Raw genomic sequence first — 129,418 nt, 5'->3', positions numbered from 1 at the left:
CTTCAGAAACCAATGGGGAGTTGGCTAGGAATACAGGGACCGTGGTTAGTAACCGTGTAGTGTGCATATTTTAAAGCCGGGGTACATGTTACGAGTTCCCACCATAAAAAAGTAGGTAAGGTAATTTATATGTCAGTTAGCCTTGGCTTAGCCACTCCACAATGCACATATATATCAAAACACGCTGTCCACCATAAATATGCACTGTTTTGGTTGTCATTAAAATAAGCAAATAAACATAAATGTTAAAAAAAAAAGCAAATATACATAGGTACAATTTGTAGTGACTTCTCTGACCACAATGTATGCAGAATTTTGAGCATGGAAATTAATAATTACGGCGATATGGTCGGGGTGGGGGTCAGTGGAACACTTGCCTAACAAGGGGTATCGAGTATTTTCAAATCCTTGGGGCAGTGCATTTGATCGACACCACAGATCACAGCAGTGGGGGGGGGGGGGGAGGAGGATGAGGATTTCGAGAATGCAATATTACCCTGAAAACATACATGCGAGTAACATTATATAGATTAAGCAGGCTATATTTAGGATATATTAGGATATATCTGCATAACTGTCTTCAGAGAGACTTCATCCAGCAACTGATGAGAGCAAATGCAGAGACCCACAGCCAAACATTAGGCAGAGCTCGGGAAATCCCATAGAAGATGGCAAGGAAACTTTGTAGGAGCCAGAGGGGTCAAGGGCACCACAAGAACATGGCCCACAGAATCAACTAACCAGGGATCAAAAGGGCTCACAGAGACTAAAGAGAGAATCAGGGAGCATGCATGGGTCTGACCTAGGTCCTCTGATGTACTTTATGATTGTGTAGCTCAGTGTCTTATGGCACTCCTAACAGTGGGACTGGGGGGTTGGCTCTGGCTCTTCTGTCTGCTTTTGGGACCCTTTTCCTCCTGCTTGGTTGCCTAGTCCAGCCTCAGCATGAGGGGATGTAGCTAGTCTTATGGCATCTTATTATGCCGTCTTTGCTTGATAGCCCCGGAAGGCCTGATTTTTTTTCTGAAGAAAAATAGAGGAGTAGATCTGGGAGGAGAGGGGAGGTGAGGGGAGAGGGGAGGTGCGGGGAGACTGGGAGGAGAGAAAAGAAGGGGGAATTGCAGTCAGAATTTAATATATGAGAGACAAATAAACAAACGAACAAAGCATTCTTTAAAGTAAGGGGAGGGGCTTGGCTTCAGGGCTCTTTTTCCCACTTGTTAACATCCTTCCATTCTTGGGAGTGATTTTTTTCTTTAAGAAGCTGTCTCTCTTTTTTACTCTGTGCCTAACTTAAAAGGCATGATGTTTTCTTCATCTTGCGGCTACCAGGATTTTTATCTCATCTGTATCAGTTTGCCTTGAACACTAATAAAGTTGTCCTTGAGCTTCCCCTAGGTCCAGAAGAAGAAAGAGGAGGAGGAGGAGTTGTTGAAAGGGAGGAAAAGAAGGAAGAAGAGGGGAAGTATTACAACAGTGATGGCCTGCAAGATCATTTACATTTTCAAGGATGAGATAAGACTTTAGGTCAAAGGGAAATGAATAGAAGCCCAAAATACTAAAAACTTAAGAGCTACGTAATGTAAGCACAATGGCTAATTTAGTCTCACATGTCCCTCACCACCACTCCCCTGAAAGCAAAGGTGGTGATTCTGGTTAACTGATTGGCCAGGGCTCAATATGCTTTGCAGTAGGCTTCAAGTTTGTTAGATTCAAAGAGCTGTGTTGGAAACAAACAAACACAAACAAACCAAAGATAATAGACACAAAAGTTGAATGATAGTCTTTGGAGGGGGGAAATACTTGAGGACTGTTAATGTTTTAAGTACCTCTTTGTAGTTTTAAATGGTCAGAAGCATGATTGATTAGTTCCATAGTGATAAGGGAAAGATGATTTGTTGGTGTTGGTGAGACAGGCTCTTACCATGTAGGCTAGAGGTCGAAAGATGCCTATTTGTTACTATACAAGATACACTCATTCATACTGCCTAGAAATTTTCCTGGTGCAAATGTTTTGCAGGCCCATGTGCTCAGCTTGTGTGTGTGTGTGTGTGTGTGTGTGTGTGTGTGTGTGTGTGTGTGTGTGTTAGTATGCTTGTCTGTGTTCATGTGAAAGACAGAACAACAGATGTTGACTTTGGGTACATTCCTTTATCACTCTCTTACCTTATGTTTTGAGACAGGGTCTCTCATGGAACCTAGAACTCACTGACTAGCTAGATTGCCTAGATGGTTAGCAAGCCCCAGGGGTCCTCTTGTTTCTGCCTTCCTTCCCCCAGTGCTGGGGTTACAGGAGAGTGCCACCACACCTGATGTAGAGGATACAAACTCAGGGCTTTGTGCTTTGAAGTGAACACTTTAGCTATTGAGCCATCTTCGTGGTTCCATGGTGGGAATCTTTTTTCTTTTAAACAGAGATAATTTACTGCCATTGCAACTAAAACAGGAATCCCGTGCTTTTTACTTTTTGTGTCATGTTAGTAGGCAATGGTAGCAAGAAAATGAGTGTTGACCAAAGTACTAGTAGAGGGCGCTCTTGGGGGCGGACACTGGACTCACGGATGCTTCCTCCTTGGGCTGCAGCTGTAGCTCAGTGGTAGAGCATTTGTCTAGCATGTAGGAGGCTCTGTGCTTGATACCCAGCATGACATTAAAATAAACAAACAAACAAAAACAAACAAACAAACCAAATAACACGAAGAGCTCCCTATTCCATCACGAGCACTGCAAGCTAATGCTTCTCTATCTTGATCTTTCCCCCCTGACAATAAGGTAGAAAATCCTTTTTATTTAAACTTCAGAACATATTCAGACCCTGCTCACTACTGGTCACTCCTTTCTATCCTGATCCAAGTTTCATAACCTGTCACCGCAATCACTGAGGGACCTTCCCTGTGGCCCTGAGTGAATCTATTAAAACAGGGTAGCTGGTATGTTGGTACACACCTGTAATCCCACCATGTGGATAGGTAATGAGATGGAGACCAGCCTAGGTTATATACTGGGACCCTGGCTCCCAAATGCAAACCAACCAACCAACCCAAGCAACTCCTCTTTCTTTCTTTCTCTCTCTCTCTCTCTCTCTCTCTCTCTCTCTCTCTCTCTCTCTCTCTCTCTCTCTCTCTCTCTCTCCCTCCCCCCCCCTCTGTCTCTCTCCAGAGCTCTAACTTCTCACACTGGCTAGACCATGTTTCCTCCCTCAGGGGTGTCTCTATGTGCTACCTGAAAAACTACGAGATACCAGAAAGCTGGTAGAGGTGTCTTAGATGCTGGAATAGTTAAATATACATTTTTCTTTTGGTCCAATGTGTTTAGAGGAGGTCTTTATTGAAAATATGGGTCAAAACATTATCTCTTGTGCTGAGTATGGTGGTACATACCTGTAACCTCAGCAATTAGCGGTTGGGGTGCGGAGGATGGTCATAAGTTCAAGGCTAGACCTTGTTTTCATATTGAGATGTATTGTGAGATGAAGCACAGTCTCAAAAACAAAACATCTGAAAAGTACTTTCTAAGTCCCTCCTGAATATTTGTCTCCATAGCTATTCTGGTGTGGTGGCCCATGCCTATAATCCCAGCTGCACAGAGAGTTTGAGGTCAGCCAGGGTAGCACAAGGCATAGTCATCTCAAATGAAGCAAAAACAATACAAAGCACTTGCAACAAAAATTAATGTGAAACGCGGAGTCCTATCTGCAGTGGTCTCATCACATGTTATTTCTCTCTCTCCTTTGGTTTCAATGATAAAGAAGCATTCTGAGTGCTGGGGTTCCATCCTTAGCATTACCACCCACTCCAAAATCAATCTGCCCACGAACTCTCTTGATTGGCTAGATCAGTGGTTTTCAACCTTCCTAAAGCTGCGACCCTTTAATACAGTTCCTCGTGTGTGGTGACCCCCAACCACAAAATTGTTTTTGTTGCTACTTATGACTATAATTTTGCTACTGTTATGAATTGTAATGTGAATATCTGCATTTTCCAATGGTCTTTGGGGACCACATCCCACAGGTTGAGAACCACTGGTGTAGAGTGAGTTATTTGTAGTCTCTGTATTTCCCACTGCTTAAACCCCACCTGTGAGAGATTGCCACATTCCCATAGCAATTGTTTCCAAATGTGGATACAGCTAAACGCCACTGCACACAGCTGTTGCATATAACGCATTTACTTGTTACTTACATCTGCAGAAAGCTGAAAATCAACCTAGTAATCAATACCATGTGGCTTTTGAAATGTTTCCATACTTTGGTTTTGTGCTTAAGGTACAAAGCTGGGAGTGCAGCACGGTGGTAGAGCCCTTGCCTACCATGTGTAAAGCCTGGACCCAATCTCCAACACAACAGAACTAAAGAAAAGATAAAAGATCAAAGGCAGGCAAGTGTCTATAGTCCTGCAGCAGGGACCACCCCAAGGTGATGAAATAAACTCTGGGCTCCTTACATGTTCCACATTAAAGACATGCTCTATGTTTTTCTCTGCCTCCATCCCTTACACACTACATGGCTTTGCTATAAGACACTGAATTCGTCCAGAAAGCCAGAGTGTTTACGGAACAACTGTGCAGTCCACCTTAGCTGCCCGCCAGCTCCATTACAGAGAACAGCGCTCACAAGTGAATTATGATCATCGTTGCCAAGGTTGCTCTGCAGAAACCTGAGGGCTGCATTTGCTAAAAACACTGATTCTTCATTTGAACCCATAGATGTTGATAGATGACTGCATTGGGATGAAAGGCCGGCATCTTGGCCTGTATAGTGAATCTATGTCCTTTGCTGCTTCAGAACCTCTGAGCAAAGTGCGCAACTCTGCATGTGGCTGTGCTGAACGTTTGAGAACTGTGTCCAGGGCTGCAACACATGGTTAGCCTGGCCTATTGCCCATTGGAGCTGGCATGTGGTTCTTCTACCTTGACCTTATGCTTTTCTTGTCAAGATAAACATTTTATGTCCTCCAGCCTGTCACAAAGCTGGGATGTTTACACAAGACAGTGGTAATGTTGTGCAGCAGTTCCTGGGAAAGTCCAGCACTCATTAGTCGGTCAAGTACAAGGTCACAAAGCTTGCGCACAGATGACAAACTTTTGAGACCATGGGCCTGACCAGTGTACAATTAACATTCTTCACCTTATAACTCCAAAGTTAATAAAAATCTGTGGTCCTCTTTGTCCAGTGACCAGCAGCCTAATCTGGACTGAGGGTCAGAGTTTTGTCTTTAGCTGTAGTTGAGGCCACCCAGCTCAGGCAGATATTGCAACAGTTTACCTGTCTTACTTATAATGTGTGACTTGGTCTCATTTCTATTGTTACCATGTTACAAGGTCCTTCTGTCTGACATCAGTCCTGAAGTCAAAGGACACTTGAGCCCAGCTTAGCCTAAGCAACACACTGAAAATCCATCTTTTAATAGAAAAGATAAAGTATGGCTGTGGAAAGACGCAAAACTGTATTTCCTAATAACAAGACACATAAAATGAAGTTTCACAGAAAAGAATGTTATTAGTGAATGCCTAGAAACTCTTCGGTGATTTTATCAACAGCCATGGTTGTATGGATGAGGAATATGAAGTCCGCAGAGAAGTGACCAAAGTTCCTCAGTTCTTCTATAAATCAAGCTCTGCATACCACATTTCAATGGAAAAAGGAGCTGTGAAAAGTTTTCAGTCTTGGTTCACTATGGTCTCTTTGGGTTTGTTTTCTTGCTCATTATTTTTGTTTTAAACAGGGTCGGCTCATGACTTGGGCTTGGAACTCAATGTATAGCTAAGAATTACCTTGAATTTCCGGCTCTCCTGCCTCTCCCTCCCAAGAGCAAGGATTATAGGCATGGTCTAACATGTCTGGGTCATGTGCTGGGAGTAGATTCAAGGGTTTTGTGCATGTTAGCAAGCACTCTACCAACTGAGCCACATCCCTAGCTTAATATGGAGCTAGAGGAAAGGCTAACTTCAGGGATGCCAGAAACAGGGTGTCTACTGCTTCTTCAGTTCACAGAGGGCTTTGAATCCTCAAAATGGTGTTTCTCAGAGGAGGAATCTGTGGCTCTATCACCATCCCTCCAGGTGTCCTATGTGTTCACAGGTTACTCTCAGCTCACAGCCTAGTTCTATAGAGCCTGAGAGGCCCCAAAAAGGCATAAAGGAAAAATAAGAATGAGAGGGAAGCCTGGAAAGAGGCAGGGACAGAAAAGACAAGAAGGCATAGGAAGGTATGCTGGGAATCCCTACAAGCCCCACCTTCCCAGCATCTTCCTTAGGGCACTAGTTACCTCCCTGTTCCTCAGGCTGTAAATGAGTGGGTTGAACATTGGGGTCAGGATAGTGTAGAAGATGGAGGTGGCTCTATCTCCCATTGGTGTCCTAGTTGAGGCCCGTTGCATGTAGCTAAATATGGCTCCCCCGTAGTAAAAGCCCACCACAGCCAGGTGAGAAGAACAAGTGGTGAGGGCCTTCTGTTTCCCCTCAGTGGAGGGCATCCTAATCACAGCAGTGAGGACTCGTGCATAGGAAGCCACAATGACCCCAAGAGGCAGTAGTAACATCACCACACAGCATGCATAGATGAGGTCCTCGAACAGTGAGGTGTCTGCACAGGAGAGGCGCAACAGGGCAGGGACCTCGCAGAAGAAGTGGTCCACCTCTAAAGATCCACAGTAGGGGAAACTGAAGACCACACCCACATCAGTCACACTGTCTGCCATCCCACCCATCCAGGATGCCATGGCCAGTAAAGAGCAGGCCTTCCAGTTCATGAGCACAGGGTACCTCAGTGGGTAGCAGACAGCCACGTACCTGTCATAGGCCATGACGGCCAAGAGGAAGCATTCAGCTCCTCCTACCATGACCACGAGGAAGATCTGAGATGCACAACCCCCCAGGGAGATGAGCTTCCTGCCTGAGAGAAAGTTGGCTGCCATCTTGGGCACCACTGTGCATGTCATAGTCAAGTCCATGATGGAGAGCTGGCTGAGGAAGAAGTACATAGGGGTGTGCAGGCGTCTATCAGCCTGGATGAGCATCAGGAGGAGGGTGTTACCAAGCACAGCAGCTCCGAAGGCCAGAAGCACCAGGGAGAAGAAGAAGGAGTCATAAGGTGAGTGGCTGAACAGGCCTGCAAGGATGAAGCTGGACAGGGAGGAATGGTTCCAGAGCTCCTCTGCCATGACCCTAAGAAACAAAACAAACAAACAAAAAAAGCAAGCAAACAAAGCTTTATTGGCTATCTCAGGAGCATAAAACAAAACATTTTCCTTCTCAAAGGCAAAGACTAGCCCTTTAACACTGCCCTACCCTTTCCTCCTGCAGTTAAAAAAAAAATCCATTTTCCTCTCAGCTTCTTTCAAGTGTACCAAGCATCAATTGTTTCTCATGAGAGAGGAAGGAATGAGGACACAGGTAGGGAAATTGGCGAGCACAAGGAAGGGTCAGTGGTAACTAAATGGCAGGTTGGGAGGAATAGCTTTAATAAAAGGGGCTGTAGGCTTAAAAGGGGCTGTAGGTTTAAGAGTTAGGAAAGTGAAGTCTGGAAGGACCCAAGAGACAGAAGGAGGAAGAAGAGAAAATGGAAGGGGTAAAGGTAATACAATTAAAAAGCCAAAAGGCTGAATTCTCTTTGTTCAGAATAAGGGAAGGTGGCCGGCAAGGTGGCTCAGCAGGTAAAGGTATATGAATAATGACCTGAGTGATCCCTAGAAGCCATGCTAAGGTCAAAGGAGGGAACTGACTCCAAGGAGTTGTCCTCTGAGCTCCATCCCCAAGCCACAACACATGTACCGTCACATATACATTATACACAAAAATGTTCATTAGCTTTGTAAAAGGCAGTGTGTGTGTGAGAGAGGACCCCTTGTCTTACCTATGTTAGAAAACTAAGTAAGTTTCTTCTAGGTCAGATGTATGTCAGTCTTTTTAAAAATGTTGCTGTTGTTGTTGTTGTTGTTGAAACAGAATCTCTAGCCCAGGTTGACCTTGAACTCATTATGTATCCAAGGGTGGCCCTGAACTCTTGATCCTCCTACCTTCCACCCCTCTGTGTGTGCCACTATGCCCTGTTCTTTTAAAGTCTCTCAAAATCTTAGTGAGGCTCTTGCTTTAATAATGTTTCTGGCTCAGAGATATCTATTTCAAGACCTAAGATTTAGCTCTCTTTGAAATGCAGTTATCAATAAATAGGGTAGTGGCACAGGCTTTTAATCCCAGCACTCAGGAGGCAGAGGCAGACCTATCTCTATGAGTTTGAGAACAGCCTGGTCTACATAGTGAGATCTAGGAAAGCCAGGGCGACATAGCGAGACATAGTTTGAAGAAAGAAAGACAGAGAGACCGAAAAAAAGAAAGAGGAAGGGAGAAAGAATGAAAAAGAGAAATAAATGGAGAGCTAGAAAGGAAGGAAGGAAGGAATAAAGGGAGAGATAGGAAGGAAGGAAGGAAGGAAGGAAGGAGAAAAAAAGGGGTTGGGGTTGTATCTTAATGTTAGAACCTTTGCCCAGCATGGTTTCGGCCCTGGGTTAAATGCATTCCTTGGGAAAGATGGGGAGGAGTGAGGGGGAAGGAAGAAAGAGGAGGGAGAAGAAGACAGAAGTGGAGACTGTGTCCTTATCTCAGCCTCTAGGGTAGAGTAGGAACCTAACTGGAGCCTGGTACCTCCTTCAGAAATACAAAATTGCTTCCTTTCAGGAAGATATAAGAAGTTTATTTTTCCTTTACACAAAGCCAATTATTTAGCAGATTGCTGCTTCAATCAGCAAACAAATTTAGGATAAATTATGCATGACAAGGTACAGTCAAACCCTTCCCTTTGAGGACCAGTGTCCATTTACCAGAAAGAACCTGTGTAGTAATGCATGTCCCTTTATAAGGAGAGAGTAACATCCTTTGTAAATTTGTGTTGTTGACATGGGCATGGACACATCAAGGACCCCAGTGCCTTAGACTCATGGAAAATAGCAAATCTTCCCTGGGCTAGACTCAGGGAAATGGCCAGACCTTCCCTTATAACCTGAGTGCAAATATTAACAGTGTGCACAGAAAAGGCTCACCATAGCGTCCTGCCCCTTGGATGCTCATAGCCTGAAGACCACTCCCCTACAGAGACTGTGAGTACCAAGATGGGTATGCCTGCCTCTTTGGTAAGCTGTGTGATAGCCAGGCTCCTTGTTTACCTGTATCTCCTATACCCAGCTCTTTGTTCAGCTTATACAATAACCTTGCTTGACTATCTAACTCTTTAAAATAAACACAAGGAGATCTCAGGGTACTGCAGCTTCTCCATCAGAGAGCTTTCCCGTATGTCTGTGTGTCTGTCTTTTTTTATTCCCCTGGTGTACCAGTCAAGTCCACCCCTGGAGGATGTGGGATATCTGGTTGAGTTTCCCTTCTTTCTGTTCATGGCACACTCTCCGTGAGGTTCATCACATCTGGCTTAAGGCTTATTCAGTAATAAAAGGTATTGTCTTTCTCCTCTGTTTGTTGAGAGTTTTTTTTTTCTGGGTGGGGAGAGGTTTTTGTTTTTGTTTTTCAAAAGAGACAGGCTCTGAACAAAGATAAATGTTGATGCCAACATCATGGGAGCCCCAAAATCTCAGATATGCTTCTCTGGATGTCACCCAGCCACTATCTTATCCTGATGCTAGAACTTTAGAAAACTGGGGACACACCTGTGTGTGTCATGATCAAATATAACTGGCCTTATTTAGTGCTTAATCTGGGTAGACTACGCTGCTTAGAACCAGTGGCTATTCTGTCACATTCACCCAGTTTACAAAGAAAGAATTGGGCCAGGGCTCACTTCCAAAATGGTGGATGAGGAGGTGCACACTATGGCATCTATCAGATGAATTGTAGCAGCATCTGTTGGAATCCAGAACATTCCCTGGGGCATGCAAGTCAAATGGCACAAAGTTGAGTGCAGAGGAGAAAATGGGTTATCTTATCTACTACCACAGCACGATGAGCATAGTTCAAGATAAGGCTTCTGTTTCACAGCTGCTAAAGGTGGCAATGTTTACACATTCTCACAAAGAAACAAGGACATGAGGTAATGCGTATATTCACTGGCTTGATTTAAGCATTCTGTAATGTACACATTACAACATTGTATAGAGCCCACAGATTATGTGAAAACATTATTTGTCAACTAAAACAAACCAGCTGTGGTAGCACATGCCTATAATTCCACTGCTTGGAGGCAGGAGGATCACAAGTTTGAAGCCGGTCTGGACTAAAGAGCAAGCCACTCTCAGATAACTAGAGAGATCCAGAGCAGAGGCAGGAGGGAAGAGGAAGAGGGGGCGAATCCTTAATATAAATTTAAAAGATCAAAGCAAGGCCAAGAACACTGAAAAAGACTTGAAATGGGTATTTTTGTGAGCAGAGGGAGTAACTTCAGGACAGTTTCATTTGGTGGTTGGACAGCCATCTGCTGGCTAACTGGGCTTTATTCAGAGGAACAATAAAAGTCTTCTTTTGCAACCACAGGCAGCTCTGCACCTGTGAGGGAGGAAGACATTTGCAGTTCTTAGCCATGCTGTGTCTCTGGACACTTGGGAACACGCCTTAAAAGAGCAAAACCTGCCAGGTGTGGTGGCTCACACCTGGAAGCTTGGCTTTCAGGATCCTGAGACAGGAGGAACTCAATGTTCCAGGGTAGCCTGGGCTACAGGTAGGAGTCCTTGTCTCTGAAAACAAATAAAACAAAACCGAAAACAAACTAAAGAGCAAATTTGTTGGCCTATCCTCCTGGCATTCTTATTTGCTGGATCGGGACGGGGCTCTGCCACTTTCTGCTTTCCACCTCCCCAGATGAGCTACAGGTGAAGTGAATAGTTTTTACTATTTTACTAAACATTGGTTTGAGGCCATCTTGGACCGTTTGCTATTCTCATTTGGATGGTAGCAGAAAGGCTGGGTAGAGTCAAAAGATTGTGGAAATAGACAAGGAGAGATCTAAGACGCAGCAAGCTGCAGATATGTGCCCATAAAGAGAGCCAGAGCATAGCCTGGAGGTCAAGATCCACTCAGGCCAATACACTGAGAGATTCAGAGCACAATGGGTGCTCTTGTGCTTAGTACTCAATGAGTCTATGTGCTGACCTTGGAACTCAGCCCGGAGCCTAACAGTAGATAGACAGAGACAACAATTTCATCATAGAAATTGAGTACCGTCCTCTGCTTTCCAGTACCTTTGTCAGCCAAAGCACCCAGGTGTCTCTATGTTTAGTCCAACTTTCCCTGAGACCCTGATATAAAAGCCTAAAGTCAGAACAGCTCTTTGCAGTTCCTGAACACCTCGTGTCTCAGACCCTGCCTCACCTCGACAGTACCTACCACCCCCATTTAGCTCCCCACAGTTCACCTTCCACTTCACTCTTCCAATCCAGCCTTTGGTGTAGTGTGGGAGCAATTGTTGGTCCTGGGAGGGGTATTTACATGCTCTTTTAGACCCAACGCCAAAGCTCCAGATACAGATGTGTAGAACTAACCACTGAAGGTGTCTTCTGTCTCTTTCAAAACTGATAATGAGCTCATGTCCCTGGTTCATACAAGGCAAATACCTTGGGATGCCAGGCCCACCTATTAATGAGACCAGGGAATAGACAAGCACTCCATGCCAAAACAGAAACCAAAATAATGAATTGGATCCAGGACAAAGTTCACTCCCCATAGCCCTAACTTTGAAATATACCCTAGACTCCCATTAAGTCAGAGAAGCAGATACCCGTGGGATATTGCCTGACATACTGCCTATTCTTCCCTGAGAGCCATCTTTACTTTGTCCCAGGGTAACCACTGAGTGAAAAAAAAAATGCCTGCCTTCCTGCACTCTGGGTCTTTCATTAATGGATGACTAGGTCATGGAATTCTGTGACCCTTGTCTTCAGTCCACACCCCATACTTTTATATACATATATACTTTTATATACCACTCACTACACAAAGAATCATCAAGCACTGCATAGATACATAAAGACCAATCAAAGAAAACCAAAGGCTGTTCACCCAGAGTTGCTACAGCAAGGGAGATAGGGAGGCAAGGAGACTTGAGATTTGATTGGCAGTTGAGGCTTCAAACATGGCGGCAAGGATGGAGGGATTTCTGGGCATGGTGATGCAGGCCTTTAATCCCAGTACTTTATTTTTTTTTTTAAGATTTATTTATTATGTATACAGTGTTCTGCCTACATGTACAGTTGCACACCAGAAGAGGGCACCAGATCTCATTATAGATGGCTGTGAGCCACCATATGGTTGCTGGGAATTGAACTCAGGACCTTTGGAAGAGCAGCCAGTGCTCTTAACCTCTGAGCCATCTCTCCAGCCCCAATCCCAGTACTTTAGAAGCAGAAGCAAGTGGGTCTCTGAGTTTAAGGGCATCCTGGACTATACAACAAGTCCCTGTGGTGAGCTCTGAGGAGCTGCAGAGCCCAGCAGAAAGCATTTACTGAGAACAGACACCACAGGTTAGCACTTCCCCGACACCTATTGCTTCAGTTCAGGCAAGCTAATTACCCCCAGTTAACTATTTTAAGCTATATTAAGAGTAACTGGAGTTGGGGGTAGGTATGTGAGAAAAATAATCAAATATGTTCTTGCCATCTCTACTCTTGGTTGGAAAAAATGAGCTAATTCAGGTCAAAAATACCTTCTAACAAGACTACAAAACACACTCCTCAGAAATAAGCAAGATCGCCCTTGTCTGCATGACAGACTCACGCAGTTAAAACATGTGCACACATGTGCACATACACCCACACTCCTGCTCCTTCACAGGGTGTATTACTTGTGTGACTTTGTCAGTTGTCTGAGACAACATGTGAGTGGTTGGCCCAATCTGAATAATGGAACAAGTGAAGAGAAACTGTGAGTTTTCGCTGTTGTTTTGTTTATTTCTGTCTTTCTCTTATTCCAGTGCTGCCACAGGAAGCGAATTGGGACAGAGAGGAAAAGGTTAAAGGGAATTAAAAATAGGAAAAGCTTAAAGGGCCTGATTTTCATCTGCTGATCCAGTCTAGAGTCTAGTTATAGCAGACTGCAGATCACCTACACAGGAATCTACACAGGCCTTACTTTGCCTTCCTAAAATTCACACGAGACTATTGAGCAGCCTGAACCATATTTCTCAATCTGTGTCTGAGATCTGTGCATAATGAAATGACTTGGATTTCATTTTTTATCCATGTCTTTGTCTTAGTTATATTTCTTCCGTATAAATAATCCTGCCTAGTACGTCACAGGTAGCCTTATGATTTCATGTATGAAAAGTTCCTTTCATAAGAAAATGAATAGACCAACATATTGCTTCCTCTTGTTCAAGCTCATTTATGGATCAGCTACTTCAAACAATCTGTCTCCAGTCACTACACAGCTGCTGCTAGAGCAGTAAGGTACATGCTGGTCCTGAAACTCCCATCTCCTTAAGTGACTCACTCCGCCCTTTCTCCTAATAGCCTTCAGGGTGAGACACTTCCTCCCTCCTCAAATTCCTCTTCACTTCTTCCATTCTGTCAACACCTGAAAACTTTAAACCTCATTTTTGACATTTTCGTTTGTGAGTCTTCAACATTTAATGACTGAACCATCTCTCCAAGCTCTTAAACCTCATTTTTTTAAAAAGGCCCCAGGGTTATTCATTAAACCTCATGTCTTATGCCAAAGGACAGGGCATCTCTCAAGTCAGCGAGATCATCCACATTATGGCAATCCGGCTCTCTGGGTCCCACACACTGCTGTGGTCTCTCAGTAGTGTTGTTCTTTGAAACTTGGTGGGAAGCCTACAGATGCCACCATCCCAAGCCCCACAGGCTGCCGAGGCTCCTCCTTTGGGACGCTGAGCCCTGCACCCAGCAGGCCTGGGTGCTGTACCTGCTCATCCTCAAGTACTATTGAAGTCTCCTGGGTACCCAAGTCTTGGTTTAGCTTTACTTCATTACTTAGCTTCTCTTGGGGAAAAAACACGGACTAGTGAATGCTTCTAACCTACCATCTTCCAACCTGAAGACACCATGGTGAGTGAGTGGGCCACCTCTGGGGAAGCAGCAGTGGAGTTGGAGAGACACAAGGTTCCTATGAATCTAGAGCCAAAGCTGAAGCAAGGCTGTGAGAGTAGCTAAAGTCCAGTAGAGAACTGCTGAGGCCCAGCTAAATATCAATGGGTGTCTCGAACTCCTGGAGGGAAGGTAAGTGTTGGCTTCCAGTGGGACAGTGGAGTGTTAGCTTCTTCTCTGCCTATGTGGAGTTCTTGGTGCTAAGCTGCTGAGTTTGTCACCTTAACACCCAAAAGACTTTCTCTCTGTCCATGCCATTTTCCCCAGCTTCCCTTTGCTCGTTCTATAACCAGATGAGCATGCAAACAACCTCCTCCTCTCTTCTTCTGGGCAGGGTTGAAGTAGAAAGAAGCAGAAGGTAAGAGTGTACACATTGTTACCCTCCAACCCATGATGGCAGAAACAACTCTGGCATAGCTCCTGATACTCTCAGCCTGCTGTGTTCTCTGTCCTTCTGTCTGTCTGTCTGCCCCCCTCTCGTGTGTGTGTGTGTGTGTGTGTGTGTGTGTGTGTTTGTGTGTGTGTTCATATGTATGTGTCTTAATTAGGGTTTCTGGTTTTTATTTGTTTTGGGTAAAGAAATATGATGACCACAGCAACTCTTATAAAGGACAATGTTTAATTGGGAGTGGCTTACAATTTGAGAGGCTTCGTTCACTATCTTCATGGCAGCTTGAGTATACACAAGACCTCAAAGCCTGCCCCCGCAGTGACATACCTCCTCCAACAAGGCCACACCTCCTCCAACAAGGCCACACCTCCTCCAACAAGGCCACACCTCCTAATAGTGCCACTCCTTATAGCCAAGCATTCAAACACATGAGCTTATGGGTGCAATACCTATTCAAACCACCACATTCCACTCCCTGGTGACCATAAGCTTGCAGCTACAAATGCAAAGTGTGTTTAGTCCAACTCCAAAAGTCCCCATAGTCTATCACAGTCCAAAGTTCAAAGTCTCTTCTGAGATTCACACGCTCTCTTTGCTGTAATTCCCTATAATATCAAAATAAAGTAAAATAAAATAACAAATCGCATACTTCCAACATATAATGGCACAGAATATGTATCACCCATTCCAAAACATAGGGAAAGGGAACACTGTGAGGAAATACTGGATCAGAGCAAGACTGAAAACCAGCTGGGCAGATCCCAACCTCTGCATCTCCATGTCTGATGTCGAAGCACTCTTCAGAGCTCCAACTTCTTTCAGCTTTGTTGACCGAAACACACTTCTCTCCCTTGGGCTGGTTCCATGCCCTGTTGGAGTTCTTCATGCCAAGCTGCCCATGGCTCTGGCATCTCTAACCTTTTGGAGTCTCCAAGGCAATACAGGCTTCACCTTCACAGCATCACACAGTGGCCCCTCTGGGCCTTTATGCAGGGACATCCCCTGGCACATGCCTGGCCTCGTCGACTTTCCTTAGCTGCCAAGGGAGATTCCATAACCCCTTTCTTCTATCCTTGATCTAAAGCCAGAACCACGTGGCCAAAGCGGAAAGTCTTGCTGCTTGCTGGGGCTGTAAGATGGCCTCGTGTTCAATTACATATTCACCAAATTTCTGTTTCCCATGGCTTCCTTCAGTGCCTAAGCTTGGCGGTTCTGGAACTTGTTCTATAGACCAGGCTGCCCTTGAATGCAGAGATCTGAAGGCCTATGTCTCCTGAGTCCCTGGATTAAAGACAAGTACCACCTAATTTTTTCTTTAATTCCTTTTCAGAAGATGGAAGCTTAGCTGAGTGGATCTTGCCCTGACATCACCACCCCCTTTAATTCCAGTTAATATCCTTAACCTGTTTATCTCCTTGAACACAGGATTTAGTCCCATTCCATTTCCTGGTGCCTCTTTAATTCTTGAAACATATATGTTGTTTCTCCTTGATCATTTTTCTCTGTTTCATCAAAACACTCTACATAAGAGTGAATCACAGGACAGAGTCTATACTAGGTTGTTTTGAGATTTCCTTTGCCAATGCAATTAATCTAAATCTCCTCACCTTAGTCTTAGGCAGCCTCTTCAAACAAGAGAAAAAAGAAACCACATTCTTCACCAAAATATCACAAGAATGATCTCAGAGCCACAAACTAAGGTTTGTCTCCTCTGAAACTTCTTGAGCCAGGTCCCAACAGTTCAAAGCACCCTCAGCACTACTGTCTTCCATGCTTCTACTAGTATGGCCCATTAAGCACAACCTAAAGCATTTCACTGCTTTCCTAATTCAAAGTTTCAAATCCACATTCCTCCAAACAAAAGCATGGTCAGGCCTATCACAGCAGTACCCCATTCCTGATACCAATTTCTGTCTTAGTTTGGGTTTCATTGCTATGAAGAGACATCATGACCACAGCAACTCTTACAAAGGGCAGTAGTTAATTGGGACTAGCTTGCAGTTTCAGAGACTTAGTCTCTTATCGTCATGGTGGGAAACATGGCAGCGTGCAAGCAGACATGGTGCTGGAGGAGGCAAGAGTTCTACATCTTGTTCTACTGGCAGGAGAAGGAGACTATGTACTATACTGGGCAAAGCCTGAGCATAGGAGAACTCAAAGCCCGCCCCAACAGTGACATACTTCCTCCAGCAAGGCCACACCTACTCTAACAAGGCCACACCTCCTAATAGTGCCAGTCTCTATGGTTAAGCATTCAAATACATGAGTCTATGGGGGTCATACCTATTCAAACCACCACAGTGTGCATGTGGGTCATCCTGTGTGTGGAGGTTGGAGGTCCATGCTATGATTTTTTTCGCCATCACGTTACATTTACTACCATGCCTGGCTTTTCTTTTTTATGTGGTGCTAGGAATACAAATGCAATTCCTCATTCTTGAGCAAGCACTTTCCTCATGGGACCATCTTTATTTCTTTTCTTTTAACAAAAGATATAAGAAGCACATGGGGGGGAAACCTCTTGACCAGCCCTAGTGTTTCTGGATAATTAAGTTCCCTAGGAGCCTAGAGAGTCCATCTGTTTTGTCCTATGTTAGGAATCCCCATGGAAACTGGTGATGAAAATAGAGGATTTAAAAACAAAGGAAGGACCTCAGGCTGGATCTTGGCCCCTGCTGCTGCTTCAGGATGGGTGTGGAGGTGTTGGGCTAAGGACATGCTTGTGCCCAGAAGAGGGCAGCTAACCACAGCCTCTGCCAAGCCAGGCTATATGCTCCTATAACTGATCTTTCATTCTGCTCTATGAGCTTTGCCTCTTGTCCTTTCAGCTCGACATGTACTCAGCACTGCTCTGGCCACATTCTTCCTTTTCTGAGAACTGTGCAGAAATCTGAGGGCCAAAGCCGTGAACAGATTCTTCTAGGTTGGAAAGGAGGCCATGCACACTTAAGAATGAGCCTGAAAGAAACATAATTTACCCACATAAAACTGACATGTTTCAAATTTTTATTTCAAGTGCTAGGAGCTGAGCACAAGGCTTTGCCATAAGCTGTACAGGCTTCATGCATGCATATGTATAAGGAAGCCAGAGGTCAACGTTGGAGATCATTTCTTGGGTGCTAGCCATCTTAGTGTGTTGTTTTGTTCTGGTGGTTTCATTTTGTTTTTGGAGATAGGATCTCTCACTCACCTGATGCTCACCAGTTTCATTGGGTAGTCAATAAACTTCAGAAATCTTCCTGTCTGTATCTCCCCAGTGCTGAGATTACAAATGTGCCATCACGGCTGGCTATATGGAGGTTTGGTGGTGGTGGTGGGGGGTTAGAACTGTATTCTCATGCTTTCATGGCAAGTACTTTATTGATTGAGCCTGCTGAAAATATGTACCATTAAGTTTCCATACATGTCTTGTTTTCACATGTGGCTCATAGGTGAGTTGAGATCTTAAGCTGTTGGCCTTGTTCACAGCTTGAGTACATCTCCATCCACATTGGCCAGGCGGGAGTCCAGATGGGCAATGCCTGCTGGGAGTGCTACTGCCTTAGAAACACAGCATCCAGCCTGAAGGCCAGATACTAAGTGGTAAAGCTGTGTGATGTGGGAGGAAAGGATTCCTTCAGCACCCCCTTCAGTAAGATGAGCTCTAGCTCTGGCAGGTGCATGCCCAGGGCAGTATTTATAGACCTGGAATACACAGTCATTGGTGAGCTTATAAGAGTCTGGCCTAAGGTCTCCTTCACTGTTCACATGCCCAGGTCAAGTATCTCCCTTCCAGTACGTAAGACAAGCAGATTTGTGTAGGGGATTAGTGATGAGTGCCTCATTTCTTTCTATTTTCTAGATGAAATTCACATTGGTGCCTACCGGTCTCTCTTCCACCCAGAGCATCTCACCACAGGCACAGCAGATGTTGCCAATAACTATGCCTGTGGGTACTACACCATTGACAGGGGGGTCATTGGCCTTGTCTCAGACCAAATTTGCAAGCTGGGGAGTATATGTAGCTATATGTTTAAAGTGTAGTGTGAGCTTAACAGAATTGCTGAGTGTGTCCGCCTTCTTGCCTTAGTCCCTGTTCAGATGAGAATAGGCTGCCCACGTTGAATGAACTTCTACCCTAGATGGTCCCTAAGTTATGGGACAAGTGTGATGGAGCCTATTTAACTAGTCCCTCATGCTCATGCATAGTTACTCTGGCATTAAATGTGTAGTTTTTCTCCCCCTGCCACCACCGTGCATGCCGAACAGTGCATGGGTTTCCAGCGCTTTTGATTTTTAGGAATTTAGTAGGGCCTCTGGATAGGAGGTCAGCTCTCTGCTGACGGAACATCTTTCTGTTGACTCTGACAAGAAGTCCAGGATGGAGTTCTCCATTTACTCAGGCCTCTAGGTCTCAGCAGCTGTGCTTGAACCCTTTAACTATCCTCACCAGCCATACCACCCTGGGGCGCTCTGTTTGTGCCTTTGCAAGCAGTTATAAATTGGAGTTAGGGATGGGAGCTTGTGTCTACTCCCCATCTCAGTGCTGGGATGTCATCTGGCTTGAAGCGGTGCTGGCCTATGCATGCTGCCAGTTTCTGTTCGGTCCCCAGCTTCTTTGTTGTATGGTTCCATGGTATCTGACACCCTCTTCTCCACAGGTACCTGCACACATATAACATACTCCACCCCACACGCAATAAATTAAAATATTAAAAGGCACAGGAGGCAAACATGTTCTCCCCCCTTCTTGAAGCTTTTACTTGGAAACAAAAATGGTACAGTTCTTTGTGGAGCTAAGTTTATATATGTGTCAGTCTCGTTGTGTCTAGAGGACACTGTTTCCTTGACGTCATCCATCGCTGTGAATCCTACAATCTCCCTACCTTCTATTCCACATAGTTCCCTGAGCCTAAACAGTTTTATTTGAAACTAAAAATGTTAAACAGAACAACAGACTTTTGAAGCTAATGTGAAGTCTGTCTCCAAGGGATAGGGAATTAGCACTGTAGCTCAGGAGTAGAGTGCTGTCCTGGTGGGTGTGACATCTGTCTTCAAACTCAGGACTGAAGGCGAAGAAGCAGATGGAGGACAGACACAGAAGGAGAACTGAAGGTGGTCAATTAAGATCCCACTGGGGAGAAAAATCAGTCCCGGAATAAGTTATGCCCACTGGCAAAAGATGGCATTACAAGGGAAAGAGGCCATTGTAATGCCAGGAGAGAGGCTCACAATTTATCTTTTTATTTTTTTTTCCTTCTTCTTCTTTGATACAGTACTTGGGATTAAACCTAGAACACCTCCCCTTTTTGTATGCTAGACAAGGGTTATACCACTGAGCTCCATTTTTAGTACCATTTCTACATCTTGAGAAACTATCTAAGCTATTCAGCCTAGCCTGGATTGTACTCTAGACCAGATAGGCCTGAGCCTTGTGATTCTCCCACCTCAGCCTCCTGAGTAGCTGGGATAACAGATGAGTACCACCCCAAGTCATTCTTTTAAAGTGTATCATCTGGTTTTATCTGAAGGACTGATGGACTGGGGTTGAACTCAGTGGTACAATGTTTGCCTAACATACATGATGCCTACCCCACACAGAGCTAAGACTACAAGTACAGGAGTTAACTGCCTATGAGGTAATGAAGCTTTCAAGTTCAGAGGCAGAAGAACTAGGGTGCTGAGAGCAGCCTTTGGCTTAAGAAAAGGGAAGATAGGTTCCCTGCTGCTTTCCTATAAAGTTTGTCAGTTGGGGACCTTTGAGACTCTCTGGTGGGTAAAAAGCACCCGCTGATAAAGCTCAGTGACACCCATTCAATTGCTAGATCTCAGAGTGGTGCAAGAACATCCTCCCCAGCCTTGTCCTCTGACCTTCACATGCACACCATGGCATGTGTGCTCCTGCACACACAAGTGCAACCTTGCACAAGATCAAGCCAGCCCAGATCCCAGCGTGAAGTCCCACCTGTATTTGAGGAGGTCCTGGAAGTTGGTGGCTGCTGAGGAAGGAAGGGTAGATTTTCTTCAGGAATACAAGCCCTGAGAGGCAATCCACACTCCAGTAGTTGGTCTCACACATGTGCAAGTACAGACAGCATTAAATGGACTCAATGGTATTTTTTTTTAAAGCACATGAAATTGATAGGCATAAGGGAAGAATTTTAGGTGAGGAAATAGGAGAGGTAGATTTGCTGCATGAATATTAAAAGTTTAAAAAGTAATGAGTTCACAAAGTCCTTGTGAGCTGGCCTGTGCTTCTCAGCCACAAGAAGGAACAGGAAGCTTTTAGAACTTGCTTGCTTTCTCTGAGCCTCAGTTTCCCTTGCCTGTCAAATTGATATTAAACCACTTTATAAAGACATTACAGAGGTCAAGTGGAATGTGTGATGTTCTTGGTGTAAGAGGCACTCAGGGCCACGGCATTCTGCCTTCCTGTCCTTTCTCTTCCACACAACACTCACCCAGGAAAACATCCACCTGCAACACGATTTCCTCATTTGTAGTTTTGTTTGGGATGGTTTCATCTGGTCGCTAGCTCACCTGGGGTTTGAACTCTGTGCCTTTTGTGTGCTAGACAAGAGCTCCGCCACTGAGCTGTTCATCAGTCCCCTCTCACAAGATAAGGTGAAAGCGCTGACTCACATATCACAGTGTAATCATAATGAACACGTGAGATGAAAGCACCAGGTAGACATAAACTGAATCCCTTCGTAGATGGATCGAGGTGGCACTCATGGCCACATAGGCATTGGCTATACAGAATGATTCGCTCCCGTTTCTTTCACTGCTTTTCCTTTTTAACATCATATGAAGGGTTAATTCTCCCATAGAGTATCCCCTATCTCTCAACTTCTCAGACAAAATTCAGGATTAATTAAACTATTAATGGGCTGGTACAACTGGTTGGGATCTGGAAGAATCCCAGATGTAAATAGCCTTGGTTAAAACCTTTGCTTTTGGTCAAGGATCTTGCTACACAGCTCAGGCTGCTCTCCAACTTGCAATCTTCTTGTCTTTGTTTCCTGATAAATTAAAAATAAGATATTTTGTTCATTGATAGAAGAACTAAAATGTAAAAAAAAAAAAATAAGAAAAGCTCATTCAATTGCATTTTAGTCAGGGCCCTGCTGTAGGTGCACACAGAACTAAACACGTGCTACCCGGGGTGAAATCCAGCTCCTTATGGCTCAAATCCTACTATGACCAACACATACCCTAAGTGGGCGTGGAGATAGAAGAAATCAAGGTTTGTGGTGAAGGGCAGATTATCTCATTTTAAACCAAATAGAAATGACCTGAAAGTTGATGTTATTGACAGTGAATTTGAAGAATGGCATTCTCCCTCAAAACAGAATGGATAGAGCAAAAATTGTCTAGTTTAATCTTCAATGTGTTTTTATTCAAAGTGCACAACAACATCAGAAAATGTAGGCCACGTTAAAAAAAAAAAACAACAACAACAACAAAGAAAACATGACCCCTTCCAGAGACAAGCCATTCATCCAGACAGGCTGACAGCTCACAAAGGTTTCAAAATAGTTCATGACTTTAAACCTCATAAGTTGTTTAATGAATGTGAAGACTATGAGACTAAATGGACATTTGGAAATCTTCAAATATATTTGAAAGAGAAATGGGAGCCCTAAGAACATAATGCCCCTCGGCTTGAGAGACGCAGTGACTGAAATGCTGGGTTATGGTGTGGAATAGAGGGGAGATGCCAGCAATCTAGGATGGAGGCGGATGAACTTTTATTGTAAAGAATGAGTCAGCTCATATTTTAGGATTTATGTAGCACCCAGAGATGTCACAACTACCCAACTCTTGTTTCAGCATGAAGGAAGCTTAGTGGATAATGATCGAAAAACAACCAATGGGCCAGATTTGGCCAGTGGGTTGGAGTGCTGACTCTTGAACTGCAAAATGGGCCAAATAAAGAATTACAGAGCCAAAGCAAATGAAGAAAAGTACAGCTTGCATCTGATACCCATATTTGGGCATTCTGGTAGTCTTAAACTGTTAAGTTGGAGGCAATAGCTCATACATCATGAAGTAATTGTTCTGAATATGTGTCTAAAGAATATCAGTCCAAAGAGTCTAAGAAAAAAAAAGGAAAAGTTGGGCCTGGTAGTGCTATAATCCTAGCACAGAGAAGGCTGAGGCAGGAGGGCTATCATGGGCTACATAGTGAGACCCCATCAAAAAAGACAAAGCAAGCATCAAGTCAACAAAAGCCCACAAATTTGATAGATATTTTTATACATTAATTTTAAAATTATAGCTATGGTCTAACCCATAGATCCAACAATCTTAGGAAATTCAAGTCTGTTGGTTAAAAATAAGCCCACACTAGAGACATACCATTTTCAAGTTGCTGAAAACAAGATGTGTAGAGAAAAACAGCCAAAAGTAACCTTACAATATAGACTCTCCGTTAAAATACATACATACATACACACATACACACATACATACATACACACTACACACATACATACCACCAAGTTCTTATGACAACTAGAAAAGTTAATAAAAATGGAAAATGAAATTTTCAATACATAATTTTATATGCAGTAAAATATTCAAGAATGAAGGAAACGTAGATGTGTGCGTGTGTTTCCAATAGAGTGCATTTGTGTCTCCCCCAGTCCAACCCTGGTTGATTGATCTAGGCTCTCATGTCCTACAGGTCATATCTTCAGACACCCACTTCAACCAAGAGCCCTACCACCACAGGGACACTTTGCCAGGAGTTTCCTCAGGGCCCCAGTCACTTCTTTGTTCCTTAGACTGTAAATTAGAGGGTTGAGCATGGGGGTGATCATGGTGTAGAAGGCGGAGACCACTTTGTCCTGCTTGGAGGAGTGGTAGGCCTGTGGCCGCATGTACGTGATCATGGCAGCCCCGTAGAAGAGGGAGACCACAATCATGTGGGAGGAACAGGTAGCGAAAGCCTTCTGCCGGCCTTCCGCAGAGCGCATGCGGAGCACCGCCACCAGGATCCGGAGGTAGGAGGCAGAGATGACAGAGAAAGGCAAGAGCAGCATAAGGACACAGCAGACGTAGATCATCGTCTCGTAGAGGGAGGTGTCAGCACAGGCCAGCTTGAGCACAGCAGGGACTTCACAGAAGAAGTGGTCGATCTCCTGGGAACTGCAGTAGGGGAAGCGGAGTGTAAAAACAGCCTGGATCAGCCCGTCTATGAGACCAAAGAGCCAAGAGCCTGCGACCATGAGCCAGCAGATGCGGCGGCTCATGATCACAGAGTACCTCAGCGGGTGGCTAATGGCCACATAGCGGTCGTAGGCCATGAAGGCCAACAGGAAGCACTCGTCTCCCAGGAGGGTGAGGAAGAAGAGGATCTGGAGTCCACAGCCTGTGAAGGAGATGGAGCCACCGCCCAGGAGAAAGTCAGCCGCCATGCGCGGCACAATGGTAGAGATGAGCATGAGGTCCATGAGAGACAGCCAGCTGAGGAAGAAGTACATCGGGCTGTGCAGGCGAGAATCTGTAAGGATGAGAACGATCATGAGCCCGTTGCCAGAGAGCGCCACCAGGAACATGACCATAATGATGGAGAAGAGGAAGAGATGCAGTGGAGAGTGCTTGAAGAGGCCCAGGAGGACAAAGTGGGAGATGAGAGTCTGGTTGCCTGTCCAGGCCATTGTTAGGAAGCTCTGGGATCTGGAAGTAGGTTTATAACAATCAGTATTAGCATATAGATAGATAGATAGAGAGAGAGAGAGAGAGAGAGAGAGAGAGAGAGAGAGAGACAGACTGAAGACATTGTAACTTTGCCCAATGTGTTGTCATATTTATGTTTGTTTTTGTTTTAGTTTTTCAAGACAGAGCTTCTCTGTGGAACAGGCCTGGTTGTCCTGGAACTTGCTCTGTAAACCAGGGTGGCCTCGAACTCATAGAGATCCACCTGCCTCTGTTTCCCAAGTGCTGGGATTAAAGGCATGTTCCACCATCACCTGGTGTGTTGTCATCTTTAAATATGACTTGGTTTAGAATGATTGGGTAGGCTGTTTAAAGATTAAAAAAAAAAAAAAAAAGATGGTGTTGGTTGTTTTAACACTTTCTGCATGTTAACTGAGAAGTTAGCTTCAGGTTTAAACCAAAAAAGACTAATGTAAGAACTACTTTCTGTCCCTGCCAGGAACTGTGGTCTATTCTCGTGCTCTCATACTTGGCTCTCTGGGTCAGGGGTGAGGATGTCATTCGGAGAAAGATCCCTTCCCTAGTATGCACAGAGTTCTGGTTTCAAACACCGTCAGCACACAATAAGGTAACATAAAATCTGTAAAGGTCCCAGGTCATAGCCACTTGAGGATTTGCTCCTAAAAAAAAAATAAAATAAAAGTGCTCGCTTCGGCAGCGCATATACTAAAATTGGAAAGATACAGAGATTAGCGTGGCCCCTGCACAAGGATGACATGCAAATTCGTAAAGCGTTCCATGTTTTCCTTCACTTACCAGGAAACTGGGACAGAGGGGAGGGCATCCTATTGGGACTCTAGATGAGAGAAGCATAGGAGAATGGCAAAGTAGGATCCAGAGGGTCCTAGAAACCTACAAGTAGAACATTATGATAGGCAGATTTGGGCCCAGGGGTCCTGCTCAAACTAAGGCACCAGCAAAGGACAATACAGGAGGTAAACTTTAAACCCCTTTCCAGATCTAGCCAATGGTCAGAATATTCTCCACAGTTGAGTGGAGAGTGGGATATGACTTTCTCATGGACTCTGGTGCCTCACATTTGACCATGTCCCCTGGAGGGGGAGACCTGGTGGCACTCAGAGGAAGGACAGCAGGTTACCGAGAAGAGACTTGATACCCTATGAGCATATACAGGGGGAGGTAATCCCCCTCGAGAACAGTCATAGGGGAGGGGAATAAGGGGAAAATGGGGAGGAGGGAAGAATGGGAGGATACAAAGGATGGGATAACCATTGAGATGTAACAAGAATAAGTTAATAAAAAAAAAATGAGCTGGTGAAATTGATGAGCTGGGTATCTGACATAATCTCTCTCAACTCCCGTTTCTGCTATCCAGACAGTGACATCACGAAGGACAGGAGCTGATAGGAAAGATGTGCTGTGGGAACAGAAACAGGGCTCAGTGGTTTAAAACTGGTGGCGGGTGCCGTTACTCAGAGCACTTGTCACGTGCTGCATCCTCCACAGGTGTAGTGTGCTCACCTGTAGTCCCACCCCACACAAGGGACACGCAAGCAGGAGGATCCTCAGGTTAAGGTAGGCCTGGGCTACATAGCAAGGGTGGTCGTTGTCCATTTCATTAATGGAAAACTTAGCCTGAAAAAGGTTCCTTATTATTTTCAGATATGAAACCTTACGGTATCTTTTAAAAGCACACTTCAATTATATTTACTTTGTGTGGGGGGGTGGGGGTGGGGAGATGTCTGGATGCACACGTGTATCTCCCAGCACCTGTGTGGAGGTTATTTATCTCTTTTCACCACATGTGTCCCGGGATTGAACTCAGGTCGTCAGCCCTCAGGTTTTTACCCACCGAACAGTCTCACTAGCCTTTAAAGTACTTCTTTAAAAGTTTAGAAACTGAAGCCGGGCGTGGTGGCACACGCCTTTAATCCCAGCACTCGGGAGGCAGAGGCAGGCAGATCGCTGTGAGTTCGAGGCCAGCCTGGTCTACAAAGTGAGTCCAGGATGACCAAGGCTACACAGAGAAACCCTGTCTCGAAAAAAAAAAAAGTTTAGTAACTGAAAAAAAAAAGGTTAATAACTAAAGAACTGAAGGCAACAGAAGTGTCCAACACAAAAAAGCAGTGAAGGGGCAGTGAGATGGCTCAGCGGGCAACAGCGCTTACAGTCAAGCTTGGCAACCTAAGTTCAATCCCCAAGACCAAATAAATGTTAGGAAAGAAAGATGCCTGCAAGCTGTCCTCGAACTACCATATGGTTGTTTTGCCACACGCGCGCGCGCGCACACACACACACACACACACACACACACACACACACACAAATAAATATAATAAAAATCTAGAAGTAACTAAATAAACTATGAGATGGTAAAATTATATTTAGTAAATAGTATACTTATGACATTTTTTATCTTGTTTTTTTCAAGACAGGGTTTCTCTGTGTAATAACTCTGGCTGTCCTGGCACCCACTATGTAAACCAGGCTGGCCTCAAACTCGTAGGGATGCCTATGCTTTTGAAGTGCTGGGATTAAAGTCATGGGCCTATTAATAGTTTTAAGTATATTTAAAGGCTTGAAGAAAATATGCCAATGTATTAACAGTGTAATTCTATGTAGTGGCATTAAATATCACTTCCCTAAATTTCTTTGTATCTTCTTCATTTTCTATAAGAAACATGGAAAATGTGTTTAGTTTTAAAATTATGCTATTATGTGGCTCAAAAAATTAAGAAAAATTAAGTTATTTATAGGTCAGCACCTAAAAAAAAAATTAGTCTTCCCAAAATTTACCACCAACCAATTAGCAAAATTAACAGAAAAAGTCAGACTATTTACTCATAATTGCAACATGTATAGAATAAAGATCTTTAATTTAAAAACTTAATTGAAAGATATTTTTAGCCAGGCATGGTGATGCAAGCCTTTAATCCTAACCTTTTATCTCTGCGAGTTCGAGGCCAGCCTGGTCAACATAGTGAGTTCCAGGATAGAGAGAGGTACATAAGGAGACTCCCATCCTAAAAAAAAAAAAAAAAAAAAAAAAAAAAAAAAAAGATAGATGATGATAGATAGATATAGATCTAAAAGATAGGTAAGGCTCAACATTATAAGGGTACAATTCTCCCTAAATTAGTCTATAAAATCCACTTGACCACACATAAAAATCTCTCTAGTGTTTGAGTTGCACTTCTCTCAGAAGTTCTCCCAGAGCAGTGAGAAGATTGAGGGCAGATGAAATTCTGGGTCCTGAAGGCTGAGCACAGGAACATCCCTGAAGGAGCAGGACCAGCAGAGACTTAGAAGAAGGAAGAAGAGAGGGGGAGGAGCAATTGTGAATAGAGCCCAAAGGCACCTTCTCCAGAGAGATGAGCAAAACTAACCTCACTAGTTCCAGCTGGTAAGAACAGGGGCACAAAATCTCCCCTTCTGCCTTTGTGGCAGGGAAAGGAGAGCAGGTTTGCACCAAGTACTCCCCAGAGCCTCTTCTCAGACACCGAGGATTGCTGGTGCGTGTCCACTGTGGACAGGTTTTAAACTTCACTCTAAGGAGGGTGGCCCACAGATACAAGAATAGTACATGGGAGGGCAGCTGCAAACACACTCTTTTAGATGTTGATAGCCCTGGATGGAAGGTGGTCGGTCAGCCTGCAACTAAGAAAGCTAAGCTCTGCAGCGGCAAGAATAATTCAGGATAGAAGCCACAGAGCAAGCCCCCAAATGCTCAGAATTGGTTGCAGGATGCAGCCATGGAAACCAGGATGGGTATGAGACTAACAAAGTGATCACCTGGAAGACTACTGAAGAAATGCACTGCCAGGCATGTCCCTCCCACCATACACAAATGGGTCCCTTCCTCACCACAGCAAACAGGTTAGACTGCTTCTCTGCGGAAAGGGGAGCAGTTACAGACCCAGGAAGCTGAGGCTACTGCAAGTACAAGGGCTGATGTGAAGATGGTACATTGTCTGGACTTTTCTCCTGGGCCCAGATTCATTTCTACCAAGGAGGAAATTTGAGGGCTTTCCCCACAATCAGGAATTTGAGGGGCTGAGGAATCACTTAAAGTTACTATTGCCAGACAGAAAAACAAACAAACAAACAAATCAGTTATATAACTCAAAATGAGGCTACAATAAGCATACCCCACACATGCTTAAAGCTAGCTTGGGTTTTTGTTTGTTTGTTTGGTTGGTTGGTTTTGGTTTTTCAAGACAGGGTTTCTCTGTGTAGCCCTGGCTGTGCTGGAACTTGCTCTGTAGATCAGGCTGGCCTTGAACTCACAGACATCCTCCTGCCTGTGCCTCCCTGGTGCTGGGATTAAAAGCCTGCACCACTACTGCCCATGCTAACTAACTTGTTCTTGATACTAATACTTAACACTTTAATAAAAAGCAGCATGTGAGGGCTAGCAGACGTAACATTTTCTATTCACTAGTGAAGGAAAACTAACAAGATGATAGAGATGAGAAAGGAGATGTCTCAGGGAAATATCAAAAGCATGAATGAGATAAGAAAGTGTTACAGACAAGAGCAAGGTTATGATGTGGAAAAAGAAGTGATAAAATTATAATGGGAAAAAGAAGCATTCGGAAGACAGATATTTAGAAAATAAAAATAGAAAATAAGCCCAGAACTCCTGGCAGACACTTTTACAGAAATATTTGAATTCATGCAAATTTACTTATAGACAAAATGTAGATTTGATTGAAGTAAGAAAAAATAAACAATCTAATTGTTCATTAAAGGAAACATTAAATAGATAATGGCATGGTGTGAATAAGAAATAGTTTTTAGTGAGTTGCTATTGAACTCCCTCTAAATTGTTATTAAGTGCAACAATGCACAGAAGGCAGTGAACAGTTTGCCCACAAAGCAAATATCTGGGCTAGTGTACAAGAAAACACAAACACTGACTCAGAGGAGAGAATCATATGAATCTGATTGCTGACACCGAGTTAGGGAAGAAAGTCCTTGTGGGACACATCTTTTATCCTTTGCATTTTTAAATTTTTAAGACAATGACATAGTTAAAATGAATAAAAAATATAATACTAAAGTGATGTCCAATAGCATTAGTCATGGTAATTTGTAGGACAAAGGTTGAAAAAAAATAAAAGCACAGAGTCGGCTGCAGTCACTTGTAAACATGAACTGAACAAGTAGCTAATATAATTTTGGAAGAAAATTCAGGGAACTTGCCTTGTCAATGAGGAAAACACAGCCTGAAGCTGTTTCACTGAAATGTCCTTTTGTATAGGGTCAGATGTTACCAAAGCCTTTGTTGTGCACTAGCAGAAGCACACCTGGGAATCTTGTTGAAGAGCTTTGCATCAGAAAAAGAGTGGAAAGGAGCCCCACCATGGAGCTTCTCACAGAGAAAGAAAAGTGCAAGTGGGAGAGAAAGGAGCACACACACCAACACACACACTTCCCCCAATAAGCTCCAAGTCCTAGTTAGCCTTTAAAAAGTCAACATGGGAAGGGGGTCGGGGGCCTTACGGGGAAATACATGCGTGGTAGAGAAAGAACAAGCAGCATCATGTATCCAAGAAGTGGACACGCAGGTGCTTGTAGTTGGTCCACAAGAATGAGTTTTATCGATGCCTTTCTGACAAAATCCGATGTCTCAATGTTGTAAGACAATTCTCCCCACATTCTGAGGAGCTAATGAAAACATCTGCCAGTTTCAAGGAGTCCAGCTGTTGCTCAATCTTCCCTCAACTTGGAAGTACCAAGCCACGCTCATTCTTCGTAAAAAAAACCTATGGCAAGACTCTGAGGATACCACCCGAGTGTCCCCCCTGTCTCCCCAGAATTAAGTGGTGACCAGTCATCTCTTCTCCAATTCTACCCATGAGTAAAGGACTAGGACAAAGAACCCATCACGTTAGAAGCCAAATGGACACACACAAGACTGCCGACACCTGAAGGGGGGTAAGGAGAGAGTGTCAGGAGGGGTGCGTTGCACAGACACTGGTGACCTTTAAAGACCTGGGTGGGGAGGAGCAGGATGCAGACAGGAAGAGCCTCACCTGCAAACACAGAAACAATGGCAGTGGCAAGTGCTGGGGACAACCAGGAAAGACCCCAATCAGCATCTTAAGGGCTTCAGTGACCAGGATCTGTTCGCCGCCGCCGCCACCCACCCAGCAACAGCTGCACCAGTCAGTGAGTTAGTGCTGACAAGCTGATGTGTTTCCACTTCCTTGAGAGAAATAGGTTTTTAAAAAGAAGTGCAAGTGGCTTGGGAAACAGAAGAGAAAGTTGTAGGAGGAAAAACTCTATTTAGGATGACTCTTGGAATCTTCTAGTATGCTACTCACATAGGAGCTGTGGAAACAGTGCCTTCCAAAGGCTGTGGAAAGGTTTTTGAAGAGATGCAGTCAGATGGGAAGAAGATGGGTGCTGAAAAAGGACTACAGCAGACGGAGAAGAGGGAGAAGTCCTCCCTAAATGCCTGGTACCATCATTAGGCATCAGGGAACGCGTCCCAGAAGAGTCGCCTCTAACCTCTAGTCTTACAGGCGAACCATGGACCAGGAGGGGAAGGAGAGAGCAAGCACAGAGTTCTCACCTGTCTACGTGACCCTTCGCCAGGGCCAGGACGAGTTCCTGCCTGAGAGGCTTTATCCCCTGTCGACTCTCACCTTCATCTCTACTGTGACTAAAGAAAGTTGCTTCAATCTTGATGAGCCCTCAGAGACCTGTCCTACACACACACACACACACACACACACACACACACACCTCTGTCCCAGTCTCTGGAAATTAAGCCTCTGAGGGGACAGAGCTTCCTGCAAAGTTCTCTGATCATCTCTGGGGCTGCAGCAAACTCCATCCCAGGGGAAGACATAGTGGAAACCAGGGCGTGGGGATTTCTATGGACCAACCTGGGAATAATGGCTTTTTTTTCCATTCCGAAAACAAGTAGGTGGCATTGGCTTTTGTGTTGTGATGTAGTCTACTTTGATGACAGCCATTAAGTAATGTATGTAGGTAGAACCAACAGCACATCTAGAATATTCTGGAGCCTCATACTTCTGTATCTTCCTGCATCTTCCTATTGCCAGACCCACTTGGGGTAGTTTCACTGGCCTTTACCTGAGAACTCAATTCTACTGTTTTTCCATGCCATCCTCAGGAGAGTACAGCAAACACACCCAGAGGACATTTGTCCCTGGCACTGTCCACCTTCTGCCCACCATCCTGTAAGCTCACAGGAAAATGGGTTTTTTTCATACTAAGAAAATTCCAAGACTAAAGGTAGAGGGCCACACCTGTGACCTCAGCATTTGGGAGGCTAAAGCAGTAATTTTGAGGCTAGCCTGGGCGAAGTGAGACTCTGTCTCAGAAAACAATACAAACAAACAAACGCCGTAGCTTGGCAGACAACATCAGACACACCTGGATGAGAATCTCACTTAGGTTTGACCCTGGGCAAGAGACCTAACCAATACATTTTCCACATTGTGAAAATCAAATTGTAATATAAAGTCATCTCCCAATGTGAGTCCTAAAACTTGTGGCTATTAATGTCACATCCTTTCGTCCTCTCTACAGCTTGTCAAGGACTGTGGTATTTGAGTACAAGTATCTCCTAATTCATCCCTCTGTCTTCCCCAAGGTCTCCTGCCTCCCTCCAGCAAATATTTAACCCCTCTGCTTTCATGCCACATGAATTCCACTTCCTTCTCTCTTTCTATTCTCTCTCCCTTTACTTTGAAACCTGTTCCTCCCCTTTCAGGGGTCCCTTTTCTACTTTAATCTACACACATACACAGAGAGGGAGGGAGGGAGCGAGGGAGGGAGGGAGGGAGGGGAAAGGAGAGAGAGAGAGAGAGAGAGAGAGAGAGAGAGAGAGAGAGAGAGAGAGAGAAAGAGAGAGAGAGATTTACCAGACCTGAATTAAGTTCAAGCCAAACAAATCCAAAGTAGGGAAATAAATGCAAAGTCCCACTCCTAGCCAAGGTTCTGTTTACAAATGATAGTAGCTGGACACTTATTTTCAACAGAGTGACACTGGGTACATCAACCACACCCCACTACCTCCCTTTTTTTTTTTTTCTCTTTTAAAAAAGAGAAAAAACATGAAAAGTTGGGTAGGTGGCTGGGTGGGTAGGTATCTGGGAGGAGAGGGAGGATACAGAAAAGAATATTCTTTTTTTTTTTTAAGTCATTCTCTTCTTTTTTCCATTTTTCTCATTTATTTTATGTGCATAGGTGTGATGGTGTCAGATGCCCTGAAACTGGAGGTACAGACAGTTGTGAGCTGCCATGTGGGTCCTGGGAATTGAATCTGGGTCCCTCTGGAAGAGCAGCCAGTGTTCTTAACCACTGACCCATCTCTCCAGCCCTCACAAGAATATTCTAAAAATGTACTAAATAAAAATTCTGAAAGAACAAATAAGGAAACATGGCACATTTGTCCTTCTGAACTTAGTTTATTTCACTTATCATGTTGTTCTCCAGTTAACTTCAGTTTTATTTACACCTGAAAAAAAACTGCATTGTGTGCATGTAGCACATCAGGCTGGTGACAGACATCTAGGCTTGTTTACTTCCTCAGCCTTTGTAAAAATATAGTGATACAAGCATGGCTGTAAAAGTATGCCTGTGGAAGAGACTTGATACCCTATGAGCATATACAGGGGGAGGAGGTCCCCCTCAGTCATAGTCATAGGGGAGGGGAGTAAGGGGGAAATGGGAGGGAGGGAGGAATGGGAGGATAGAAGGAATGGGATAACAATTAAGATGTACTATGAATAAATTAATAAAATATATATATTAATTTTAAAAAGTATGCCTGTGGTAGGTTGACTCAGTTTGTCAGAAACATACCCAGGAGAAGTGGAGCTGGGTCATATGGTAATTTTATTTTTAATTTTTTGAGGAACCTCCGTACTAACTCCCATAGTGACAGCATCATTTTACGTTTCTACCAGCATTATATAAGGGCTCTCTTCTTCTCCTGAATTCCTTTATGAAGGCACTTAGTGTAATGAACTTTCCTCTTAACACTGTTTTCATTGTGTCCCATAAGTTTGGGTATGTTGGGCCTTCATTTTCATTGAATTTTAGGAAGTCTAATTTCTTTCTTTGTTTCTTACCTGAACCAGTGGTGTTGAGTAGGGAGTTATTCAGTTTCCATGTATGTGTAGGAGTTTTTGTTAGTTCTGTTGTAGTGAAGTCCAGCTTTAATTCATTGGTTGTCTGATAAAGAACAATGGGTTAGTTCAATTTTCTTGTACCATTTAAAGTTTTCTTTGTGACTGACTATATGGTAGAATTTGGAGAAGGTTCTGTGCAGTGCTGAGAAGAAGGCTCACCGTTCAACATGTAGTCCATCCTGGCTGAAACAACTGGTCACATACCATCCACAATCAGGAAAGAGAACATTGACTCTTCCTAATGCTCATTTAATCTACCTCAGGATCCCATGATGAGAAAATAATCTGGCTCAAAATGAAGACAGGCACCTCTACAACATCGGTAATTACAACCAAGGTATTCCCCCACAGGGAAGGCCAAAACTGTCTCTCCGGTGTTGCTAGATTCAGTCAAATTGACAATTAGCACTCGCACCACAGATATATACAACATGCAATCACCAGGTTTATGCAATCAAAACTTCCAAATCTTTAAACATCTTTTAATGATTTTGATTCACAGGTAATTTGTATATGTTATGGGGACATTATAACATAACAACACAAGTATACAATGCCTTCTAACAAAATTAACATACCTTTGTTACCAATACAAAAACATTTCTTAGTCTTTGATGAATTTCAGTACCTCAATATACTTATTTATAAATAGATCACAGATTTTTTTCACCATATTTTACTGATTCTTTTGGAATTTCATATTATGCACCCCAGTCTCAATCATTTCCCTGTCTTTCCATGTCTGGTCCCTCTACCCTTATTACCTCCTGCCAAATAATTAACACTAAAAAAAAATAATGAAACAAGTTTTAATTTTAAAAAAGTAATTTTAAAAATCCAATTTCTGTCATCTATATACTCAATGGAGCATGGTCAAACTCTCAGCGGCCTGCCCCTTACATAAATCTTTCCCTTCTGGCACATTCTCCAGACACCATCAATTGTGAAGAGCTAACTTCAGCATCCTTGTCTCAGTTTTTAAGAGTTCTATTTGAAGGCATCCTGATTAATCTACTCCTTCATCTTTGTGACAGTTGGGATTGGAGGGGTTGTCACAGAAGCCCTCCACATCCCCATCATACCCAACTCTCCACCTCCACCATAGCACGACCCATGAACATCATGGGAAACCTATTACTTTAGAAGTTTCCTAAAATATAAAAATGAGTTTAAATGGAGTGACCCAACAATGGAATAGGAATATCTCTCCCAGCCACTATAGGCTACCAAATAAAATCCTCAGTGTAAAGAATAGGCTGCCTCTTTTTGAACTGGTCACTGAGATCCCATAGACCTCTAAACGTTACAGCTATTACCATTGTTCTTGGCTAACTCTCTAGAACTTGACAGTAAGCTCCTATTTCTGAAGGCACCACCCAACTGGGCCAAAGGGCATGGAGAAATTAAACTGGTAATGACCTGGAAGATTTATCCCTACTGGTTAGTTTTCATAGTTCTGTAAGGTTCTGTGCATGTTAGAGGAGGAGAAAAGTAATCAACAATATATCCCAGCTGTGAATCCTGCAAACTATAACAATGAATGCTTTGGTAAGATATACCCACTGGTGCAACAGCGGCACACATGTCATTGGAATAACCAAGAACTTCCTGGCTAGATTTAAAGCTTGTGTCACATGACCAGACTCCTGCCTGGTAAACTTAACTAAGCTAATAACACCCATATCTGGGCTAGAACATAGGCCATAGTGGGAGAACCTAGTGCTATTATTTTGCTAAATGGACACAGTAATAAATGCCTCCTAGGTTTTCATTGTTATACTGATAGATTAGTATATCTCTCAAGTCTTCCTGGAGAAGCTCCCTTTGTAGTAGTTGGTGATTCATAGAGACCAACAAGGGATCAACATACAGAGAATAAGAGACTGTGGAATGCTCAACTGTAAATGGTGATTCTATGTTGCACTTCTCTCCCCAAGGCTCAGGGAACACTGTGTAAGATGGTCAGGGAGACTGTCAGAGCTGGAGGCAGAGAACATCTGTAGAGAGACACTTTTTGCTGGACCATGACTTTTTAAAAGATCTATATCCTTATCCCTACCTATTCTCTCTATTCTTGTGAGGAAACATGTGCTAATAACTTCTTCTCTTTCTAATTCTTTTCTCTTGTGACACTACATTCTTTCCTTTCTGTTGCTTTATTTGTAAACTCTGGTAGCTTCTACAAGAGTGGTCTGCTCCTGATGGCCATTTACCTGTCTTTGTGTCTTGTAGCAGAAGCTTCCCTAACTGCACTGTGGCCTCAGGATGAAAATAAAGATGTAGACAGCTGTCCCCGGTCCTTATAACCCTAACTTGGTGTGCAAAACATCCAGTGACTCCATATATAACATATTTCTATGTTTTCAACACTTGTCACCATGCAGGAAAGTCTTGTGCTGCTGTGTTGGGAGAGGAAAGTGTTAGCAGTTGATATGTTCTGTCCTTGCTGAAGCCTGTCTCTGAACATGGGATTGTTTGGGTTTTATTGGTAGGAAGTGTTTCTGCAGTCTAAGCACATATAACCAAATACATAGAATAGATTACATGCTTCTGCTAATTCAGAAGGTGGCATTTTCCCCAGTTTCCTGTGATTTGAGTTTATTCTAGCTTAGGATGCCTGGGTGAGGGAAGATATTGGCATCATCAAGCTCCCAAATCTTTATTAGTGAAAAATCAAACAACTGGAATTTTGTTTTTAAAAACAATGAGCAAGTCTGGGAGGTTTCAAGCTGTGTGTGATTTACAGAAGGTGTATATGGTACATACAGAAGTGTGTCAAGGTCTCTGAGCCTGGACGTTCTCATTCTAAACATTAAATGATCACTAATTAATTCCATCAGCCAAGCAGTGTTGAGACAGAACCCATTGGGTAGCTCAGAGTAGGGGTTCGATGTTTACTACTTGTATTATCCTTGGTTAGTACAACAGTTTGAGCAGACTCCCCTGGGCCCCGATCCACGCATCACGATGTTCTTCTTATAGGTTTCTAGGGCCCTCTGAGTCCTTCTATTTCCCCATCTCCTATATTTCTCTTATGTAGAGTCTCAACAGGATGTCCTCACATCTATCCCAATCTCCTGGTAAGTGAAGACTTTTGTGGGACATGCCTTTTGGGCTAGTGTCCAATTATAAGTGAGTATATACCATGTGAGTCTTTCTGCTTCTCGGTTCGTAGGGGAGAGGAATAGGATGAAAGCAGGAGGGAGGGAGGAACGGGATGATACAAGTGATGGGATAATAATTTATCTATAATCTGAATAAATTAATAAAATTAAAATTCAAAAAAGGAGAGACAAAACCCAAGAAAGTCAGGTGTGAGTGGTGTATACTGATTGGATTTGTGTCAACTTGACACAAGCTAGAATCATTTGAAAAGAAGGAACCACAATTGAGCAAACTCCTCCAGTATTCTCATTCTGTGTGTGTGTGTGTGTGTTTTGTTGTTGTTGTTGTTATGTGTTTCTCTCTCTAGTTCTGACTGTTCTAGAATGTAGACCAGACTATCCTAGAACTCACAGAGATCTGCCTGTCTCTATCTCCTGAATGCGGAGATTGAAGGCATGCACCACAATGCCTAGTACGCATTTTCTCACTTAATGATTAGTATAGGAAGTTCTAGCTCATGATGGATAATGACAGCCCTGGGCTGGAGGTCCTAGGTTCTATAAAAGGCCAACCAAGCAACCCAGGGGAGAACAAGCTAGTGGACAACACTCCTTAATGGTTTCTGCTTCACTTCCAGCCTACAGGTTCCAGCCTTGAGTTTCTACTCTGTCTTCTGTCAGTGACGTAGAACTATATCCTCCCCAGGTTGCTTTGGTCATGGTGTATTATCACATCAGTAGAAACTCTAACTAAGATAGTGTGGGTATAAGTGTGGGTGCTGGGAGGGATAGGTGTTAGTTACACTGTACATATCTGTATTAATAGATATTTGGGCTGGGGTGATAATATCCTGTAGAACACTGAGATGTTGACACCATGATCTGGACCCTAGTTCTGGTTATCTGAAGGCATACAGTGAATATGTCTCCTCCCTCACACAGACTGTCACATAATTAGTGAATTCCTGTCTGAGAACTAACCACAGCTCTTGCGTGGTTTCTCAACCAAAGGGAATAACTTGTTGGAGTAGCTGCAACCTTGTTGGAAGAAGTGATTCACTGTGGGGCAGGCTTTGAGGTCTTGGATTCTTAAGCTATGACCAGAGTGGCACAATGTCTCCTTCTCTACCTGCCAATCAAAGTAGAACACTCAGCTCCTTCTCCAGCACCATGCCTGCCTGCATGCCTCCGTGTTTCTAGCCATGATGATTATGGACTAAAGCTCTCAATCTGTAAGCAAGCCCCAATTAAGTGTTTTCCTTTATAACCATTGCTGCGGTCTCTTCAAAGCAATAGAAAGCCTAACTAAGACAGTGGGCATGTCAAAGCATTCCCTTCATGCCCATGCTCTCAAGAGCATTCACTTATAGACCATGTGATTCTTTCTTGAATGCCTTGTAGAAAGAACATTCTGTACTCTTCCCAACCCATAGTTCACATCTTGCTTACTAAGGCTCTCACGGCGCCATTGGAAGCTTAGCAAATATATTTAGATATCTAGTTGCATAACAACGCTGTGGGGTTTGGACATGGCTCCATGGTAGAGAACTTACCTAGCAAGTACGAGGCTGTGGCTTTCACTTTCAGCACTTCAACAACAACGACAATGACACCAACAACAAAAAAAACCTAAAAGATAAAACAAAAGAACATGGCTGAGCTGAAAGAAATACAATATCGGGGAAGGTGGGGGGGGGGGGGGGAGTGGGGTAAAGCTCATAGTTTGTTGCCAAGGACACAGAATGAGGCAGTCTCATGGTGGCCAGATGACTGAGGAAATGAAAATTTTGTATGAACTCTCTGGATCTTGAAAGATAGAAACAGAAATGGCTGGAGGCCTCATGAGTTCCCCTCCCCTACTCTCCTATCCCATCTCCCCTCCACATATGGTCACGTAGAACTCCACCACTGCCCAACTCATTTTACTCAAGTGTACAGCTCAGGTCTGTCCTTGAATGACCTAGAGAGCACTGGGCTCTGTGGAATGAACTATGAGCCATTCTATGGCCACACCAGTTATTGAGTCCCAGGTTAGTGGGGAGAAGAAGTCAGGCCCTGGGATCTGGGAGCCTGAGAGATCTGGAGAAATATGGATACCTGATTTTTTTTAGAGGTGAATTCCCAGGGTTTGCTGATGGAGGAGAGGTGAGGAGCAAAAAGAGTGGAGGATGATCCACTGGTTACAGTTTGATAACACAGAGGTGGCAGTAGTTCTAAAATATGGCATAAATCATGCCGTACCTATGTAAAATTATCTGACCTGGCACAAGCATCTACTGAGGTCCTTCCAGTAGACTTCAGGCATGTAGGCATGTGTTTCATAAGCAATAGGTATGCTGAAATGTACGATGGTAGAATGGTTAAAGGCCGTGGGCTCAGATTGTGACACTCAAAATAATACAAAGATAACTCTTCACATATAAGAGAGGTCTCAGCTCCTGAGCTCTCATTGATCCTTTGACACTCCTGTGAACACACTTTCTGAGATTCTGATAACACAGCTTGGCCCACCTGCGACCTTCCTTATAGGATCATATGTGTACTTTGCACTTGATTCCTACAAACTAGGCATTCCAGGAATAGAAACTGGAACCTACTCTGACTGCAGCCCCCTCCTTGTGTGGTTTAGATAAATAGGGCTCAGATCCAGCCAGAAAGGTGCAGAGAACAAGGGCTGTGTGTGGACCAGGACCATCAGACTGTCCATGCCAAGTCCTCCTCCTTTCTTTGGGCAGTTCTTTCCAGGACACCAGAACTCCACACATCATCTCTTTTCCTCCTAAGCATCCTGAGCCTGAATTCCAGTTTTAGGTAAAGACCTTTCTTGAGAGGAGAGTCTTCACAGAGGTGCCATTGCCATCAGATCAAGGTCACCGCTGCCAAGGTGAGTGAGGGGTTTCTAAGTTCATCTTGGCCAGTAACCCTGTGTGTGTGCTGACATGAAGAGTGGATCCTGACACCATGGAAGGAGAGCTCGGGGCTTTGTACTCGGGGAGCATTCACAGCAGTATCCTACACGGGCCATGTTCTGTACCACAGAGCATCCCAAAGCAGAGAGGCCACATCCGTTCCTTCAACCTGCGTGCTGCATGCAGGCTTTGCTGCTCCTCTGAAGCAGCCAAGACTGGAGAAAGATGGCAGGTTGGGCTACCCAGATGATCTTGGAGTCTATGATGTAAGCTCTTCATTTGCACCATGGAGATACAATGTCAGATCAGAAACAACTACAGACAGTCTCTGGCAGATCATGTGGGGCCCTTTAGTTTTCAAAGATTCTGCTGCTTTCAGTCAGTTGTTATTCTGAATGAATTACATTATAGTCCTTGCTGTTTCACTCTTGTAGTTTGCAAAGCCCTTGACTATGTATCTTCAGGATTTTGGCAATAATATGACTTCAGGAGTCTCTTTCTCTGCCCTGTGTATCTGGAGTTCTATAGGCCTCGTGTATCTATTTGGACATGCTCCTCTGGCCTTATATTTAATGTTGTTTTTGCTAGGATTCATTGAAAATATTTTCTATGCTGTTAAGGAGCTCTTTTATGCCCATACATTTCATGGTGTTAAAAAGATCACACATGGTCTGTTCAAAGTTTTTTTCCCCCCATTGTTATGTCCATCCTTAGCTAAGTCTTCCAGCTCCTCTATTGTCCTCGACTCCCCATATTGTCTCCTGCATGTGATCCCTCTGGTGTTGAGCCTTTCCGTTCACGGAGCATTTGACATACCAAGTGCTGTTCTCTAGCTTCGGCTACGTCAAGACTTTCTCCAGCATTTCTCTCTGTTGAACTTCATTGTCATGCCATGTCGACCCCTGAATATCACTCGGCTGACTGAGTCCTTTTTCTTTGATGACATTTATAATCAATCTTTTGAATTCTTTGTCTAGCGTTTCATCTAAGTCATGCTCATCAACACTGGAAGAATCACTGGGGTTTGTAATTTTTAGAGGAGACAAGCTGTCTTGGTTTTTCATATAACCCTTTTTATGTTTTCAAATTTGTGGTTAAGAGTTAGATACATACATACATACCAACACACACACACACACACACACACACACACACACACACATACATTTATGGGAGAAAGCAGTTGGGTAGACCTTGGAGGTTCTGATTCATGGTGTGGTCAGCAGGGGCCAGGTGAACTCAGGTGTCTAAAACTCAAAAGTGAAAATGCTGACCTCCCTGAGTAAGTGGGTAAGTGGGCAGCTGGTGACTCACACTGGCCAAGTAGGTGATAGATGTATCACACATTGAAGGTTAGGGGATCTGGAGTCTCTGAGCCATGGGGAATCACCTCATGGGGTGGATGTGTGGTAGACAGGAAGGTGAACAGGCTACTAGCACCAGTGTAGTGTAAGTGCTGACCTCATGAAGTGGGCAGGTGGGCTCTGGCAAGGGTTTTGGAGACAAGATCCTACAGTGTAGCACTGGCTGCCTTCGGTAGATCACTGTGATGTTCTTAGGCAGATGCTGTGAAATACATTCTTATTCTTATAGGTACGGTCTCCTCATGGTTGTCCATGCCTGTAACATATTCTCTCTCTCTCTCTCTCTCTCTCTCTCTCTCTCTCTCTCTCTCTCTCTCCTCTCTCTCTCATTTCTTTCTTTCAATTTTGATTTTTATTTCATTTTTTATACATTTATTTTATTACACATGTATAAAACAAACACAGCAGGGAGAACCATGTGACAATCATGAGAATAATGAGTTCTATACATGTTACATTCATAGTGACTTGGCCATCCGCATTCGTCCAGTTTGAAGCAAGTGTCTTTCCTGTCTTGTTGGGTCTAAATTTCCAAATGAAATTAAATATCTATCCTATCTCAACTCTAATAGCTTAACTTTTTTATCTTGATCTAAAATGATCTTGTCCTCTAACTACCTAAGCTTGGTTGTAAAACTATACTATCTTGTCTTCAGTGCCCCTCAGAGACTTGAGAAGGAATAAAACTTAAATTCCTGTGTGAACCATAAGTGTGGGTTAGCACCTTCCAAAATGTACAAATTGACTTAAGACAGTTTACTGCCTGGCCAGTCACCTAATACACTTTATAACGTTGGAGCCTCATCTTCAGCTTTCTGGCCTAATATCTCTGCCAGACTTGTTTGCAGGGCAGGAACTACTGAGGACTTGCTTACCCTGACTTGGCAGAGTGCAGCCGTCAACTCTGCCAGCATCTAAGTTGCCCATTTTTAGGCAGATTCTGTTTGTGGCAGGAATGAGGACATTTTTCCCAGTGGCTAGTTTGCCACCTTTGAAGCCGTGTCCATAAGGAGGCTCTTTCATACTCCTCATCATATAGGCAAAGTGAGACATTCCTGCGTTCCCCCTAATTTTTTCTCTGTGTAAGACCAATAATGACTTATGATCACCTCCCAATGAGAATAAGCATTTGTAGATCAAGCGAGCAAACAGCAACCTATACAACCCCCCCCCCTCCCTTAGAGGGAATGGGGCATCATTCTCTTAAGGTATCTTCAGGTTGAATTGGGGTGAATAATGCCTTGGAATGGGCCCCCCAAAATTGGGGAGAATGGTTAAGCAACCTAGTGATTGCATTTGTGGTTCAGTTTCTAAATGCTGAGAGATTCCAGACTTAGTAGGAGACTGAAATGGTGGTCCAAATTGGATCAGAAGTTTTCTACAATGTTGTCCTGGAAGCTGTCCAAATGTGATGGGTGACAGCAACAAAATCATCTGGGGCTGGAACTAGGAGTATGCAGGATGTCAGTGTCCATCATGCTGGGAGGAATGATTCCTGTCAGGTCTGATGCAGCTGGTTATTTTGTCCTGAAAACATAATTTCTCACAAATATTATACAGTTCTAACACTACAATTGTATGAGGTGTGCGGGATGCTCAGAACAATTAAAGCTAGTTTTCTGGTCACTGTATGGGTCAATTTTTATTAATTAAAATACTTACCGTGAAGCAAGGGTTCCTTTTATTGAAACATAAGCGTATCATCCCCCTTCTGCTCCCTGCAGTCCCATTCTTATCCCTATTCCCTTTCAAATTTATGCCCTCTAATAAATAAATAACATTGCTATGATATACCTATAAACAGATAAATACATAAACTCAACCTGTTGAGTGCATTTAGTGTAGCTTGTATATACAATATACAGTGAGATTTCATGGGTATGTGACCCCGGTCATATCTAGACAACTGTGATGTTGAGATAAAGTTACAGTTATGTCAATGTGATGATCATTGTGGTCCTTAGGTGTCATAGCTGGGAAGGATTATCGCTTTCTCCCTTGGCAACTTGTAGAGCAGCTTCTGATATTAGGAAAGCTAGTCCACAGATAGAAACTTGTGGGTCATATCTAGCTTTGCTTCTCTGAGCCCTGTATCTGAAGCGTGTGGTGTTTTCAGAAAAAGAGAGCTTCACCTTCTGGGGCTCGAACAAGGGCAGCTGCAATAGCCTCTAGTGTTTGGAGACTGTCTTGGACTCTCCTGACCAACAACTCAAAAGACGTTTCTTGAGCCTGAAAATTAAGTTTCTGCTACTCTCTGGCTTGAAGTAGAAGCATTATCAACCATATGAAGTGGCATGGATTTATTTAAAGCATATTCATGTGTAGCCATGAACACGTACCTATTATATATAATTCAGGTAAGTATAAAATGATAATAGTCCCAATGTAGACTTTGTTTATTGTTTTGTTTTTACCTCTTTCTCCAGGGTAATCCATGTGTTTCCTGGAGTATGCAAGCCAATGTAGTCCTTAGTAATGTTCTTTCCTTACACATCTAGTCAGCATTATAGAGGATGCTTGTCAGAGTTCTCCCAGGATTTCCCTGGTGTGGTTGCTGGATGCATAATCTCTTGGACGCTCTGATTCTCATTTTGTTTTGACTTCCAACCCAATCACCCCAGAGAACACAATACAGGGAAGTATACAATTTGAGCATCTGAAAACCAGGAAACAGGGGTCTCTGTGCCCTCTCAGGAGTCTGCCTACCATGGAGGTCATGCTCCACTAAATTATAGTTAGTTGGGCATCTCTATTCAAATCACTCTTTTCCAACCATTGTCCGGTGTCATTTAGAGAGTAACCGGCGTTATTAGAGAAAAATCATGCATTGAGACAAGAAATCTTGAGGATCTGCAGGCAACTTAGTAAAGGGTTCACATAAGGTTGAAAATCCTACCAGGAGAAGTAGTGGGGTTTTTTTTTTCACTTTCTATGTACTACACTGTCTTTGTAGGGTTGATAACATATATGAGTATCACTTTAATGAAAATGAAAGAACTTAAAGTCATTAAACTGATAAGAAAGGCTGTAAGGGTTAACTGCACAGAGTAAGCGGAGTCTGATTTAGACCAAGAAGTATGAGGAAATTCCTAGGAGGAAGTAAAACCTGAGCACAGAGGTCTCTTATGTCCAGGTCAGCAGAAAAAGCAGCAACCAAGAGAAGGGAAGAAAGGCAACTCTCGCTCTGATCTAAGACAGGGTAGGGTCCTGTTTCCTGTAACAGCAAACGTGAAGGCTTTGTCAGCTTTGCATAACATTTACAATTTCTCTCCTCTCTGTTCCATTCAGCTCCTACCATCCAGAGCCATGGCTTGGGCCTCCAGCTTTGATGCGTTCTTTAAGAATTTTGAGAGGGAAAGCAAAATCATCTCCGAAAAACACATCACCCTGATTAAATCCTACATAGAGAAAAATGAGGTCCAGGAAGCACTTTCTGTGATCAACAATGCACTGAGTGATATAGAGATATGCTCCTCTGAGCATTGCTGTGACAGGAGAAACAGGTTCAGGGAAGTCCATGTTCATCAATGCCCTGAGGGGGGGTGGGGCCGGAAGAAGAAGAAGGTGCAGCCACCACTGGACCGGTAGAGACAACCATGAAGAGAACCCCATACCCACACCCAAAGCTTCCCAACGTGACAATATGGGACCTGCCTGGCATAGGGTCCACTGCCTTCCCACCAGAAACCTATCTAACAGAAATGAAGTTTCATGAATATGACTTCTTCATTATCATCTCAGCTACACGCTTCAAAGAAAATGATGCACAACTGGCCAAAGCCATTGCAAAGATGGAGATTAATTTCTACTTTGTCCCAGCCAAGATAGACAATGACTTGGGTAATGAACAGAAGAGTAAACCTAAGACTTTCAACAAGGAGAATGTCCTGATAAAAATTCGAGGTGACCGTTCTAAGCATCTTCAGGAAGCTCTCGGCACTAAGCCTCCGGTCTTCTTGGTCTCTAACTTTGATGTGTCTGACTATGACTTCCCAAAGATGGAGACCAAACTCCTAGGGGATCTGCCACCTTACAAGCGCCACATCTTCTTGTTGTCTTTGAAAAGTGTTTCTGAGGACATCATTTACAAGAAGAGAGATTCCCTGAAGCAGAAAGTCTACCTAGAGGCCCTGAAGGCTGGAGCAATGGCCACCATTCCTTTTCTTGGCGTGATCAGAGATGCCATAGAGGATCTGGATCAAACATTCAAACTCTACAGGTCTTACTTTGGGCTGGATGATGACTCATTAGAAAAAATAGCCAAGGATTTTAACATGTCTGTGAATGAATTCAAGGTACACCTTAGGCTTCCCCATTTGTTTGCAGAAGATAACGATGAGTCCTTAGTGGAAAAGCTGTTAAAATATATCAGACTTCTTTCTGGTGGACCATTGGCCGCTCAATTTTACTACAATAAGACTTACTATTTACAGAATCTCTTTCTTGACACTGCAGCAAATGATGCCATAGCTCTTCTTAATATGGAAGAGCTTTTTGAAAAGAAGGAGGGACCATATATATCTAAGTCCCTGATTATTGGGAATAATGGAAAAATGAGGCACGAGTTCCAATCAGTGTTTTCTTTTGGCCTCACTTATCGCCAACTCCAGAGAAACAAACCTTCTCTGTGGAGGCCGGAGGGCTCATCCTTTGCCTCTTCTGGAGCGAGAAGATCACTGTAGCAGTGCTCAATTGTGCTGATAGTAGAAAAAGATGAGTCTTCACCATTGTGCAAATATATGAGGACACCTTATTTTCATTAAAAATCTATGTAAAAACACAGGATAATTTTGATTTGCAATTTTGTTGTGAAAAGAATCCTGAATCTTTTCCCTCTATGAAAGTCTTCACAGTCTCTGTATTCTCACAGTGGACTCTGTTTTGAGGGGTTTTTGAAACAGGGCCATTCATGCCCAACACTGTCTAGACAAACATGCCTCTTTAGAAGGTGTCTCCCCCACACAGGAGGCACCAAACAAATGGGAATAGTGGCTGTTAGCCAAGCGCCATTCAGGAGGAGCGTCATAAAAACATAGGCAAGTTAACACATCTGTAGATCTCTTGGTCCAAAAAGATAAGGACATCTATTGTACATCCTACACTGACCAATCTGAGTGAGTTGGAAAATCACACAATATGATTAGCAACTGAAACTCTGATTGTAAACTGGCTCTCCTTCTTGTAATTTCACTCTTTAAAACAACAACGAAAACAAAAACAAAAACCAACCTTCTTGTGTGTTTTCTCTAAGCTCTTGTGGGTGGGGATGGGGACTGTTGGTACTTGGTCTCATAGAGCATATGAACAGGTGAACAGGCCCACATCTCAGGATGTGGTGCTGTTGACAATTGGTTTGTCCTAGTACCCTGTTGACCATTCATTTCTATTGTGGATTTTCTGATAGTCTGACAGAATTTAGAACTGACTGTGATATGATCTTCTGAGAATACCTATGAGAGTATCTTGATTGTTTTATTTTGTTATATCTCATTATTTTATATATCATTAATATGAGAAGAACTATCTTAATGTAAGGCAAGACCCTCCTTGCAAAGCAGGGCATCTGGACTGTGTGAAGGACATAAGGATGGTCAAGCATGAATGCTTCTTACCCCTGTCTGTTCCTGACCATGTTTCCAACAGGGCCATTTCTTATTCTAAATTACCTATTAAATAATCCTGAACAGAGTGAGGCATGGTGCTGAACATTTTTAATCCCAGCACTTGGGCGGAGGTGTGGGGTGGGCGGAAGCAGAGCACTCTGTGAGGTCAAGGCCAGGTAGTCTACTAAGTGAGTTCCAGGACAGCCTCGTCTGTTACACAGAGAAACCCTGTCTTAAAAACTCAAAACAAACAACAATTGAGGTTCTTCCTACCTCAATTAAAACAATAATAATGATGATGATGATGATGATGATGATAATAATAATAGAATAAGACAATTCCAGTCCATAGTAAGCACTCAATAAAAAAAAACCTAGGTATTACCAAGAATAATTAAGAAATAGAGTAAATTTAATTCAAGGGTGTTATAATCAATCAATAATGACAATAATAGTGAAGCAATGAACCCCTCTCAGGTTTCAGATTCATATCAAGTGCTCCTTTCAAAATCCTAGTGAGGGAGGGCCAGTGTCATTATTCTTTTTGTCTATAAGGAAAGAGAGATTCACAAAACAAAGAGGACTTATCAACGATATGCCAACAACAGGTGGTAGCCAGACACTAGACCATGGCTTTTGAGTGCTGGCTGCCAATCTTGCAGTGGTCCAGCCCTTTCTTCAGTGCCCCCATCACGTCCCTGTTTCTTAAGCTATAAATGAGGGGGTTGAGCATCGGAGTCAGAACTGTGTAGAAGATTGAGACAACTTTGTCATGGCTAGGAGCCCGATATCGCCTTGGCCTCAGGTAGATGAACATGGCTGCCCCGTAGAAGAGAGAGACGGCTGTCAGGTGGGAGGAACAGGTGGCCAGAGCCTTCTTCCTGGATTGAGCAGAGTGCATCCGGAGCACGGCCCCCAGGATGCGAGCATAGGAGGCCACAATGACGGAGAAGGGCAGGAGCAGCATAAAGACACAGCAAGCAAAAAGCAGGGTGTCGAAAAGGGATGTGTCAGCACAAGCCAGCTTCAGCAGAGCTGGCACCTCGCAGAAGAAGTGGTCCACTTCCCTCGAGCCACAGTAGGGCAGGCTCATGGCTGCTACCATCTGAGTCATTCCATCCAGGATCCCAAAAGCCCACGAGCTCCCGGCAATCTGCAGACAGACCCTCTGACTCATGAGGACTGGATAGTGAAGTGGGTGGCTAATAGCCACATAGCGGTCATAGGCCATGAGTCCCAGCAAGAGCCCCTCAGATCCCACAAGAGAGACGAAAAATCCAATCTGTATGCCACAACCGGCAAAGGAGATGGACTTCCCACCAGACAGGAAGTTGGCTGCCATCTTTGGCACAATGTCACAGACCAACATGAGGTCCATGAGGGAGAGCTGGCTGAGGAAGAAGTACATAGGAGTATGAAGTCGGGGGTCACTGTAGATGAGGAGGATGAGCAGCACATTCCCGCAGAGTGCCGCTGTGAAGACCAGCATGACCACAGAGAAGAGGAGAAGATCGGTTTGGCTCTGGGAGAAGATGCCTAAGAGGATGAACCCATCAACAGATGATTCGTTCAGCCATATTCCCATGGCTCAATGATTCACAGTCACCTAAAAATAGACAGAGATCTTCTGACAGGAAGTGGTATATCTTTGTTTTTTTTTTTTTTTTTAATTCTTCTTCAGTGAGATGCAGATTTTGTGATTCACCAAAAATTAACATTTGCTTTGCAACATACAGAACAATAGTCTTTCACACACCCCAACGCCCACACATACACACACGTGCGCGCGCGTGCACGCGCAAGCACACGATGCAGTCTTTGCTAGTTCATAGAATTATATTTCCTGTTTATATCTGTATACATCTTTACCAAGAACAATAGCATCCACTTTTGTTGAGTCACAGAATTATTGGACAATCCTTCAGCCAGCAGTATCCTGGCTTTGTCATATAGCAACTGACTTTAAATAGCTGGATCACACTTTAACACTAGAGTCGATGTCCTAGTCAAAGAGAACTTATACTGTAATGGAAGAAAAAAAGACTTGGGGATGGGAGCCTGGAAAAACTGGCTCAGTGGCTAAGACCATTTGTGGCTATTTCAGAGGTCAGGAGCTCAGTTTCAAGAACCCACCTTAGTCAACTCACATCTGCCTGTAACTCTGCCTCCATGGGATTCAATGCTCTACTCTGACCTCTGAGGACACGCACAACAGGCACATGTAGATGCTCGTGCATGTGTGCACATGCACGCACACACTATATATATATATATGTATGTGTATATTTATATATGTATATATGTGTGTTGGGATGTGTGTGTGTGTGTGTGTGTGTGTGTGTGTGTGTGTGTGTGTATCTTAGGATGTTCTTTAGTCTTTTCATGGTTTGTTGTTTTGTTTGTCTTTGAGATAGGGTCTTGCCTTAAGCCCTATGCTAGCCTGGAAACTCACTATGTAGCTTAAGTTAGCCTTGACTGTAAAGCAATCATCCTACCTCCCCTTTCCTAGTGCTGAAAAACAGGAATGAGTCTCCATGCTTGGCTTCATTCCTGAACCTTTAATTCATTCAAGCCAAAGGTCTTAGAATTTTTTTATTCCAATAGTTCTTTCAAACATTCGATCAAGATTCAAGCCATCTGAAAACGTTTTGATTCTCGAGTCAAGGTCTCTCAGAATCTAATTATCCCTCGCTATCCACCATAGCGCTTATAATTCTACTAATGTGTGAAATGACTAAAAAAAACTCCTGCTGGAAATATATCAGTGACTTCCCAAACTAGTGTGATACAAATGAAATCCTTGCAGACAAACAAGACCCTCCAGGCATATGTGAGTGTACATCTGCACCCACTAGTGTCTTGCAGTACACACTCTTCCACGATGTTCACTGGGCTTCCTTGAATATCCTCAACCTGGTCACATCTGCTTCTTTGGTCTTTCACTCTGCGGAGCTTGTCCCTGAGGCAGGCTTTTTTGCCCACACCCCTGTCTCTAACCCATCCCTATCTTTACTGAAGCACCAAGTTCTCTAGAGATGAAAAAAAAACATGTTAAAAATCTAAGTATTTTGCAGTCACCTCATTTACTCATTTGACTGCATAAATGCTTGTTTTTCTATTTTAATACCTGTAGCTTCTCACTGGAAGATAAACATCATCTGTTGTTCACAGCAGCATCTGGCAGCCCTTGGGGAGCCATTTAGTACATAGCATGACCTCAGTGAACATGGATGGCTGAATAAGGTAATGCAGATGAAACATATGACTAAAAATTCCAAGTTCTGAAAGCAGAAATCCCCCTCCTTTGATTTAGGGGATCTTGTTTTCCACCCAAGCACAGCGATTTGTTACACAATTTCTTTGTTGATGAGAAAATGAATGGCAACATAGGAAATAGCCTCGGCTATTTATAGAACACAAAGCCGGTCTTCACAAATGCATGGCAGTTGTGCCTCTAGGGTGTTCATTTGCTGTTGTATTCCTGTCCACCTAACCCACTGCAAGGGTGGAATGAAGCAATTACCTAGGATATTGGGCTCTTTGGATAGAAAGACCTGGGGTAACTCCATAAATTAAGATGGACTGTATCGGACCAAGAAGTTGCCACAACATCCATTTCTGCACAGAACAGAACACGTCTGACATGCTAAAATATGTTCTCAGGTATTCTCCAAACAACGATACCCAGGAATGAGGTTCTCTATACAAATGATTTACTGTCCCTATAACCTTAAAATACCTGCTTAGCTTTATTGGTCTTAAGCTCAACCAAGAAAATAACTTGGGTCTCCTTCAGTGCTCACAAAAGTTCCTCTTGTGTGCTGAGAACCTGATAGGAAGTGGAGGCATTAGGCCACATACACCCCTCCTACCTCTCCTCCCCTCCCAAACTCTCTTACACTATAAACTGAAAAACAATATTTCTTTCTCTATCCTAGATGGTTTCCTTGGACCAGAATTTCCTAAAGTGGAAAAATGGAGCCACTGTTAGTCTTCCCCGGAAAAAACACCCATCTTTGCCACCTTCCCAGCACAGGTGTTAGTTGCTCCATCTAGTTGCCTGAATCATATCATTTCAGCCAACTTTGATGACTTTCTTTCTCCAAGCACGTATCCCAACCATCAGAAGCCACAGGCTCCTTATGTGATCAGACCATCCCCTAAATACTTCTTGCACACTAGCTCCTACCTAGTCACACCATGTACTCTGCCGTCAGATGTTAGCTTGGCTGAGCCTGCACTTGATTCCCACCCCAGCATGTGGACAAATATCACTGAAGTGAAGCCAGTCCTGAAAGAACAAAAACCAAAGTGCTTCCGGAAGCAAAGTGAGAGTTTTAGCAATGGCTTCTCCCTAACCATCCAGACCTTTCCTTCAGCATTCCCTGGGATTCCCTTGACTCACCAGGCCTGCAGTTCTCCCCACACCATGGGCTCACCCCAGTCACAGAGTCTCTGAAGACACTTGTTCTTCCCTCCTCACAAAAAAGCTCTCCTTGTTTACTCTCCTCACCTTCTCAGTAAAGACCACCATGAATACAGAGAAAAGAAATCCTTCCTCCATCCTCATCTCTCCTGCCTTCAGTTTTCATAGCAGGCAGAAGTACAGGGAATTCTGCCTTCCATTCTATTCTTCTGATTTGTTTCTACTTTCCCAACTGCAACCTGTGTTTCCAGATATGACTTCAGCTTGTAAGAAGACGCCCAGACTCCTATGACAGTGGCATTTGTATTATGGTGCCAGTAAATACTTGCTGGGTGACTATTTGTTATACAAAACAACTCGTGATTTTTTTTTCCTCTAGAATTTTACATGTATTTTCCTCTAAGATCAACCTTTAAATGAAACTGGTTTCTTATATAATTATTTCCTTTTTCTTCCTAGAAATAGCCACATAAAAGGAGCTGCCTGACTTCACAGGGGGAGCAAGGGGGAGAGACATTACACTAAAGTGGGTCTCCTCCTTTAAAAAGGAGAAAACAAAAACAAGCAATTTTTTTTTTTATCCTCAGTGGAACAATTTTATTAGGACTAACCAGCAATTGGTTTAAGAGAAGATGCTACTGGATTTAATATGTTTGTCTGTCTGTCTGTCTGTCTATTTACCTATCATCTATCTATCGCCTGTATTTATCAGAATTAGACGATGTAGTTATTGCCATGAGTTCAAATGAAAATGTTGAGATTATTATCACAATTTGTTTATAATTGATTACTTACTAATTACCAAAATACTTAAGCACCTACTATATGCCCTGGTCTATCTTTGTCCTGGAAAATACAGTGATAACCAAAGAGGTCTACTTGTGTTCCTAGTGGAATATATAGCCAGTATACTTTATCAACTACAATCTGTTACACAAACCAGGAGTAAGAATCCAATTTCATAATTGTAATTAATGTTAGAATGTGATTTTAACACTTTCTAAAGATTAGCGAATGACGTTTTAAAACATTACAAAAAAAAAAAAAAAAATAAGCATTCTAGCAGTACCAGACAACCTAAAGCAGAAACACTGATAAGCACATTAGAAGGAAGAAGTCGATCAACAGCCAGCAATGAGACCTGCCGTGATGAGATGGAGAATACTAAAGAGAGTGACCCTCACTCACCTCTTGGTGGGTCCTCTGTTAGGCAGGGAGACATTGGCAGAAATGCCCTTTGAAGAAATGCCTCACTTCACATTTATTTCATCCTTCTTCTGTTGTATTTACTGGTGGAGAGGGGTTAGAGGATGTGTATGCCCCTAGCTCTGATCTCCTTCCTCGGTTCTCTTCCCATGAACCCTCGACCAGGCTATGTACACTCATTAGCTTCTGCACCTCTCTGGTTCAGATAGTAGGGCTCAGACAGGCATCCATCCCATCCTAACAAAAGCAGAAAAAAAGAGAAGGGAGACTTTAGTCAAGGAAATGATGGAAAGATGTGACAGAGTCAGTCTGTGGACATCAGAGCTTACCCACTCATGCTTGCCCAGTCTACAAGATACCAGTCTCTCACTTGAGTCACAGAATTATCCCCCACTGCCCACACAGGTACTTAACACAGACACTAAGTAGGAAAGTGAAGCCAGTGTCTCCCAAGAGAGCCCACAGACTCCAGCCCTGCCATTGGAACTCCCAGGCTTGCAATTAAAGAAACTTAAAGTGGCTCAAACAAGGCCAGTGGGAACCCAATGAAGAAACCCATCAGGAAAGGCCATAGGGCCTTAACAGGAATATGGAGAAACCTCCCTGGTGTTCTACTTCCTTCCCCATTTCAACACTTTTTCTCAGCTCTGCCCCTCCACCCTCATACACCCGCAACCCTCCAAACCCCCTGCTGCCAAGGAGTCTCTCTTTACCTATGTGCCTCCCCTCAATCACTCCCAGCAACCACAAACCACACCTGTCCTTTCGTTGCCTTCATGAGGTTATCCTCTATCTACCAACCATGACTGAAAGGCAGAGAAGATGTGGGCCCTGAACACAGCCCTACCCTTGAGGAATGTCTAACCTTAGCAGGAGGGGGAAAGAATAGCACTCACATCCACAAGATGGTGGCATGGGGGTGAGTGTCACCCAAACACTGCCAGACACCTCCATATGTTTTGGGTCCCTCAGGAACTTTCCTGAAGAGGTGAAAAGGTTTTAAGAGCCAGTGAGGAAGACACCAGCAAAACTAGGCCTTCTAGACACAATTGGCCTGGTGCACATATAAACACACAGAGACTGTAGCAGCACGCACAGGGCCTACCCAGCCTAAGCCAGATGAGGTCTCGATGCTGAAAGGGGAAGTGGATGCAAGGCCCCATCCCAAACACAGAAGCTATCTCTAATCAACAAACACCCACAAAGGACAAATCTGTTTTCCAACTGAGTCTTCCCTGGGAATCCAAACCACACAAAGGGCAGGTCTCATTCCTATAGTAGATGACCAACACAGGATGAACTCAATGGTATTTGGGGAGGAATTTTCGAATTCACTGGGAAAGCAGACTTAGGCTTAATTTGGATTAAATGAGTTTATTCTCACTGCTAACAGAAGGACAGCAGCCTTAGAAGTAACCAACATGCCATGCCAAAGAGGGCTAAAGGAAGGGTTTATAAAGATGGATATCTAAGGAGTACATTACAATTATCTTTGAACTTCGTAACTGGGCAAGAAAATCGTTTTATAGCCCTGAGTTGTTTCTCTTTCCTGTTGTATAGTAATAAAAAAATCATGTTATCCTAGTTCCACTGCGGTAAGTGAGTTTACAAAAACAGAAAGTGGAACATCATTATCCTACTCTTGTCTCTCCTGTAGGCCACTAGGTCCTCACGGGTATTCCAGGGCAAAGGTCAGTGGCCCTTAAGAGATACCTGGTAGCACATTAACTTTCTTTAGCCATCACAAGGGAGTTATGTGTAAATTATGACACAGGTCTGAGCACTCTGGGGAGAAGTGTCACTAATTGACTGGGCTACAGCAGGCAATAACACAGTGCCATTAGGTTAGAGCTGGCTGTCATGCCCCCACTGTGTGTGTGTGTGTGTGTGTGTGTGTGTGTGTGTGTGACAGAGAGAGAGAGAGAGAGAGAGAGAGAGAGAGAGAGAGAGAGAGGGAGGAAAAGAGGGAGGAAGGGAGAGAGAGACATATGTAATATATATAATCTTGTGTTTTAGGGCCTTCCCATGTTTGTGAGTATGTATGTCTCTTCTCTGCCTCTGTATATGTTTCTTATGCTTTTTCTTTGGCTCTTTTTTTTCTGTTTTGTTCTGTTCCAATTTGTTTGTTTGTTTGTTTGTTTGTTTTAGTTGCCTCTTTGTTCTCTAATGAGAGAGGAAATATGGGTTCGTGCGGATGGCAAGATATAGAGATTCTGGGAGGAGTTGGGGGAAGGGAAATTGTGATCAGAATATATTGTATGAAAAAATTATTTGTATGTTCAAATAACTTGGCATGGTTAGGCAAGGTTAGCTGCTGTATCTGGCCAGTCCATCATTAAAGCACCACCTGCTCTTCCAGTTCCTTTCATGCAGGACAGATGGACCTTCCACGTAGCACATCAACCAATCATGAGTCCTCAGTAGCAGCAGTGGCAAAAATGGCTCAACCTGGAAACATGTGATCACATCATCACATTTGATTCCTGCTTCTACAAAAGGTGCCATTGAGCCTAGACTGCTTGGTATTTCAGTGCTATTGGCACTTTCTGTATTCCGTGATGGTGTTGAGAGGCAGGGTGAGTGCTCCCTGCATCACATCACAGATTCAGGCTCTGGTTGCTTGATCCCTGGGAGTGTGAGTCCATGTTGAGGTAATGTCTATTTTAAAGTGCACGGACTGGGGTTGGAGAGATGGCACAGAGGTTATGAGTTCAATTCCCAGCAACCACATGGTGGCTCACAACCATCTATAATGTGATCTGGTGCCCTCTTCTGGCCTGCAGATGTACATGCAGGCAGAGCACTGTATACATAATAAATAAATAAATATTTTTTTAAAAAGAGAAAAGAACATGAAGGGTCCACAGCAACATAGAAGTGCTTCCCAATATGGCCAGAATGAGATGGAAAGCTAAGCCTTTCTGCAGCAAAATTCACGTGTCCCCACTTTTATCTGCACCATACTCCCACATGGGTTTAATTCCTTCTTTAAAGAGGTGGAAGTCATTGTGCCCATCAGCTCCTTGTGGATATAGAGCTTCTAACCGGGCCCCACAGAGGCAAAGGTTCAGGCCTGTTTGGTGTTCTGTTCTTACTTCTGTACGATGATGAGCAACCCCAGCTTCTCCTAGGCTACCAGGAAGTAGATTGCCATACTGTGCCATGCTGCGTTCATCCGTCCTCTTATGCTGTTATGTCTGTTGTCTTGTTCCATTCCTTCTCTCCATCATTCTCTTTGAAGTGCTGTGTTCTTCATTCTGGTCAAGACACTACCGTCATCTTCTTTCAGGGTGTTGACTTTATCCATCCTCTTCTCACTGCTGTTGACTCCAATTTGTTTGCTTATCCGCCTCCCCAAGCCCCACCCATCTTGTCTCTGGAAAGCATCTCTGAAATGGAAGGTGGAGAAGACAGTGACAGTAATTCCCACACAACAGAGATGCCATACCCTTGGTGCTAGCAGGTACAGGTCCATCTTAAAGCAAAGCTGCATCAGTGCAGCAAAAGCAGTCTCACTCCAGGAGAAGCCAGAGCCACCATCCCAGTGAACTGCCATTCAAAATCTAGACTGTGATGCTGCTGTCATGGTCATTCCTCATCCTCTGGCCCTGCACACTACAGCTCCTCAAACTAATATCCCTGCTAGGTCCTGCCCTGTGGCCATCAAGAAGCCAGGCCTAGGACTTGGATAGCCTTCATGGCTTCTGCCATAGGGCACACTGGACAGCTGTGCTTGCATCCTACATAACCATTAATTTTTCTCTTGGTAAATTATACTGATACATATTAACATCGTACCCATAACAGCTGGATATTTTCTTTGTTTCTAATTGCATAAAAATTTTTGTTTCTTTTCTTTAATTAATTTATTTATTCACTTTACAACCTGATTGTAGCCCCCCTTCCTCCTCTCCTCCCAGTCCCACCACCCTTCCTCCCTCTTCCCACTCCCGCTTCCCCTAGTCTTAAAAAAAGGAGTGCCCCCATCAACCCATGCTAGCCCATCAAGTCACACCATGACTGAGCACATCCACTTCCCCTGTGGCCTGCCTAGGCAATCCCAACTAAGTGAAGTGATCAAGAAGCAGGCTACAGAGTCCATGTCAGAGACAGCCCCTACTTCCCTTACTAGGGGACCCGCATGAAGACTGAACTGCCCATCAGCCACATCTGGTAAAGGACCTAGGGCCAGTCCATGCTTGGTCCTTGGTTGGTGCTTCAGTCTCTTAAAAAAAAACCCCTCTAGGCCCTGGTCAGTTGTCTCTGTTGGTCTTGTGAAGCTTGCACCAGCTTCAGGTCCTTCTATCATTCCCCCCACTTTTCCACAAGACTCCCTATGCTTTGTCCAGTAGTTTTTTGTTTTTTTGTTTTGTTTTGTTTTTTTGGTTTTTTGGCTGTGAGTCTCTGCATCTGTTTCAATCCACTTCTGGTTGGAGCCTCTGAGAGGACAGCTATGATAGTCTCCCATCTGCAAGCATAGCAGAGTGTCATTAATAATGTCAATAGTCGGTTCTCTCCCATTAAGGTGGGTCTCAGGTCAGGCCAGGTATTTTTTTTACATTCCCTCAATATCTGCTCTTCGTTATATCGCACATCTTATCAGCAGGGTAAATATTGAGTCAAAGTGTTTGTGGGTGGATTGGTGGTTCCCCTCCCTCCACTAGGAGTCCTGTCTAGTTAGAGGGTGTCCTCTTCAGTCTCCATGACCCCTGCTACTAGGAGTCTCAGCTAGAGTATCCATATCCATCCATATCCATCCATATCCATCCAGAAGCCAACCCTGTCTCAAGTCTCCAGCAGAGATGCCCCCGCCCATGGTTTCTTTTCTCTCTGCAAGCCTTCTGTCCTACCGTGCCCACTCTACCCTCATCTTCACCCTCATTTATCTCTGCACTCCCTCTCCTAACTTACCCCCTCTCTTCAACCCCTCCCACTGTCTATTCTATTTCCACTACTGAGTGAGGCTTAAGCATCCTCCGTTGGATCCTCCCTGCTACTTATCTTCTTTGGGTCTGTGAATTGTAATGTTTATCCTCTACACTATGGTTAAAATCCGCTTAGAAGTGAGTACATATCATGCGTGTCTTTCTGTGTCTGGATTACCTCACTCAGGATGATCTTTTCTAGTTCCATCCATTTCCTTCGAATTTCATGATTTCTTTGTTTTTAATAGCTGAGTAGCACTCTTATGTGAATGTACAACAGCTTCTTTATCCATTCTTTGGTTGAGGGACATTTAGGTTGTTTCCAGATTCTGCTATTATGAATAAAGCTGCTATGAACATAGTTGAGCAAGTGTGCTTGTTGTATGGTAGAGCACCTTTTGGGTATAAGGCCCGGAGAGGTATGGCTGGGGTTTGAGGTAGAGCTATTCCTAATTTTCTGAGAAAGTACCAGAGTGATTTCCAAAGTGATTGTACAAGTTTGTACTCCCATAAGCAATGGAGGACTGTTCCCCTTTCCCTATATCCTCACCAGCATGTGCTGTCATTTGAGTTTTTGATCTTAGCCATTCTAACATGGATAAGATGGAATCTCAGAATTGTTTTGATTTTCATTTCCCTGATGACTAAGGACATTAAGCATTTATTTAAGTGCTTCTTAGCCAACAGAGATTTCTCTGTTTAGAATTCTCTGTTTAGTTCTGTACTCCATTTTTTAATTAGATTATTTGGTTTGTTGGTGTATAATTTCTTGAGGTCTTTATATACTTTGGATATTAACCCTTTGTCAGATGCAGGGTTAATGAAGATCTTTTCCCAATCGGTAGGTTGCTGTTTTGTTTTATTGACAGTGTTCTTTGCCTTACAAAAGCTTGTCAGTTTCAAGAGGTCCCATTTATTAATTGTTAATTGTAGAGCCTGAGCTACTGATGTTCTGTTTAGGAAGTTGTCTCCTGTGCCAATGAGTCAAGGCTCTCCCCCAGTTTCTCTCCTAATAGATTTAGAGTACCTGGTTTTATGTTGAGGTCTTTGATCCACTTGGATTTGAGTTTTGTACAGGGTGATAAATATGGATCTATTTGCATTTCTCCACATGGACATCCAGTTGTTGAAGATGCTTTCTTTTTCCCATTGTATGAGTTTGGCCTCTTTGTCAAATATCAAGCATCCATAGATGTGTGAGTTTGTTTCTGGGTCTTCAATTAGATTCCACTGATCAAGCACCTGTTTCTATGCCAGTGCCATGCAGTTTTTATTGGTATTGCTCTGTAGTACAGCTTAAATCCAGGGATGGAGATACCGCCAGAGGTTCTTTTATTGAATTAGATTGTTTTTGTTATTCTAAGGGGTTTTTTAATATAAAGTTTGAACTTTCACGGTCTGTAAAGAATTGTGTTGGTACTTTAACGGGAGTTGCATTGAATCTATAGATTGCTTTTGGTAAGATGGCCATTTTTACTATGTTAATCCTGCCAAGCCATGAGCATGGAAGATCTTTCCATCTTCTGATGTCATCTTCATTTTATTTCTTCAGGAACTGAGTTCTTGTCATAAAGGTCTTTCACTCATTTGGTTAGAGTTCAACCAATATGCTTGGTATTATTTGTGGCTGTTGTAAAGGGTGTAGTTTCCCTAATTTCTTTCTCAGCCCAGTTGTCATTTGTATGCAGGAGGACTACTGATTTTTTTAGTTGATTTTGTATCCAGCCACTTTGATGAATGTGATTATCAGATGTAGAAGTTCTCTGGTGGATTTTTGGGGGCCACTTATGTATACTACCATATCATCTGCAAATAGCAATACTTTGACTTCTTTATTTACAGTGTATATCCTCCTGATTTCCTCTAGTTGTCTTATTACTCTAGCTAGGACTTCAAGCACTATATTGAAGAGATATGGACAGAGTGGGCAGCCTTGTCTTGTCCCTGATTTCCATAGGATGGCTTTAAGTTTCTCTCCACTTCATTTGGTGCTAGCTCTAGGCTTGCTGCTTATTGCCTTTATTTTGTTTAGGTATGTGCCTTGTATGCCTGTTCTCCCCAAGACTTTCAACATGAACAGATGATGGATTTTTGTTGAATGCTTTTTCAGAATCTAATGAGATAAACATGTGATTTTTTTTTTCAGTTTGTTTATATGGTGGATTATGTTGATGGATTTTTGTACATTGAACCACTCCTGCATGCCTGGGGTGAATCCTACTTGATCTTGGTGGATGATATTTTTTGATGTGTTCTTGGATTCAGTTTACAAATATTTTGTTCAGTACTTTTGTATCAATGTTTATAAGGGAAATCGGTCTGAAAGTCCCTTTGTTGAGTCTCTGTGTGGTTTAGGTATCAGTGTGACTGCAGTCTTATAGAATGAATTTGGTAGTGTTTCTTCTATTTCTTCTATTTTGTGGAATAGCTTAAGGAGTATTGGTATTATGATCTTCTTTGAAAGTCTGATAGAATTCTGTGCTGAAACCATCTGGCTCTGGGATTTTGTTTTGGAAGATTTTGAATGATTTTTCTATTTCCTTAAGGGTTATAGGACTATTTAACTTGCTTGCCTGATCTTGATTTAACTTTTGTATGTGGAATCTATCAAGAAGATTGGCCATTTCATTTGGATCTTCCAATTTTGTGGAATACGGCCTAATGATTCTTTGGATTTCCTCAGTGTCTTTTGTTATCTCTCCCTTTTCATTTCTGATTTTGTTAATTTGTATATTGTCTCTCTGTCTTTTAATTAGTTTGGCTAAGTGTTTGTCTATCTTGTTGATTTTCTCAAATAAACAACTCTTATTTTCATTAATTCTTTGTATCATTCTCTTTGTTTCTAATTTATTGATTTCACCCCTGAGTGTATGTTCTGGCTCCATTTTCACTGAATTCTAGAAAGTTTTTAAATTCTTTCTTTCTTTCTTCCGTGATTTTGGAGTTGTTCAGTGTAGGGTTTTTTGTTTTTGTTTTTGTTTTCTGTTGTTGTTGAAGCCCAGCTTTAATCCATGGTGATCTGTGGGTGCTGAGAAGGAGGTATATTCTTTTGCGTTTGGATGAAAAGTTCCATAGATATCTATTAGGTCCATTTGATTCATGACATGTAGGCTTTGACCTTTTTCAAATCTACTTTATTTGGGGTTCTTTAATGCTTACACCTCCCTTCCAACCCACTTATGCTAGATAGGAGAAAAATAAGAGGTTAATAGGAACAGGAGAAGTAGACCTTTTTAGACTCAGTTCCTTGGAGTCATTCCACACTTCATAGTCAGGATTTCAGCAGACCCATTAAACAGCAAACCAACAATTCAGCAAAGGTGACTGCAACAACAGTAGCAGGAACCTGGAACATGACGGAGTTTTCTGGAGTGGTTCTCTCTAGAAGTATCTTGAAATGGAGCAATAAACAGCCAAACAATAAGCATTGCCAAAACAAAAAGCCAAAAAAAAAAAAAAACAAAAAAAAAAACAAAGCCTCTTGTTTGGAGGGGTGTGTGTGTGTGTGTGTGTGTGTGTGTGTGTGTGTGTGTGTGTGTGTGTATCCGTTGGCCAAGACCATGTCCCTGCAAGAAGACATGGTTCCTCTTCTAATACACAAACATCACCTATTCTCTCACAAGTCTGTCCAGCAGAAAAACACTGCACACCCTCACACAAGTCTATTTCACATCCCGCACTTGGGATCAAAACAAAAACATGTTTACATCCACTACAATGATATCTGTTAGTTTCATGACTTCTCTATTTGGTTTTTGTCTCAGTGATCTATCTCTCCATTGGTGTGAATATAGTGTTGGAAGTTTCCTACTGTTTTGTTTTGTTTTGGAGACAGGGTTTCTCTGTGTAGTTTTGGCTATCCTGGACTCACTTTGTAGACTAGGCTGGCCTCAAACTCATAGATATCTGCCTATCTTTGCCTCCCTGAGAGCTGGAATTACAGGCATACACCACCATGTGCAGCTGAAGTCTCCTACAATTAATTATTTGAGCTTCAATGTTTCATTTACAAATGTTAAGGCCTTTGTATTTTGGGCATAGATGTTCAGTATTGAGATGCCCTCTTGGTACATTTTTCTTTTGATGAGTATGAAGTGCCATTCCCCATATCTTTTTATTAATTTTGGTTGAAAGTCTATTTTATTGGATATTAGGATGGCTACTCCAGCTTGCTTCTTGGGTTTGTTTGCTTAGAAAATCTTTTTCTAGCCTTTTACTCTGAGGTGATGTTTATCTTTGTTGCTTAGGTGTGTTTCTTGTAGGCAGTAGAATGTTGGGTCCTGTTTATGCATCCATTCTGTTTACCTGTGTCTTTTTATTGGAGAGTTGAGTCCATAGCTGTTGAGAGATATTAATGACAATTGATTGTTAGTTCCTTTTATTATGATGTTGATGGTGATAGTGTTTGTGTACTTGTCTTCTTGTGATTTTTTTTTTTTTTTGTAGTGAACTTATTTATATTCTGTGTTTTCTTGGATGTAGTTAACTTCCTTGGGTTGTAAGTTTCCTTCTAGTGTCTTCCTTAGGGCTGGGTTTGTGCATAAATACTGTTCAAATTTGGTTTTGTCATGGAATATCTTGTTTTCTCCATCTATGGTTATTGAAAGTTTGCTGGGTATAGTAGTCTGGGCTGACATATGTAGTCTCTTAAGGTCTATACGATATCTGTACAGGCCCTTCTGGCTTTTTGAGTCTCTGTTGAGAAGTCAGGTATGATTCTGATAGGTCTGCCTTTATATGTTACTTGGCATTTTTCCCTTGCAGCTTTTAATTATTTTGTTCTGTACATTTAGTGTTTTGATTATTATGTGGTGGAAGTAATTTTCTGGTCTAACCTATTTGGTTTTCTGTAAGCCTCTTGTATGTTTAAAAGCATCATTCTTTAGATTGGGTAAATATTCTTTTATGATTTTGTTGAAAATATTTTCCAATCCTTGGAGCTGGGCTTCTCTTTCTTCTATTCTATTATTCTTAGGTTTCATCTTTTCATTGTGTCCTTGATTTCTTGGATGTTTTCTATCAAGAATATTTTAATTTATATATTTTTGACAGATGTATTGATTGTTTTCAATCGTATCTTCTAAGCCTGATATTCTCTCCTCCATCTTTTTTGTTCTGTTGATGATGCTTACCTCTCTGGTTCCTGGTCTCTTCCCTAAGTTATCCAGCTCTGTGATTTCCTCAGTTTGTGTTTTCTTTGTTTATTCTATTTCCATTTTCAGGTCTTGAATCATTTTTTTTTTCATTTCCTTCACTTGTTTGATTGTATTTTCCTTTGTATTTATTTGATGGTTTTATTTGTTTCCTCTTTAAAGGCCTCTACCATTTTCATAAGCATAGATTTAAGGTGATTTTCCTGTGTTTCACATGTGTTATGGTATCCCTAGCTTACTGTCTTAGAATAGGTAGAGTCCAGTGGTGCCATATTGTCTTGGCTTTTGTTACTTGTGTTCTTATGCTGGCTTTTAGCCATCTGGTTGTCCCTGGCATTGTCTAGTTGTTTATGGAGCTTGCTGGGCTTCTCGGGCATGCAGAGAGAGCCCTGGGTCATGGGCTGGGGGCTGGATCTCCTCAAAAAGCCTATAGCTCTTCTCTACTGGTTGTGTCCCAGTTGGACCTATAGGTAAGAAATTCGTGTGTGGGCTTTTAACCCGTGTGACCCTGTGGCTACTACAGCTGTGAACTTAAGGCTGGATCTGCACTTCTCTGGAAGCCAGAGTCATCCTCAGGATGTCAGGAGTAGCCGGGAGGTCTGAAGGTGGTACTATGCATGTCTGGCAGCTGAAATCCTCACCTCTCTCAGGGGAAACATGAATGAGTGCTGACACTTTAGAGTCAGCGGCATGCTCCTTCAGCAGTCACTGCACTCCTACTGCTCAAACTCTGCTGGGTGCCACCACCTTGTAACCGCATCCTGTATGCTCCTCTTGTCCAGTTGTAGTTCATGGGGCATGGGCAGAACTGTGGACTGAAGGCTGATATCCAGTGTTCCTGGTGTCTGGGAGCTATCTTTGAGGAGGTAGAAGGAGTCTGGTGTCCAGATGCTGGAGCTGTGTCTCCAGGGAACTCAAGCTCAGGAGTTGGGTTTGGGTAGGTGGAATGTGCCAGATGCTAGGAGCATAGGACTATGTGTGTCTCTTAGACTTGGGAGCCATGCCCAGTGGCCTGTAACTCTGAGTCCCTAGATCCTGGGTTGCCTCCTCTCATCTGGGAAACATAGATGTTGGCATTTTGGAATCAGCAGCCAAGTCCAGCTTCTGATCTTCTGCTACTAAGATACCATATTGCTAGGCACTGCCATCTTGGAATCCTCTTGCATAAAAGACTAAAAATAAATAAATATTGTGTATATAAAATAAAGTATACTCAGATACAGTTTTTATTCCCATCTTCATTATTCAGCTTGACTCTATCCATAACTCTATTTATTACTCTTATTATTTTTCATTGTCTGATTTTGTGTGTGTGTGTGTGTATGTGTATATATATATATATATATATATATATATATATATATATATATATATATATATCATGAAGAACAGATACTATATACAGTTTTGTGAGTATGGATGTAGGTCTTCTCTTCCCTCTAGTTTATAAACTTCTGAGGGTCAGGCTTGTGTTCAGCACCCGCCTTTTCGCCTTCTTTTCTTATTTTATTTTGTTCCTCCAGAGCCTGGCTATGTACCTGTGGTGGGTTGAATGAGAATAGCCTCATAGCTTCATATATTTGAATGCTTAATCACCAGGGAGTGTTACTACTTGAGAAGGATTAGAAGATGGATTAGGAGATGTGGCTTTGTTGGAATAGATACTGGCTTTCTGGAGGAAGTGTGTCAATCAAGGTGGGCTTTGTAGTTTCAAAAGCCTACACAGGACCAGTCTGTCTGTCTGTCTGTCTGTCTGTCTCTTCCTCCCTCTCCCTCTCCCCCTTCCCTCCCTCTCTCCCCATCTCTCCCTCTCCCCTCCTTCCCTCCCTCTCTCCCTCTCTCTCCCTCCCCCTTCCCTCCCCCCTCCCTCTCTGCTTTTGAATCAGAATGTAGTTCTGAGCTACTTCTCTAGCACCATGCCTGTCTGCTGCTATGCTCCCTGCCACGATGATGATGGACTAAGCCTCTGAAACTGTAAGCAACCCCTCAATTAAATCCCAAGTGTGGAATGGGGAAGTGAGCAGGATGTTTACCACTTAGATGTGAGGGAGCAGGATGTTTTTCCACTTAGAAGTCGAACCACCTCATGGGGGAGTATGGTTGTTGCCAACTGAAAAACATCCTTTAACAGACTGAGAGGATAACATAAATGAGCCCAAAACAGGAGGCTGAGCTTTTTGTTGGGACTTGGTATTGTTTGGATGATCTTCACTCCACTTTGATACGCTCCTAAAGAGAACTGCTCCAGGGAAGGCTTCAAGGCTTTGGGCTCTGGCTGAGGCTCCAGGTCCTGGTTGCTCCAGGTTCCAGCAGCAACTTTGATGGGCTTGCTGGTCTGCTAAAATCATGCTGACTATACCAGGAGAATTGTTCCTAGGAACTGATACCTAGGTTTAATTCTTGTTTTCCTTAATCTCCTTTTCCTCTTATTTAGGCTAGTCAGGTTATAAGGGAGGTACGCTCATTTAATAAGTTCATAATAAAGTACAGTTGTTAAGGAAATTGAGCCCACACAGTACCTCAGGTTGGACTTGAACTTTCTATCCCCCTGCCTCAGCTTTCTAAGTGCTTGGATTACAGTGTGGACCACAGCACCTAGCCAGTGCTCACATTTGATTCAAGTATGATAGCTCACCAAATTCTCTATGTATCATGGGCAACCAATAGACATAAACTGACTTTGTGAGAGCAAAGAAAGGACTTGCTTGGACCATAGTTTCAGAGAGGACCCGAGGGAATAGGCACAAGCAGAGGTCCTATCATGGTTTCTGGGGATTACAAGGGTTAGGTGATAAAACATGAAGATAGAACATTAAATTTCTATATTTCTGAGATCTGACTGTCCCAGAGGGTGGGTATGTAGGTAGATTTCTTCTCTGTGTCTCCACTGACCCTGGAGCTGCTACTGTCTTCAAGCTCCCTTTTTGGTAGCTTTAATTGTAAGCTTGGGGACTCTGGATCCAGAGCGGGCATTTGTGCGCTTTCATGAGAGTTCCTTACTTTGGCTTTGTATTAATCTCCTGTGTGGTCAGTGGGAGGCAGTTCTGCAAGGCAGGTGAGAGACAGATGACTAAGGGGGGACGGTGCAAGGAGCTATCAGTGAGTGGCTTCTAGTTCTGATCCACTCAGATGCTTGTTCTGTCCCCCCATCACCGCCATCTCATTAACTTTGATAATTATATACATTTATGGGATGGAGTATAATATTTAATATATACAATATATAATGATCAGATTGTGGAAAATGGTGCATCTATCACCTCAAATATTTATTATTTTCCTCAACTCTCTCCTCATAAGAAGAGGCTGTTCATCTGAGTTACACTGCCTAAAATAGAGTACCCAGGGTGGTGTAAACACCCACAGCCTGCCTGAAAGGCTGGTGCAGCTGCAGGAGGAGATCAGCTTTCTAAAGAACAGCTACTTCCTGTCCTCTTTCACCTAGTGAGTGAAAGCACAGGAAAAGAACAATGAAATTATTTTGGTAGAAGTTCTCCCACTGAGTGTCTGTGTTGAATTTGTTTTCCTTCAGGAAACCTGTTGAAAGGTGAGTGTCTCTTTCCTGCCACCCGCAACACATGCACTCAGAAACACGCAGACATTTTTTCTTTTGTTATCCCTATTAAAGGTAGTTGGTTCATCTTACAAACACACACACACACACACACACACACACACACGCACGCACACACACACACGCACACCAGCATATCCTCTTCCTCTTCTTGTCTGCCTCTATCAAGGTCTAGTTGCTGAGGATTTTTTTTTCCTTTTTTGATGAAAGGAGGGGAGGGAGGAGATAGCATTTTCCAGAATGTGGGGATTGAATGACAGCTTAGTGGATTCTGTTCATCATATCAGAAAGAAGTGCAATTGTATTTATTTTTTTCATTTCAAATGCAAGTTTCAGTCTGGGGTGGGACTCAAGAAGCATGTTTGAGATCCAGTGACCTGTGATTCATCTGGAGAGGTAACCAGAAGGGCAGACAGGTATACTTTCTCACTCCTGTACCTCAGGCTCGTTATCATCACTCTGAGGGTTTGTTCTGATTTTGGAAGAGTCAAACATGCAAGTTTAAAGTTTACCTATATTTCAAAATCTGTACCCACGAAGTGAATAGGAGGACTTACTTATCATAAACTATGTCATGTTCCCTACTGATGAATGTTTTATCCGTCAGGAAACCAATTCAGCTCTTTAAGGTTAATAAGAACGTGTACACATTTTGAGAGTACATATAATGAACCTGAAGGCTTTAGAATATGAGAGAGAGAGAGAGAGAGAGAGAGAGAGAGAGAGAGAGAGAGAGTGAGTGTTGGGTTTTCTAACTGATAATTTGTCCCAGAAAGGTTAGCTTGTTCTCTCAGGATAGGTTTTCCCAGAAATGGCCTGATGCAATGTAAAGTGTCTATACCATAGAGTCTAAAGCGCTGGTTCCACGTTTCCTCATGCAAGGCAAGGCAGGCATCTCTTTAGAGCACGTGTCCTCATGTGAAGAGCGTCTGTGTAAACAATCAGTGCACTTTGATCACTGAACCACTGCAAGGCCGAGTGGAAAGACACACGAGATAAGGTAGGAAGTAACATTGATTGGTTTTTACTAATGTTTTATCAACTACAATCAACTACAACCTGACACTAGGACAGAGGTCATTGCTTTTTCTCTGAAGAACAAAGGCACATTATGATCTCAAATTATTTGTGTCTTAGCTCCAGGCTAGGTGAAACTATCCATTTATCTTGAGTAACAAGACTCCTAGCTCAAGCTCATCAGAACTCAGCTTACTATACCAGCAATGAGCAGAACTGAGACTGGCCCTTAAAAGCCAGTGGTAGGTGATGGCCCCTGTTCCCGAGTGTCCGCGGCCTCATGTGGTCCTTTGCCAATGTGCTGGTTGGATTTAGTGGCTCAGATCTAGGAGTTAGAAAGCGGCAGATGTGGTGCCACTTCTCACTCTGGTTCATAGAAGACTTCAGCTTCCATCAAGTATACTTTGGCTCTCCCCTTTCAAATGTTTTATCTTTGGAGAAACTAGCATCCATGCTATAGTGTGCCCTGTGAGGATGGACAAAAGCTTCCAAACAGTTACATGAGTGACCTCAGGTGCAGCCTGTTCTGGTCACGGCTTGGGAGGAGAGTATCTGGCCAACAGCGTGACAACAGCCACATGATGGGCTACACTAAAAAAGTCACTCAGCGAAGCTGTACGTGGGCCACTAGCCCACAGAAACTGTGGTATAATAAATGTTCCTTGCTTTGTTTCATTTAGGTTGCTAAATTTTGGAGTTGTTGTTATACAGTGTTAGATAGCTAATAAAAATTAAAGTGAAAAAATTAAAGGGAAATTATTGCACTGCTGTGGCAAAACCACAAAAATGCCTGGCAATTCCTTGTAATGCAATAACCCTGCGGTCCTACCAATAGAGAGACCAAGGCTGGAGAATGAAGAGTTTGAGACTAGCGTCAGCTAAACAGTGAGGCACTGGCTGGAAAAAATGAATAAAGAAAGCGATAAGCAAAAAGAGGAATAACGCCTAATAGTGGTGTTCAGAATAAATACGGAAGAGCAATTATGACTAGGAACTGATCAGAAGAAAGGGTTCTCATTTTTAAGGTGACATTATAAGTCAAAGTCAATATTTTTAATCACACAAAAAAATACCTGCAAATGCTATTGAAGAGACAATGTTAAAATGGTCAGAGTATGAAGCTAATGATGAGAGCTGCAGTCAGGATTTACCACTTAACTGCTTGAAATTATTTGTTGCTTTTGATGTTGTTGGTGAGGTTTTTGTTGTTGTTGTTGTTGTTTTTAAGACAGAGTGTAGTGTGATCCCTACAGAACCCAGAGTGGCCTTGAACTCATGATGTTCACATTTCAGCCTCATGAATCACTGGAGTAACAGATTTATACCACCAAACCCAGCAAATTCTTCTTGTGTTTCCCCTGAAGTTCAGTGTTTTCATGAACATCATTAATATTGCTTGCTTTTAATAAGCATGATTCCATTTCTATTTGTGTTTGTTCATATAAAATCAGATAATGTCATTGGCTCCCTTATAAGAGCCTCTCCATTTTAAGACTGTAACACACTGTGAGAATGCTTACCCAGTGTACATGAGACCTCTGATAGGATGCTTAGTACAGAGATAAAGAAAAGTGGAAAAGGGAGAGAGGGAGGAAGGAGAGGGAGGGAGGGAGGAAGACAGAGAGAGAGACAGAGAGAGACAGAGAGAGAGAGAGAAATCAGAGGTGGGAGGGAGAGATATATCAATTAAATGTCTTTGTCCATGTTTTCAGATGACCAGGTACTGAACATAATGATATCATTGAACCAATCATCCACAGCTGATTTTATCCTCCTGGGCATCTTTTCCAACAGCCGAACTGATCTTCTCCTCTTCTCTGTGGTCATGCTGGTCTTCACAGCGGCACTCTGCGGGAATGTGCTGCTCATCCTCCTCATCTACAGTGATCCCCGACTACATACTCCTATGTACTTCTTCCTCAGCCAGCTCTCCCTCATGGACCTCATGTTGATCTGTACCAACGTGCCAAAGATGGCAGCCAACTTCCTGTCTGGCAGGAAGTCCATCTCCTTTGTGGGTTGTAGCATACAAATTGGCCTCTTCGTCTGTCTTGTGGGATCTGAGGGGCTCTTGCTGGGACTCATGGCCTATGATCGCTATGTGGCTATTAGCCACCCACTTCACTATCCAGTCCTCATGAATCAGAAGGTCTGTCTACAGATTGTTGGGAGCTCTTGGGCCTTTGGGGTAGTTGATGGCCTGGTGCAGATGGTGGTGATAATGACCTTCCCCTACTGTAGCTTGAGGGAGGTGGACCACTTTTTCTGTGAGATGCTGTCCTTGTTGAAGTTGGCCTGTGTGGACACATCGCTATTTGAGAAGGTAGTATTTGCTTGCTGTGTCTTCATGTTGCTCTTCCCCTTCTCCATCATTGTAGCCTCCTATACTTGCATCCTAGGAACTGTGCTCAGGAAGCACTCTGCTAAATCCCGGAGAAAGGCTCTGGCCACCTGTTCCTCCCACCTGACCACTGTCTCCTTTTTCTACGGAGCAGCCATGTTCATCTACCTAAGGCCGAGGCAATACTGGACCCCCAGCCAGGACAAGATGGTGTCTATCTTCTACACAGTCCTTACCCCTATGCTCAACCCCCTCATTTATAGCTTGAGGAATCGGGATGTGGTAGGAGCACTGCAGAAGGGGCTGGACCGCTGCAGGATTGGCAGCCAGCACTGAACTCTGGAGCTGGACTCTGTCTCGTACGTGTGTGAGGAACATAAATAACCCTCCCTCTGCGAGGCTCAGGTTAATCAATAACTGTGAGGCGTACCACACCTGCTATCTTAAAAGGGACTTTACAAGCCCTAAGCCAGGAATCACTCTATCTCTTCTGATAAATGAGTTTTCCCTGTCATGCTTTTGCAGACTTGCTTCTGAGTACATTATCTAGAAAGGGAAAGCTCTGCTGTTTGTCATTTAAAGTCAGAATGCTTTCCTCACCAGAAGACTTAACCCCTTTCACTAACATTCAGAGTTTCTAACATTCCAGGCACCAAGCCATGTGTCATCATTTTCTCTAATTTGCATACTGTGTTGCGTACTTTGTTTATGAAGCTATCGCTCATTCGTTATTTATATGCTATAGGCTCCCATTAGTGGCATAAGTGAAAAAATGTTCTAGATGGCAGAAAGCAAGCGTCTAGAATTCTTTTGAGAGATGTCCCATCTTCATGCTGTGATACCTTATGTAGATTGTTTCGAAGAATAAAAATGGAACATTCTGCTACTCAGGAGCAATAGGGTAAAGACAGGTTTATTTTCTTATTCTGTATGTGAGACACAGAAGACACACATTGGAATGATGTGTATGTAGAGCCCTAGAGCAAAAATGCCACTGTCTATCACTTCTGTTTGTGTTTGTTCTTGCCATTTTTCCTTTGCTTGAGGCTGAATCTCATTGTGACTCTTGAGGTGACCTCAACCATTTGGGCACTGGAGATCTCCTGCCTCATACTTTTGACTGTTAAGGCTAACCTGTTTCCCCTTAAAGATGAAGACCTCAATAATACAGCAAAACTTGAACTTTTATTCAATGTCATTTCCATTCCAACTATAAATAGGACTCACATCCGTTGTGCTGAGCTGGGCATCAGTTATTTGTCCACTTTTGCAATAAAATCATCTATTTCTGAAAATCCAATTGTCTCTTTGAAAGCAGAGAGGAAAGGGGGTCTTCCAAATTGAGTTCTGGAAGTTTTGCTAAGATTCAGAAAAGTGTTTGCTCAGTCTCAGGCTTTGGTCATGGAAAATGGTGGTATTAATAAATACAATTTTTAAGGGGAGGGATGGGTAAGATATGGCTTATTGGTAAAATGTCTGCTTAGCATGTGTGGGGAGCTGAATTCAATCCTAGCACTGGAGAGATAGACAGATATAGAGAGAGAGGGACAGAGAGAGAGATAGAGACACAGAGAGCTTGAGATAGAGTGAGAGAGCAAGAGAATATGTCCATGCAAGAGAAAGAAAGAGAGGGTGGAGGGAGAGCTGTCATGAGGACATGCTATTAGACAGGCAACTGAGCTAATTTCTTAAAACAAGCATTTTGTAGTGAGCATGCCTATTTCAAAGAACCTTACGAGAGGCGTGAGGGGCTTCCTTCCCTGATAGCCCTAATTGCCAAAAGAAGTCTCCAAGGATTTGTGAAAATAGGAGTTGCTTTCCTTATCCTAAAATAGCAGCTAGAATTTCCATTGTGTGAGTGTGCATAACCGGCTTTACCTCTTAGGTGGTACCCAACCCAGCAAACTAATTTTAGTGTTTAAATTACTAACCATCTTCCTGGCTTTTCTCCTCATTCTTACCTGAAGCATCTGCCTTATACAAATTATAATCTGACCAGATTCTTTTTTTCCAGGAAGCATTCCTGATATAAACCTATGCACACTTACATCTCCCTAGTATTTTGCATGTAGCACACCATACATATTACATACCAAAGAGAGCCGTTCATCCTTATGCACTGAACCTATAGAGTTAACTTACCCCCCTGCAGGAACATGCAGGTTTTAGATAACTACCTGCGATGGTGTGGATTTGTAGGCCTAGATACTTCAGAGGCTGGGACAAAAGAGTTTGATTCTAGGGGTTATCGAGACTCTATCAACTAATAAAAGCTTTACATTTTGAAAAGTGTTCTGCTGTAAACTGAGTTTGGTGACAAATGTCTATTACCCCAGAGCTCATGAAGCAGAGATGGGATGTTCAAATTTTTAGTGTCATATTCAGTTACACAGCAAGCTCAAGGCTAACCCAGGATGCATGAGACCCCAGCTCAAAAGGAAAAACAGGCAATTCCTTTGGGCTGAGGATGTGCCTCAGTTGATAAAGGACCCTCCTGGTGTATACAAAGCCCTGCGTAGAGGGATGCACACCTGTAATCCCATCACTTGAGGTATAGAAATAGGAGGATTGGAAGCTCAGCACACCCTTGGATACTTGTTTCCATTTTAAAATAAACAAATACTTTAAAAACAGCATCAAAAATGTTTTTCCTAAGTCATTGTGTTGATTTGCAGTGTTCCTATTTTATGCACTCCTTTAGGGCATGTACTGTGTGTCCACTGCATTGCCCGGACAAAGGGCAGTTTGCTGTTATTCCGTTTGCAGTAATGAGTCTTAGAGCTAGGACCTGGACATACTATGCAAAGATCTACCACGGAGCAAATAACACCTAATTCCAGACCAGGCTTTGAATTGGCAGATATCTACTGATCAGCTACTGTCCCCCAAACATTTGGGGAATTTTGAGTCACAAGAGACATCTCTTTTGTCCAGGCATACAACTGAACTAACTGGACAATGCTTCTTGCAAAATAAAAGCTATTGCAATAAAAAAGACTCAGAAATATGAACATCATGATTTCTTCTGTCTGCAAAATTCAGATTTTTAAAATACAGGGTTGGGCAAGGCTGTTTTGAAAGAAAATGGAGACCAACATGAAGGAGGAAGAGGGGAGCAATGCACCTCCTGATTTCATGAAACATCTAGCTTAGCCTTAGTAGATCACAGCAAACCTACACACAGTCTTTGCACTAGTGCTAGGCAACTGACCGACCTGATCATAAGGGAGATTCTGAGTCCAGGTTATTTATTGTAGAAAATTAATTCTTGTCTTTTTGTATATTTGGATGTTTTGCCTGCATGTAGGTCTGTGCTTAAGAAAAGTGTTGGCTACAACCTGTCCTGCCTGCAAGCCATGCTGAGGCAATGTTGTTGCAGAACTTGTGGGAGTGGCCATCCTATGACTGGTCCAACTCATAGCCCATTCTATGAAAGGAAGTCTAACACTACCTGGATGGCCAAGAATGAGAGGCAGGGCAGCCCAGAGGCCAGGGTAGAAACAAACACGGCTGGTGGAGGGAAAGGTCAATGAAATTATCCCTAACGATATTCTGCTATACCCATAAATTGGTGCCTAGCCCAACTGTCATCAGAGAGGCATCACGCAGCAACTGATGAGAGAAGGTGCAGAGCCCCACAGCCAAACACTAGGTGGAGCTAGAGGAACCCTGAAGAAGATTTGGAGAAAGGATCATAGGAGCCCATGAGAACACAGCCCACAGGGCTCACAGGATCTCACAGAAACTGAAATACCCTGTATGGGTCTGAGCTAGGTCCTCTGCATAGATGTTATGGCTGTGTAGCTTGGTGTTCTTGTGGGACTGCCAACACTACAAGTGGGCAATGTCTCTCTTTCTCCTATGGTCGGGACCCTTTTCCTCCTACTGTATTGCAAAGTCCAGCCATGGCATCTGGTATTGTGCCCAGTCTTACTGTATGTTGGGTCATATTTGATGGATATCTCTGGGAGGCCTGTTTTTTTTTAAAGGGAAACAGAGGAGGAGTTGATCTGGGGGGAGAAGGGAGATGGGGGTCTGGGAGGAGTAGAAAGAGGGGAAACTGTTATGTAAATATAATGTATGAGGCCCTGAAAGTCCCCTGGACTGCTGTGAGCTTCTGTGTGGATGCTGGCAACCACACTCAAGGAGAGCATCCTTTAACTGCTGAGCCATCTCCCTGACCCCTAGAAAATGTTAAGTGTGTGCAAAAATGGAACGAGTATACCAACCTCCTTGGTTCCTGATTCTTCAGTTTTCCAATGCTCCGATGCATATTTTTTCCTCTGTGTTCTTTCTTCATAACTTTCTAAGTTTGCGATCAGGCACGTTGGTATTAGTTATGACATTGTCATGCCAGTTTTTAATTTTTGTTAGCATATATTCATTGTAAGAGGTGGGTTTTGTTGTGACATTTTTCTTATAGGCAAAAAACAAACAAACAAACAAACAAACCTGTGTGTATCTATTGCTCCCTGCTAAAACTAAGCTGGGAATTCCATGAGTGCAGGTCATGAGTCTGCCACACTCACATTTGTTCCATGGTCCTGCCCTCCCATAAGTATTTAGGGTGACAAACAATGGAGCACGACTAAAGAGGAATGGCTGACACAACGAATGAACACTCTGGCATTGTGCACTGTGCACTATGAGCATTGACAGGACAGAAATACTTCCCAGGGTTTGGGATGAGTCCCAGCCCCGATGTTCCGTCAGACACTTGTGACTATGGAAGCAGTGTGTTCCCTACTCCACCCTGTAGCTTACACACTCCCTGGGGCCAGGATGGTGTTTAGAACAGTGTTTCCATTGCTTGGCTTGATTTTTATTGGTAGCTAAAGCTGTGCTGGAACTTTCTAAGCAGCCCAGACATGCTTGAAAATTATGATCCTGTTCCCTTAGTTTCCCATGTGTAGCTAGTACCTATATTTTATCACTGTATAATCTATCGAGATTTCTCTGTATATCTCTCACAACTCGCAGGTGTAGACTGGCTGCACTAGGGCAGGCAAAAGTGCAGGCTGTCATGCGGTGTGGGCTCAAGGACAAAAGCCACAGCTGGAGACCCTCTTAAGTGTCTTCCTGAGGATGTGCTGAAATACAGGGAGGCAAATATAATATCAAGAAACTTTCCTTCAAACGCCTATATTCTTGTGCTCTGATTGGTCCCCAGAACTTTGGCCAGCTTCTTTATTGTGTTCCTATTGACCCTGGCTTTTCCTTTGAGTCTCTTTCATCATCAGCTTGGGAACTCCAATTCCAGGGCTGGCATGTGTTGCTTTCATGGGAGCTGTTGGTTTCACCTTGCTCACTTGCTCTCTGTGTTAACTACCTGCACAGACAGTGAGAGTCCTATAGCTCAGGTGAAGTGCAGGTATGTTTTGGCAGGTGGCAGGAGTCAGTAGGGAGATGTGCAGACGTTAGGCCTGTCCTATCTCCACACTATGGTCTCTTTGCCAGTGTCTCCTTTCTCTCTCACCATCCTTTTTGTAACTGATAAGTTGCGAGGTATGGTATGCTCCTTTAATGTGTAGTGTTCCTGTGTTTAATGTGTAGAGATAAGAGCCTGACATTTTGCAGATACATCACCTCAGGAATTCCTCATTTCTTTGATGTTCCCATCACTATGAGAGGAGGCTTTTGTCCCTTTGAGCCCCATGGTCTGACTCAGAGGGTTCCCAGTGTGTGTCCCTATAGAGGAGAAACTGGTAAGGACTAAGGAGAGATTGGATCCGACAGAGCAGCTACTTCCTGTCCCCTCTCACCTAGTAAGTCCAACCACAGGAAAAGGACCACGGAATGATTTTAATGCTAGAACTCTCTCTTCGGGGTATCCGTGCTGAGTTTGTTTTTCTGCAGGACACCCATCCAAAGGTGAACGAGAGTCATTTTCCTGTCATTCCATGCCAACTTCATGGTTTCTATACCAGCTGGTGGTTCAATTTTCAGTTTCTATTTATGTATCAGCATATCCTTTTCCTCCTATTGTCCGTCTCCTCCAGTGTGTTGGTGTGGCTTTCTTCTGCTGTTGTTGGGGGTAACAGGGATGCGAGTAATTTTCCATTCTTTCCTGAAACCCTCCACTTTGACCTAATTCTGCCTTTGTCTTTCCTTAATGTCTTACTAACATATCCTCACCTCCTTTCTCTCCATTTGTGAAACCTTCTGTGGGTCCCTGAGTTGAAGATGTGTGCAGGACGAAGGCATGGCACAAGCCAAGAGGTGAAAGTGGAAATCAAGAAAAAGTGCCGAAACGAGAAACAAAAGAATTTTTCTCCAACGGACAGTGTAGAGATGAAGGGGCTTCTTAATGCTCTCATCAAAGGAAGCAAAACAAAACCACTGCCTAAGCCCCCAGCAGAGAGAGCTGACACATGGTGAGCTGAGACAACATTTTCACAAGGTTGTTTTGGGCAATATAAATATTACTCATTCAAGGAATATTTTCTGAGGACATAATACAGTCACTGTGTTACGAGCAAAGATGGCATCAGGAAATGTAAGTGCTAGTGAGGAGAGCAGAAATCAGCAAACTTTATATAGATAGAACATACTGTGCACTGGTGTTGCTTGCTGTGGGCCACACAAGGCAAAAACAGAAACTTAGAGTAGAAGAGAAATTCAACTCTAAATGGGTGTGAGAGGAGTGTTCCGTAATAAGCTGAGGAGATAAGTGAGCAAGGCAGACTACATCTGGGAAGAGCCAACTGTGGGGGATGTAACACTGGAGGGTCAAGGCCTTGAAGCTGGTATCTTCTTGCAATGTTGGGGGAGTATGAGGTGGCCCATGAAACTGGGCATGAGGGAATTATGGGGAACAGAAGGAACGGAGGTCTGGGTGGTGATGGGGGAAGGGGTTTCTGATGAAAGTCTTTCATACTGAAACTTTTATTCTTATACAGATTGACTGTCAATAGCCTGGGTAGGGGACAGACTATGCAACAGTAGAAAAGTCAAAGAAGTGAGGAATCCCAGAGGAGCTGTACATGCATAACCTTTTATTTAGAAGATAAGCCCAGTTAGGGGACAATGCCATCATGCAGAGTGGCCATGACAAGTGCTGATGCCAGATAGGAGATGGCAGATGTAACTGAGTTGAGAATGGGTGTGTTTTAGAAGGGTCGGCAGGTGCTTCTGATGCATGGAATGCATGAGTGAGAGAAGGCTAGCCCTTGAGAGGAACCCCAGTGTGGTAACCTGCAACCAGACAGACCTGTCATTAACTGAGGTGGGGAGTGCAGTGGTGTTGCCGGGTGGATGAGGAAGACATACTCATGGCACTAGGACAGGACCACTAGTCAGTCATTCAAAGGGAGTAAGGAAGAACTTTATTAGATTAGCCTCACATGCTAAGAAAGTAAATAGCCACACGGGGGCAGCAGAGAACCAAGAGTCCAGCCAGGCCAGGCGGAAAGAAGGGGATCCATGCAAGTTTGAGTTTGTTTTGCTTCTGTTTTCTTAGTTTTCAGTTATGCATTTTGGTATTTTGGGTTGATTAGTTTGGGCTTGTGCATGTGGGGGTGGGGCATCTTGTGTAGCCCAATTGTCACTGTCACCAGAATGACCATGAATGCCTGATCTTCTTGTTTGTACCTTTCAAATCCTAGGTTTGCAGGCACCTACCACCATGCCAAGTTTAGCTTTTGTTTTAAGAAGTGATATTAGACATTGCTCTGCTTAGGTTCCCTTCACTGTTATTGCTGGAATATGAGCTCTTGTTATCAATGAAGCAGCCAGAAACATTTTTATAGAGATTTGAGCTTAGGTTTGAAATGTAGATCCAGTGTTAGGTAAAGATAGCCGAATGGAGTCCAGCCCACTCTGTGTTTCCTGGACAGATTGCACAGAAGCTGTGTGCATCCATGTCCTCGTCTTTTAAATAGAGATGATGGCAGAACAGGGGAAGAGCATTTGCTCAGCGTGTGTGAGACCCCCGGATTCAATGTCTAACGCTTCAAAAGGAAGAAAAAAAAATAATAATGTTTGCTTCAGGTTAGCTGAGTTTGTTTATTTCAACGGAGTTTTTGGTTTCTGCCTGTTAGTTTGATGTTGCACATTGGACTCCGGGCATTCCTCGTGCTCAGCACAGTCTCCCACTGAGCTCAACTCCCAGTCCTGTTTATCGCTGTTATAGCTTTAAGTGGGATTTCTCTGTTGTCTCATCCTTTGAATGCTGTTCCCCAGCTGTTGTTATTTCAGGGAGCTGTGGGGCCTGTAAGGGGTGGGGTCTTTAGGAGGTGGGGCCTGTAAGGGGTGGGGCCTGTGAGGGGTGGGGCCTTTAGGAGGTGGGGCCTGTAAGGGGTGGGGCATGTAAGGAGTGGGGTCTTTAGGAGGTGGAGCCCTTAGGAGGTGGGACCTGTGCTGGGTAGTCACCAGAGGTGGCTCTTTGAAGGGCGTAAGCCAGCCCCTGGTTCTGTCCCCATTCATTCTACTTTCTGGCTCACCAAGATGTTCACAGTGAGCCACATAGGTTGGTGGCCAGGGACTCCACCACACTGCCCAGGCTTCCCTGGCCTCTCTCAAATCATCAGCTTAATTAACCTTTCCTTCCTTAGGCTGTTTTCCTTAGATATTCAGGTCACTATCATTGCTAATTAATATGAATACTTCTCAACTCCCCATGGGTATGTCCTTAGTTAGTTGGAAATAATGTTAAAATTGATTTCATCTGTCTGATCTATGGACTAGCAGAGTCAAGCCAAACCTACTTAACTTACCAGCATATATTTGCTTGCAATTAGGTGAAATTGTCTTACACAGAGCCTGCTGTCCAGTAAAACGAATGCTGTTGAGAGCACTAGCAAACCAGACTCCATCTGAGGCCTGTCCTTCATCTTAACACACAGAGGCCTTCAGTTCTGGTCAAAATCACCAGAACAAAGGGACCACCTATTGGCCAATGACAGACAGGTGTTTCCACTCCCAAGATTACTGTTGCTGACTCCACAGATTGCTGACTCCCTGGTCCTTATTGCGTCCTGCCGACTCCTGCCTTGTTAAAAATAATGAGGCCATCTGGTACTTACCAGTCCAGATAAGACTGCCCTCCCCTTTCCCATGCCTTTCTGCTTATGTTTTTTTCCTTTTAAAAGGCTGTAACAAGCTTGCTCTTGGTCGCAGTTTCACTCACTGGCTTGAAGTTGCATTCCTGGCTGCCAGTACCTGTTGTCTGGAAAATAAACTTTTTTTAAAGGATCCAAGATGACACCACTGATCACGTACTGTGTCTGATAGGCAGGAATGAGCTGAGAGACTGGGTTGGGAGCTACAGAGCACCAGAACTGAAGTACCCTGGGCAAGCGGGGTCCACACTGGGCCACCCAGCTGGTCCATGGAGGACCTGCACTCTATATATTGGACTCATGTGTCTTGAGCTGAGCTGTAGGCTGCAGGGCACCATCATCTGGATCTTCTATATCAGGGGCAACATGGTGTGGAGCACAGGTACATCTGACCTTGGATCACCCAGACAATCCCCAGAAGGTTCCCAGGCCCAGGTGGGTGAGGGCGTGGTCTCCAAAGTGAGCCACATGCTAACCAATGGGCTGCACCTCTACTTTGTCTTAGACTGAACTGTGGGCTTCATGCCACCAGTGTCTGGGTCTGCTATCCCAGGAGAGACCACAAAGTGTGGAGCATGGGTGGATCTGACATCAGGTCACCAGGCCAATCCACAGAGAGTTCCCAGGTCCAAGCAGGCACAGGAGCAGGAGCAGTCCTCAAACCTTAGCCACATGCCTGCAGTCATGAAGCACCCTCACTCTTTGTCTTTAACCAAGCAGTGGACTACAAGATGATAGTGTCTAGGCCTTCTGGCCCAGAGGAGACCCCACAGTGTGGAACACTGGTGGACCTGATCTCAGGTCACCCTGCCACGCCACAAAGACCGCCCAGATCTGAAACCAGGTCACCCACCTGATCCAAGGAAGGGTTCCCTGATCCCCACAAGTGAGGGGTCTCAAGCTATAGCCACTCAGCAACAAGTGGTTCTCAACAGCCAGTGAAGGACATAGAAAACTACCACCCAATGCCAGAGACAGCAAGATGACTAAACACCAGTGTAAAAAGCCCAAGCAAAGGCCAAAATAGTATGGCATATCCAGAACCCAGTGATCCCAAACACAACTGAAATACAAGGAAATTTCCTCAAGCCCTTTATAATAAAGATGATAATGGAAGAAACTAATAAAATCTGTAAGCAAATACAGGGAAATATAGCCAAACAGATTGAGGACCTTAGAGAGGCCATGACAGAGGCCTATAGAGAGGAAATGAAAAAGTCACTGGAAGAATATCAGGAAAATGCAAACAATCAGGAGAAGAAAATCAATAAAATGGTCCAAGATCTGAAGATGAAAATGGAAATGATAATAAAAGCAAAAACTGAGGAAAGCCTGCAAAGAGAGAACATAAAGAAGAAAACAGGATCTGCAGGGGTAAGCATCACAAACAGAATACAAGTGGTGAAGAAAAGATTCTCAGGTGTAGAAGACACAATGGAGGGGGGAGGGACAAGATGGCAGCACACAGCATGCGCCTTGTCTAGGGAGCAGAGGAGCAGAGGCTGGGAAATGAACTGAAGGGAACAAACCAGGAGCACCAAGTTCCTACCTCATCACAGCTGCACAACTCCCGGTTCGGAAGGCACAAAATCAAGTACCTTGCAGACCCCCTGGAGAATAGAGGTTCTGCAACAGCAACTGCGGTGGCAGCTCTCGGCACAGCACAGCACAGCACAGCACAGCAAAGCAAAGCAGGTGAGCTACTAAGCCAAAACACAGTCTTGGGGACTTCTCAGACTGAACAATCGGGAAGGTTCAGAAGAAGCCTCCCCCATTCCCATCACGGCTGCACATGCCCCAGGTTTGGGAGTCAGAAACCCTAAGCACTCTGTGGCAGATTCCTCTGAGGAGAACAAGTAGTCAGTGGAACCCTACTAAATTCTGGATCCTAGGTGGCAGAGTTTAGACAAATCTAGCTCCAGAAAAACAGTATCTGCCAATCCAGTAAATGAAACAGCACTTTCCAAAGGTACTCACCATGAAAAGACAAAAACCTAAGGATAATAAGAATTTAGGAAAGAGAAAATGCCCAGCTCCACGGACCAGAAAATGTTTTCAACAAAATCATATAGGAAATTTCCCACAAATTAAAGAAAGAGATACATATAAACATACACAAGGCCCACAGAACACCAAGTAGAGTAGATGAGAAAATAAAATCCTTCCAATAAAAACATAAAAGGTACATAACAAAGAAAAATATTAAAAGCAGCAAGGGGAAAAAACCAAATAACATATAATGGCAAACCTATCAGAATCACACCCAGCTTTTCAGCAGAGACCATAAAAGGCAGAAGGGCTTGGTCAGAGGTCCATAAGAAACCACAGATGCCAGTCCAGACTGCTATACCCAGCAAAACTTTCAATAACCATAGATGGAGATAATAAGATATTCCATGACAAAAACAAATTTAAACAGCACCTATCCGTAAATCCAGCCCTATAGAAGATAGTAGAATGAAAACTCTGACTCAAAGAGGCTAACTATACCCAGAAAAATAAAGAAGATAGATAACTTCACTTTAGCAAAAGAAAAATCAGACAAACACACTACCACAACCAACATCAAAATCAAGGGACCCAGCAGTCACTAGTAATTAATCTCTCTCCACATCAATGGTCTCAACTCTCCAATAAAAAGACACAGACTAACAGAATGGATGCATAAACAGTACCCAACATTCTGCTGCACTCAAGAAACACGTCTTGGCCACAAAGATAGATATTACATCGGGGTAAAAGGCTAGAAAAGGGTCTTTGAAGCAAATGGGCACAAGAAGCAGGCTGGAGTAGCCATACTACTAACTAGTAAAATAGACTTTCAACCAAAATTAATCAAAAATAGATGAGAAAGAACACTTCATACTTATCAATGGAAAATTCAACCAAGATGATATCACAATTTGAACATCTATGTCCTAAATACAAGGGCATCTACATTTGTAAAAGAAACATTAATAAAGCTTAAACTACACATCAATCCCCACTCATTAATAGTGGGAGACTTCAACAGCCCCCTTTCACCAAAGGATAGGTCAACAAAACAGAAACTAAATCAAGAAATAATGACACTAACAGATGTCATGAATCAAATGGACCTAACAGATAGCTACAGAACTTTTCACACAAACACAAAAGATTATATATTCTTTTCAGCACCTCACAGAACCTTCTCCAAAATTAACCATATAGTAGATCACAAAGCACAGTTCAACAAAAACAAAAAGATTGAAATAATACCTTGTATCCTATCAGACCATCATGGACTAAAGATGAACCTCAACAACAGAAATAACAAAAGCCTACACACACTTGGAAAGTGAACAATTTTCTACTTAATGGCAACTGGGTCTGGGAAAGAATAAAGAAGGAAATTAGGGACGTTCTAAAATTTGATGAAAATGAAGATACAACATACTCAAACTTATGGGACACATTGAAAGCAATGATAAGAGAAAAGTTCATAGCATTAAGTGCCTTCATAAAGAGATTGGAAACATCTCATACAGGCAACTTAAGACACATATAGAAGCCCTAGTGAAAAAAAGAAGCAGAAACACCAAGAGACAGCTGGGAATAATCAAACTCAGAGCTGAAATCAATAAAATAGAAACAAAGAGAACAATTAAAAGAATCAATGAAATCAAGAGCTGGTTCTTTGAGAAAATCAACAAGACAGACAAACCCTTAAACAAACTAACTAGAAGGCAGAGGGACACGACCCAAGTCCACAAAATCAGAAATGAAAAGGGAGACATAACAGCAGACACTGAAAGAATCCAAAGAATCATTAGGTCTTACTTCAAGATCCTATATGACTCAAAATTTGAAAATCTAAATGAAATGGACAATTCTCTTGATAGATTGCACTTGCCAAAGTTGAGTCAAGATCAGGTAAACAAATTAAATAGCCCTATTTCTCCTACAAAAGTAGAAGTAGTCATCAAAAGTCTCCCGACCAAAAAAGCCCAGGGCCAGATGGATTCACTGCAGAGTTCTACTAGGCCTTCAAGGAAGAGCTAATACTGATACTTTTCAAACTACTCCACTCAAATAGAAATGGAGGGAACATTACTAAACTCATTCCATGAGGCCACAGTCATCTTAATACCTAAACCTCACAAAGACCCAACAAAGAAAGGGAATTTCAGGCCAATTTCTCTTACAAACATTCATACAAAAATACCTGAAAACCAAATCCAAGAACACACCAAAAATATCATTCACTATGACCAAGTAGGCTTCATCCCATGCATGCATGAATAGTTCAGCATTCAGAAATATATCAATGTAACCCACCATATAAACAAGCTGAAAGGGAAAAAAAATCACATGATCAAATCCTTAGATGCTGAGAACGCATTTGTCAAAATCCAACACCTATTCATGTTTAAAGTTTTGGAGAGATCAGGGATACAAGGCACATACCTAAACATAATAAAGGCTATGTACCGCAAACCAATAGCCAATATCAAATTACATAGAAACTCAAAGAAATTCCACTAAAATCAGGCACTAAAACACGGCAGTACACTCTCTCCATATCTCTTCAATATAATACTTGAAGTTCTAGATAGAGCAATAAAACAACAAAAGGAGATCAAAGGGATCCACATCAGTAAGGAAGAAGTCAAAGTACTGCTATTTACAGATGATATGACAGTATACAAAAGTGACCCCCAAAATTCCACCAGAGAACTCCTACCGCTGATAAACTTCAGCAAAGTGGCTGGATACAAGATTAATTTTAAAAAATCAGTAGCCCTCCATTATACAAATGACAAATGTGCGGAGAAAGAAATTAGGGCAACTACACCCTTCACAATAGCCATAAATAATATAAAGTATCTTGGCATAACTCTAACCAAGCAAGTGAAAGGCTTGTATGAAATAAAAAATTTTCAAGCCTCTAAAGAAAGAAATTGAAGAAGATATCAGAAGATGGAAAAATCTCCCATGTTCATGGATCAGGAGAATCAACATTGTAAAAACAGCCATCTTACCAAAAGCAATCTACAGAGTCAGTGCAATCCCTATCAAAATATTTACACAATTTCTAAAGACCTTGAAAGATCAATTTTCATCTTCATATGGAAAAACAAAACAAAGAAAACGCAGAATAGCTAAAACAATCCTGTAAAAATATAAAATTTTCCGGAGGAATCTCCATCCCTGATCTCAAGCTGTACTGTAGAGACTGTCCATGATAAACTGCAGAAAAGAGAACTGGAGTGGGGAAACTGTCAAAGGCACACTAGCATGTCCTTGTGAGACAAGGTGCTACTGTCTCTGACCAATAATTGCCACCATCCCTGGGGGTCCTCTGACAGTGAGTATGTCTACCTACCTCTGGAGCATGCATTGTGGCTACAGTCAGTTGCCCACAGATCTGGAGCCTCATGGAAGAGGTGACCTGGGCAAGCCAATTCTTGAGCTCTCCCTTCATGTCCAAAAGCTTCTGTATTCTATTCATTTGGTTATTTTAGTGTGTTATTTCAGCTGAGTAGTCACATGAGGGTAATACACAGGTTTTACTTCATTAGAAAATTAAGTAAAGTGAATAGCATGTTTGTAAGCAGTAACTGTCATTTACTTCAGTTAACCAGTACCTGCCATCAGTAGCTAGTGTTCACAAAGACATCATTGCTGTGAGGAGGTGATGGCCAGCTAAGGGCTGGCAGTGAACAGTGACTTTGGTCTTGAGAGTCCCTGAACGTGGAAGGGTTAAGAGACTTTAGCTAAGCCCCCATTTGGTACAGAGGGCAAATCAAGGCCAACTAGGAGTTGACAAGGGGACAGTGTCATGCCCGCTACTTCATGTCCACATTGAAAGGCCCAGCAGAAGTTTCGTGATCCTGTGACAGAGATAGACCTACTGCCTTGGACTCTGCAGGGCCTCAGAGGTCTCCCTACGGTGGTTGCTGAGAAGTGCAGGAGACCTGACACTGGGTCCGATGCCAAGGATCTGGGTCTGGTAAAGGGAGTAGTGAATTAGTTCCTCAAGAGTTGTTCAAGGGAGGGGCTCCTTCAAGTGGACTTAGAGGCTCAGTAAATGCCTTGGCAATGCCAAGGGACAGATGAGCCTTCCTGAGAGATGCTCCTTCATTTCCATGAGCAGCCCAAGAAGCTTCCAAATAAGAGTTTGCTGACATACACCCACACACATACACAAGCAGATGCGTATACCATAGTCTCACATTTCATCTTTAATTAACATAAGAGAGCAAAGATTAACAGGGTACCATGTGATGTTTCAATACATGTGTATGTTATTTGGTGCCTAAATCTGCTTAAACATATCTAGTTCCTCGGATGTTTATCATTTCCTTAAGGAAACATCATTCCAGCTCCTTTTTTTCTAGTTACTGAACCTGTAGTGTATAAGTGTTATGCATATACTAGACTTTTCTTTGAGGAGATTTAGAAGTATTTGTTCAGAGGTTTTACCTGGTACAGTGTCTTCAGATTTCTATTGAGTCTTCATCATTTTGATAACATGTGTTTCTGGGAGTTTTTAATATTTTATGTATGTTGTGTCATTTGTTGGAGCAAAGTCTTCCACAAATCTTTTTCTTTTTCTTTTTCTTTTTCTTTTTCTTTTCTCAAGACTCAGCAATGCCCACCCCTTCCATCTCTGCATTTGGTCATATATGACTTACTTTGGATCAGTCTAGCTAAGCATTTGTAAATTATACTGATTTTTTTCCCCTGAACCAAATTTGGTGGGTGTTAGGTCTCAAGCCTGAGACAAAATGCTGTGTTGCCTATTTAAACATCTCAAAGGGGACACTGCCCACCAGGTTCTCCCTACAGTAAGTCTCTAACTGTTACAGGACCCTCCTAGCTGGCATACCCTTCTCCTTACCCCGAATTCTCCAGCCCAGGGGACTGGGCTTCTCCTCCCTATATAATCCAACTTTTTAGTTACCCACTCCTTTGTACCTTTGGGCCTCCTGGCTGTTGCACCCAGTCCACCTTTCTCCCCTCCACCTTCCCCTCCCATATGGCTCAGCTTAGCATGGTCACCACTACTCTGGGTTCTCCCAGGTGTCCCTGCCTCTGGCTACACTTTCCCTTTTACTTACAATAAACTTTCTCCTACAACATCCCTAGGAGCAGTCATGTTCCTTTCCTGCTTATTTCTTTTTCTCGTTCAGTTAGTTTTTGCCAAGATTTCAGTCCTGCTCTGATCCTTATTTCTCCACTTCCTGTCAGACCGAGTTTGCTTTTCTGTTTTCCGTTGAGCGTCTTAATGGGGGAGGTAAGTAGGTTGCTTGTCTGAGCCTTTTAAAACATCATGGCTCTTTGCCAAGTCCATGCTTTTTTGTATTTAAAGCTATCCAGGCATTTAAAGCTTTGCATCTCATTTCCAGTGGGCCGGCTTCAGCTGCAGCCCGTGCATTTTGGTATTATGAGACTCAGCTTCATCTGCTTCCTAGCTTCTTTTTGGTCCTGTAGAAATTAAAAAAGAAGAAGGAGGAGGAGGAGGAGAAGAGAAAAGCAAAAGTGAAAGCAAACACGGGCTGTTTACTCGGAGCTTGCTCTAGGGAGGATGTCAGGCAGCCTGTTCTTGGTGATTGCCAAAGCCTCAAAGGTAGGTGTGGGAGGAGATGATGCATAACAGGTCGGGGAGGCCTGTGGGTGTTGGCCTTGCAAGGAGGAGTAGTTGGAATGGGTTTCATGTACTTCATTTCAGGAACACATTTGACCTTGGTGGATCTGGTGAGCTGGAAGCCAAGGCGTTAAAAACAAGGAAGGTTAATGAATTAACCCTTTAGGTTGGTGTACAAAGTGAGGGTTTCGTCATGGCACCTCCATTCACACTGTCACTAAGCTTTGTTCTCATTCATTCCCCTCCCCCATTGCCATCCCCTGTGAACCCTCTCTTTGCCCAGTTAGTTTCAATTTCTGCTTTTTCCCATTGTCCATAAGATCTCTCATCCTTTCATAATCTCCTTTTTGGTTTTGTGACTTACACATCCTCACATATAAGTACACATACCCTCACATATAAGTACACACACACACACACACACACACACACACACACACACACTTTAAGTCTAGGTTCCATATATGAGATAATAGGAACGACTAAAACCAATTTCCTCTCTCATATGCACATCACATTTAAAGGTGGCCTTCCCAGGATGCTTCAGGAAACGGTTCGAGATGACTCCTTACCAGCTCTCTGTTGCACGTAATCCAGATGGGACACACAGACCACACACACCCCACTTCACTTTTCTCCAGGAAGCTTTCCCCTGGCTATTTGTGTGTGTGTGGGGGGGGGGGGGGAGTCATGTCTAGGCTCAGCTAGGAAGCTTAATTCTTATTTTTACATTTGTCAGATTGCAGCAGGCATGTGCTCAGTGCTGTCCAATTGATCTCTTTAAGTGTTGTGTTTATTACTGCTGTTGTTATTTGTGTATGTGTTTTGTGTGTGAGAGGATAGTCATTCCATAGCATATGTGTGAATGCCAAAGAACAATCTTGTGTAGTTTATGCTCTCCTTCCTCCTTTTCGTGGGCTCAGGGATTTGATTTCAGGTCTCCAGAGCTGGGTGGCAAATGCTTTTACCCCTTGAGTCATCTCACCTGCCGGCTAACTGATCTTTCAAAACCCCTCTGACACCTAGCCAGACCTTGTGGAGAAAATCAGCCATACTACACCTGTCCCCTTAGATGACACCTCCTGACCCCTCCTTCTGTTTCATTACAAATACCCCAAACCCGGTCCCGCTCAAACTAAGGCACCAGCCAAGGACAATACAGGAGGTAAACTTTAAACCCCTTCCCAGATCTAGCCAATGGTCAGAATATTCTCCACAGTTGAGTGGAGAGTGGGATATGACTTTCTCACGTACTATGGTGCCTCATATTTGACCATGTCCCCTGGAGGGGGAGACCTGGTGGCACTCAGAGGAAGGACAGCAGGTAGCCACGAAGAGACTTGATACCCTATGAGAATATACAGGGGGAGGTAATCCCCCTCAGTCACAGTCATAGGGGAGGGGAATAATGGGAAAATGGGGGGGGGGGAGGAATGGGAGGATACAAGGGATGGGATAAACATTGAGATGTAACAAGAATAAATTAATAAAAAAAACAAACAAACAAATACCCCAAACCTAATCTGCTCACACCCTCCAGGAAGAGAGCACCCAACAGCCGTGTGCTTCTCCACCGCCTTGTTTGAAATTTCTCCAAGGTGATTGCTTGAAATAGAGATACTGTGGGTATGTTTTGAACCAACTGAAAAAAATAAAAAGATGGGCTGGGTGTGGTGGTGCATGCCTCAAATCCCAGCACTCAGGGAGGCAGAGGCAGGTGGTTCTCTGTGAGTTTGAGGCCAGCCTGGTCTACCAAGTAAGTCTAGGATAGCCAAGACTACACAGAGAAACCCTATCTTGAAAAAATAAAAAAACACGCAAACCTCCTCTCACACACACACACACACACACACACACACGAGGAGAGAGAGAGAGAGAGAGAGAGAGAGAGAGAGAGAGAGAGAGAGAGAGAGAGAGAGAGAGAGATGGGTCTTATTCAAGGTTCTGTTACACTTACCACTAAACTTCAGCCTCAGGATGGGATATATTAGTGAACTGGCAGTTTGAGCCTTAAGCGATGACAGAAAGACACTTTCATTGGAGAAGACACTTCATCCCAAAGCCAAAAGAAAAAACTCAATAACCAGTTTTTCTTTTGTTTTTTGTTTTTTGTTTTGTTTGTTTGCTTGTTTGTTTTGTTTTTTGAGACAGGGTTTCTCTGTGTAGGCTTGGCTGTCCTGGACTCGCTCTGTAGACCAGGCTGGCCTTGAACTCACAACAATCCGCCTGCCTCTGCCTCCCAAGTGCTGGGATTAAAGACATGTGCCACCACGCCCGGCACCAGTTTTTTTTTTTTTTTAAACAAAACAAAAAGCAGGTAAGTCCAGTACAATATCTCCACATGAGACCTGAGAGTCAGAGTGTCTGTGGGGTGTCCAGATGTTGGAGGATCCTGCAGTTTGAGGCTGCAGTCCTCCCAGTCCAGATAGCCTTTCTGAGCTCTGCACTAGATGGAGGCCTCCCTCTCCCCAGCAGGCTCACCCACTCTCTGCCTGACCTCATCTGGAGAGTGTCTTTAGGCATCCGTACCTTTAACCACATCTGATATATGGCTTTTGGCACAGTTCCCTGCTAGCTCTTCCCTCCTTGAGCCTATAGGATAATTTGGTACTGAGTTCCTGTTCATATGATGGGATGTGCTGCCAAGTTCCTATCAAAGCAATCCTAGATTTTTCTAGCCTTAATCAATTATGCACACATATCCTGTGAACCCCCCACCAAGGACTACACAGCCTTTGTTCACCCAGAATAAAGTTGACCCATCTCACTGCAGTGGTTTCCAGAGGTCATTTCCATCCTACCCTCGGGCCTTGAGAATTGCCAGTTCATTGCTTCTGCTCCCTTGTTCCTGAGGACCCACACCCAGACTCTGATCCAGCTGCATCCACTCACCCATTTGGTTAACTCAACCCATCCTAGATAGCTCAGGATTCTCCCTTACCTTCATTATCACATTATTTACATGTCTCCTTCAGGTATGTATATGTGGGAAGATCCTGGCTATATGAATGTAGCTGAACCCCAGATCCTTCTCCTCACTTCAGCTCCTTCCACTCCTTTCCATGCCCGGGCAGTGGTGATGCTGCCGCTTTCCCAGTCACTCAGGGTGTTCTGATGCACACAATCCTTTCTCCGGCCTCTCCACTGGCACTGCTGCTTCCTCATAACTCCGTGTTTACCCAAAAGCAGACACTTCTGTCTCATCACCACCTCCTGACGCCCCACCCACCACCATGACCTGGAATGATTACAGACAGCCTCCCAGAGGTGATACCTCTCCCCAGGCAGGCTTAAAATAGACACCGGTGAGCCTCCATTGGGAAGCTCTGCCCAAGCCTTTCCTCTATCCTACCTGCCCCGGCTTCCTGTCTTCTGCCTCCCTTGAAGAGAAAGCAAACTCCTTGTATGTTAGGCCTTCTTTGAATTGACTCCAGCCCCTTTCTCTACACTCTCTTCAGCCTCCAATGCCCCATCCCTTACTTTTCTTGGGCCCCATGAGATGCCTGCTGTTCCTGCAACCAGCCATACCTGCTCTCACATTAGTGTGCTGTGTTCCTCACTATAAACGCAGCCAGTGCTCACCACCTTGACCTCTAACACGCCCTGTTCTTTCCTTGATCTTCTATGTCATGTCTTTGTCTCGTCACCACCTTCTGGTCATGTTGCATTTTCCCACTGCAAACATTTTACTGTGCCCTTAACTGTGCCCTCATATTTATAGAGCATTCTTTATTTTGTTGAGGAGGCTGTTGAGATGATAGCTGACACAAATAACTGGGAAATGCTGTGGTATAAGTCTCGTCTTATTATTACAATTTTATTGCCATAAAGGGATCAGAAACAGGTTATCTCTTAACACAGAGAACAGTCGAAAGCAGATGGTGTGTTGTTGCTGGTGATCAAGAGTAATAAATCAATGAACACAGAAGACAAGTTATGGCCAAAAATCAAATCATGCGTGGTAGTGATCTCTAAAGGAAAACAATGGCTTCCTCCAAGGGACAGACATCCATGGACCTTAGAGAAGAGCTGGCCGGCCCTGAGGGTGTGGCAGAAGGGCAAGCCCAATTCCAACTAAGGTACACAAGCCCTCAAATTCACTTACTGTTTAGCTAGGCAATATTTGCTGTTTCTAGCTTATTCAAGAGATGTTTAGCATCATCAGCCACCATGTTAAGGAAACTTAAGCGCAGAAAGTAGACTTTCGAAGCCTGGAAAACAGAAGATTGAAGACCTCCACTCACGGCCGAAACAGATTCGGCACATCTCAAAGCTTTTCCAACTACACTGTCGTCCTTTTCAAGGGACCAGAAATCTGAGCACTTGAGGCGGCCCTTGATGTCTTGCACGGGTGTGCCCAGCTTTGCAGCAATCTCTTCGATGGATTTATCATCCAAGCCAAAATAGCTTCGGTACTCCTTCATGCACCGCTCTTGTTCAGGCAAATCAAAGCCGAACATGAAGGTCATGCAGGGGATGAATGACACAGCTGCTGACTTCAAGGCCTCGAGCCAGATCTTCTCCCGGAGAAAATGTCTCTTTAACTCGATGGACGCATCAGAGATACTGGGCAGCAGCAGTGCAAACATATGGCGTTTGTGCCAAGGGAGCTCCCTCAGCAAAGTCTCCTCCAGCTTTGGGAAGTCAAAACTATCCAGATCAAAGTTGGAGATCAAGAAGATGCGTGGTTCAGGAACCCCAATGTCACTGAGATTCGCCAGACAGTTGTCTCGAATCTGTTGGAGGACTTTCTCCTTTTTGAAGGTTCTGGGTTTGGTTTTCTCTTCATTATATAAGTCACTGTCCACCTTGGTTCTAACAAAGTAGAACTTCTTCCCTGCATCCTTGATTTTCTGGGCCAAGAGAGCATCATTGAGGCTGAACCGAAGAGAAGAAATGATGATGAAGAAGTCATAGTTATCAAATCCCATCTTGTTTAGATAAGTCTCTGGGCGGAAATTGGGAGTCCCCGTTCCCGGCAGGTCCCAGAAGGTCACATTGGGGTACTTCGGATGTTGATAGGGGGTTTTGTGCATAGTGGTCTCCACGGTCCCGACTTTGGCTGCCTCTTCTGCTTCATGACTCAACCCTCGCAGGGCATTTATGAAACTGGACTTGCCCGCTCCAGACTCCCCGATCACAGCCACCTCCAGGACAGCATTTTCTGCAGCAGTAATTATTTCCTGAATCTGGCTTACAACCTCAGGCAGCTTTCCCTCCTGGAGGGCCTTTTGAATAGAGGTGAGCTTTTCTGGGGAGAGCGTGCCTCCTAGCTTACTGGTCAACGTACAGTAATGAAGCAGAAAATCCACAGCTAATTGTTGGAAATTCTTTTCTGTAACATTCTTCAGGAAGGCTGCGATGGACTGATCCATGGTAGTTTCCGTGGAAGATCTGTGAGAAAGGAGAAAGGTCGAAGAGGTAAAGAAGGACGATTGGTCAGACAGAAGCCTGCCCCCTCAAGACACACTAGCCCCTGTGGCTACTCCTGTCCTCACAGACTGATTCGTGTCAGTGTACCTCATCTATATTCCTGGCGAGTTTAGTTGGCTCGACTGGAGAAGACATACATATTCTCTATCTTATTGGTTTCTGCGTCTTTGACGCAGGAGAGGGTAATCATCATAACCGCAGGATCTGTGGGTACAACACTTACAAACAGCAGAAGTGGCTTGGCTGCTGTGATTGACAGCTTTCAGAGGGGGCCAATACTTTGCCTTATCCAGATGGACTCAATTGCAAATTTAAATTTGACCTAATTTTGGATTTCTGGCTTCCAGAACTAAAAAGAGAATTTCTGTCATCCCAGTTGTCCCATAATAACTGCCCACATTCATGGAGTGATAACGGGTGATATTTCCACACAAGTATACAATGGCCAGTGGTCAAATTAGCATATCCAACACCCCAAATACATTAATACATTAATCGCCCTTTTATTTTTTTATATCTTTAATTTTAAAAAATAATGTGTGTGTGTGTGTGTGTGTGTGTGTGTGTGTGTGTTCACACAAGTGCTATGGAGAGCAGGTCTCTCTTGTTTCTGTGGCTGTGCTGTGTACTCTAGGTAGCCGGCCTGCGACCTTCAGACTCCATTCTCCTGTGGCTCTTATCTCAAAGTAGGAATAGCCAAGTTACCAGTATGTATCTTCTCTGGCCTTTTATGTAGGTTCCAGGTATTGAAGGTCTGCAGGCTTGCAGGACAAGTGGTTTTAGCCATCTTCTTGGCTCCGGGTTTTTACATTTCATTAGCCATAAAATGGTTTTGGTTTTGTCACTGACAGCATGCATGCATGCTCTTGCAATTGTGTCATTGTTTGGTTTTTAAAGTATTACTTAAGTAATATTTAAAAATAGGTTACATTTAAGAATTTTCATATTAAAATTTTCTGTAAACAATATCCTTTCTTAATATATTTTCATGTATTGTTTCTTATGTAAATGGTCTACACAATCATATATGAAAGTATCAACTCTGATGACTTGGAAGCTCATGTATGTTTTGTAGTTAGAGAAAGCATGCTTTTGGATTTTATAAATAATGTGCAGTGTCCACATCGCTTATCACCAATCAGAGGCTGATCACAAATTGTTGTCTCCCAACAATGGTCTGCTGACAGTGGCATTTCTGTTTCCTTGGTAGAGACACCATTGGTTTTTAAAAACACGAAAATGGCCAAAGCCAAGTTTTTTTTTTTTTAAGGCAAGATTTTACTATGTTGCCAATGCGGCCAGGGCTGGCCCTGAACTCACAATTCTGTTTCAACCTCCCAAGTACCTTGTGCACTAAGCATTCGGCTTAGACAAAAGCTGATGCTTGTTTTAAAACAACAGAGAAGGTGACTTGTTGAAGTCCAGCTCTGACAGTGAGTTCAGCAATTCAAGGAGGATATGTGGGGTCCATGACTAATGTAAAGCAGGCAGGCAGGCACGCGCGCGCACGCGCGCACACACACACACCGTAGATGAAGCAAGGCTCCAACAATTTTATTTTTATTTTTCTTAGTCCTTATATACCTAAATAAAATCCTTCATGTAGGAAAAAAATCACATTACAATCACTTCTTAATCATGAGTTTCAATTACACATAATAACCACAAGTTTTACATTTTTAAAAACAAATAATATAAAATTTAAGAATCAGTAAAACAGATTGAAACCACATTAGTCTTGCAAAACAAACACCAGTGAAATCCTGTTCCAGGAGCAGAGCTGAACCAGTGCTATTTTTGATTTTCTAGAATTCATTTTTGAAAAATCACTTTGCCCAAGGGTAGAAATACAACACTGATATTTTAGAAAGGCATACTTAAAACTCCTGATGCACACTTCACTGGTTTTTTTTTTATTTACTGAACGGGAAATTCTTACTTCCTCAGAAAATATGGCATATCTTTTAAAAAATACACTTATTTAATGATTAAATAACCATTCAAGATTTCTTAGGTTAAAAAACAGTGTATTTGAGATACAACTACACTGACCCACACATGAACTCTCAGAGACTGTGGCAGCATGCACAGGGCCAAGCCAGTAGGATGCCCAGCACTGAGATGGGAGGTGGACACGAGCTCCCGTTCCCTGTCAAAAATCTATCTTCAACTAACAACTACTCACAAAGAAAGACTCAGCGTGAACAAGGGAGTCTCACTGGGTAAACACACAGTAGACAGCTAGCACAGAATGAACTTACAGGTTTAGTTTTTGCCACCTATTGCTTTATTTGGGATTTTTAAAATTCTTACTGCTTGCAAATTATGGTTTATGATTTTGAGGTTTTATGTGCAGGTGTGTGTGTGCTGCGTTTGTGGTGTGCCTGTGTGGGGTGTGTGTGTGTGTGTGTGTACACGTGCTTGTGTGAGCATTTTTTTCTTAGTTTCTTTTTTTGTTTGTTTGCTAGTTCGTACATTTTAAATTCTTATTTCTTTATTTATTCCCTTTACATCTCAATAGCAGCCCCCTCCCTCCTCTCCTCCCAGTCCCCCCCCCTCCTCTCTTACCCCCTCCCCTCCGCATCCCAGCACATCAAGTCTCATCAGGACTGAGGTCATCCTCTTCCACAGTTCTCTGGGAAAGTAGCCCTGCCAGGAGGAAGTGATCCAAAAGCATGCAACAGAGTCCTTGTCAGAGACAGCCCCATAGTTTGTATATCTTTAAAATCCTTGCTTGTCTTTTTTATTTGTGTGTCCATTTTCTTAAAGGAGAAACAAAGAAGGAATAAAGGTGGAAAGGTGGCAAGGGTTGGAAAGTCATGAAAATAACTTTATTTTTTAATAAAAATTATTACATAAGCATTCCATGTGCATTTATGAAATAAACATAAAAAGGAATTTTGCCTGTCAGGTATCTCACTTTACACATTACTCTGTAGGTCTTTCATGGGTATAAAGCTTAGAAAGAACTTTCTTAAAATTGTCATCAGATTTAGGTGGTTCAAACTATAAGTAACATTAAGCTCAACTCTGATGTTATTTTTAAAATAGAAGTTCCTAGAAGTTTTATTTCTTAGTTTAAGGATGATCTGGTTTACACCCATTAACCACTCAAGATTCTTTTTTTAAGTAAATATTTTCTGTTAAAGAGAAGAATGGATGAAGTGTTTCCTGTGCTCTTGACTTCAAAAGTAAGGTTGTGGAACACAGAGGGAAACAGACAAAATTCACAAGAAGTTCCTGGCATTCTGTCAGCTTTCCAGACCACAGCTGTCGTGTATGAACTCTTAAATACTCAGTCTTATGATAAAAATGTCAACATCCGTTATTAGTAGGTTCTGCTAACTTCAGGTGCAGCAGAGGTGAATAGCATGGGGGTCATTAAGAACATAATGATATCCTTGGAATACACCCAGAAGACGCTCCACCACACAACAAGGACATATGCTCAACCATGTTCATGGCAGCCTTATTCATAGTAGCCAGAACCTGGAAACAGCCGAAACGTCCCTCAATTGAAGAATGGATAAAGAAACTGTGGTACATTTACACTATGGAATACTACTCAGCCATTAAAAACAAAGAAATCCTGAAATTTGCTGACAAATAGATGGAACTAAGAAATGATCATCCTAAGTGAGTTAACCCAGACCCAGAAAGACACATATGGTGTATACTCACTTATAATTGGACACTAGCCCTACAAGAAGAACATCATGATGGGTGGATCTGGGCCCGGGGTGGGGGTGGGGGTGGGGGTGGGGTCTCCTCAAACTACTGCACCAACCAAGGACAATACATACAGTAAACATTGAACCCCTGTTCCGCTCTAACCAATGGACAGGACATTCTCCACAGTTGTGTGGAGAGCAGGGACTGACTCTGACATGAACTCTGGTGCCCAATGTTTGACAACTTCCCCTTGGTGGGGAGGCCTGGTGGCACTCAGAGAAAGGATAAGCAGGCTACCAGGATGAGACTTGATAGGCTGTGACTCTATGGTGGGGGAGGAGGTCCCCTTCTGTCACAGACCTAGGGGAGGGGAATAGGGTGAAAGAGGGAGGGAGGGAGGGAGGCACGGGAGGATACAAGTGTGGGGGGACAATTTGGATGTAATCTGAATAAATTAATTAAATAAAAATAAAATAAATAAATAAAAGGGCTTGGAATGTAGGTTAATGTTGGAGCCCTTGCCTAGCCTTTATGAAGCCATGGTTCAATGCCAGTACAAAGAAGAAACAGGAGACAGAGGGGAAGGAAGAGGAGAAGAAAGGCAAGGAGTAGAAAGAGCAGGAACAGGAAGAAGAATTACTTTATTTCCGGTTACTAATTATATAAGGTCAGGGTTAGAGCAAGTAGAGATCTTGGGGCATCTTAAACACCAGACACACCTGCTCTCAATTGTGTTCTGTGAGTGTGCAGATGGAGGTGAACGTCTCTCATTAGGAAGGCTGGACACCATCAGACCTCAGCAAATAAGTTTCATTCGTGTGCCGACAATGAAACATTACTTAGATTTATGAAAAACTCACAGAGGCGTGACATAGTTCCCCGGCAGTGAAACGCCACACTCGGAAAATTCAGCTGCTTTACAGTGAGGGCTGCATGGTTTCCTCTGAGAGTCTCCCCACTGACACTCTACTCAGCCCAAACTTTTTCACAGCTCTCACAGCATGACCGGCACCAAAAGGCAGCTCTAGACCTGTGACTCCCTTCTGTGGAAAGATGATGGCATGACTCACTGCCTATCCAAGCCAGCTCTGCCCTCTACCTACAAAGTTGAAACCCAAGTCACAGTGGAGACAAAGGCTTTCCTCACTCACCAGGTCCGAAGAGTTTCTGCTGTTATAATCACAATCAATGTTTCCACCAGAAGAGCAGAGAATGCTGCTGTTCGCTGCAGCCCACAGTGCAGCCACCAACAACTGCACCGGTCTCCCCCACTTCAGAAAAGCACTAAGGAAAGTATAGAATGGGGAGAGCCTCTGTGAAGTCTGGAGCAATGAGCCCCAGTTACAGAGAGAAGGAAAGCTATGTCCTTGTGGATAAGAGGATGATGAAGGGAGCAGACTAATGAGTAAGCTTGCCTTTTCAGAAAGCAAAAGTGAAACTGAACCTCTCTATGTGCTTTCTGTGCAGCATAACCATTTCCAGGAAAAAGAAAACAAACACTGTGGTTTTGAGATCGTCTGGGAGTGAAAAACAAAGCTGGAAGATTATTCAGAGCCAAGAAGGCAGTTTCCCCCTTGGTCTGTGAAGGGTCACTTAAGGCAAGACACCTGGAAACCATGCTCTCTGAAGCCTGGGGACAAGGATGAAAGCTAAGAGGAGTTTCCAAAACAGCACCAGAGAATGACAGAAACACATTGTCCAGCAGGAATAAGGGCTGTGCCATCCGTCTGCCTCATTGGGTTTTTTCCCCCTCAGGAACACTGTGGTTGAATACGCTCATTTCAGCCCCAGCGCATACATGAACCTGGTGTCTCACAGCATCTAGAGTCATTTAGACAACTCAAGATCAGGGATCAGTTCACACATGATGATCGAATTGTGTATTTCTGAAAGGGACGTCATGATTACCGAATGACATGTAAGTGTGTGGAGGCTTTGTGAAGGTTCGCGTACTGCCCTTTAAGAAGGCACTGAGGAGAAGCACAGAAAGTCAAAGTATGCTTGTTTGCAAATGATATGGTACTGTACATAAGTGACCCCCAAAATTTGACCAGAGAGCTCAGACAGCAAAGTGGCTGGGTGCAAAATCAACTCAAAAAAATCAGTAGCCCTCCTGTAAACAAATGATAAAGTGGCTGAGAAAGAAATTAGGGAACTGCACCCTTCACAGTAGCCATAAATAATACAAATTATATTGGTATAACATTACCAGGCGAGTGAAAGACTTACATGAAAAAAAAAAAAAAACCTTCAAGTCTCTGGAGACATATCACACTGGGAATAGCTTGAGCACATATGACCTCAAGGCCCGCCTCCAGTGACATTCTTTCTCCAAGCTCACACCTACTCCAACAGGGCCACAACTCCTAACAGTGCTACTCCCTATGGGCCAAGTGTACAAACTCATGAGTCTAGGGATCCGTACCTATTCAAACATCCACATTTTCTGTATCTAAATACTATGTGAGTTTATAAAGTCCTACATGTATAATAAACTGTTGGTGGACAGATGCCCAGTTCATTATATTCTGCTCTGCCATGAAAGGTCTCTACCCAGGAGCATAAAACAAAACCCTACTGTGAGGTAAGGGGAGATGCAGCCCCTGCATTTCTGAGCTGGTTTGCAGGGCTCAAGGCAATGCAAAGCTCCAAGCCTCTCCCCTGAGCCTTCCTCCCAGGCCCCAGCTTCGAGCCACCATATAAAGAAAGCAGAACACAGAAATACCCTGGTAGCTTCCCAAAGCATGAACGGAGACAGGAAAGGGGTATTCAGCAGCTTAGTGTGGGTGTGAGACAGGCTCCTCTCCGCTGTCCACTTTCTTCTCAGCACTGTCCTGGGAAGACTTGCCGGTGTTCACCGTGGGGACAGTCACTAAGACTGCAGAGCAGTCCTGAACCTCTGACCACAACACAGCTCCTCCCCCTGCTCACCACATCACCTTTTGCTGGGAAAATCCTCCTCCTTTCCTTCTTAGGAATATCACACCATTGTTGGTGCTGCACCCCATGGTCAGAACACCCAGCTCTGACTCCACTGTCCAGTAAAGTGACTCCACGGGGTTAGGAACTTGCAATCTCTGCCATCACCTGGATCAGACAGACTTCCCACTGAGACACACGTTGCAGGGCCAGGGTTCTGAGCAGCCATTTTTCATTGCTCCTGCATTGTCTTGTATGAAGAAAGACTGCTGACGGGTGGGTGAGAAGAATCAAACGAGCAAGCAGATGCAGACAGCAAACACAGTTGGCAAGGCCTCAATGGGCAAGGCCACAGTGAGGAAGACCTCCGTGGGCAAGGCCACTAGGAGAGACTGGAGCCATCTGAACAGCCAGGGCTCACTGGGTTTGAAGTGTCATGGTGAATGTTATGTTCAGAGAGGAAACTTGCCGTATTAGGATTGTAAAAGAATTGGTTTTAGGTTATACAAGCCGTGAAGAAGTTTCTCCTACCTGGAACGTACCCTATCCTGAGATGGACCACTACTTGGTGCAGTTGGGCTATTCTTAAAAAGTTGCTAGTTGTGGAAGATCGTTCACTGCCCCAGTATTCCTACAGGGTAATGACTCACAAGATTAAATAAGCTAACTGCTAAGCTCTACTTTTGTATGAACCGCTTGCTTGCTTGTACCGATGAGGCACCTGCTGCAGGCCTGTTACAGAATCAACCTTAGTCTGCATCTGGACAGAAAACGAGTTAATTTGGTTGCCCAAAATTACAACTTTGTGGGGTTTGCCTTTATAATCCTTTAATTAATAGTAGCTGAGGCCTTGCCTAGATCGATCTCTCCCTACTCCTCGCCCCTCTCAATTTGTCTTGGCCAGTCTCTTTTTAATAAAAAAACAAAACAAAACAAAACTCTAATTTACTAAACCCAAACCATTAGTCAGGCTGAAAATCTATAACCAACCCAGGACTCTTAACAGAAAACTACCTTGCCAGGCCAGGATGTCACTACCTGTGTTAGTAGACTCTAGTGGGGAAGCCAGCGAGACAGGCCCAGAGTCTCTACAATAAACTATGCTATCATGGTCACCCCACAGACTTGGCAATGCCTGCTGTTAAAGCTCAAACAGTTTGCCCCACCTATGATCTTCTCTAAAAACAACATGTGGAGATCCTGCTTGATTCAGGCAAACCAGTGATTTCCAGGAACAGAAACTGAAACCTACTCTGACTGCAGCCCCCTCCTTGTGTGGTTTAGATAAATAGGGCTCAGATCCAGCCAGAAACATGCAGAGAACAAGGGCTGTGTGTGGACCAGGACCATCAGACTGTCCATGCCAAGTCCTCCTCCTTTCTTGGGGCAGTTCTTCCCAGGACACCAGAACTCCACACATCATCTCTTTTCTTCCTAAGCATCCTGAGCCTGAATTCCAGTTTTAGGTAAAGACCTTTCCTGAGAGGAGAGCCTTCACAGAGGTGCCATTGCCATCAGATCAAGGTCACCGCTGCCGAGGTGAGTGAAGGGTTTCTAAGTTCATCTTGGCCAGTAACCCTGCGTGTGTGCTGACATGAAGAGTGGATCCTGACACCAGGGAAGGAGAGCTCGGGGCTTTGTACTCGGGGAGCATTCACAGCAGTATCCTACACGGGCCATGTTCTGTACCACAGAGCATCCCAAAGCAGAGAGGCCACACCCGTCTCTTCCACCTGCATACTGCAGGCTTTGCTGCTCCTCTGAAGCAGCCAAGACTGGAGAAAGATGGCAGGTTGGGCTACCCAGATGATCTTGGAGTCTATGATGTAAGCTCTTCATTTGCACCATGGAGATGCAATGTCAGATCAGAAACAGCTACACACAGGCTCTGGCATTCAGGTTGGTCCCCTGGTCTTCACAGATTCTGCTGCTCCCAGTCAGTTGTAATTCGAAAGAGCGTACTTTAGAGTTCAGGCTGTTTCTCTATTGAAGTTTGCAAAATAATTTGTTCTAGACATTCTGGGTTTTGACGGTAATATCACTTCAGCAGTTTCTTTTTCTGCTCTGTGTATCTGGAGTTCTACAGACTCCTCTATCTATCTGGATGTGCATTTCTGTCCCTAAATTTCATTGAATTTTTCCTAGGATTTGCTGAAAATATTTTCTGTGCTGTTATGGAGTTGTTCTATGCTCACATATTTCATGGTGTTCCAAAGGTCACATGTGGTCTGTTCAAAGGTTTTTCAATTGTATGTCCATCCTTGACCAAGTCTTCGAGTTCCTCTATATTGCTTTCAACTCCCCATATTTTCTCCTCCATGTGATCCCTCTGGTGTCGAGCCTTTCCATTCATGGAGCATTTGATTTATCAAGGTTTAATCTCTAGCTTCAGTTATGTCAAGACTTTCTCCAGCATTTCTCTTTATTCACCTCATACCCTGTGTGAACTCCTGATTGTCATTCAGCTGATGGAGTTCTCTTCCTTTAATGACATTCACAGTCATCCGTTTGAATTCTTTGTCTGGAGCTTCATCTAAGTCATGTCATGAAGACCACAAGAATTACTCTGGGGTTTATAAATTTTAATGGAGATGAGCTGTCTCTGAATATCTGTTTTAGAATTTTTGCTTAGGGATTAGATATATATATATATAATAGTAGGATGCACTTGGATAGACCTTGAAGGCTCTGATGCATGGGGTGGTCAGCAGGGGCAGGTGAACTTGAGTCTGTGACTAAAAAGAATAAATGCTGACCTCCCTGAGTAAGTGGGTAGGTGGAAAGCTAGCAGGTCTCCACAGGCCAGGCATTGGTAGGTGAGAGGCCTATCAGGCATTGGACATTTAGGCTATCTGAAGTCTCTGAGGCATGGGGAATCACCTTATAGGTGGGTGTGTGGTAGACAGGAAGGTTGGCAAGCTACTAGGAGTAGTGTGTAAGTGCCGACCTCTTGAAGTGGGCAGAGGGCCTCTGGCCAATATTTTGGGGACAAGATCCTACAGTGTAGCACTGGCTGGCTTAGGTATATCACAGTAATGTTCTTAGGCAGATGATGTGAAATACATTCTTTGCCTCTAACAGTAATCTCTCTCTCTCTCTCTCTCTCTCTCTCTCTCTCTCTCTCTCTCTGTCTCTCTGTCTCTCTCTCTCTGTCTCTCTCTGTCTCTCTCTCTGTCTCTCTCTCTGTCTCTCTGTCTCTGTCTCTCTGTCTCTCTCTCTGTGTCTCTCTCTGTCTCTCTCTGTCTCTCTCTCTCTGTCTCTCTGTCTCTCTCTGTCTCTCTCTCTGTCTCTCTCTGTCTCTCTCTCTGTCTCTCTCTCCCTATGTCCGTCCTTTTTCCTTCTTTCAATTTTAATTTTATTAATTTAAATGCTTACTTACCAGAAAACAAGGGTTCTTTTTCTAATTAATATAAAAGCGCATCGTCCCCCCTTTATCCTCCCTGAAGTCCCTTCCACACCCCCATGCCCTCTCATATTTATGGCCTCTAATACTTTATTTCTGTAATGTGCCAATTAATACATAAATACATAACCTCAACTTGTTGCGTACATTTAGTGTAGCTTATATATACAGATATACAGTGAGGTTTCGTGTATCTCATCTGTAATGTTGAGTTAAAGTTACAGTTATCTCAATGTGATGATCATTGTGATGCCTAGGTGTGAGACCTGGGCAGAGTTATCACTTTCCTCCCTTGGCAATTTTCATAGCCCCTTCTGATATTAGGAAAGCTAGTCTGCAAAGAGAGACTTCTGGGAAAGATTCTTCTTTCTTTCTCTGAGTCTGGTACCTGAAGAGTGTGGTGTCTTCAGCAAATGGACCTACAACTTCCAGGGCTCAATCAAGGGCAACAGCAATAGTTTATAGTGTTTGGAGACTATTTTGGACTCTCCTGACCGACAACTCAAAAGAAGTTTCTTGAGCCTGACAGTGAAGTTTCTGTTACCCTATGGCTCATAGCAGAGGCATTATCAACCATATGAAGTGTCATGACTTCGTCTAAACTATACACATAGGAAGACAGGAATACATATATATTATATATAACTTAGGTAAATATAAAATAATAGAATTCGCAGTGTGGTCTTTTTTTTCTTTTTTTTCTTTTTTATTAATTTATTCTTGTTACATCTCAATGTTTATCCCATCCCTTGTATCCTCCCATTCCCCCCCCCCCATTTTCCCATTATTCCCCTCCCCTATGACTGTTCCTGAGGGGGATTACCTCCCCCTATATATTCTCATAGGGTATCAAGTCTCTTCTTGGCTACTTGCTGTCCTTCCTCTGAGTGCCACCAGGTCTCCCCCTCCAGGGGACATGGTCAAATGTGAGGCACCAGAGTACGTGAGAAAGTCGTATCACACTCTCCACTCAACTGTGGAGAATATTCTGACCATTGGCTAGATCTGGGAAGGGGTTTAAAGTTTACCTCCTGTATTGTCCTTGGCTGGTGCCTTAGTTTGAGCGGGACCCCTGGGCCCAAATCTGCCTATCATATTGTTCTACTTGTAGACGCAGTATGGTCTTTTTCTATTGTTTTCAACCCTTTCTCTATGGTTATCCATGTGTTTTGGGGAGTATCTGAGCTAGAGTAGTTTGGAGAAATGATCTTTCCTTACACATCTTGTCAGCATTAAAGACGATGCTTGTCAGAGTTCTCCCAGGGTTTCCCCTGTGTGGTTGCTGGGTGCATAATCTCTTGGAGCTCTGATTCTTACTTAGTCTTGACTTCTGCCCTAATCAACCTAGAAAACACAATACAAGGAAGTACACAACTTGAATATCTGCACACCAAGGCACAGAGGTCACTGTGCTCTCTCAGTAGTCTGCCTACTATGGAGGCCATGCCCCTTATCCACTAAGAGAAGGAAGGGAAATTACAGTTATTTGGACATCTCTATTCAAATCACTCTTTTCCATCCTTTGTCCAGTGTCGTTTCATCATTACAGAATAACATGCAATGAGGCCAGAGATCTTGAGGATCTACAGGAAACTTAGTAAAGGGCTGACATAGATAGGCTCGTGGACCTTGTCAGGAGAAGTGTAGCTTCTTTCACATTGTATGTATTGTTCTGTCCTTGTAGGGTTGATACCATGTATGGGTGTCATTTTAGTGCAAATGAAGGACTTTAAAGACTTTAAACTGATAACAAAGGCTTCAAAGAATTACCTGCACAGAATAAGTGGAAGGTGTGAGGACATTCCCGGGAGGAAGGGAAACCTGAGCACAGGGGCCTCTTCTGTCCAAGTCAGCAGAAGAAGCAGCAACCAAGAGAAGGACAAAAAGGCAACGCTGCCTCTGATGTAGGACAGGGGAGGGTCCTGCTTTACTATAACAGCAATCACTAAGGCTTTGTCCTGCTTTAATGATTACAATTTCTCTCCTCTCTGCTCCATTCAGCCTCTACCATTCCAGAGCCATGGCTTGGGCCTCCAGCTTTGATGCATTCTTTAAGAATTTTAAGAGGGAAAGCAAAATCATCTCTGAAGAACACATCACCCTGATTAAATCCTACATAGAGAAAAATGATCTCCAGAAAGCACGTTCTGTAATCAATGATGCAATAAGAGACATCGATAATGCTCCTCTGAACATCGCTGTGACAGGAGAAACAGGCACTGGGAAGTCCACTTTCATCAATGCCCTGAGGGGGGTGGAACAGGAAGAAGAAGGTGCAGCTCCCAGTGGACCGGTAGAGACAACCATGAAGAGGATCCCATACCCACACCCAAAGCTTCTCAATGTGACAATATGGGACTTGCCTGGCATAGGGTCCACTGCCTTCCCACCAGAAACCTATCTAACAGAAATGAAGTTTCATGAATATGACTTCTTCATTATCATCTCAGCTACACGCTTCAAAGAAAATGATGCACAACTGGCCAAAGCCATTGCAAAGATGAACATGAATTTCTACTTTGTCCGAACCAAGATAGACAATGACTTGGGTAATGAAGAGAAGAGTAAACCTAAGACTTTCAACAAGGAGAATGTCCTGATGAAAATTCGAGATGAGTGTTCGAAGCATCTTCAGGAGGCTCTCGGCACTAAGCCTCCGGTCTTCTTGGTCTCTAACTTTGATGTGTCTGACTATGACTTCCCAAAGATGGAGACCAAACTCCTAGGGGATCTGCCACCTTACAAGCGCCACATCTTTTCGCTGTCTTTGAAAAGTGCTACTGAAGCCACCATTAACCACAAGAGAGATTCCCTGAAACAGAAAGTCTACCTAGAGGCCCTGAAGGCTGGAGCAATGGCCACCATTCCTTTTGTTGGAGCGATCAGAGATGCCATAGAGGATCTGGATCAAACATTCAACCTCTACAGGTCTTACTTTGGGCTGGATGATGACTCACTGAAAAAAATTGCCAAGGATTTTAACATGTCTATGAATGATTTCAAGGCACACCTTAGGTTTCCCCATTTGTTTCTAGAAGACAATGAGTCCTTAGGAGAAAAGCTATTGAAATTTATCAAGCGTGTTTCCATGGTTACTGGCGGACCAGTTGCTTCTGGCTTGTACTATGAGAAGACTTACTATTTGCATAATCTCTTTCTTGACACTGCAGCAAATGATGCCATAGCTCTTCTTAACAAGAAAGAGCTTTTTGAAAAGAAGGAGGAACCATATATATCTAAGCCCCCTGATTACTGGGAATAAAGGAAAAATGAGGCATGAGTTCCAATCAGTGTTTTCTTTTGGCCTCACTTTGGGCACTGACTTATAGCCAATTCCAAAGAAACAAACCTTCTCTGTGGAGGCCAGAGAGTTCATCCTTTGCCTCTCCTTGAGCGCCAGAGAGTTCATCCTTTGCCTCTCCTTGAGCGAGATGATCACTGTGGCAGTGCTCAATTGTCCTCAACATTGTGTAGATATGTGAAGAAACTTCACTTTCACCAAAATCTGCCTGAAAACACATGATAATATGTATTTTCTTTGAAATTTTGTTGTCAAAAGAATTCTGGATCTTTTACCTCTATTAAAGTCTTGCCAGCTTCTGTATTCACATGGCCAGCTCTGTTGGGTTTTTTAAGTAAGGTGCATCTGATAGCCAACACTGTGTTGACAACCACACATCCTTAAGAGGTGCCTCCCCAACATAGGAGGCACAAAACAGATGGGGATTGTGACCCTTAGACAAACACCATTCAAGAGGAGCTTCCTAAAAACATATACGCATAACACTTCTGTAGATCCTCTTGGTCCACGCATATATAAATATGTATTTCACATCCTTAACTGGCCAATGTGAGTGAATTGAAGATTCACATTATATGATTGCCAACTGAAACTCTGATTTTAAACTGTCTCTCTTATAATTTCACTCAATTAAAAAAAACCCTTTTTAAAAAAGAAACCTGTTTGTTTGCTTTTCTCTAAGCTTCTGGGGTGAGGACCCAAATACCAGACAAAAATAGTGTAAGGGGAGCTCATTTGGAATTTAGTCTCATCTAAAATCCAGCTCCAGGTCACCTCTACCTAATTGCTGGCTAAACATCTGAGAAGTAAGACCTAGCCTGTCCTGTTTGCCATGAGCAATTAATCTTCCCAATCACCATGAATATCCCTATTTCTTTTAATCCCAGCCTTTATATGCATGTGTATATATGTAGAGTTATGTATATGTAAAGTCAGATATACATATACACACACACACATACATATATAATTATAGTTGTATTTTATGAGGTACAGTGTGACAACTTGACACAGACATGCAACACATAATGACTAAATCTAGGTAATTATAATTTCCATACCTTTAGCCATAATTTAAATTATCTTGATCTACCAGTACTATGTCCATATTAATGAGGACAATTTGACATTTCAATACATACATATCGTGTATACTGTCATAGTTTCTCGTCCTGAAGCTATGATAAATTTCCCTGGCAAAAGCAACTTAATGACAAAAGGATTTATTCCAGATCAGAGTTCAGAGGAACAGTCCACCATAGCAAGGAAGTCATGTCAGGCACTTGAAGCATCTCAACACATCAAAGCCAGAACCAGAGATCACAGAGAGTAATGAATTCAGAGACTGATGGCCAAGGTCCAGCTATCAAAGTACTGAAGTCCTGTAGTCAAAAGCTCCATTTGGGTTTAACAAGCCCAATTAAAATTAAATACCTTATCCTAACACAGGGTTTCCCCTTTTACTTTATAAACTGCCTTTTTGCCTATGGGCCACATCTGTCTCCTCTCTATCCAGAGGCAGATTTTGGTCCCCCTCTTGGACAAATATCCTTCCTCCCTCTCCCTGTTCCCTTCCCCTTCTCCCTCAGCCCCTCTCTATCCTGACTTTGTCTCTTATTCCTTACCCTTTGTCCCTCTACAACAAAGAAATCTCCTTTGTGCTAAGAACTTGGTCTTGAGGGTCCTATGACAATACCAGTCCCTTTCAGCCTGTCCTTCATGTAGTCTCTCTCTCTGAGGATGGGAGCCTCCTGGTCCTATTTGTAGGCAAGTACATTACAAGTACATGTCACTGCCCACCAATAACAATACTCTTCTGCCTCTCAGACTGGCATTTTTCTAGTCCTCTAGATGAGGGTTAACTTATTCCATTGACAGTTTAGAATACCTGGCTGAGCAGAGGCCGTGAAGGAGGGACTGGTGCTATTGTCTGCAGGCTCTGTCCCTGATTGTCTGGAGACACAGTCATCCCTTCTCCCTACCAGGCACACAGCCTGTCACATGCTTAATGCTCTCCTGTCTAAGGCCTTACCATAAACACCTCCTTGGTTTCGTTGTGGGAGTCACAACACAATTCTAGAAGTAGAAGGACTGGGGTACAGCAGTTGACCTCATCATACCTGCAACCCTGACTCAGGTTCTGTGCCAATGCATCATGGAGTGATGAGGGGAGAGAGGAGAGCAGCCACCTTGGTCCCTGGAGAGCAAAGTACCAGGGAAGCATGTTCCTTGAGAGCTTGATGTCACAGTGAGACCAGCAAGGAAAGAGTGAGTCAAGACCACATGTGGGAGCAGAATCTGGGAAAAAACAAAAGCCCATCATCACCTCAGAGCTAAATCATGTCTGCTGTCTCTGAGAGGGACACCAGCATCCTTTCTTTAGTTACAAAGGAAACTGTAGGGCAACCAGAGGCACAAGGCTCCGTGCCTGATGCATATTGCACATGTATGTGTTCACATGTGTGTTTATATGGTGGTCAGTCTGCATGTTTGTGTGTGTGTGTGTATGTGTGTGTGATTGATGACCCAGTACTTGCAGCTACATACTAAGCTCTACAGTTCCCAGTTAGGTATGAAGCGCAGGAGTTCAGCAGTTCAGTTGGGGTGGTGAAACACTGTGGTACATGACTAAGGATCAAATCCATATGAGGACAGCAGTGTTGGACGCAAGAGGGAAAGGGCCACAGAGAGACACTCCTCACATACTGCAGATTCCAAGAAAACAAAGGGAGAGACACCTGCTATGTGCATTTGGAAGTGACTGATTTTTTTTCTATCTTTCTACACTGAATTAAAGATTAACCCCAAAATAAAAGGTTTGCTTTAATTGTGATACCTTGGAATACTTTCAGCTCTCTGTAGCTGGAGACAGCGGGTACAGTGTGAAGGTCTGTAATTGAGGGCAGCCTCGTCCTAAACAGTAAGTGATTGCTAACTGTTCCCATTGGCCCAGCAATGGATAAAATCAAACAATGAGAAATGTCATGGAAACCTAAGATCAGCTTTAGTTTGTGAACATTGGCATGTGTCTTTGTGTGTAAGTGTGTGCAGTATGTGTGGGTATGTAAAGACATATGTTTGCACTTGGGTGGTTATACCCTGGAATATATTGAGTCCTCTCCAGACAGAAAAATAACCTTTTGGTTCAGCTCTTCCTCCTTTCACCACATTGTTAAGGACACTCACTGTCTGCTCCTTCACCTGAGAAACTGGCAATGCAACAGGGACCAGGAACAACCCAGATGCAGCTGTGAACAGAGAAAATAGGTGAGCTATGCACACGACCTGCCAAATGGAGTTGAGCAAACCAAGCCCTGGCCAGCAAGCACCATCTGACCCACATTCCACCACCAAGCCCCAAGTCATCATTGTTACGGGTTAAACAAATAAGTACAACTGCCCAATGAAACAAGAGCACTCGGTGCTAGAACAATTGTGTGCATGTCTGAGGCTCTGGGTTCCATTCTCAGAACTAAAAGAGAAAGAAAATGTGAGTGATTTGGGGGATGTGTGAGCCGGAAAACTGAGTGAGGAACAATCACGGAAGGCTGGTGACCTGAAGACAAAATTCAAGATAAACACACACATTTTTTAAAGACAAAGACGAGAGCAGAAATGTCTAAAAACACACACTCACACACACACATACATACACACAGACACACACACATACACACACACACACACACACACACACACACCCCTAGTCCAGCATTCACTCTCTTCTCCCATTTTCCTTCCACACATTGTCACAGGAATCTCAAAGATTCTGTGCTTGTTGAAGTCCCATTTGCCTCCTGTTCCTGTCCTTTATTCCACCTTGTACTGCTCTGAGCAGAGCCAGCCATCCCCTGTGTTTTATAAACCCTATCACTCCCTGTTTATGCCCTTAAGAACAGGAAATGGTACAGAGCTTTCAAAACAATTCTTCTGAAAGCCCATGTAAGCTGTGAGTGACAAACATTCACTGCCTTCTAATTAAGACATCAAAGAACTCAGAGGTGGTGAGGTTATAAAAGATTTGTGTTATCTCATGTGAATTAACCACAGTAATTTATGACATGACACAAATACTTATGGGTAGTGTTATCACATTTATTTAAAAAGAAAATAAGAGAGCTAAGAGGTGGCCAGAGTCACTGCTCAGCGCAGAGGGTGTCACAGTTATTACTCTCTTACAAGCCAACCTTGCCCTCCCTCACCCCTCACCGGATGAACTGGGAGAAGTGAGGCACTGGGAGTTCAGGGGAAGGTACTGGGTACTGAGCTGCAGAGAAGTCTGAACAGATTCCCTGGAGATTTGGAAACATGTGGACCAAGGTTTTGGATGATGGAGAAGATGGAGTTGTAAGGAATGGAGGATGGTGCACAGGTTAAGGTTTGCCACGAAGTGCCACTGAGCTCTTGAGAATGACGTAAATTGCAACATGGGTAAAGCAAGGGGAGTGGTCAGTGTGAGTACCAGCACAGGGCCAGTGGGTGTGGTGTGACAAAACTGTTTTATGGGTGGACACAACACACACATCTATTCACCCCAAGGAGGGAGCCAACCACAGACCATGGTACAGACACCACCAGAGTCCAGCTTGTTGAGCCAGTGAGTTCTATTGGGGTTAGTTAAAGGAGCAGAAAATACTCAAAGATAGCTGTATCACCAAAGTACAGCCCTGTGTGAGTAACCAGTTCACACAAGTTAGGAAACCAGGAGCAGCTCAACAGACAAGAGAGTGTCCTTCCCAAGTGACTCTGGTCTAACCCTCTTCCAGGCAGCTTGGTGGGTTTCCGCCTCTCCCGGGCAGCTGGTCTGCTCACAGAGTCTTCCTTGCAGATGAGCTTCATTAGTGTGAGAGGGACTCTCAGCTTTTACTGCTTACTCTGGCGGGGAAAACCCTAGTGAGTGCAGTCAGTTTCAGGGACTTCTGGAGGTATTTTGAGTTGTTTGACTCCTGGCTTAGGCTTTGAACTTTTTCACCCCACTCTACTTGGGGTTCTTTAATGCTTACACCTCCCTTCCAACCCACCTACCTTAGATAGGAGGGAAAAAAAGGTTAATGGGAGCAGGAGAAGTAGACCTTTTTAGACTCAGGTCCTTGGAGTGATTCCACTCTACATAGTCAAGATTTCAGCAGAGGCATTAAGCAGCAAACCAGCAGTTCAGCAAAGGTGACTGCCACAGCAACAGCTGGAATCTGGAGCAGCATCCGGAACTCGGAACCTCCATGCATTTGCTGGTCATTTCTTTCTAGGAGTGTCTTCAAGCAGATGAATGAATAGGCAATGCCAAAACCAAAAGACAGATACCGCACACTCTCACACAAGGCTGTTTCATGTCCCACACTCAGGATCAAAACAAAAACATATTCAATTCATCACACTACATCATGGTATATTTCATTCTCAGAGAAAACTGTTACACAACAGTGAGTCACACTGTCCAAACCTCGAGGCAATATAGAGACCTCAGTGGGTTGAGCTTTTGCAGATGACCCTAAGTCAAGACTTAAATCAGCGCTCCGGGTTCTCTCTGCCCATGCCTAAGCAACACACACGCGTGCGTGCACACACACACACACACACACACACACACACAGATATACACAGGCACACACACAGACACAGATACAGACAGACAGACACACACACACACACACACATCTCTCTCCTTCACCCTCAAAGCCCACTCACCCTCTCTTGCTTTTCCTCTCCATGTTTACCTGCTGCCCTTTACCCACCTTTCTAGTAAGATCCTGCCAGTAGGTGCCAGAGGGGTAGTAAACTCAGAGCTGTCCTAACCTCTACCGATCACATGGCTCAGCTTCCCTGCTCCCTCTACTACATTTTGTGGAAAAAACAAAACAAAACAAAACAAAACGTTTCCTCCATCTTCATTAAGAATAGCAGTTTCTGATCCCATACAGAAGTCCACTCTCTATGAGACTGATTCCAAAATGTCATTAAACTGAAACCCGCCCTTACCAACCCCACTCCCAGCCTCACAAGACACAGACTTCCTATCCACAGAGACACATACAGCAGGGACAGGAGTGCGATCCAGAGGTCCCCCGCTCTAGGTTTTTCTTGGTGCTGTTGTGGGTCTGCAGTCCTTCAGAGATTCACTGGTCTGACTCTAGTTTTTTGGGGCATTTTATTACAAAGGAGATTGATCACCAGGAACAAACTAGAGAGAATTCAATAGGTAAGGCCCCAGCTATTGCTAGCCAAAGGAGTATAAAGGGGGAAATGACAAAGTTATCATTTTGGGGAGAAAATGTTGGGGTGTGGGCAAGGCTTGATTCTGTAACAGGCCTCCAGCAGGTGCCTCAGCCATCCAAGCAAGCAAGCCCTTCACATAAAAGCAGAGTTTCGCAGTTAGCCTGTTTAACCTTGAGACCCATCACAGTGTAAGAATAGCTGGAGCAGTGAAATATTTTCAAAACTAGCAAATGTTTAAGAATAGCCCAACTGCACCAGGAAGTCCTGTATCTTGGAGTAGCTGACAGGGCACATCCATAGTAGGAACAACTTCCTCATGGCTTATAACAAGAAAAGAACATTTTGAGGGGTGAGAGAGCTGGGGAACCGCTCTCTGTGTGGCTAGTATGTCTGTGCTGACTGAGCTGGCAGCTTTCGGTCACTTCAGAGGCGCCCTGCCCCAGCGTTGCCCTGCACAGGCGGCTGGAGACTGTGGAGTGTGTCATGCTGGAGGTGACATGCATATTCAGCCTTGGTACAGGGAGTTTCCCCAGTTTACCTGGTCCCATGTGATCCAGGGCGAGTTCTTAAGCATGACTCAGATGCTGTGCTGGGTCACTTTTCATATCCAGATCCTTCACAGTGGACAGGTGAGGAATTGGGGGTCCCTCCTGATGAGGAAGAGAACTAAGAATGTAAACTCAACTCTGTGCAAGAGCAGGGGGAGATGTTCCAAGAAATCACGGGCTTCATATTTAAAGTTGTAAATTAAAGGGGCTTGCCAAAAATGGAAAAAAAAAAAAAGCTAAGAACAGTTTGCTTTCACAAGTCTAGCACAGTAAAGTTACCTCTAAACATGATGTTCACCATCACTGTGGAAACTTCCATGAGTGTCTAGGGAGAAAAATCAAGTGGTAAAGTACTAGTTTTCCAACTAGGAAGTTATGAACTGGATCCCCAGGAGCCAGATAAAAGACAGGTACAGTGGAGTGGATTTGTAATTCTAGCCCTGAAGAGGGAGAGAGGCAGACCCCTGAGATCACCTGCCAGCACCCCCGCCCACTTCCCCACTTGCTATATTGGAGAAGTCCAAGCCAGTGGGAATATTTGTCTCAAAATGAGGGCCGTGGCATCTGAGTAACAACAGCACCTACAAACACTTACAAACACAGACACACACACACACACCACTCAACAGACAACAAACACAAGGGTTGGAGTTACAGCAACTACCTACAACAATTGAACACTGAGCTCACTAGGCCTGAAAATCAGGACTGCCCACTATTAGATGACATCATCTGAGCAGAGGGTCCTTACCTGGGGAAAACAGAATGGTCAGTGCCAGAGAGCCCTGACAGTGGGCTAGGCTACCAAGGTACCAGAGCACTCAGGAAGCTCTCCAGTTACACCCTAGCCACTTCAGCAGAGCTCCCCCTCCCTCTCTGAAGGAGGAAGTAAAACCTATTTGGCGGATTTGTAAAGGGGCCAGCTAGTTCTGGAAACAGAAACCAAACCTTACCCTCACTGCATCCCTCCCTTTAGGGACCAAGCAAGCAATTTCCGGTTCTGGGAATTGCAGAGCAGAGAGCAAAGACTGTGTGGACTCCAATCTGGAAGCAAGTCTGGAGAGATCGCCTTTGCTTCCCAGCTGTTCTTCTCTCCTAAAACACCAGGGTACCAGCACCCCACCGCCCATCTGCTTCCTGAACACCCAGCCCAGACCACGACAAGGAAGGCTACCCCGTGACCTTGTTCCCAGAGAAGAGGTGACGGCAAAGGAGGGCCACTGGCATCACCAGTCAGGAGCAGGTAAGTGAAGGATTTCTAAGTGCAGTTTAACCAAAAATCTCACTTACTTATGGCATGAAAGGTGGATTCCTGGTACCAGGGCAGAGGACTCTGTGTTCTGGCTTCTTTCTCTCAGGGAGTGTTCACAGAAAGGCCCTTCCCTGTCTTGTGCACCACAGTGCAGCCAGGCAGCAGCCACCTTTCCTGTGATTTGTATGTGCCTGGGTCTGGTGCTCTTCTGGTGGAAGCTCAAGCTTGGTGAAGGAGAGCAGGTTGTGGGACCAGAGTCCTCAGAGTCAGTGCTGTAACTGTTCTGGGTAAGGGTTGTTGGTGTAGTTGTCTGTTGCTTTCATTGTTTGGTTTTGTTTGTTGGTTGGTTGGTTTCTGTGTGAGGCTGAATCACACTGTGAGCCACAGTCTGGCCGAGAACATGTGAATTAGGCTGGCCTCAAACCCATGAGGACTCATCTCCCTCTCCCTACTGACGCTAAGATTAAAGCATGTACCATCACACCCAGCTATGCTACAACTCTCTTATTTACCCCCACGGGGATAAAATCCTTTAATCGAACACCCACTGGTGTTACCTGCTCTACAATGATCCTGTGAGAAGCCCTAATCTTCTCTTGATCAGTAACCAAGAGCACTAATAAAACCTTGTATTGGGGGGCATGCAGGAGCCTCCATAAGTGGCGGTTCATAGGGAGGTAGCCCACCTTTAGGATTAGGATTTCCATTTAGTAGTCCGTGGCTTCTGGGAGCAGCCATATCTACCTACTCAAGATAGCTCTATTCAAACTTATTTTGTTTAGTTTTTAATTAACGTATTTCCTTAAGGCTTTTTCACACATACTTAGTTTCTTCCTTGGTTCCTCCACAGCTTCTCCTGCCCATCAGCTCTCTGGCAAGCCTCCCTGTGCAAACTTCTCAATGCCCATTATTCCATGATGCACTTTCATATCCTATATATTCTACGATCCATGTCCTTCCAAAGCCATTTACTGCTCTTCTGGGGCCCCTTCCAGTTTCCTGACTTCTGCATGTATTTTCTACAACGTAGGTGTTCATTCATAAAAATGAGAAGCGGGGATCCTCTGTGTGTGAAAGAGAACCTCAGGTTTGCCTTTCTGACCTTGGGTTACCTACTTACCATTTAGTGGTTCTGCAAGGTTTTCTGAAAATTATATGCTTCTATTTATAAGTATGCATGAATACAGTTGCATGAATACAGTTCCGTTGTGTTTCTGTGCCACATTTTCATTACCCACTTATCTGTTGACTATTGTCACTACAGCAGTAATGACCATAATGTGCAAATATCTTTGTGGTGGGATACAGAGTCCTGTTGTGCTACGCCCAGGAATGGTGTCAGTGATTTCCAGAATGGCTGCACTTCCCTACACTCCCACCAACAGCAAATAAGGATTCCCCTTTCCTTATATCCACACCAGCGTATATTGTCATTGTCTCTCTTGATGAAAGCCTTTCTGACTAGGGTGAGATGAATTCCCAAAGCAGTTTTAAATCACAGGTCCGTAATTGCTGAAACTGCTGAACTTGTCACAAACATTTATTGGCCATTTGTGTTTCTTCTCTGGAGACCCCTCTGTTCAGTTACATGGGCCCGTGTTTTGATTGGATTGTTTGTTTTCCTTTTGATCAGGGATGTGGTCGTTTATTTTTTAAAGTTCTTTGCTGGATATTAATCCCCTGTCAGATGAAGTGCTGGCAAGGGTCCTCTCCCATCTGGCAAGCTGTCTCTTTACTTGGCTGTTTCCTTTGCCGAGCAGAAGCTTTTAATTTTCATGAGCTCTGCTTGTCATTCCTGGCTTTACTTCCTGAGCAGCTGGAACTCTACTGGGAATCTCTTACCTGTCCCTACATCTTACACTGCTTTTCCTGCCAGAGCTTTGGGCCTTACGTTAGGGCCTTTGACCTGCTTGGAGGCCAATTTTTGTGCCAAGTGAGGAAGATTAAGTTTCATTCCTCTATGTGTAGATTCCACTTTTCCCTGAACCACTTCTTAAAAGAGACATCTTTCTCCAATAAGTTTCCTTGTGAAACAAAGAAATAAATGAATAAAATCAGGTGGCTGTAGCCCTGTGGGTTTTTATCTGTCTGTATCTCTCTCTCTCTCTCTCTCTCTCTCTCTCTCTCTCTCTCTCTCTCTCTCTCTCTGTTTATAACATGTCTGGTTTTACAGCAGTACCATGCTGCTTTGGTTCTGAGACAGAACTTGAAACCAAGTACAGTAACCTCCTCAGCATTTTTCCTCCTCAGGATTGCCTTGTCTGTCTGAGATCTTTTGAGCTTTCAACTAAATTTTAAGATTTTTTTCTACTTCTGGAAATGATGACATTAGAATTTAGATGCGAATTGCATTGAATCTGTAGATTGATTTTGTCAAGACAATATTTTCACATCATGAATTCTTCCAAACTTTTAGCATGAGAAGTTGGGTTTTTTGTTTGTTTGTTTGTTTTGTTTAATCATTGGTGTCTTCTATTTTTTTCTTGGAGGTTTTAAGGTTTTCATTATAGCAGGATTTGGCATGTCCCCCTTTCCTAAACTCTACCTGGTTTCCCTGTGGCCATCAACAAGAACTTAGAAGCCAGGTCTGGCTGAACATGTATTATCCCCCTATTTTCTTACAAAAGTACCATCATATACAACCCATCTGTCATGCTTCCTGGACCTGCTCTATATAAGAATCATATGTTCCAATTTGCAATGCCCAGAACACAGAAACAGCTCTGTGTTACTGGAATCAAGAAGAGTAGACAGGAGACCTGTCATCTGCACATGATGTTCTGAAACCGGTTTCTGTAAGATCCACAGATACTGGCCATCCGTCTAACCTTATCCTCACCTAAGATGGTGTTGGTAGAATTTACTCCCCCACCCCACCCCAAGCTCACTGTTACCTTCTCATTACATCGAATCAAATACAAATCAGTGCACATACTGTTTGTAATTTTTTTTACATGTAAGATTATGGAAAGTATTTTGCCTAAAGTTGAATATGTATTGTGTACGTACCTCAAGGTCAAGTTGATGGTTTTGATTTGTTTTCTAAAGAAAAGCAAATAACACAAATTAATAGCAACCATAGTTGTTATCCTAATGTCATTGTATACCAGCGTCCGTGTTAAGTGTCATTGGGTGGTTCCCCCTCTATTCTCTGTATTGTTCTAACAAGCCAACCCTGACCCAGAATTGTTGAGCTGTGCCTTAAGAATTAAACAGGAGAATGCTCGACATTGTATACCTATTTTTGTTGTTCAGTAATACACATGGAAAAATATAACACAAGTGAGTAAAGTGTCTGCTAGACTCCTGGCCTGGGAAGCTAGCGATTGTCAGACTTTCCTTTCTGTTGACCTTTATGCCAATTCAGCTACTAATCTGTCATTGATAAATTGCGAACTAAACCCATCAGTTAATTTTGAATTGAAAATCATGGTGGGAAATACATCCCCCCAGAAAGGTAAAATTCTATTAATGAGAGCAATTTATTTAGCTTCAGCCTATTTAGGTGGTAAATTATATGACAAACAGTTAAAATGATTTGAGAGGAAACATAAGGGATAGTTTTCAATGAACATTGATAATTTCTCCATATGTAGATTGGTGTAGGTTTTTTTTTTACATCTTCCATTGCACAGAATGCCTTGTTTAATAGTTAAGAAATCCAAATATTCTGAATGCATTCAGGATTTGACATGTTACATTGTGTGTACTAGAAGCAATTGGACCTAAGACACCTTTACATTTGTTATTTGTAAAATTTATTTTAAAATTGAAGTATTTCTGTCATAACTATAAACAAAATGATCCTGTGTTTCAACCTAAAAAAAAAAAAAAAGAGGAAAATGGTCATAGGTAAAGGACTCTGAGCCAAACCAAAATTTACACCCAGGACAGGAGTAAATGCTGTTGAGGCCTGCACAGTTGATTAAGGGGGGGAAGACCCCACTCATAATATGGAGCAGCTATCAGAGCCCTGCTTTCCCATTGGCTTTGCTCTTGCTGAACTAACTCTTTGGCCTTTCTGCTTCTTTCCTCCTTTAGGGACATTGACAGGTCACAGTCATGGGACAGAATTCCTCTTCTACACCCCCTCAGAAGGAGGATCCTGATTTGACCTGCAGCCTTGACACAAACCTTCAGAGTTTCAAGATGGAAACCAAAATCCTGCCCCAGGAATTAATCACCTTGATTGAATCATACTTAGAGGACGGAAACCTTCAGGGAACAGTTTCTGCAATCAGCAGTGCTCTGCGTGACATCGACAAAGCCCCACTGAACATTGCCGTGATGGGGGAAACTGGGACTGGAAAGTCCAGCCTCATCAACACTCTACAGGGAGTGGGGCCTGAAGAAGAAGGTGCAACTGCTTCCACTGGGGTGGTATGTACAACCACTGAGAGAACAGCATACCAATACACAAAGTTTCCCGGTGTGACACTATGGGACCTGCCTGGCATTGGGTCCACTGCCTTCCAACTTCACGACTATCTCAAGAAAATCCACTTTGAGGAATATGACTTCTTCATCATTGTCTCTTCTGGACGCTTTAAACATAATGATGCAGAACTGGCCAAAGCCATTGTGCAAGTGAATAGGAGTTTCTATTTTGTTCGAACCCATACAGATATTGATCTAATGGTTCAAAAACAGAGTAGTCCTAGGAGATTCAACAAAGACAGCATCTTAAAGCAGATTAGAAATAGCATTTCAACTGTACTTAGCGAGGTGACCCAACAGGAGCCTCCAGTCTTCTTGGTCTCTAACTTTGATGTTTCTGACTTTGACTTCCCAAAGCTGGAGAACACCCTACTGAGGGAACTCCCAGCCTACAAACGCCGCATGTTCATGCTCACTTTGCCAGTGGTTACAGATCCCACCATAGACCGGAAGAGGGATGCCCTGAAACAGAAGATCTGGAAGGAATCCAGGATGCCGAGAGCCTGGGCCACCATACCGTTCAAGGGATTGACCAAAAACGACTTAGACAATTTGGAAGAGAATTTGAACAGCTACAGATCTTCCTTTGGCCTGGATGAGGCATCACTGGAAAAGATGGCTGAGGATTTGCACATGACACTGGAGGAGCTCAAGGCAAACATGAAGTTTCCACGTTTGTTCTCAGAAGAGCAGGGTGCAACCTTAACAGATAAACTAGTGAAGAACCTTAGCCACCCTTACTCTTCAAAGGTTTTCCACTTGCAAAACTACTTCGTTGACACCGTGGCAAGTGATGTCAAAATTATCCTTAGTAAAGAAGAGCTTTTTTCAGAGAAGGTAAGTTCGTTCACCCCTAATGCCTCTATAGTGGGAAGGGTCAATGGGAAAAATCATGTTTTCCACACTTGTTCCCAGAAGCACTTTTCAATTTCACTTTGTGGAGATGTTTCACAGTGACTGTGATGAATTTTGTCAAATCTGTTTTCTGTATCTGTTGACATCTTGTGTTTTCTCACTGAGACTCTTACATGTTGCACTCAGAGGTTCTCTTCTGTCACAGGTCTAGGGGAAGGGAATAGGCCAGAAGACAAAGGGAGAGTGGGAACAGGAAGATATAATTGAAGGGATAACAACCGGGATGTTATCTGAATAAATTATAATAAATTTTTTAAAAATGTTTAAAGCAACACCAAAAAGAAAATAGTTTTCTTTTCAAAATCATCTCATTATTGTACAGTTTATTTGCTTTGGTTTTAAGAAGTATTTCGGTTAGATAGAAATCTACTTGTTGGTTTGCTTTTGTTTCCTATGCTATGTGGAAGAACATTATAAAGTTTTTCAAATTTATTTCTCTTAAGAGCTTCAAATTTTCCATCTTATGTTAAGCTCTTTGGCCCATTTTTTTAGTTGGTTTTAGTATAGGGTGAAAGGTAAGGGTCAAGTTTTAGTCTTGCCTAATGGCAGTTTTCCCAGTTCCATTTGTCAAACAGTGTGCCCTTTGTGCAGCATTAGAGTTTGGAAGCCTTGCTGAGATATTAATGAACTGTAAATGTACTCAGTTGGCTGTACATGTATGGGCATATTTGGGGTCCGATCTTCTGGTCCATCTCTTTTCATGTCACTATTATGCTGGCTTTGTCATTGTGGATCTGTACTATGCCTTGAAATCAGGCATGACAATGCCTCCTAACCCTGTTCTTTTGGATAAATATGGTTTGGGGTATATTCAGTCTTTTGTCTTTCCATGTGACTTTTATGGTTCCGCAGACGAGTTCTATTTTAAATGGCATTGATGTTTTAGTTGAGATTATATTGGGCTTGTAGATCATTTTGAGAAGTATGGGCACTTTCACAACATTAATGTTTATAAACTATAAACACGGCAATCTTAGACCACTTGTAGCCTTCTTTGAGATTTCTTTCATCAGCACTTTGTGAATATCACTCAGTGTTTTTCAATTCCTTGGATAATTTTATTTTTTCGAGACAGGGTTTCTCTGTGTAGCGTTGGCCATCCTGGACTCACTTTGTAGACAAAGCTGGCCTCGAACTCACAGCGATCCGCCTGCCTCTGCCTCCCGAGTGCTGGGATTAAAGGCGTGTGCCACCATGCCCGGCTCCTTGGGTAATTTTTAACACTTGATTGCTTCCTTCCCACCCTTCCCTCCTTTCTTCCTTCGTTAATTTCTTCCTTCGTTCCCTGGCGTGTGTAAGTTGTGTCTATTGTAATGGACTTTCAAGAGTTCTTTCAAAATTTTACATTTCTGAATTTCTAAGGCAAATCTTATGTTTTTATTCTAATTTCATTCACATGTATTCTCTTGGATCTGACTGAGGGTTTTTTCTCTTTTATTACATTTTAGTTGTACCTACAACATAGTGGGTTATGTTATGGCATTTCCAAATATGTGTTCCATTACATATCCTCACTCATTCTTATCTCTCCTCGTTTATGCCTTTCCCTACTGCCCTCCACCATGTCCTGCACTTATCTGCCTAGTTCCCTTCTACCACAAAGAGTTTCTTCTTCAGCTTCTTGTCACATATAATTGATTATTCATCCTATGTGTTTCCTCCTTTAACACTTCTTTCCTCCCTCTCACGTGATTGAGATTCTCTCATTATATTTGAAACATTATTAGGAGTTTCATCCATCTCAGTTTCCTAGAACCTTTCATTACACAGCTATGGTCCTTTGTGTGCGTCATTTCCTTCACCACTTTAAATAGTCATTGTGTTCTGCGCACCAATTTCTGCACTTATGTAGTATTCCTTATTAAGCAACTTCTCCAGAAAGATGTATCTTAAGAGGCCAGCTTTTTGTGCAATCCGGAGCTTATTTCCAGATGGCCATCACAGGGTAAGTGCTATATCTCTAATCCAGTTACAACAGTGAGTTTGGGCTCAGTCTATTCTCTGTCAGAATTATAGAGAACCATTGTCTCAGATGGTCACACAAGATTGGGAACTCTCATGCATTGCAAAAAAAAAAAACCTTGTCATGAATAGTAGCGTAGAAATGATGCATTACACGGGAATTTATATTCATTTCTGTAGCCACAATTACCACGAGTTCCTAATATTGCTTGTGCCTGTACATCAAATGTGAGCATAGTCCTCGCACTAGAGAGGTGGGTAGACCTCTAGAGCTCACACTACATGCATGCGACCCTGCACATGAGCACGGAGCTGCACACACAAAATTTCTAGTAACCTGAGAGCTTTGATATTTTAATATACTATTCCTAATGATTATAGGATCTATGCTGGTGCCCCCATTATCCTTACTTTTGTTGGTGACATGGTTTCCAACAAAATGATTGGAAAACCCAAGAATAGAATTCCTTCTACCGGAAGCATCTGTACTGAAACCTTCATACAGCAAAATATTAGAGTGAAACGAAGGCAATCTCTCATGACTGCCTGCATTTACCTTCTGTTCCAAACGTAATTCCAAAGTCCTGTGTGTCTCTCTAACGTCAACAGAGAAGAACACGGCTGTGGGCTGACACCCTTCTTCCCACAGCTCAGGTGTATTTAGGGTCACACTGATAAACAATGATGTACGGTCAAGCTATCATGAACTCTGGTTTTGTAAGATTCATGAACTACAAATAGTTTTAATGTCCTCGTAAGATCATAATAAACTACAAATATGTGACAAAAACTGGATGTGGCCTGTAAGGTCAAAATATGAAGTATATGGGAGTTTAAGGAAAGCATTTGTGGGTTCCTGATGGAAACACGTCTGACCATTATCCTGGCTCTTCTGCCTTATGAACTGACCCTTCCTCAGAGAAGGATTTGATGGGAATACATTTCTGCAGGTTTCTTTACTTTAAAAAAAAGTATCCTCATTTTTTCAGTATGTTTTTAATGTCTCTTTCTTTCCTTCCTCCCTTCTGTATCCTTTTTTTTTTTTTCTTTCTTTCTTTTTTCATTTTTGTTGGTTATTTAATTGAGGTTTGGGGACTGACACTAGAAATTTCTTTAGCTATGTGCTTGCCATTGAGGCTACTCCTTACCTCTCCTGTTGAAAAATAAGGGATAAAATGGAAACAGATCTCCTTTCCAATGAATCTTTTTAATTTATCTATTTCTTATATTTCAAACAAGTGCATAGTGTGTGTTATGAACACCCCATTCATACTTTCATCCCCCAAGAGAATTTCACCTCTAATATCATATCATATATACAATAAAATATATGTATCTATGTAACATCTAAGCTCCAAGAATAAGAGCATTTATTTGTCTTTTGGATAGTGACTTAATTGTCTTAATATGACTGTCTCCCATTACATCCAATTTCCTACAAACGACATAATTTCAATCTTCTTTATGGCTAAAACAAGTTTCCTTACACATATAGAGTCAATATCCAACTCTCTGATGGACACTTATGAATCTTTTCCACTCCCCACCTCATGTCCTTCCTCCTATTACTCACAGACTACACAAGAGAAACTAGAAAGGCACTGCTAAGTGAACAGAGGGCACAAGGCTGAAGAAGTAATTCTTCTACACATTTGTGAGAGGCAGGGAAGCTTTCCATTACTTGAGATTTTTGATATGCTGATCTATATACCCTTAGGGGTTTTTACAACTGTACAGGTTTAATTAAAAAGAGGAAACAGAAATTGAAAGACCATTTAAAATGAGAAATAAACACTGGGGTAGCTTACTGCATGGAATAAGTGGATCTTGAATTGGACAACAAATAAGGAGAGAACCCGTAGGAGAAAGTAAAGTAAGCTAAAAAGGACACTTGAAATACAGGACAGAAATTGAGCCAAGAGCAGAAAGGAGGAGGATGCTTCTGATTGTAACAGGGACAGACACTGAGGTCCCGCTTTGCCTTAAGAGCACACGAATAGGCTTTGCCATGCTTATCAATAATTACTTTTCTTCTCTATTCAGCATCTTCAACTGCACACAGCTACATGCAAGCCTTCCTGTGGCAGACCCTCTCCTTTAATGGCTGAGCTTTTGGCATTCAGCTTTGAAAACTTTTTGAAGAATTTCAAGAAGGAAAGCAAAATCCTCTCTGATGAGACCATCGCCTTGATTGAATCCCACCTGGAGGATAAGAACCTCCAGGGGGCAATGTCTGCAATTCGTCATGCTCTGAGAAACATCGACAAAGCCCCACTGAGCATCGCTGTGACAGGGGAAACGGGTACAGGGAAGTCCACGTTCATCAATGCCCTGAGGGGGGTTGAGGATGAAGAAGAAGGCGCAGCCCCCGTTGGGGTTGTAGAGACAACCACGGAGAGAACCCCATACCCACACCCAAAGCTTCCCAGCGTGACCATATGGGACCTGCCTGGCATTGGGTCCACTACTTTCCAACCTCAAGCCTATCTAACAGAAATGAAGTTTGGTGAGTATGACTTCTTCATTATCATCTCGGCCACACGCTTCAAAAAAACGGATGCGCTTCTGGCCAAAGCCATTGCAAAGATGAATACGAAGTTCTACTTTGTCCGAACCAAGATAGACAGTGACCTAGACAATGAACAGAGGAGGAAACCTAAGACTTTCAATAGGGACAGTGTCTTAAAGAAAGTTCAGGATGACTGTTCGAAGCATCTTCGGGAGGCCCTCGGCAGCGAGCCTCCAGTCTTCTTGGTCTCTAACTTTGATGTGTCTGACTATGACTTCCCGAAGCTGGAGACCACCCTACTGAGGGAACTCCCAGCCCATAAGCGCCACGCCTTCATTCTGTCCTTGCACAGTGTGACTGAGACTGCCATTGACCGGAAGAGGGATCTCCTCAAACAGAAGATCTGGCTGGAGGCCCTGAAGGACGGAGCATGGGCCACCATTCCATTTGGGGGTTTGATCAGAGATAAAATGCAGAAGTGGAAGGAGACCTTGAATCTCTACAGGTCTTACTTTGGGATAGATGATGCCTCGCTGGAAAATATTGCCAAGGATTTTAACATGTCTGTGAATGAAATCAAGGCACACGTTAAGTCTCTCCATTTGTTAACAGGGAAAAACAACATGTCCTTAGAAGAAAAACTATTGAAATATATTGAACATATTTCCTCTGTTATTGGGGGTCCCCTTGCCATGGGCCTTTACTTTAGGAAAACTTTTTACTTGAAAAGTCTCTTCATTGACACGGTGGCCAGTGATGCCAAGGCTCTCCTTAGGAAGGAAGAGTTTTTATCAAAGAAGGTGGGATCCTGCGTGTCTGACCCCCCTGAATACTGGGAAATAGCCATGGAGCTATGAGGCGCGTACCTCAAAATTGGCTTCAGGCACTGACTTATAGCCATACTTAAGCAGCAAACATATTCTAGGAAAGCTCAGAGGAGTCTTGTTTTTCTTACAGAAACAGGACATCACTGTGGCAAGTGTAAGATCAGTCACCAGCTGTGTAAAAACACATCAGAAAAGTGGTCTTCCATTAAAATATCATGTATGAGAATACATTGTAGGCTTTGACATTTTTAAAATCTACTTTACTTGGGGTTTCTTAATGCCTCTATCTCTGCCAACCCACCTACCTCAGGTAGGAGAAAATAAGGTTAGTAGAGACAGGTGATGTGGACCATTTTAGACTCTGCTCCTTGAGGCAAATCACCTTTTTTTCCCACCAGTTAGGACAAGCAGTGAACACAGCAGCAGGAACTAGCAGCAGTGGGAGCAACAGCAGCCTCTTTGAAATTTTCTCTGCAGCGTTTCTCTCTAGAAGCCTCTTGAACAATGTGAAACAATGCAAAATAATCTCTCCCTGTTTGGGGTCTCCTATTTATGCCCTCCCACCGTCTTCACAGGATGTTGTCCAGGGGGCAAAAGTCACGCCCCCTTCATGAGGCAGTTCCATGCTGACAAAGATTATGCATCCTCTCTGGTGTCTGTTTCCAGCTGACAAATATCACTTTCCCTCTCAAAAAACAATTTCATATCTCACTCTTGGGATCAAAACAAAAAATATTTATATCCCCAAAGCTTTCACTACATGTCTCCCTTTTGTTTTAAAAAAATGGCTTTTTGGGCTGGAGAGATGGCTCAGTGGTTAAGAGCACTGCCTGCTCTTCCAAAGGACCCAAATTCAGCATCCACATGGCAGCTCACAACTGTCTGTAACTACAAGATCTGACACCCCCTACACCAAGGCACATAAATTAAAATTTAAATAAAATATTTGTAAATGGCTTTTTCTGTAAAATTAATAAACTATATACAATAAGATTAATTGTGAGAATTATCAGATAAGAATTACATACTAAGATTACAACTTTACATCACATTTTAAATGAGCTGCTTATACACATTTAAACAATAGTTAAACAAAATAACATGAAGTTTCTACTAAAAACAGTGAGTGAGTTGCATATGCACAGTATGTTAAAGCTTGAGTTACACAAAATGGCCTTAAATCTCTATCAATATACAATGAAGTTTCTTATCATCCCCTTTTCCCCTCTTTTCCCAATCACTGAAGAGGATGCAGGCAGTCCTGAGGAGACTTGATAGGCTCCAGTGAGTCTGAAAAGGGGAGAAGGGCTCCCCCTCTCTGAGGACTAGGGGAGGAGCATAGAGGGAAAGAGGGAGGGAGGATGGGACTGGGAGGAACTGAGGGAGGGGCTATGATTGGGATGTAAATGAATAACTTTTTAAAGAGAGAAAGGTAAGGGGAAAAGAATAGATGGGATAAAAAAAGAGATCCCTGAATCTTACCTTTACCAACTTATAACCAACCCCTCTTGATGACAAGAAACATTCATAACCCATCAAATCACCAAAAGCACCTACCCTACCTCTTGGGAATGGTGTCAGCGTATTCTTAAAATTACTTCTTTTTCTCTGGGGACAAAGACATCTTTTGGGTTCCCTTATAAAAGTGGGATACTGGCCAAGTGGGATACTGGAAAGCAAGCTGTATCTTTTTTCTGTCCAGAGTCTGTGCAATCGATCATTTGGGCTAGACCTTTTGGAGTTGATTGGCATGCAAATTCTTGAGAAAATAGTAACTGAGGCAGTCTGTTAGGCTGAATCGCCTGGCCTGTCTGCTTTGTCTTTATTGCTACCTAGTCTTCTGCTCTGAAAATAAACACTTAAAGGTAATAGTATAAGGTACACACACACACAAACACACACACTCACACGTCGCACAAATCAGCTAAAGATAATTTTCTGCTCCATGCTTGAGCAGGCGAAAACCATGTATCAACCTTATAAGTCCGTTTGCAGTGTAATATCAGTCTCCACCCATGCCAAATGAAAGAATGGAATGTCATGAGGACCAGGTAGCCAATATAAGAATCCGTTGCCATATGAAGACATTCATGTCTCAGATAGTAAGTTTAGTAGGTAACTGCAAATGGCTCTAGGACTCATGGAATGTGGCCCACCGGTTAGCGTGCCCATGATGGGCATGTGCCATAAGGCATAATGCTGAGAACTACTTGTCTCGAGGACTTCATGCCTAGCTCTGTTTGTTACTCTTGCAGTCCTCATAAGCCCGTTAATATATGACTTGTGTAAGTACTTATAATGGTGCTATCATCGGCATATGAAATAACAATGCTTGATCTCTTTCAGGCATTGCTACTGGAGCAGATTAATGATTCAACCGCCACCCTTGAAAGGAATCTGCAGGGATAGATTGCTAACAATCACCGTTCCCTTCGAAAGAATTTGGAAAACTAGATGGTTCATCAAGGATAGATAGGTAAAGATGTTTTTACTAGTGACTGGGACACACAAAGCCTTAAGGAAATATAAATTGTTTAACAAAGTTAGGTAAAGATGGTTTCACTATTGGCTCTGATGCAGGAAATCTTAGAGAGCAATTCCAGTTAAGAAAAAGTACACGTGTTAGTAAAGCTAGGGACTTTTTGAGGTTGGCAAAGCAAGAGCAATGGCCCATAGCAACATTGGCTGACATGACTCTTTCAAGCTGGGCTGGTGAGTGAGATGACAATTGATTTCCTTATTCTATTTTTTGCCCTCAGCTTCCTGATATGATTTAATAAAACATATTAATGAGGAGATGAGCACCTTTAGGATTTAACGTAGAGATGGCTGATTCTTTTTATATGAGTTTAGATTTTTGACTCTTTTAAGATCTTTCTAAGATTACTTTTTAAGATAATTGTTTCTTTCTTCATAACCACAAATTGCATCACACCAGTAAAGAAAAGCTGGCAGAGAAATTACCTTGCTTGATTATTTTCTGTTAATATATAACAAGGTGTTAGTTACAAATGTATATGGGTTCTTGGAAATAACTTGTTTTTTCATGTTTTTTCTCACCCATAATATGTAAACTATTTGATCATGTGAAGGTATTGAGGAACATGTTTTTGTTCCGTATACTCATTGTAATCATTCACTTAAAGAAAATAGAATGTAAATACATTGTGATTTTTGCACTGCTTGAAAATTTTTTTGGGGTGTATAAACTGTGGGAGATAAAAAGAAGAAGAAAAAGAATATTGTTGAAACCTACCTGCTGCAGTCGGTCTCACTTCATCATCAAACGTAAGTGTGTTTGTGCCCACATGTGTGGTTCTTTTCTCTCCATCTTTCCCTTTCTTTTTTAGATGCTCGCCACCATCAATAGAAGCCCCCACTAGGAGCCATAAGTTCTAGCCCCCTCTAGGAGCCATTAGCTCTAGCTCCCACTTGCCTCCATCCATGGAAGTTGCCACTTGCCACCATCAGTGGAAGGTATTTCCAGCAACAGTCAGTTCCAGCCTGGAAGGTTGCCCTCCGAGAAAGTCGGCAGGGTCACCAGGCAGTCGCAGGATCCATGACCTTGCCTCAGTTTCCCCGGTTGATGTTGACGCAGAATCCTAATATTCTGGCACCCAAATAGCTGGTCTTTGATAGGTAACTGTATTTTTTTCATTCCCTGAAGATGCATAAGCATAACCACACCTCTCGTCTCAAAACCATGGCAGGTGCCCATTCTAATGTCAACACATCCAATTAGTTCTTTTTATAGGCTTTATATGTTTGCTTTTCAGATGTTTGTTATTAATGCCTCCAAAGTAGTTACTAGAAGTTCTTTGCCCATCTTCATTGATTACTCACAATGACATCCTCTCAGCATTAGTAACAGGCACTAAAATTTTGGCCAAATCTATTCCTGATAATTAATGTAGTCCTACTGTACCTTTTATAATTAATTCAGAAACTCTTCTATGTATGTCATCAATTTTTACTTTGCTCATGTGCTAGGAAAATACATTCCATAATACTATCTTCCCTTTACATGATGAGCCCACTAGGAGTGTGAGTTGAAGGCAAATATAAATATAAATATAAATATAAATATATATATACACACACATATATATACACACACAATCAAGTTTAGGATGAATGCGGTTCACATATGAATCTTATAGTCTTTGTTCTACCAGAGTTATCTCTTTTTCTGCTTCAGCTATTAGACACGTTGGACTGCTTAAATCTGAGTCTCTTTGTAATTTTTGAAGCAAAGTGGTTAACTCATAAGTACTTAATCCAAGTGTAGGCCTCAGCCAGTTAGTATCCCCCATTAATTTTTGAAAATTATTAAGAGTTTGCAAGTGGTCTCTCTGAATCTGTATCTTTTGTGGTTAAATGTTTTGTTGACTTATTTTGTAACCCAAGTAGCTAATTGAATCTCCCTTTTGTATTTTCTTCTGGAGCAATCTGTAACCCCCAATAATGACAGAATTCTTTGTGTATCCTTAAACATTTTCTCCAATGTATGAGTCAGAATTAGCCAACCAAATACTATCCATGTAATAAAAAATGATAAATTGAGGAAATGGCCTACAAATTATTTTTAATAATTGTTGCACAAAATATTAACATAAAGTTGGGCTATTTAACATTCCCTGTGGAAGTACTTTCCAATGTTATTTCTTTATTAAACCACTGTTGTTCAGAGTAGGTACCAGGAAAGCAAATCTTTCCCTATTCTGCTCATGCAAGAATATGGTGAATAAAACAATCTTTTAAGTCAATCACGATTATAGGCCGTGACCTAGGTAACAAAGAAAGTAAAGGAATTCCAGGCTGTATAGGACCCATTGGATAAATTACTCTATTTACTACTCTTAAATCCATTACCACCTTCCATTTCCCTGATTTCTTTTTTACAACAAACACAGGGTAATTCTGTAGGTTGATAGACTCGTCTGTATTTTGAGTCCCCAGCTGCTCTTGTACCACTTGTTCAAGTGCCTGCAGCTTTTCCTTTGTTATGGGCCATTTTAGGGGCAAAGCTGTTACTATTACATCAGGGACCCACCTTATATTTTTGGAAACTCAATACCCATAGTGTCCTGTCTTTGAACAATGGGCACATCTGATGATTGTTCTTTCTTTCTTTCTTTCTTTCTTTCTTTCTTTCTTTCTTTTTTTTTCTTTTTTTCTTTTTTTTTTTTCTTTCTTTTTTTTTTCTTTTTTTTTTTTTTTTTTTTTTTTTTCTTTTTTTTTTTCTTTTTTTTTTTTTTAAGAAAAATTCAGAATTATTACAGGCCAGAAGAATTTACAATGAGCCTTCCATAATTGTGAGACTCTATGCCCTTGAAAAAGGATTTAAAGGTGTTATGAATAGCAAGATAATGAACAAGAGGGGCAAATATTTTGTTCTGAATGCATACCTCATTATTCCTGTTCATTTTTCTTTCATCAAAGGTCAGTGCTTGTGTTTCCCAAGATCAGTAAAAGCACAGCATCCATTCTGAAAGTGTACACTTGAAAATTTGATATTTAGGTGGTACAGGGCATGTCATGTGGAAGATTTTATAATCTTGTACAAGTTCTCATTCTTTGGTTTATTTGTTCTATACAATCTTCTGCCTTTTAGATGGGATCTTGGTATGTTGAAACTTTCTGATTGGTTGGTATGGATACAATCAGATAAAGAAAACAGGTTTTCATAATGAGTGAGTTAACCCAGAAGCAGAAAGAATCAAATGGTATATACTCACTTATATCTGCATACTAACCTAAGGGGCATGTCCCTCGAAAGCCTTCACTTACCAGGAAACTGGGACAGAGGGGAGGACATCCTATTGGGACTCTAAATGAGAGAAGCATGGGAGAATAGCAAAGTAGAAGGATCCAGAGGGTCCTAGAAACCTACAAGTAGAACATTATGATAGGCAGATTTGGGCCCAGGGGTCCCGCTCAAACTAAGGCACCTGCCCAGGACAATACAGGCGGTAAACTTTAAGCCCCTACCCAGATCTAGCCAACGGTCAGAACATTCTCCACACTTCAGTGGAGAGTGGGGTATGACTTTCTCACGTACTCTGGTGCCTCACATTTGACCATGTCCCCTGGAGGGGGAGACCTGGTGGCACTCAGAGGAAGGACAGCAGGTTGACAAGAAGAGACTTGGTACCCTATGAGCATATACAGGGGGAGGTAATCCCCCTCAGTCACAGTCATAGGGAAGGGGAATAATGGGAAAATGGGAGGGAGGGAAGAGTGGGAGGATACAAGGGATGGGATAACCATTGAGATGTAACAAGAATAAATTAATAAAAAAAGAAAGAAAACAGGTTTTTTGTTGTTGTTGTTGTTGCTTGCTTAATTAACTTTACATTTTTCTTATTTTAGGATAGCTTTTAATTTATAGGAAAACTGCAAAGATAATATGGAGAGTGCTTCCAGATCCCAGTGTCACCAGTATATTACAGTTTGTACACCCCTATG

The 129,418-nt window shown here is 43.1% G+C and overlaps 7 protein-coding genes, 1 non-coding gene and 2 pseudogenes across 9 annotated transcripts; 6 read left to right on the top strand and 4 right to left on the bottom strand.

Annotated features, from left to right (window-relative positions):
* Positions 1–6,221: 6,221 nt before the first annotated feature.
* On the bottom strand, positions 6,222–7,160 carry LOC127208745 (olfactory receptor 2M3-like). Its single transcript, XM_051168308.1, has one exon. The coding sequence runs from the start codon at positions 7,158–7,160 to the stop codon at positions 6,222–6,224; it is 939 nt and encodes a 312-aa protein (XP_051024265.1).
* A 15,960-nt stretch (positions 7,161–23,120) lies between these two features.
* On the bottom strand, positions 23,121–24,074 carry LOC127208744 (olfactory receptor 56-like). The gene has a single exon (XM_051168307.1). The coding sequence runs from the start codon at positions 24,072–24,074 to the stop codon at positions 23,121–23,123; it is 954 nt and encodes a 317-aa protein (XP_051024264.1).
* Positions 24,075–24,774: 700 nt separating this feature from the next.
* LOC127208895 (U6 spliceosomal RNA) lies at positions 24,775–24,878 on the top strand. Its single transcript, XR_007833155.1, has one exon. It is a non-coding gene; the product is annotated as a U6 spliceosomal RNA (small nuclear RNA).
* Positions 24,879–39,075: 14,197 nt separating this feature from the next.
* On the top strand, positions 39,076–104,363 carry LOC127208739 (T-cell-specific guanine nucleotide triphosphate-binding protein 2-like). Of its 2 annotated transcripts, none has more exons than XM_051168298.1 (2): positions 39,076–39,254; positions 102,988–104,363. In XM_051168298.1, exon 2 carries the CDS (start codon positions 103,007–103,009, stop codon positions 104,246–104,248), a length of 1,242 nt encoding a protein of 413 aa, XP_051024255.1. In that variant the 5' UTR covers positions 39,076–39,254; positions 102,988–103,006; the 3' UTR covers positions 104,249–104,363. The 2 variants fall into 2 exon arrangements, with proteins under 2 accessions (XP_051024255.1, XP_051024254.1); XM_051168297.1 differs by lacking the exon at positions 39,076–39,254 and adding an exon at positions 98,928–99,122 and having other exon boundaries at positions 102,988–104,362.
* On the top strand, positions 43,936–45,189 carry LOC127208740 (T-cell-specific guanine nucleotide triphosphate-binding protein 2-like; annotated as a pseudogene).
* Positions 46,791–47,831, bottom strand: LOC127208742 (olfactory receptor 56). The gene has a single exon (XM_051168305.1). The coding sequence runs from the start codon at positions 47,829–47,831 to the stop codon at positions 46,869–46,871; it is 963 nt and encodes a 320-aa protein (XP_051024262.1). The 3' UTR covers positions 46,791–46,868.
* Positions 68,280–69,233, top strand: LOC127208757 (olfactory receptor 2V2). Its single transcript, XM_051168320.1, has one exon. The coding sequence runs from the start codon at positions 68,280–68,282 to the stop codon at positions 69,222–69,224; it is 945 nt and encodes a 314-aa protein (XP_051024277.1). The 3' UTR covers positions 69,225–69,233.
* LOC127208738 (T-cell-specific guanine nucleotide triphosphate-binding protein 2-like) lies at positions 89,245–90,984 on the bottom strand. The gene has a single exon (XM_051168296.1). It carries the CDS (start codon positions 90,932–90,934, stop codon positions 89,672–89,674), a length of 1,263 nt encoding a protein of 420 aa, XP_051024253.1. The 5' UTR covers positions 90,935–90,984; the 3' UTR covers positions 89,245–89,671.
* A 6,523-nt stretch (positions 104,364–110,886) lies between the features above and the next one.
* LOC127207885 (NADH dehydrogenase [ubiquinone] 1 beta subcomplex subunit 2, mitochondrial-like) lies at positions 110,887–111,170 on the top strand (annotated as a pseudogene).
* A 5,152-nt stretch (positions 111,171–116,322) lies between these two features.
* LOC127208734 (uncharacterized) lies at positions 116,323–123,981 on the top strand. Its single transcript, XM_051168291.1, has 2 exons — positions 116,323–117,574; positions 121,658–123,981. The coding sequence occupies exons 1-2, from the start codon at positions 116,363–116,365 to the stop codon at positions 122,978–122,980; spliced, it is 2,535 nt and encodes an 844-aa protein (XP_051024248.1). The 5' UTR covers positions 116,323–116,362; the 3' UTR covers positions 122,981–123,981.
* Positions 123,982–129,418: the final 5,437 nt, after the last annotated feature.

This window comes from Acomys russatus, chromosome 25 (assembly GCF_903995435.1).
Source record: "Acomys russatus chromosome 25, mAcoRus1.1, whole genome shotgun sequence".
NCBI classification, from domain to species: domain Eukaryota; kingdom Metazoa; phylum Chordata; class Mammalia; order Rodentia; family Muridae; genus Acomys; species Acomys russatus.
Note: the sequence above shows the minus strand (reverse complement) of the source record. Positions and strands in the feature narration are given on the sequence as shown.

Excerpts from the sequence above, each read along its gene's own strand:
- LOC127208745 (XM_051168308.1), bottom strand. The coding sequence starts at position 7,160 with ATGGCAGAGGAGCTCTGGAACCATTCCTCCCTGTCCAGCTTCATCCTT.
- LOC127208744 (XM_051168307.1), bottom strand. The coding sequence starts at position 24,074 with ATGGCCTGGACAGGCAACCAGACTCTCATCTCCCACTTTGTCCTCCTG.
- LOC127208742 (XM_051168305.1), bottom strand. The coding sequence starts at position 47,831 with ATGGGAATATGGCTGAACGAATCATCTGTTGATGGGTTCATCCTCTTA.
- LOC127208757 (XM_051168320.1), top strand. The coding sequence starts at position 68,280 with ATGATATCATTGAACCAATCATCCACAGCTGATTTTATCCTCCTGGGC.
- LOC127208738 (XM_051168296.1), bottom strand. The coding sequence starts at position 90,934 with ATGGATCAGTCCATCGCAGCCTTCCTGAAGAATGTTACAGAAAAGAAT.
- LOC127208739 (XM_051168298.1), top strand. The coding sequence starts at position 103,007 with ATGGCTTGGGCCTCCAGCTTTGATGCATTCTTTAAGAATTTTAAGAGG.
- LOC127208734 (XM_051168291.1), top strand. The coding sequence starts at position 116,363 with ATGGGACAGAATTCCTCTTCTACACCCCCTCAGAAGGAGGATCCTGAT. Across the intron at positions 117,575-121,657 it reads AAGAGCTTTTTTCAGAGAAG|CATCTTCAACTGCACACAGC; the intron begins GTAAGTTCGTTC and ends TTCTCTATTCAG.